Below are 138428 nucleotides of genomic sequence, written 5' to 3'. Positions count from 1 at the left end.
TCCCTGAGACAAAACCTCTTTGTCCCTGAGCATGAAACATATTACGGTTCAAATTCCTACAGAGCCATTAGAAAAAGAAAAGTGCATGAGTCTGACAGCGTGGGCCTGCCTGCAACTCTGAATATGGTTATTAATCATGCTAGATATTAATAAAAGTATCGCTTCTTGGTTGGAACATTTGATTTTTTTTTTTATAAATAAACATTGTGAGTGGTTATAAATATTGATTGCTGCCAGTAATAGTAGGACCTTTTACGTATAGTCTTGCAAGAAGACGATCAATCTGGCTGAGGACCAGATTGGAAATAATAAATGGCATTTTGGGTCCTAAACTGTCTGGGAAATATGGCTTTTATTCTGATGTCGGAGAGAGGGGTGAAACTTTAGGGAAGAGGGCTGCAAAATCTGTCCTTGGGGATCTGCATTTCTAGGGATGTTGACTAGGGCTCAGTTTGTTGACTAGGGTTCAGTTTCTCTCTCCAAGTCACAGAAACACAGAATTATTAGGTATTTCCTCTTTCAGACAACTTATGAGTGGTTGTCAAAACATGAGACTGGCGGTGACTGGCTTTTAATTTTCCCCCCACTAATTAGGTATTACTGTGCAGCGTCTGCCTTTTGCCTCAGCTTCCATATCTGGAAAATGAAAAAAATCCGACTTCCCTCTGCATCAAGTCTTGTGAGAGATGATGTGTAAATGCTCAGAAACCTCCAGTGCTGAGGAGTGCTAAAAATTAGGTGGATTTCTCTGTTCCTTCAAGTGTGGAATACAAGAATTACGCTAAAATGAATTTTAAAGAAGAGGGAGTTTTAGTTTCAGCTGGGAAGCTTGGGAAATGCCACTTGTGAGGTCAGCATGCCTGGGTTGGTCTGCATGTGTCAGAGAGCTCTGTAAGGGGATGAGCGTGGGTTTCCTTTTGTCCTAGTGCTGGCAATTCTGCGTCATTGTGGACAGGCTGTAGCCAAAGGGACGCTCCCAGCACGCCTGACCAGTACCAGCCCATTTGAACGGCCCCTTGGAAAGGGGAAGCAGAAGACACACCCCAGCTCTGTGGTGCTGTTCCTCCTTACTGATAAGCTCTTCCCTGAACATGTCTTAATCTACTGGAGAAAAGGGCACAGGGTGACAAGTGGGACATATATTTTGAAGTTTGGAGAGGAATGTTCCCTGTGGGGTTGGGATGTAGGCTACCCATAAGCAAAAGATGTTGTGTGTAACTGGAAGCCAGGGCCTGTCCATCCCCACTGGTTTTGCAGGAAGATGGAGACTGCTGGAAATTGTTTGCATTATTTTCCTAATGCTGCATCCCTCTTACAGATGGCAAAACTCCTTCTAGGCGTCCTCCTTGAAAAAACCCAGCAGGCTGCAAAAAGCCTGCAAGGCTGGTTTTTTTTTTTTAAGAGTCCTGGCTGCTTTTAACCACTCCTTGACATTATTTACAAAGGCAAGGAACAACTGTCTGGCACGTCTTGTCCTCTGGTACAACTGCATGGAAAGCAGTTCACCAAATAACTTTTGAAGCACGTCAGAGCCTGCATCACATCTCCTGCAGACCGAGGAGATGGGCAGCTCACCTGTGCACACACAGGGCTCATCCCGTGCAGGGCAGAGTGTGCCCCCGCAGCCAAATGCCCAAATGGGAGCAGCTGGATTTGCAAGCCACGGGAGGATGGTCAGACTGTGCCAGGATCACACCCAGGGTGCTCTGTGGGTGCTCTGTGGGTCCTGTGCCCAGCTCGGAGCGAGCAGTGAGCGCTCAGAAGGAGGTGGGTGAGACGAGCAGTGCCTGCGTGCAGCCCGCTGCCCTCTGCCCGCGCTGCCGGGGCTCGGATCCCGCGGGCAGCGTTGGTGCCTGCAGTGCAAATGAGGCCTCCAAATGATGGCTGCATTAAAGTGTTCCCAGCCCCCACCGATTACAAAGAGTGCCTGGCAGAACAGGAGTCTGTTTGTCTGCTGCGCTCTGCACAAACAGTCGCTGCTGTAAATACATCTCACATGAGCAATTAGCCCCGACAATAAAGAGGTCCCATCTCTGCTGAGCTGTTCGGGGAAGCTGCTCCTCACCGGGCACCGAAGAAGGCTCAAACAGCAATCCCCCACCTGCTGCCTTCCCTGGGAGACCACGGCTCTGGGTCTGCGGAGCATCCCCACCGTTCTGCTCCAGCCCTCCTGGCCGGGTCTCGGTGCCTTGGCACGGCACCGGTGATGGGACTGCTCTCAAAACAGCCCCTGGGTGGTAACTGAGCACCCAGCGACCTGGGGCTGCACAGGGAGGCAGCACACATTGCTCTCCAGCTCCTCTGACACCCTGGGGGCACGGAGAAGTTATTTTAAGGGTGCAGGAAATATTATGCTGTGAAATTGAAGCTGGCTCCCACTGTGCTTGGAAACCACCCAGCCCAGCTCAGCAGCCATTCTTATCACTGACTAAATGCACTTGTAATGATTTCTCCTTTCCCTCCTTCCTCACGTTACTAGCATTTTTCTCCTCTTTCACCTTGCACAATTAAATAGGAAAACCAACCCAGGAAAAGCACTAATCAGTTGTTATTCATGCATATTTGCAATGCCAGGTAGAGGCCTCAGCTGGACAGCAGGGCTCTCCGTGCCAGGCTCTGGTCATTGCAAAATCCACAGGGAATTATAAGTACCAAAGCCCTGGAAGTCCTGGCCCCACATGAGGAGGGGAGATGTCAGATGTGATGAGCATATTGTAGGCAGTGTGCCTTGATGCCTCTTCTTTTTACAGCACACTCTGTGCTAAAAAAAAAAAAAAAAAAAAAAAGGTAGAGGGAAGAGGCAGGGAGAGGTAGAAATGAGACAGTCACCCCCAGGCATCGGGCAGCCTCCTGCCTGCTGTCTAACTTTCCAAGGAGGGCAAGTCCTGTGTTCCATATATTGCTGTCGTGGAGGGGAAAGGGGAAAGGAGCTTTTGCTAATGCTGCTTCCTCTTTAATTTCTAGCCTTGCTGCCTGAAAGCAGTTCATCCTCTCTAAATCTTTCCAGAAGTGAACACATCTTTTTCTTGGAGCAGAAATGGAAGTGCTCCTATACTGCTCTGCTTGTTCCTACACTAGCATCACTAGAGTCCAGCTCCATGAAGATAGCCAGTCTTGCAAAACTTGTGCAAAACAAATAAACGAACAAACAACCAGACAAAAATAAACAGAAAAAACAGTGACACATATCCTTGTTAATTTATTTGAGAACACCAGAATATTTCTGTGTCAGTACCAGTAACTGAGGAATAAAGCGCTATTTCCTGCCCTTGAGGTGGAGCAAGAAGCCAGCGTGATCCCGGGTGGCAGCCTGCTGTCCTCGGGGCTCCACATCCTAAGGAGACTCAATGGCACCATCTGATGGTTGAGAGGAAATACTCATATTCCTGAATACTCCTCCGTTCAAAGTTATTCCCAGTCAATAACAAGGTTTCTAGCTAGGTGCAGGTGGGTTAGTGGTCTTTCAAGGAAGCTTTGGGAGCGATCCAGGAGTGTTGAGAGGTGGGAGAGTTTGGCCTGCGTGGGAGGAATGCTACCCTCTTCCTCACTTGGCTCCTTCAGGGCTGACACAGGGGAAGCAGCAGCACCTCTGGAGTAGGTTTGTGAAAAAGGAGTGACAGTGAGCTTGTAGGGCACAATCACAAAAATGTAGGATGCTGCTGAGGCTCCCCAGAATCAGCACAGAGCAGAGTGCACTGTGCCAGAATGGTGTGCTAGTAGAAACAAAGGAAAAACCCTGCCACAGCAGCCTGGACAAGGGAAAGCTGAGCTGGAGCTGCTGGAGAGGGTGTGGTGTGCATAGATGGTCATGTAAGGCTCTGTTGATGCAAGTGGTTCAGACCGATGGGGATTTGTTTGGTAAGTGCCCTCCATTGATTTTTCTATGTATAGGAAGTGTTGATTTCTCCAGCAAAGGCTGTAAAGGAAGGTCAGGTTTATTCCATGTCTGCTTTGCAGCGTTAGCAGTGGAAGGTGACCTGTCCTCTTTGACTCTGATGACTGCAAGGGCAGTAAGTGCAAGGAGTCAGCTAAATTTTGCCCCCTGCTCACAGTAATCTGCTACTACATGAAATCCAGGAGGATAGAGTGACAGGTAAGGAAACTTTGCCCAGGGCAAATTCCTCAGATTTGTTGGGGTACAATGCTGCCATGAATGAGTCATCACTTAAAACAGATTTGCTTCCTCAGCATGATTTGTGTATGTGGAACAAGCTGAAACAACTCCCCGGAGTTTATCTTTGTGGGAATATGGAAGTACTTCCATTGGTCTTCTCATGGGATCAGGCCTGTGTGTCTCATGTGCAAACTGGGGCCACACGAGCAGTTTTGAAGGAAGACATGAAAACTCCTGTGCTGGGCACGCTGGGGATCTGGCTGAATGTGGAGGTTTCCTCACGGCATCCACAGGCTCCATTGTCCACAAACTTACCCAAAAATTAATGACTTCTCTCTGCTAGTCCTAATCCATCTGCAGGGAAAAACATGGCCACTACCAAATCCCTGCCAGCTCTGCAGTGGGGGCTGTAGCAAGATGTGAGTTTTCCTCCATCTGCAGAGGGTCACTCCTTCCCACACACTGCCTGCCTGGGCCTGCCTGGTCCAGCACGGGGCAGTTGTTGTCTGCCTGTTGCCTAATCTGGCTGTTGTCAAAGGGAGGTCTGCTTCCTGGGTGGAGCTGATGGATGCAAGGGAAGGCTTGATCTCAATCTGCTTCTGGCAGCCAGCACCAGTGCTAATGCTTTAGATGGCTCATTAGTCATTTCTAGAGTGCACCAAGGCACCTGAAAGTCTTCCTGGGGATGTGGGGAGAGTGAGGCAACACATTTTGTAAGGGTCTGGGCAGCAAGTTGTTTGCATCATACCTAGGAAATCAGCCCAGAGCAGATCTGTGGTTTCTGGCTGTAGCTCCACCAGTTTTTTTTTTTTTATGCCCTAGCTGCCCAGCCTGGTTCCTCACCCTACCACCTGATTGCTTGGGCAAGGTGAGCCTGAAGGGATGGGAGAGGCAGCCCAAGGGGTGTAGGATTGTCCTTCAGGAGTAGCAGGATGCCACTGAGCTGATCACTGCCATAAGTAATTTCCTCAGCCGACTCACAGACCTATCTGCTTGTGCCATCAGTGTGAGCCTGCACAGAGATGCAGTCACCTGTTAACCAGCTGGTGCAAGTCATGCCGGCAGCCCTGAAATATGGAGAGGGTGGAGGGGGCACTTCCATGGACACAGCCCCTTCAGGAGGTCCATGCCATGGATGAGCAGGGACAACGTAGGTTGCATTCTCATGAAAGGCACCAAGATTTCCCTCCCCTGATGTGCAACCCTAACCTAGGGGGAAATGTCCTGCCCTTCCTCCACTGAGGAAGACGGAGATGATTAATAAAGCCACACACAGCCAGCCAAAGCAAACAGGCAGTTCTGGCCAGGCTAAATCCCTGGCCCTCTCACTGCAGTTCCTGTTCCTTTTCCCTTCACTCTCAGCTTCAAGGTCCCTCAGAAAAGCGTTCCTGGAGGTTGCAGAGAAGAAACAAGGAGAGGACATGCAAAGAGGTTTCCTGAAACCAAAGGCCTGAGGGGGACATGTAAGAGGCATGGATCAATAGCTGCACTTCTGAGAGCCTCCAGGCTCCCTGGATCAGCGATAATAGCGGGCTGAGCTCATTGCTAATGGCTTCGGTGGCTGAGAGAGCCAAGGGCAGCCTGTCTGCTCTGGAGAAAGCCTTGATGCTGTCTCTGTGCCTGTCAGCAGCGCTGCCTGGTGCAGGAGAAAGCAGGAGGATCCTTTTTCATTACTTCTCTGTACATGGATCCTGGTTTTTGGTGAGGAGGGGGTATCAAGACTTGGTCTTTGACTGGGTGCTATCAAAACAAAAGCGGAACTGGCAAAACCACAGAGGTTATCTGAACTAGATTACTCCCTGCTGTGATCTGAGTTATCTTGCTGCTTGTATTCCCTTTAATCCACCCTGATATAAAAATACCCCAAGGAAGGATGATTGCCCTGCATAGGGAAGTTATTCCCCTTCCTAGGAGATCTCCATACTCCTAGTGCTGCTCTGCCAGTCACCAGATTGCCTGGCTTTGAAGGAGTTCAAGGTGCACAGTTGTGGAACTGGGGTGAAACCAATTACCATCAGGAGTCCAGGGCCTGGTGCAGAAGGCACCTAAGCTTCATCATTCCTGTTTACTGCCTGCTCCTGCTTTGCCTGGCAGGGTTTACCTCCCCTGTGCCAGCCTTGCACCCAGTGCTGCAGCATGGAGAACCGGGGTAATGTGGGTGATAGGATTTTCAGAGGAGAGGGTGAAATTTTCCTTTTTTTTCTTTCCTTAGGTTTCCACAGCTAAACAAACTTCTCAGGGATGAAAGCACTTCGGGAGCCCTGAGTGACCCAGAGGACTAATTATGGGGCCAAGAGGGAAGAGGAGAGGGCAGAAAGTTCAGCCATCAGAATGCCATCCTGCTGTGCTGTCTCCGTGACATTACAGCCTCAGCTACAGCCCTCACAGGCATCACTTAGCCAGCCAGTGCCTTCACCCTGATGAAAATTGCACTTCTTCCAGCTCCAGCTTCTCCATACCCTCTGTGCCCTGCCCTCAGCATGGTGCCCAGGGCTGAACCCACAGCTGTCTGCAGCAGGGGGAAGCACCACAAAGCCCTGAGTGCCTGGGTGTTTCCTCAGGGGCTGCACAACCAAAATATCCTGGTCATCTGTGCCAGTCTGCCCCAGAGGTTTGTAGCAAGTGAGAGGCAAGCATGCCAGGTGCCTGTGGGGAGCATCTTCTGCACATCCTGGCAGTTGCTCCCTAATGGATGCTCTGGTCAGCAATTAACAGGGGAAGCAGAGCAGGGAGAGGCAGCCCTGGCAGCGCTCTGACTTTGTGATGTACCTCTGCAAGTACAAGCAAGGTCTGAGGAATGTCTCTGCTGGGGGAAGGTTAATGCTGCCAGGCTGGAGACAAGGCAGTTTGGCCCTTGCTCGGGCACCACCAAGTCTGCTGGACAGGGGCTGGGTGGGGGTTCCCAAATGCAGACGTTTCGTCACAGCTCTGTGCTCAGGGGATGCCAGGCCAAAGCCAAAGCCAAGCCCTGAGACAGGCTGAAGGCAGCAGCGTTCCTGCCCATCCCAGAACGATGTGCTGAGCCAGAGAGGATTGCTGCTGGGCATTTCTCACTCCTGAGGTTGGAGGGGACTGCACACGTGTGTCACAGCTGGCACGTGGAATCTGTAAGGCAGTGGTCACTTGTCACTGACCTGTCTGATGAAGGAGACAGGCTGGGATGTCAACAAAGAGATTTTGGGATGCAGAGGAGGGTCTCCTAGAAGTGGACTGCAACACCTTTTACAGTCCACAGCCCAGCAGTTGGTGTCTTGAGTTTCTCAGTGCTGCAACCCAAATCTGGTCCTCAGTGGGTTCAGAGATGTAAAAGACTTGAACCACATGGTTCAATGAATGGAGCAGGACACATGTGGCTCTTAGGAGAACATGGAGCCCTTCCCTTCTCCAGTACCTGATGTAGCCTGGAGATGAGAGGGGATCTGGATACTGCAAACATTAGGGTTGTCACCTTCTTCCCAGCCATGCTGATGAGGGACAGGTTACCTGCAGGGGCACTGAACCTCCCCAGCCTTGCCCTTAATGCTCTCAGTTTGCACCTGTAGAGTGCAAGAGATTTCAGAGCTGAAGTGCACAGTGGCACCTGCCCTTCCTCAAGTCACAGCCAGGCTGGGGACTCCTGGCCCATCGTGGGCTGTGGCCTTGCAGACATCTTCACTCTCCAGATTTCTGTCCTGCATCAGTCCAGCAGGATGTGTGAGCAGCTGTTTGCCTTCGTCCCTCTTTCCTCTCCTCCTCCTCCTCTTTGTACCAACACCTGCAGCAGTGCTTCAGCAGCCTTGCACAAAGGGGTTTGTCCGGCACCCAGTGTCACCCCGGGCTCTCCTGAAGGACATGAAACGAGGGCAAATTTCTTTCGCTGGTGTTGCACAGACAGAGCTGCGGTGGTGTGAAGGCTCCCAGTAGAGGCCAGCAGAGGCTGCTCGCTCGCCTCGCTGCAGGGCCGGTGCCTGCGATGGCACAGCTCAGGGACTGCCCTCCCCTCCTGAGCACGGCTCAGGTGCCAGGGAAAGGTGTCCCACAAAGCTTGCTTTGAGCTTGCCCCCGTTGCATCCTCTGACATGGCCTGGCTTTGCTGTGGCCTCAGCTCCCGGGGTTGGAAGCAGCCCGCTGCAGTGATGGATGCTGTGGGGTGCCATGGGGTCTGCAAGAAAGGACCAAACTGGGCAGGTCGGTCCTGCTGTCCTACAACACCGCGCCCCCAGATGGCCCCAGGGGTTGTTATCGAGGGGAGGACACTGGGATGGAGGGAGCACCCAAATATGTGTTTGCCAAGACACGCAGGACCCCATTTCCAGCCCATGGGGGATGTTCAGGCTCCTGCTTCCTTCTGTCTTGCATCCCTTGCTGCTGCCAGGCTTGACTGAGATGGAGACACCATGTCCTCCGAGGAGCAAGCCCCCAGCTCTCCTGTGCTGGGCTTTGGGGAGAGACACTGGGAGCCCACTCATCCTGGATGGATGGAAAGGCTCCCTTGGGGTTAGCAGTGTGGGATCAGAACCTCAGCATGTGTTATGTGGAGATCCAGGGCACGGTGGTGACAAGTGCCACAGCCACAGCCCAAATCCAGACCAGCTGCCCACTTCCATGCAAGGTGGATCCATTTACACCCAACATGCATCTCTCCAAGACACAAAGCACGCCTGGCTTGGGATACTCAGGTGTGCCTCTCATGGAGGTTGTGCCTGCTCTCAGGAAGCCCTCTGGTGCTGTTGAGGCTTCATGAAGCATCTTGGAGCAGAGTGCTGGGGTTCCTGATGACAGCAGGGTTGAAGAGTGATGCCATGAAAGAGCAGGATTGGAAAAACTGGAAAAAAAACCTGAAGAATGGCAAAAAAGGGAAACTATGGGGCTGAAGCAGCAGAAGGAGAACAAAATGCCATTCCTACAGACCTCCAATTCCTCTGCCAATGCCACGCCTTCCTGATCCCAAGCAACTATGCCTGTGTCCTCCCCTGGCAGTGCTGGTGAGGCAGTGCCTTGCAGACACAGATGTGCACTGGTCAGGATGCAGCTCTGCTCCCAGCACGACTGGCTGTGACTCACAGGATGCCTCAGGGGAGCAAACCAGATGAGGAAGATGCTGCCTTTTTGTTGTTTGGAAATGAAGCCACTTTTTTTTAAATTGAGGCCTTTTTTAATTTGCCGAGCTGCTTTGCCCACTGGGCAGTGACACACTCTGTGGAGAGGAAGGAGGATTGAAATTAGTGTGGGCTGTGGGCAAGATGAGAGCAGCTGGGTCATGCCGTGGGCATCTGAGAGGCCAGCTGGATTTGGGCACAGTCACATCCACACTGGTATGCAACACAGATGGCTCCTGCAGGAGAGAATTTTTGTTTCCATTGTTACCCTGGTGCCACGAAATGCAATTATGGGAGGTGTTATCATTTGCCCCGTTCCTGCCGGCACAGTTCCTTCCTGGCAAGGCAGTGAGAAGGAGTAATGCTGGGCTGCCAGTGTGATCTATAGGGGTTGCAGCATTTTGGGTCAGGGCACACGTATTTAGAGGTAAATCTACAGCAGGAAAACTACCTCTCCTTGTGCATGGTGGCTTTATTAAATAGAAATAAATAAAGTATCTTTAAAGGAGAGCGAACGAGAGACACAAACCCCATCCTTGGGGCAATGCAGACAGATGAGTAATGGGGGCCTTTGAGTAAGTGCCTGCCTGGCCAGCTCTGAGTCACTGAGCAAACAGCACCAGCCTGGAGCCAGAGGCAGGGCTATTCTTAGCACTCGCTTGTCAGGAGATGCTGCTGAGGGAGAGCAGGCAGGTTAAGGGGTGTCAGAGGGGGAAAATACTTGATTTCCAACTAGAAAGCCCTCAAAACCCAGCCTGAGGCTCAGTTGCAGACTGGAGATGAGAAGTGTGAGGATGAGGAGGGTGACCACTGCCGTGCTGGGGAGCGCAGGACAAATTTGTCAGGGAGTTGAAGGGAGGTAAAAGGACACCTGGAGGGACAAGTGCATTGCCCAGAGGGAGCTGGAGATTCCTCTGCCTGGGAACATCTGGTAGCACACACTAAGCATCACCCTCACCTGCCCCAACAGCATCTCCCTTTCCCACCTGCCTGGCAAGGTCCCATTTTGAACCACCTCTTCTCAGGCATCCTGATGTCCCTGCTGCCGATGGGATTGCATCAGCAGGGAAGGGAGGTGGCAGAGGGGTGCTGCAAAGGCCTGGACTCAGTTGCACTTGGGCTCCTTCTAAATAAAGAATCTCCAGTCATACTGGCTCAAGCTGCTGGCTCAGCCCAGAAGCCTGGAAAACTAAATGACATCATCTGGGTACTGCCGACAGACAATATTTCCACTCAGACACCCAGTGCCTGGGTTTCAGCTGAGGAGTGTGGCCAGGGAGCACTGGTGGCTGTATGGAACCCCCTAAAACTGCCCTTCCTCTCTGCAAAAGACCTAGGGAAGCAGCTGACCCTCATTTTGGTCTCCACTTTAACCTGGGGCATCCTGGTGCAGATCCTCTGTGCCCCTGGAGGGACCCCAGCAGCATCTCAGCCCTCTAAGCCAGCCTTGTTCCAATGCCACATGGCTGGGACAAGCCCAACAACCATCCCATCAGCTCCTTTCCCACCCTGGGGTGCTCTGGCCACAGCTGTGGAGGCCACTCACGCAGTGGCTGAGGGCTGGTGGGATCTACCACACATGGCAGCAGGTCTGGGGCTGTTATTCCAGAAGGAGAGGTCACATGTGGGAATTTTGTGACTCGCTGCAGTCGTGCTCCAAATCAATCTGCTCATCAGCCTTGTCAGCACCTTCTGCCGTGGAGGGCAGGGTATCACTCTAACCACCCTGAGAAGGGACATTGTGGACAGGAAGGTAAGCAGCAATACAGAGCATCTGCATCCCATGGGTATCCTGCAGGTGAGGACCTGAAGGGACCAGAATTACCCTGTCAGTTGTGGAATTATAGTCTGGTGTGTAGGAGAAAGACTGGGAGCAAGGATTCCCCCCACCCCCCTGCCTTTCACTCCACAGAGGCTCCAACTCTGCCTTCCTGGGTGGCCTTTGGCAAATAACCTGCTCCATCCTGGCTCCAGGTTTCCTATTTGTACAAGCTGAGATGAGTGGGATTCTTCTCTCATTTCCAGAGCTCTCTGGACCCCCATCTGCAGGGGTACATGGAAAAGGAAAAATGAAGTCCAATAACAATAATTACTTTTCTCCTTCCCATGGGTGTTGTAAGGATTAGCTCATGTTTAGCAAAAGCCTCTGTAAGTGCTAAACATTATTAATGTTCTTGGATTGCTCCAGGAGCAAATGTGGCTTTCCAGGGAGTGACGGGGTTTTTCCCTTGGCTGGCACGCAGCTGCAGTGAATTCCTCACAGCCCAAGGAAAGCAGCATCCCATTCCTGTTAGGCTCAGGGTGTAGAAGAGTGTCTACAGCACAGAGCAGTACTCAGCTTGTTTTCCATCAGCCTTTGAGAGGTGAAGCCCGTCCCTTCTTGCATCAATGCACAACCAGCAGTACCCTGGAGGAACATGCATCCCACGGAGCCTCTCCGAGTGTAGGGCCCTAATAAGGGCTCATCTCACCAGTGTGGCAAAGGGCATCTCCCAGGCTGCTCCCAGACACACCACGAGGTGGGATAGCCCCAGGAGGAGACATGGGTGCAGCACTGCTTGAAGACCCCCCCAGCAGCTGGGGCCAGACACCAGGTCAGAGCCACAGCACAGCTTACGAGTTTGAGTGTCCTGGCTCAAGTAAGGGTGCAAGGGTGGGGGTCAAATCATGCCCCTGGCTGTCCTAAGTGTCCTAACACACAGCAGCTCTGTGCACCAGGAGCATTTATGTTCCTGCTAAGTGTGGAAAAGCAATGCACACCACCTAATGCTGGAAAGCCTGGGGGATATGACAGATAGATTCTCTTTTCCAGGCTCTGGTGCTGGAAAAAGACACCAAGTCCTCACAGGAGAGGAAACTGGCTTGTGACTGGTTCAGCCCTGCCTGACTGCTCCAGCAAATGTCCCTCCTGGGGACCCCCAGCTCTCTGGGCAGGGATACAGGGTGCTGAAGCTCCTCCAGCTGCCAGACCCTGTCACCCTGGCTCTCCAGCCCTGCAGAGCTGGGGCTGACTTTTTGTGACCCCTTCTCCCCGTGCTGACTCAGCCATGCCCCCGTGGTGGGTGGCCACAGCCCCGGGTGGGACGGCATGAAGGTAAAGGCAGTATGGTCTGGCAAGCTTTCAAAGAGGCCACAAGCTAAATAAATAGCCAGCAGCCTATTTCAGTGGCTGCTATATTTAGCTCAAGGAACATTTATTTATAGGCTTGGCAGCCTTTCTGAGTCAATAAAAGCCAGAGAGCTGGAAAAAGGACGTTCCTGGGTTTCTCGTTGCAATAATGGTTTCTGCCATGCAAACCATAAAGAAGAAGAGGAGAGGGGAGAAAGCTGTGCTGGCTGCACACCCATGGGTGCCTCTGCCAGGGGACAGAGCCTCCACACACTTGTAGCCCCAGCTCCAGCTAAGAGCAGTTTCACCTGGGCTTCCTCCCACCTGGGTGCTGCTGCCAGTCCCCTGGCACAGAAGGAGTGTCTCTGTGAAACATGAGAGGATTTAATTGTGCCTGTGGAGAGACTGACACAAGATGTCAACTCTGGGGACTCTACTGCAGCATTACTCTTCCCCTGGGTAGTGAGTTTGGAAAAACTAAGCCAGGGGCAGGTAAATTGGGAGGGAACTGGGAGCAGTGTTCATGTTTCTCTATTAAATAATTGTCCCTTCCCACGTCACACATGGCAGCAAGTGGTTGAAAGAGGAGGACAAACAGCCTCCCTGGAGCTGCTGGTGGCGTCAGATGCACAGAAGGCCAAAGCTGCACACTGAGCTTCTACCCCAACAGCAGGTGATGGCAGTAGTTTTGTGAAGCTTACAAAACACCCAGAAATTGCAGCTGGATAAGGGGAATGCATTTATAAAAGACATGGGGGTTTAGCCCAGCCTGTGGAAAGCAGCTGTGAGGATGATGTCCCTTCTGCATCCACGTCAATAAGTGCTGAGGCTTTCTGGAGCCAGAGCTGCAGGGAGCCTGCTCACGCCTTCTCCTCCTTCCAAAGAAAACCTGCTGCAGGGGGGAGCAGGGAAATGCCTCCACCAGCTTCCACTTGAGCACAGTCCAGTCAAAATGGGGCTGCTGCTTGGCTCCTGCCAGGTGCCCCCTGAGCACAGCATGGCTCAGTTGGCCATGGGTGAGCAGGGAATGTTTATAGGGTTTTGCTGTAGTGCACAGCAAGCATGTGGCTACATGTTGCTATTATGTCAGGAGCAAGGTGGGAGCAGAGCACAACTGGGAAACAAATAATAATAATTATTATTATAGTAGTAAGAATAAAACCGACAATAGTATATTTCAATGCAAACAGTGCATATCTCTGTGCTCTTTAGCCTGGCAATCTGTACCATTACTTCCACATGTGTCCCCATCTGGAGCAGGACTGGGACAGTCCTTTCCATTAGAAAGGGGATGCTTAGGCACCTGATTACAGCTTCAGAGCCCCTAGAGTGGCAGTTTGCAGTCTGAGTGCCCATGAATGTCCCCATTAATTTTTATGCCACTATTCTCTCAGCCATGAGCCTTACTTCTGCTTTGAATTAGTCCAGCTGCAGCTTTCAGCTGCTGGGCCCTATACATAGACACGAGTCTGGCTGCACATCCAGGTCTGTCTGTGTCCAGCTCTCCACCAGCTCTAGGCCCCATCACTGCAATCAAAGCTCCACTGCCCTCCCCAAACTCCCAAAGAGCCCCATCCTGAGAAGGTCTGACCCTCAAAAACCAAGGCTGACACCAGCTGTTAAAACACCTATTCGGGTATTTATTACAACACGTTGTTCCAAAATACAAAAGAAAGGAAAAGAAAGTAGAGGGTAGAAAAGCACTGTTGTTTACAGCCTCTGGTAATAAATAAATAAAGACGAGGCAAGGGCAGGGTGTCTCCCCGGGTCCGACGCTGGCGCTGGCCAAATGGACAGCGAGGAAGGGAGCGTGGTGGGGCTGGAGGCCAGACCCTCTCTTCCATGCTTGGGAGTCCCCAGGTACACCAGGGTGGGTACAGACCCCCCTCTCTGTGTTGTGCTTGCTGAGGAAGGGTCTGATCCTACAGGGATGAGGAAGGGAGAAGAGGGCCAGTCCCGGCATGGTCAGAACCTGCCTGCTCCCTCCCTGTCCACGGCTGCTCCAAAGGCAGGTGAGGTAGGAAGGGTGATGCTGGACCGGGACCCAAGAGACATCTACCAGGGTCCCCAAAGAGAGGGGCGAGACCTGAGCTCTCTCCTCTCCAGTGTGGTCTCAGAGCAACCTTGGAAATGTGTTCAGCACAGCATGATGAGAAGGACCCCGATCCATGACAAAGCGAAGTCATGACAGAGACAAGAAACTGTGCCTGGGCCACTTGGAGAAGGGCAGTGTTAAACCCCGCAAATTAAAATGACTCTTCATGGGGCTGGCGCAGTACAGGGAGTGTTTTGTACCACAGTGCAGACGGGGGTCCTCTTCCCTTCCCCTAGTGTCTCCTCCTACACTTTACAGTCATCTGGAAAACTCCAGGTTGTACAAGGAGCACAGGCAATGGGTTCAAAAAACCAGCACCAGCCTCTGTCTGCTCATGACATCATGATTTATCAGTGTTTGATAAAGACCACATTAAGGCCCATGCTGGGAGCTATTCCCAGCCTTTCTAAATCCCTCCAGGTACCAGAGGCCTCTCACATGTCTCCCTGTGGCTCTGCCACTGGGCTTGCTCTAGCACCGTCCATGTGTCTTCCCTAGGCTGCGCTGCTCCTGGGCAGGGGAACCACCAGCATGAGGAGGACACTCAAGCCCAGGAAGCCCAGGGCATGAGGCTAAAGCAGCAGCCAATGTTCCCGGCTCAGCTGAGCAGGGCAGCTTTGCAAAGCAGCTGCCATGCCAGAGCAAGAAGCCCCTGTGGGTGAAGATGCAGCCTGCAGCTGCAGCCAGCTGGAGAAGGTGAGAGGACCATGACCTGGAGGGAGCTGATTCCATGAACTAGGTGCCTGGCCAATGCGCCTTAAAGCTTTAAGCTTTTGCCATTTAATCCTCTATTGTTGGTGCCAGTGGGTTCCTGCTTCTTGCAAAGATGAGCAGGAATGTGTATGGGGGAGAGGAGCTGCAGGAAGGGAAGGGAAGAGTTAAGAGAATGGATCTGCCCTGGGTTTGGGTGCCTTTATATCCTTAGGAAGCACCTCCCTCCAGCTCCTCTGAGGAGGGTTTGCCTCCTGAGGCTTGGGGCAGCCAGGAGCTGTGCCAAGTCAGCCACAGCCGGGCTGCGGGGAGCAGAGAGAAGGTGAGATGGGGCCTTGCTTTTATTCACAACAGAGAAACAAAGAGCAACATACAAAGAGTAAGAAGCAAAAAAGTACAGAATCATAACCATAATAATCATAATAATAATAATAATCATAAATACTCAAATCTATCATTCATAGATTGCAATGACAACACTGATAGCTTATTATCATTAGTATTAAGAATGGGAGGGGAAAGGGGACAGCAGGAGGGGTTTCTGAGGGGCATTGTCTCCTAAGGGGCAGATGTAACGGGGATGGACATCCAAAGAAACAAGCAGACAAAGAGAAGGGCTGGGAAAGCAGCAGGGGCTGGGGGTGCTGTTTCTGAGGCTAGGGACGAGCCTGCTCTGACCCAAGCCTCTGGCTCAGTGTTGCCAACCTGATCACTGCCCTCCTGCCAGCTTTGCTCAGATGGGACAGAGGTGGCCGGGAGGCTCAGCCCTGAGGACAGGCAGAGGCTGGAGGGAAAGGAGCAAAATGTCCTTCCTAGTCTGAAGGAGAGCTGTGATTTGCTCAGTCCTTCATGTGGTGGTAAGTGCAGGCATTACCACTGCCATCGGACACTCGGCAGCTTTGTTGGATCCTCCCTTGAAAGAAGCGACCTTTCCTCTCCTCTGCTCACACTTCCACCTCTGTAGGTCCCTACAAATTAATGCATCCTCATCTGATCAGCATGGAAAGGTGATTTTTGGTTCCAGTGAGGCTTTGGGATGGGTCAGCTGGCTGTGAGAACCCACAAAAAAAGCTTGGCTGACAGATGATGTGGAGGATTACCACCCAGCACATCCATCCTCATGACAATTCACAGCTCTCTGACTCATGGACAAAGTGGTTCATCAGACAGAGTTTGATTAAGAAAAAAAATTAAGTTAATTGCAAGCCACTTGGTGACCCTGATGGCTTTGGGTCAGGATGGGCAGGAGACACTTGGGCAGGGCTTCTCCATCAAGGCTTATTTTCCGGATATAGACTTAAAATATTGTATATATGAAGGTTTCTGATGCACATGCCCAAAGTAAAGGAGAGGGATGAATGCAAAGGCTGCAGAGGTGGATCATGAATATCTATGATCTACAAATCTTAAAATATACTTATCTTTGTTCTGGTTTCAGAGAAGAGAGGAGTCCACAGTGTGTAAAACCTCAAACAAGTCTCAGAAGCATCCAGGTGATGGCAGAGTGTAGATGATAAAAATCAAACCACTGCCTCTTTGCAGACATTCAGGATCTCATTTGCAAAATGCGCCTTCTCCTTCCTGACTTCAGGTCAGCAGCTCCATTTGCTTTTTTGTGCTTGCAACACACTGTGTCACTTAACAGGAGGAATTAGATGGGAACTTGCTAGTGCTTTGTCTCATCTCTCCACCTGGTTTTGGCCACCTGTTGTTCTTTCTATTACATCCCTTGGGAAGCCATTTAAGCCTCTCTCCATTGCTCAAAGCTACACCAGCTCCTGCCAGCAACTTGCCTGACCTGAGCTCAGTAAATCCATGCTGGCACCAACCCTGGAGGACCATGGCATGGGCAGGGACTGAGTGCTACGGGGCAGAGATCAGCAGACAATCACCACTGGCATGCTTGGGAAGAGATGCCACCACTGAGGCCAGCAGAAGGGGAAGGAGGACCAGACTCCTTGGACAGGAGGCAGGTGACACTAACACTACGCCCAGTGAGGAAGCACCAGAGGAAGGATGAAGCCTTTTTCTTCTCCCTCCTTGGACTTGACATTGATGCCTATTTAGAACAGCCTGCTACAACAGGAGCTCCTGAAATAGGTGCCTGGCTCATGGGGTAGACCTAAATGCCTTCTGGGGTCTACAAAGGGAGCTTAGAAAATAGTGTCATCACTGCTTCACGATGAGAAGAGAGCAATGTTCAGGTTGGCAACACTGAGCAGGTTTGAGGTGGTTGCTGGAGGCAATGATGGGTGGTGCTAGGCTTTTCAGGACTGACTCTGAGATCTCTCACTCTCATCCAGAGTGATGTGGGGAGAGGAGCAGGTGGTCCCTGGCCTTCCATCCACCCCCATCCCTCCCTGCCACACCATGGGGAACCACCCAGGAGCATGTGGGGGTGCCCAGCATCCCGCCAAATTAGCTCCATGGAAAACCAGAAAAACTAAAGCCGGAAGAGAGCAAGGAGTCTCCAGGGAGACTTGCCTCAACTGCAAACACAGAGATGGCTGAGGAAGCAACGAGCTGAAGAGAGCAGCCCCTCCTCGTGTGATTACAGCTCCTCACGCCTCTGCTTTATGTTCAGTTTTAAACCTGAGATCATTTGGTTTTGTCACGGGTAGTTTGATTTAAAGATAGAAACGAATGACAAGAGGAAGAACAAGGGAAAGGGAGAGAAACCATGTGGACCCAGAAAAGAAAAAAAACAACACTCCAAGGATGACACAAGACAGAGACATGCACGAACACAGACCCCTGAGGTATCAGCTTTGCAAACTAGTGCGAGACAAAGGAGAAAGCGAAGAGAGCTGCAGGGAGAGATGTGCTTTGCAGTGGAGGCAGCTCTGTGCCTCCAGCTTCAGAAAGCAGCTTCTCAGCAATCCTGACATTGGGGTTTGGGGGCAAGAGCTTGGCCTCCCACCAGATGGGAGGAAGCAGCCAACCATCTCCAAAAATAAGTCACTTGTGCCCCTCCATGTGCTTGCAGAGCTTCATGTCTGGACAGCTTATCATCCGCTGGATAGAGGGGAGCTGGCCTGGAGGGCAACAGGAGCGGGAGAGTCCCGGCACCGGCAAACGCGCTGCCCCTGCGTTTCTCAGGTGTGAAACAAAGGACGTGGGAAGCCAGAAGAACTGCCACCCCCAAAGGGAGAGTGGTGCCCATACTTCCCAAGCAAGGTAGCTGAGGTGAGGGGGAGCTGAAGGGCTGGGGCAGGCAGGCAAGACACCTCCCAACAAGAAATCCCAACTACCACCAGCCTCCCATCCCTCCCTCTGCTGTGGCAGCTTCCGACGCCTTCCCCACGCAGCTGGAGGTGACATCCTGCAGCCTTCCATCCACTTCAGGTGACTGCCACCTTTCCCCCTCCAACAAGGATGGGCAGCCAAAAGGAGGGGAGGGGAGGAGAGGGGGTATGACTGGGATTGGGTGATGGCCAGGATGGAAACAATGCCTAGGATGGGATGATGGCTGGGATGGTGGTAATGGCTGGGATGGAGATGAGGAGAAACAAACAGAGACCAAGGTGGGAAGAAGAGGCAGCAGCTTCCAGAAGAGTTTTCTGGCTCAGTTTGTGTCATAAGAAGGTTTTATGGTTTGCTCATTTACTTGTTCATTTCTAGAAAAAGTGCCCAGAAGAGTCTCCTGTCCCCTTGTTGGTATGCCCAGAGAGAAGGGGGGAAATCTATGTTGTGGACATTAACTATAGAAGGAGCCACAGGCCTCAGATATTGCTTAGAAACTCGTATTTCAGATTTAAATACCATACACAGTAAAAATAGAGCTGAAAGTACCGCCCCACATTGTCTGCAAATCATTGCCAGAATGAACAGCTTCAATAAATTAAAAACAAAACAAAAAAATTGAAATATTATTTACGTCTCAATAAAAATTGCAGTAAAACCATTTACCTTTTCTTTTGTGTGTGTGTTTTCGGGTTTTTTTCTTTATATTATATATAATATATATTTATATATGTATAGGGCTGCTCCAGTGCAGCATTTTTAGGATACTTAGCCAGAGAAACACAGCGGAGCATGCTTAGTGCACCAGGGTGCAGGGAAGGGGCAGCTGTGGTCCCCCCTCCAGGTGCTGTGCCCCATCACCACAGCCAAAATTGCAATCCCTGCCACTTCCCCAACTCTTCCCACTTGAGTTTTAGGCCCAAATTTTGAGTAGGGGTCTCTGAGGGCTGGGGCGCCCTGGGGATGGGCGGGGAAGGACCAGGATGAGTGCAGGAGGGACACTAAGCATCCGCCACTATGTTTCCCGACTCTGGAAAGACTCATCCACCTTCGCTTCGGTTTCAGCGCTTGCGCTCCCGAAAATGCACGCGCAAGTATAAATACACCCCCCGACCCCACCGCCCCCCTTCCCACTCCCCCCGGCTTAAATATCCCCCCTCCCCAGCCCCGTCCCAGGTCTCCAGGCACCCCGGATGAGTGTCAGGACACCTCGATGATCTCCATGCTGCCCGAAAAGCTGGACTGTTTGCTGATTTTGCCCAGCTCTTCCCGAGCCCTGCCCTCAGACATGGTCTCCTCGAATTCCATCTGGCAGCTCCTTCGCTTGAATTGCTTCTCGGCGCCGGCCTCCTCATGCCAGCTGTGCCGCCCGTCCCGTGGCTCGGCCCGCGCCTTGTCCCTCAGTCTGATCTCGCACCCGGCCGCCACTGCGCCGCAGCCGAATGGCGGCGGGTACGGGCCGGCGCTGGGAAACAGGCCCCCGCCTGTGCTGCCGCCAGCGCTGCCGGAGTCCTTGCCAAAGTACCAGCCAGCCTCGCCCGAGGCAGCGCTGGGGGACTCCAGGTGCACCCCGTTCCAGGCATTGGTGGCGGCGCTGGGTGCGGAGGGCGGCTGGCTGAGCCGTGGGGGCAGCCCGTCCTCGGCACCAGGGCTCTTGCGTGTGGCGCAGGTCCCGCCAACGTTGAGGCTGAGCCCGTGGGCGGGCGAGCCCGCCGCGTGCCGGTGCTTCCGCCGCTGCCTCACCTTGGCCTCCAGCAGCAGCTCGGGCCCCGTGGGCCGGTCAGGGCTGTCCGCCCCTGGGGAGAAGGGGCTGAGGCTGCCCGAGCCCGAGGGGCTGTCCAGCTTGCAGAGTTTGGGGGCTTCCCCAGGTCCAGGGGGCCCAGGGGGGTCCTGCCGCACGCCGGGGGAGTAGGCAGACTTGATGTCCAGGGAGAAGGAGCGCTTCAGGCGGTTGGTGTCTTGGATGCGCTCGGAGGAGAGGTGCAGGCCATTGAGCCCCTGCTGCAGGGTGGTGGGTGACAGGACCTTTGGGGTCCCGCCCTGCCGCTCGGGGTCACTGGTGGGGGACACTGAGCCGGTGCTCCTCGGCACATCCTCGGCCTTCTCTGAGGTAGGTGTTGGGGGATGCCGGCTGCTCTCAGCCACCTCTGCCGGGTCCTGCTGCACGTCCCCCTCGCCCCAGTCGCCCTTGGACTTCAGGGCCTTGAGGAGCTTCAGGCTCCTCTCATACTCCAGGAGCTGGCCCAGGAAGTTGAAGTTGGGCGAGATGGATGGGCGACGGTCCTTAACAAACCTGCCAAGAGGCACAGACAGCCCCATTGGAGCTTGGTCCTTCAGCCGGCCACCCCTACTCTCTCAGCCTCTTTAGGGAGAAGAGGCATCATCAAGAACCTTCTGACCAGACCCTCCAAAGAAAAGGATCTTGGGGAACCATGGGGCTTTGAGATGCCTGAGGACTAGAGCTGGGACTGCCTCCCCACTCCCTTTTACCACTCCCAACCATTCCTTGTTGCATGCATTTTATGACAGGAAGTTTGGTTTGTTTTTACTGGAACCCAACCAAGGCAAGACAGAGCTTCAAGGAGCCCTGACCCTCTCCCTCTGCGCTTAGCCCGCTTTCCTTCCCTGGAGTGAAGCATACTGGCATAACCCCCCCCAGTACCCTCAAGGAAAAACTCACCTGTAAGCATCATCTGATGACATACCCATGGTCTTCATGATGTAGGCGATGGCAATGGTGGCTGACCTGGAGATCCCAGCCAAGCAGTGCACAATCACCTGGCAGCTGGACACCTTAGCTTTGTCTGGAGCATGGCAGAGGAAACAGAGAGAAAATGATGGTGAGCAAAATGGTTCTAGCCTTCCTCTCCAACCCTAAGCCCCTTTGTGTGAGAGGACAACAGCTGCTGCTAGCAAGACCAGGGAGGACAGAAGAGTTCAGGTTGTGAAGGCTGAGAATTGGAGGGTCTGCAACCATAGGAAAAGCTCACCAATGAATTCAATGGACTTGTCCAGCCAGGGAAGCAGCTTCTCACAGTAGTTGTCATTGACAGGAATGCGCATGAAGTGACTATCACAGATGAAGTCTGGCTTGGGACAGGAGTTGCTGGCATTTAGGACATAGCTTATCCCGTTCTGTGTCATCAGGTCCTGGTGGGAAAGAAGCCATCAAATGATCAGCTGAGTTCAGCCCTCACCATGTACTGAAGTCTGTCTTGCCATGCATGCTCCCTGCCTTTTCCCATCCCAGCATTTTCTCCTGTGGGTCTCCTAGCGCTGCCTTGGCCTAGTTGATGATAATACAGCAGAGACCAGCTAAAAAGGTTGCATCAATTTAGATGACACAGGTTTCAACCTCAGCAGATCTTTATTTTGGTCTAAGTAAAGTGATCAAGGCCAAAGACACCTGAAAAGGGTTTCCAGAGGGAAAAACCAAACAACCCCAGTACGAGAGGAATAGGCAATAGAAGAAAAAAAATTAGCAAAAACTCTGTCTGAACGCTATGAAGGTATCAGCTGAGGGAGAAAGGAGATATCTCACCAAAAGGGTGGAGTGAGTCACTGGTAGCACCGTACATTAACCAATGTGGCCAGAAGAAGCTCTGTCCATAGGCAACTGTGAGGCCTTGCATGGGCAATGCTTCTCTTCTCCAGCACATGGCCACATTGTGGGGATGGCAGAAAACACAGTTCCAAAACACAAACAAAACCCTCCAAGGAGGTGGGGAGGGAAGGAAACCATTGATTTTCCTGCTTGGCATTGGCTCCTCAAGATTTTGGCCCCAGGATTTCAGCCCTGGGTCTCCAGTGGCCCGTTCCTGCCCTTCCAGCAGGCTTGATGGAGCCAGTCCAGCTCCCAGGCTTACATTTTTGTCATTTTTTTCTTTAATTTCCTTCTATTCCCCGTACATAATTTCTCTCTCCCTCCTTTCTGTCTCCAACTCCAGTCTGGTGTGATGGTCCCTCTCCCTCCTTGCCTGCAATGGATGAGGATGCCTGGCTGGCTCCCTCATGGCTGCAGTAGGTGGATGCTTGGCGGCACTTTAACTACAATTCCTCTTTCTTTCTTCTCATCATTACTTTTCCTTTAAACAAAATTCCTTCCCTAGTGTGACATCACAGCACAGCCTTTCTGGCACCTTTTAAAGGGCACTGTGTGATCTTCCCACTGGGAAGGAGAGGAGTCCTTAATACCTTCACCCCTGTGCATGACAGGAGTCCCCAGTGGGACAGGGCAGAGTGTCCCCTCAACAGGGCTGTACCTTGTTCAGGACATCCTTCTGGGAGCCCAGGTAGAGATGTGGCAGGATGCGTGTGGGGCCAACGTTGGCCACAGGCAAGCACGGCTGGGAGATGCTCATCGGCAGGATGGCAGCTGGCTTCCCCTCACAGAGCCCTGGGAAGCAGGATGAGAAGGTGGCAAAGCCTCCTGTGGAGAAAATGGGGACATTGAGCTTGGAGCAGCATGGCTGAGGTCATCAGTAGCTGGCACCCCAAGGTCCAGGCTGGGGATAAAGTGGTGATAACCCTGCAGCCCTAAAAACAGAGTCTCCAGGGGCAACAAGCCAGCAGCCACCACCAACCAGTGCACATACATTGTGATGACCATGACACACACAGAAAGGAATGGATAACCAGCTCTGACTTTTCCCTGTCACAGCTGGATATTAATGCACATGTGAGGCATCCCACACCCTCGCCAATGAAGCTGGCTCTTCTCAACTTCACTCAGACAAGTAACAGGAAGAGACAGTCCTTTTCTTGGCTCCCTACTATTCTGAGGACAGGGTCACCTTTTGATACCAAAATCCATCAGGGCAGGATGATGACAAGCCAACCCACTGAGACACAAAGCTCCTGGGGTCTGGGAGGTCAGCCCAAACCTTTCTGCACCGGCTACACTTACACATCGTGATTTCGAGAGACGCCCCCTCTGCCCAGCCCTGCCAAGCCCATGATTTCTGACACACCATGGTGCCCAAATGGTACTTGCAGGCCACTGCTGTTTTTTGTGCTCTGACCTTGATGAATGTGACAGCAAGCAGTGTCCAGTTTACTGCACCAAGCTGCTGGGCAGTCACACTCAGCTTGAGCATCTTGAAGCCCAGTGTTGAAAGAACACCCTCAGCTGAGGTTGCAGTAGCTGGCATGTGATAGCCAGAGGTATTGTCACAGTGTCTGGCATGGTCAAAAGCCTGAGAGCCAGCCCTGAAAGCTTGAGCAGGGCTGCAAGCCTTGCCCTGCTTGCACAGCAGGCAGCAAGGAGAGCTGGAAAACGCCTGGTGCTGTTGCATGTCCTGCACAGTTGCATAAGAACACTGATCCTGATTTGCTCTCAGTTGCTGATCCTGTACTCCAGGATAGAGCCAGGTCTGGCTGGCAATGGCCTAATTCCACTCCCCTCCAGCTGAGGACATCTGGGTGGCAGCTTCATGCAATGGAGAGGAGCTTGAGTCATATCTGCCTCAAGTCTCCCTTGAGGTTTTCCCAGTTATGCGAATGAGCAGATGCAGATTGACATCACCAAAAGGGCAGAGAGGACTTGGGGGCTTGAGTGCCTTTGACTGTCAAAGGCACCAGTATGCTCCCATGAGATCCTTTTGAAAGCCCAAGTCTCTGGACCAAGCATCCTGAGAATCCCTGGCCCATCTCCACAGCTTAACAAGACCTTTTAACGAGACAGTCCCTCTCCCCTTTGCAAGCAGTGCAGCCTTGGCATATTCTCAATTTACCTTCTCCAGCACTTTGGCAACATTTCTGCTGATCCTCCTGGAGCACCCTTCTGGCTGCTGGTGTGGCACCCACACTCTAGAGAGGCATGACTGGTGCTGCACACAACCCATCTGACACGTTTGTGAGATGGTGATGGAGAAGCCAAAGCAGTGCACAAAATCATGCTCACACCACTTGGGAACATCCAAGGTCCTCCACCACACTCCATCTCAGCACCTCCTGGTGTCAGGTCCCACTGGCCTAAGGAAGAGGTGTCCTTCAACAAACCTCTTTCCTCCCCTCTGTTTTCTTGTCTGGCAGTTAACACACCTCCCAGCTTTAAAACCCAGTCAAGACAGGAGGGGTAGAGTTAAAGCACCTTATCTTTTCCAGCACTTCCTTTTCTCTTGCTCCCTCTGAAATGACATCACCCCTCAACTGGGACATTAAATCAGAGCAAAAGCAGGAGGCCCAGCACAGGTGCAGCATAGCTCTGGTTACTGCTCATCCCTGCACTGTGTCCCCATTGCCAAGGGCTGTCCATCACTAGCCAGGACTTTGCATGGACACATGTGACCTCCCTGCTTTGCCCTGTGCTGATGCCTGGGGGATGCTGGGGCAGAAACCTTTGGGAAGTGTTTCCTTCAGCTGCCCCTAGAGAAGCCTGCAGTACTTGAGTTTGAGTGGGGCAAGATCTGACCCCGGGCTTGTGTGAAACATGGGAATTTTTCTGAAGGAACACGGCACATTTTTGGGGAGCAGGACACACACAAACGCAGCCCCAGGGATCGGTGTCTGTTCTGGTCCATAGGTGCCCAACCTCTTGCACTCACTTACATCCATCAGGAGCTGCCCAGGCCAGTGGATGAGTTTGTATGGCTCTTTAAGGTGATCTCATAGTTCAAGCAGGTCAGGGCATGCTGCTCTCTGCCCATTGCCTGCGCCCACCACACTCAGCTGGCAGCAGATCCTCTGCCTGGGGAAATCCAGGCAGGAGCTAAGGGGGCTGTGAAGCAGACAGGGATGTCTGGAGGGTGGCAGCAGCACCCTCAGCTGCAGTGCCTACCTGGGCAGGCTGCCACAACTGGAGGATGCTGGCACCTGAAATGATGCCCATAGCTCAGCTCACTTGTCCTAAGCAAAGCCTCAGCCCTGTGTCCAGGAGTCGAGGCATGCTCCCAGTCCCCCTGTCCTCATCTCCCCCATACTTGCAGCTGCTGAGGGCAGTATGGGCTTGGGGGAAACCCTAGAGGTGGGGCCAGGTACTTGACAACATCCCAACATGGAAGCGACGCTCACCCCACCCTGCAGCGGCTGCTCCCGCGTGCCTTTCATTTTTAGAAAGTGAAGCAGCTCTTCAAACAATCCCAAAGGCAGTGAATGTCCCTGGCTGGGCTCCAACTGATACTTGGGCTTTCCTCCCCTCTATGCCCCAGGCCATGGATCCCAGGTTTTGCTGGGAGAGAGCAGCAGAGCACAGTGAGGTGAGGAGCCAGGGTACCACCAGTTATAGCCTTTCCTCTTTTATTCACAATGCTCATGCCAAGAGCACCATTCCTCTTGGCTCATATGGAATCAAGCCTAGGAAGGATTTGTATCTGTCATGGAGCGGGTCTTTGGGGATCTCTGGTTTCTTTTGGATGCTCCCCTACCCTCGTGAGGGGTTGCTGGGGAGAAGCTGGTCCTCCTGTGGCATGACCCAGTGAGCTGCTCATGGTTCCAGCATGGAGGGCTCTCAAAACCATTCTCTGGATAAAACACTGCCTGCCTGCCTACTGCAATTACCTGAGGCAGAGACAGTGCCCAGGAAGAAAAGTGGGAACTGGAAGGGAAGGGAATCAGAACAAAAGTGGAGATGCTTTCACTGCTGCTGCTGAAAATAGAGGAAAGAGGAGCCAAGAACCAGCATCAGGCAGGTTCTAGGAGGCCTAAGAAGGAAAAATCACCCTCCTGGAGATGAAAATCACTCTGAAGCACAGGGTGTTGCAGCAACTTAGTGCCAGAAGAGTGCAACAATGGGGACCTTGTATCTCTCTCACCCAAGGTTTCACTCACAGGGTACTGACCACCCTTCCACCTCCTGCTGTGTCCTGCAGAGACCCTTCTGGGCCAGCCCCCAGCCCTGCTCTGCATGGCCCTTCTGTCAAACAGAGGAGAGGGGAAAACACCACAACTTCTCCCCTATCCCCATCTCTTCCAGGCCCTTCCCTCTGCGCATTTTCCAGCTGAACATCTATGGTAGCCACCAGTGAAACTGGATTTATTGTAAGAACAGATGCTGCAGTGGAAGGCAAACAGCCTGGGAATCTCCCTGAGCCTGTCCATCAGGCTGGGGGAAGATGCCAGCAGCATCTCTGAGCAGGCTCCTGTGGTACCTGCACTGCTGCAATTGTTGGGAGCTGTGTGACTCCTCTCCTCCAGCAGCAAAGTGCACAGGGAGGAGGCTCTGCCCTCTGCCAGGCCCTGCACCAGTGCCTGCCTACGGCTGCAACCAAAGAGAACAAAAACAGACAGGGAAGGAGATTACAAGATGTAAGGACAGAGATGTTGCACTCCTGAGCTGGGACCCTGACACAGCTGGGGAACCCTCCACTGCCCTGGCTGTCACCTTCAGGTGGTTTTTGGGGACATCCTAATCATAGCTGGGTCATTGACAACATCGCAGGCAAAATCTGTCACCTGTGAGTTGCATTGTGCCCTTCTCTGCCAAGGCTGGGCAGCAGTGGTGGTGCAGAGAAGGTGACAGAGAGGGTGACAAAGTCCTGGCTAGGGACAGGGATGTGGTGTGGCATTATTTTCTTCTGGTGGTAAGCCTTAGCTTTAGGGATTTATAATCCATTAAGCTGCATGAGATGCTAACAGAGACAATGCTGAGGATAAAAAGAAAGGTGTGGGACACATGAAGCATGGATATCCCAGCTCCCTATTGTTCCCTGTGTCCCTCCCTGCACTGAGGCCATCTTTTGAGGCTGGAGGTGTAAAGTGGAGCTGGGGCTTGAGCAAGCTCTCACACCTTGCTCTGATGGCTGCAGTCTGAGCATTTATCTCCAGCCCCATGGACTCACCACCTCCTTCAGTGGCCTCTGAAAAAACCCAACAGCTCTGGCATTAGTGCTGTGCCCCACTGACAGTAAAAAGCTGCAAAAGGGCTGCCCAGGGCACCTTCCTCACACCAAAACTGCTCTTTAAGAGAGCCACATGCCTCTTGAACACCCCCAGCCCCATGAGTCTCATGGAAGTTCCCCTAGAGACACACCGAGCAGCATGTACTATTCAGCAGCCTCTCCTGTGCACTGCAGGCTCAAAGGTCCCCACCAAGAAACAGGGAAGAGGTGACATGTCACAACTGCTGTGCCATCAGTTTGCAGCAGCATGGAGGAGGGGATCCAGAGCTGGAAATCCTCCTTGGGGCAGCAGCTGCCACACCCCACTCCTCACCTTCAGCTGTCACACCGGAACCTAGAAGGAGACCTGCAGGGGTATTAAAGATGTGTTTTACAGCCCACCCTCATGGCTGCAATAACAAGAGGTAGAGAGCAGCAGCCGGAGCTGTTCAGAGAGCAGCTCCCCAAGCAGCTGCCAGAGGTTTTGCGGCAGCCCGCAGCCTCACCAAGGAGTTTCGCGCCTGTGCCTGTGCTGGAGACCCTCTGCCCCGCTAAAGCTCCTGGCAGCTGAGGGGGCTGAGAGAGGCCAGGCTCTGCCCAGCTCTCATTAAAATGTCTGCGGTGGCTGGGAGCTGCTGCCAGGGCGGCACGTGGCAAGGAGCAGCGGGGCATGCAAGCGAGCACGCGCCTCGGCTTGCTGCTGGAGCAGCCGCCACGCCGGCATGGCTCCCTCACTGCTGCGTTGTCTTGGTGGCCAGGGTGGTGCCTGGATACCCCCTCTCCATCAGCCCAGCCCCTTGGGGGACATGCTGCTCCCAGCACTCTGACCCATCCATCCCCAAGTGTTAAAGCACCTTGCTGAGCTGAGGTACAGCAGGAGATGACAAGAACTGGGGGGACCTGCAAAACCCCAGCCCTCACCTACATTATGCTTAGCCCGCTTATGACAATGAGCCTTAGTGCTCGGCCGAGCATCTCTGCCGCAGGTTGAATTGAAGGACAGAAAATGGAGGAGTCTGGCAGGCTGCACATCAACCCCCAGAGCCGCTGGGAAAATCCCTCTTTGCAGAACGCCATCTCCCTGGCTCTCGTGCTGGGTGGGAGCCTGTTGGAGCCGGCGGCTAAGCCGAGCGGGATGATGAAACACTGCTTACTGCCACCCTTACTCACTGTGCTCCAGGGAGCTCCGGGGCTTTGTCAGCATTTCCTGCTGCCTGGGACGTGTCTGAATTTTCCCTCTGCCTCCATCCTCACAGCTTCCCCGGGTACTGTAGTCACCTTTGATTCAGCCCATCCCTCCCAGCGATGCCTGATGCGGACACAGCCCATTTGCTTGCGCATCCTTCCCACAAGCCTGGTGAAATCCTGGTGCTCCTCAGCCTGCCCAGCTTCCCCTCTCCTGGCTGATGCTCTTTCGTGTCCCCCCATCTCAGTGCACTGGAGAGAGATGTCCAGTTTTCAATCAGTCTCTTTTTCCACTCCCCCAGTCTCCTGCCCAGGTTTTACCATCCCCTCATTTGGCACAAAATTTCATCACCCCACTGTTGGCTCGTTTTTGGTTTTTTTCTTTTTTTCCCCCAGGCAGTGGGGATGAGAAAGCCGATGAATCAGCCCTATTATGGATTCATGTGCATTCCCTGTTTCCCCAACGGTCACCCCGAACAGCCTCTGTCCATCTGCTGCTACAGTGCCCTGCTGCCTCCCAACCTGTGCCAGGCCCCCATGCCTTGCAGGCTGGTCCCAGAGCCTGCTCCCATTCTCCCAAAGAAACAGAAAACATCTTTAAAAAAGGAAAAGCAGCAGAAAGGAAGCCCTCCGCCTACACAACCACGGATGTACTCCTCGAGCTGTTGAGCTTGATTTTCCTCTGGTGACTGTGCCTGCTTTGGACCAGCCTTACTCGTTCTAAGTAAAGAAAAATGTGTCATTTCCAGGAGTGACTTATTACTAATGACACCATCACTGGGTTATGTGCTTCATGCCACAAAAACCTGTCAGGCACTTTTAGCAGCCTCCCATTTTAAGTGGTGATGGAGGGGAAGTTGCTTGATTCAACCCTTCGGTAATCTAGGTCATCCCAGGCTCGGCATATTTTTAAGCTGCTCCAGTTAATATCCCCTTCCTCCGCGTGCCCTTCGCCCTGTCACTGGGGGGTGTAAACACTGTAAAACCCCTTTCTGAAAGAAACCACCAAGACGGGCAGGCAGGGCAGTGCTGGTGAAGCGAAATGGCTCCGGCGGGCAGTGCCTGTGCGCGGGCAGCAGCGCAGCGCTCTGAGCCGATGGCCCCTTGTTCTCCGCGCCGTCCTCGCCCGTCCTTGCCCCGCGCACTCTCCTCTGCCCGGTGCCCCCCCGCCCCGCAACCCGGCGCCCGAGGGCGCAGAGATGCTGGCGGCAGATCCTCCTGGCTCCCACAGCTTTCCTCCTTCCCTTCTCCGCTCCGTCCGCGCCCTCGCCAAGCTCGTCTGGACGGCGAAGGGTTCCGGAGAGCCCGGAGCGGTCCCCGCGGCCAGGCAGTCTCACCGGCCCCCGCTCGGGTGGGAAGGCTGCCTAGCGCCGGGGCCGCTGCAGATGTTTCTGCCCGCTGCAGGCAGCCGCTCACCTGCCTGAAGGGGCTGCCCTCTCCGCGCAGCTCCCGAGCCAGCCCGGCCGCCTCCACCGGCGCTGCGCACATCGCCCCTAGCTGGGGACCGGCCATCGCTCCGCTCCGCTCCCCTCCGCACGCTCCCCGCTCGCTTCCATCTCCCCGCTCGCCAGCTGCCTGCGCTCTTTGTATAGCCAGCACCGCGCTCCGCTCCCCGCCGGCCGCTCGGCAAAGGCGATCTCCGGCCCCCGGGCAAAGCAGGGCTCCGGCGGCGCAGCCCCCTCTTCCCGCTCCGTCCCCATCGGAAGGAAAGCCGCCGGGCCGGCTGACAAACCTCTCTTGTCCCTGCTCTCCTTCATCCTCCGCACCCTTATTTTCAGCTTCATCTGCCCCTCGCGCATGTCTGTCCAGAACTGGTCCTCGGAGGGAGCAATCATTACATCCACGGGCATCCAGGCAGCTGGGCTGCGGCTCGCGGGGGCACCTCTCACCGTCGCCAAACAACAGCTGGCGGGCAAACAAAATACTAAAAAAACCAAAAAAGCGCCCCTGCAGCAGAGCAATGCCAGCCTCCCCCCGGCTCCAGCCTTCAGGCTGAAAAAATAAAAACCATCAAGAAAAAGCCGAGCGGGGTAGGGGGGCTCGGCGCAGCCCCCTCTCCCCCCCGGCCGCCCCCCTCTTCGCCACCCGCTGCAGCCCGAGTGAGCTCAGCCCGGGAGCAGCCGCCCCATCCGCCGCCGCGCTCGCTGCGCGCCCGTACCGCGCTCATAGCTAACGGGTCAGGCATGCGGCCGCATTCCTTACTCAGCACACAGACACGCAGCACAACGCCGGGCTGACATATGCTTCGCTCCCCGCTTAAAGGCGCAACCGCGATTTTCTCGCCTGCCCAAAGCCCCCACGCAGCGAGCGGCCGCGGCGGGAGATGGATCGCTGCACCGCGCCGGCTCTGGCCCCGCGCAGCTAGTATGGCACGGGAACGTGGTGGGAGGAAGCTCATGCCCACACCTCATTTTAGCACCTGCCGGGGCGGTGTGCGATCAAACCCCCACAACGAAAGGGGGATGCAGCACTGCACTCCATCCCGGCTCCCTGCTGCTCCTCGTACCGGGAAGGCACCCCACGGCTGCACACCCCTCCCCACAGCGGCTCCTGGCAGGACCAACATGCATCCCCTGGGCGAGGTTTAACTTTGAACCCCAGCACCAGGAAGGGCAACGCCATGATCTCAGTTTCCCAAGAGGGAAACTGAGTCACAAAAGATTAAATGACTTCTCCGGGGCTCTTTGGTGCAGGGCAGAGCTGGGGACGAGACAGCAGGTCCCTAATGAAGAGCTCATCTTGTCCCTTAATGTCTCCACTGAAAGCATCACCCAGGAGGATGCTCATCCTGGAGTGGTCCAAAACAGCTGACAGTGAATGGGTCCCAACAGCTGGCAGGAAAAGGGGCTGCTGGCACTGGGCTGCTCACACCTGTGCATGGCCATGTCAGATGGAGATATCTGCCCGGTCCCAGCAAAGCAGGACCATGCTCTGGAGGAGATGGCCCCTCTGCCAAAGCCTCCTCACGAGCAAAACTCCAGCAAGAGGGGACATGTAGGAATAGCCTTTCCTGGTCTCACTGGGGGGTCTATCCATCTCTAGGGGCTTCTGAAGCAGGTGGGGAGTGATGTATTTTCTTCTTTGCATTTGTTCTGCAGGAGAAAATTACTTGTCCCCCGCTTCCCACCCGCAGAACTCCTTAATACATCTCCACACAGCTCCTTACGAGTTTATTGCTCTGAGCCCAGGCCTCCAGAAAATCATTCAGGATTATAGTAAGCGGGGGAGAGAAGGGGGGGGCATGTATTGTGCCTTTGAAAATCTGAAGCTTTATGGGCTGAAAAACCCCAGGCTGAGCCATATGTGAGTGACTTCAGTGTTTTTCCTTTGAATGACATCACATGAGATGAGGTCATTGGCATTAACTAAGTGCTGTCTCCTCCCCCCCACCCCGAGCGGAGCCAGCCTCCTAACGAGCCTTGTTGTTGTAACAAATATGGTTTGATTATTATCAGATGTGGGTCAGAGGTTGGATAAAATTCAAAGCGTGCTCCAACTAGGCTGGAAGAGAGAAGCAGCCTTCCCCCACAAGCCGTGCTCGGGAAGTGATGACCACAGCACGTCCCCAGGGGGATCTGTGGTCCCCCACATTTGCCACCACTGTCACTACAAGGGAGGGAGCATGATGCTGGTAGCCAGTGCCAACGCCTGCCAGGGATGGAGATCCCTCTGTGTCCCACTGCCACTGCCCCAGCAGAAGTTTACCCGGGCTGGTGGGTGATCCAGCTGTGACATGCTCCGGTGGCCATGGCTGGGGGTCTACTGGGGGGCACCTAGTCACTCTGCTGGGGTCACTGGGTCATGCAGGGGCAGTGGGCAAGGGGGATGCTGCAGGATGCATGTAGTGAATTAGGCGGTGCAATACTGCCCCTGACCCAGAGATACACAAACAAAATTTGCCTTTTCTCGCTGCCCTTCTGGTTGTCCATCCCTCTCAGGTTTCCAAGAGCCCTGGGCACAAGTTATTTTGGTAATGTCAGTGTCCTTCATGATGTGTTTGGACTGAGATTTCAGTTCAGAGCTCCTGGGAGCACCAGGTGGGAAGCTGGGCATGACACCACCAAGTAGACCTCAATGCAGGAGGCTTACCAGCGTCCCACAGCCCTCTCATCCTCAGCAAAAGACAAACAGATAGCCAGCAGCCCCCTTCCTCCTCCAGTGTGAAGCCCAGCCACATGGAGATGCCACCTGCAGCCACCATTCCCCAGGCAGCATCCTACTCTCTGCTCTCTCCCCATTTTCTGCACCCTTTTGCCAAAACCAGTATAGGGGCTGGCACCTGGGGCAGGGGGCAGCTGGCAAGCAGAGGGATAAAAGGCAACATTCATAGCGCAGAAATACATTCCATCTATCAGCTGCTGCTCCTTGTCCCTTTTTCCCAGGTGCTCCTCCTGGCCAGGATGTCACCCATCCTGCCTCCAGCCCCCATTTATCAGACAAGAGGTGCATCACCCAGGGAGAGATGCCTAGCCTAGTCAGCCTCACTTCACTCCCATTGCCACAGCACTCACTGGAAAAACATCTGCTGCAATGGCTTGGAGAGACTCATGTAATCCTCCTGCAAGAGCAGGGAGCAGGATGAGTTCCTGTCCAGCACCTACATACCCTGTCAGGACAGTGCCTATAGCCTGGCACAAGGCCAGCTGGGCAGGGCCAGCGGTTCCTCTCTCCACCCAGCACTGGGACCTGGTAATAATTGCCAGTGACGACCTTTTGCAAGCACGCAGCACAGGCCCAGGGAGAAGGGGGAGGCAGATGAGGGGAGGCAGATTTCTCAGAAGGAAGGAAACTGTAACTGGGCAGTGGCCCCTGCCCATCAGGATCTCTTACTGGGAAAGTTGCCTTCCTCCCCTTGACCTTCCAGAAATGAGAAATGAAATTACACAGCAGTTTTCTAAGGCACAGCAACCAGAGGGCTGCTCTTCCCTACGCCCCTTCTCCTCTGTCCCACTCTGCCTTTGACCCTTTTGCTTGCCTTTTCTGGGTCCAATGGTTAAAAAACACGGCCAGAGGGGGAGGGGAAGCTCCTCAGGGTAATTATAGAATCGGGAAAACAAGTTGTCTGACGACAGCGTTGCTAAACAGGGAGGTTTAGAGCATAGGTCTGGAATACAATCAGCCCTGCACATACGTGACCTGGCTTAACCCCTCCCAGGGATGCAGTCACTGCTCCAGCCGGGCCCAAAGCCTCCCAGGCATCTCCTGCTTGTGGCTCAGGGTGAGAAGGGGGCACCTTACTCTGCCTCTGTGCCTTGGACTGAGGAGACTGGGAGCACTCCCTAGGGCACCCACCAGGCTGGGTGTCTGAAGCTGGATGCCAGCACCCACTGAAGAGGGGCTAGAGGGCAAGAACACACAGTCCTGCCCTGGCTAAAGTGGTCCCAGATGGCTTTGCTGTAGGAAAGGAAGCAACTCCTCCAGGGATGTTTTGCATGAGAGGAAGGGAGGTTCAGAGAGTTACCTAAACCTCCAGGATTGTAAAAATCACAAACCCTGGTATTCCCATTTGATTTTTTAAAACATGCATTTCCCTCTAGGCTGGTATCAGCGTACTACCTCCAATCCTCAGGACACTCATAAGAAAAACATCACCACAGGCAATCCCCATGCACCTCACCACCTACAGCCTGAAGAAAAGATGGATGTAAGCCCCTGCACAGCCCTTCTTATCCTTCTTCCATTCCTGACTATCATGTGGGCAATTTTACATGAAGAACAACCAGAATCCCCCTTCACATTATTTACAAAGCTGGTTCTTCAAAACTCCCAAGTCTGGGAAAAGCAAGAAATTGAGAGTCCTATGGGAGCTCTTTTTCCTGTCTCATCCCACTCCCATATCCTCCTTATTCATACCCACGCTCCTGCCAGCTGAGCATCTGCTTCTCTGGGTTCATCACAGTATGCTGTGGGATGGAGATGGCCACAGGTGGACAGAGGTGCTTGCAGGAGGTTCAGAGACAGTAACCAGACTTAAAGGAAAATCTTGTAGGTACATCTGATGGATTCATGCCAGTAAGTCCACAAGTGCTCTTAGACATTACAGCCTGAGGGTACCTGAAATAGCCCTAATGCTTGACCTCCAAGGGCACCTTCAGGCCCATGTACTGAGCAGAGGCTCTGCTGGAGTCAGGGGACAAAACCCACCAGCTAGTGCATTCTGCACATGCTGTGTCTCCAGCAGACACACTGACAGCCCAAACTCAACAGGTGAAATCGTGATGCTGTGCAGAGTGGGTGATGAGGAACGTGACCATCAAATCACCAGCTGCACTCAGGTCCTGCCTCCCCATTCCCATCAGACAGCTTGTGACTGACAAACCCTGAGATTTGCTAACCTGGTTAGAGCATTGTGCTAGTGACACCCATGGGTTTGAGAGCTTGATTCCTGTATGGGTCATTCACTTAGAGTTGGACTTGATACTTGTGGGTCCCTTCCAACTCAGAATATTCTGTGATTCTGTGACCAATGTGTGGGTATTTGGGGTATTTTCTTCCTTAGGTTTTAGTTGTTTTTTTCCTTACATCGAGTTTATAAAGCTACCTCAATCCTGGTTCTGGATCTTGCTAAGCTTTTATCTTCAGGATATGCCATGACAACCTTTGGACGCACATGCTGCCACTCCAGCTTCTGAGACCAGACTGAAGAAAAGTCCCCTCTGCTCTGCCCTGCCTCTGCCCTGCTTTCACACCTGCCTAGCTTGGCTTTTTTCATTCATCTCTTCATTCTCCAGCCCAATATGTTTCAAGAGGAGCAGGCAGCAAGGGCATGTGTAGCTGGCATGTGGCTTCTCACCAACATGACATGAGAAAGCATCATGGAATTTTCAGCCAAGGATGAGCAAAGCCATGTTCAGTCACCCTGATGTTTAACCTCTTTTTAGTGCTGTCCCTATACAGAAAAAAAAGGAAAAAATAAAAAAAAAAAGAAAAAAGAGAAGTGTTTTTTCTTTCCTTCTTTCATTTTTTTTCTTTTTTTTTTTAATTAAAATAATCTATCTTTGAGTCCTTGTGTCTAAAATAATTCCAGCCAGTGCTTCAGTGCTAAACCCACTCATGCCTGGGCAGCCCAAGTCAGCTCCTGCAATGGAAATCCCCTTTCCTCTCTCACTACTTCTTTTTGCCTGCGGCAAAGTCACCTGTCTTTGGTAGATTCCCCAAAATCCCCAAATCTCAGCCCCCACCCAGATGACTGCAGCCATGCAATTACAGCTCTGTGCAGCCGTGCTGGAGGGCCATGGCACCGCTGGGCTGGAGAGCCCTGGGTCACGGCCAGCCGGCTCACTGAGGAGGATGGCTAGTGAAGGGCTGGGAGGGATTTGTCGCTGATGATATTGTTACATTCTTTCCGAATCCTGGGAGTAAACAGACGCTCCAAATTTAGAAAGAACAGGACTGGAAAATTTAAACATTCCTTGAAGAATTGGTACAAAAGCGGGGGAAGGGGGGGCGCTGAAGATGATCTCACAGGCGCTCCCGAGCCAGATGAAAAGCTCATGACTGGAGCTCAGAACGCAGTTGAGGGGCCTGTTTCAGGTCGGAGGCGATATCGCAACAGAGAAGCTCCCCCAGCACATGGAACTGAGCAAAAAGAGCCTCTGTTGGGCAAGGCGGGTCCCAAGCCCTGCAGCCCAGGCTGTGGGGCCGCCACTGCTGGCCACTCTGCCGTCCTGGTTTTATCTCCAGCTGGCACACGGCTTCCAGCTGAGCCTGGTGCTCAGCTAAGGACCAGGAGTAGGGACAGGATGGGTGACTGAGCATCATCTGGACCAGCATCCCAAGCCCTCAGCTGTCACTTTTAGCCACTGAATAGGAGTAGAAGAAAATCTCCACACTGCCCGCTGCAGCTGGACAAATGGAGAGGAGCTGGTGAAGCTCAGCACCCACACCACAGCACCACACACAGCTCTGGACAGGCTCCCATACCAGAGCTGGCACATGGGAGCTGTCAGGGAGCAATGGAGCCAGACTGCTGCTGCTGCTGCTTCATAAGCAGATAATGCCTCTTAATAAAAACCAAGCGGGTGATTACAAAGGGGAAGAATAAGGGAGGAAAAAAATAGGAAAAAAAAAAGACAAAAAAGGAAAAAAAAAACAGAAAAAAGCAAAAAAGCAAGGGTTTGTGCTGAAGTAAACAAAGGTTAAAGAACAGTCAGGCTCCTGCAGGAATAGCAGAGCTGGGCTGGGAGGGAGGGGGCATTACGTAATGCAGGAAAAATGTTGGCTCCATTCAGTTTTCCACCACTTCATGTGATGTCAGGAAAACCATATAAATCAACAGTCTTTCTGCTCCCACGGATGGAGGGCAGCAAGCAGCACTATTTATACTTACACAATTAAAAAAAAAAAGAAAAGAAAAAAGAAGAGAAGCTGATGATTTCCAAGACTGGGAATAATTGACTCAGATTCTTCCCTGCCAGCCACTGGAATTGCTGCTTCTGGGCTGTTAACCCTTGAGGAGTCCCTGGCACCAGTCCTGCCACCCCCAGCTCCCCTGTCCTCACCCATCAGTCTCCATCAGCTGCTTCAAGGGTCAGAAGGTTGCTGGCCTGAGGTGAGCAGGAACAGCCAAGCCTGGTGTTTGCATGAGATGGGGACACGGAGGCACAGACCCCAGCATCTGCTGGGGCTGAGAGAGCTGGGCAGCACAGAGGGGCTGTGCAGGGCTGCCACACCGAACTGGGGACCCCCAGGACAGCTTCCCTGAGGTAATGGCACCCACTGAGGACAGGCTGAAATATTCCCAATTTTGGGATTGCCAACCCACTGGGGTCACAAGGCACCTCCAAGGAGAATGCAGACACTTCTGAGACACCAAATGAGTTGGGGCAGGACTAGGTGCTTGAGGCCAGAGTGGACAGACCGAGGGGTTAAACCCCACAAGGGTTCAGAATCAGGCCCACTCACACATCCTGCCCCAGACCCCCCAAGCACTCCAGAGCTGTCTCTACACCAGCCCACTGCTGCCCACAGCGCAGGCAGGAGGAAGCTGTGCCTGTCAGCAAGCGTGCCCAGCCTCCCCTGGATGCTCTGCACAGCCATTCCCGTCATGATTTCCATGTGAAACACCGCCGCCATGACCCAGTGTTCCACATTTCAGCTCCAGCTTTTCCCCCTGCTGGTGGCCCGCGTTCCACATGAGGCTGAGGCCCTGCTGCGCTTTTAATTTGGGAGGCTTGAGCTCTGCTTGGTGCCTAGCACACCCAACTCCTGCTTGGGGCTCCCAGAAGGATGGAGATGGCTGTCCTGATGATGGAGGAGGCGTGTGCCCAAGTGGGGGACAGCAGGTTTGCTGGCAGGGGTTTGCTGGTGGCGTGCTGATGGCTGAGGGGGTGGCAGTCTGCTGGAGCATGCTGTGCATGCAGCTGGGGGGCACTGGCACTACGAGGCTCCCCCAGGCCTCCGCTGGCCTTAAGGCAGGAAAAGGCTCCGGGGTTTTCAGGGACACCTCACGCAGCCCTGTCCAGCTCCAGGAGGACTCGGTGGGGCGGGGCAGGGGTTTGCAGCCAGCACCCAGCTCCGCTCCTCACCCAGCCCTGGGAAAGTGGCAGCAGGTTAGGGGGTGCTGGGTGACACCACCAAGGCTATTTCCTGACCCATCCCCATGACTAAGCAGGTTCCTTCCCAGATGCAGCTGCATCTACCACTTCCTTCTCCTGCCAAGCTGTGCCCTAGTTTATGCCACAGCGACCTTGGAACCGCAGGCACAGCTACTGAGGCAGGCCAGGGACTGCCACAGCCAGCTCAGGGAGGCATCCTCACGCACTGGCCTCAGCAGAGCTCCTGCAACCCAGGCCACAAATAATTAGTTTGACCATGATTTTGTGTAGTCCCTGCTTGGTTTTGTTGGTAGAACCTGAGGCCAGGGGGTTTAATCCTGCTGTTTCTCTACTCTGTTCTCTCTATCACAATGCAGCTGCTGTAATTCAACAGCACTTACCCCTGCCTTGCATGGGCAGGACTCCCTGAATGCCACTTGCCTGTGCTACCTTCCCCCCCACAATTACCCTTCCCAGTGTCTGTCAGTCTGCAGGTGTGGCAGTTCCCTGCATCCCTGTGGTGTCCCAAGGCACAGAGGTTGGGGCCCTCTGCCTCAGCCCCAAAACAGTACCCAATTGCCACAGGATGAGGACAGGATTGAGGGACAGAGGTGATTCCCATCTCTGTGCTTTTGGCACAGCTCAGTGGGACTGAGGGTCTGCAAGGGCAGTGCCTGCCCACCCATCTGTGGGCGGAAAGCTCAAAGGCAGGCAGCCATCAGGGCAGATGCCTGGCTGTCCCAGCCAAGGGGAATCAAAGGCATCTTCAGCTCTCCCTCAGAGAGTTCCCTGCCTCTCTTCTCCTCTCTGTTGGGCTGGAGCTTTTCATTCATCAGTCACCTGCCCCACTGCAGAAGGGCTGTAATTAGGGCAGCACGTGCCTCCTCCTGCCTGCACATTTGTGCCCGGAGAGCATCATCTCCAGCAGACCCTGACTCACTCAGGGATGACCCTCTGCCCCTGCCATCCTTCTCCTTTCCAGTACATCCATGGATTTCTTCTCCTGCCCTCCCTTTAACAGCAGCAAGAGGGAGCAGAGTGCCTGAACTGGGTTTGTTCCTTGGCACACTGACCAGGGATGAAGCAACGCAGGGATGGGAGAACAAAGGGCAGCTTTTGGATGGCTGGATACATGCCACCACAGCTCCTCTGTACCCTCCTCTTTCATTCACCCTGGCTGCTGGTGAGATGGACAGTGCAAGGAAAGAGGGCATGGGGAAGACCCAGTGATGCCAGCGTGGGCTGAGCCTCCTCAGCCTGCATGCAGGGCTGCCTTCCTCCGCCACAGCCACTGGTGGCCAGGGAAGTGGGTGCACATGGACACAGCTCCATCACTCCAGGCTAAGGGCATGAGTGCCCCTAGAGATGCAGCGGTAACCCAGGGCTCCTACCTGTGAGGATGGAGACGCTGTGGAAACAGCTGTCCAACTTGCCCAGGAGGATGGAGAGGAAGCTGTCAGCAGCCAAGCCAGTGACGTCCCGTGTGCTCTGGTCATAGACCACCACGTCCTGGTGGTCCTCCGCCTCCACCTGCAGGGTAGCAGCAAAAAAAGGGGCATCAGGGAAATGGACTGAGCACTGAGGATTCCACAGCACCGTGGGAAGCAAAGCTGAATTTAGTGGTCACACAAGCAGGAAATTCCAGCTCCACACCGTTTCCACAAGCTGGTTTTGACCACCAAACGGAGTGTCCAGCCAGGCTGGGACTCTGCTCCATGGCTGCAGGCGAACGTGTCAGTAGAGGAGCCCACTGGTGCACTCTCCTCAACTACAAGAGCTTTTGAGCATCCTACCCAGAAGAGGGTCACTCCTCCCCATTGCCCACCCTCAGCTTGCTGTTACTTAACTGCGTCCCAGAAATCACCACAACTCCTTCCACCACTTCCTCCCCAGCCAACTTTTGCCCTCAGACACTCCTCCTCAGCCTGGTGTCACAGGGACAGGAACACAGGGATTTGGGAATGGTTCTGCAGATAGGGGTGCTGCCAGCACAGCCCTTGGGCTGTGGCTGGAGTCAGTGGGGGCTGGATCAACAGCTCTTCAGGGCTCAGCCTGGGGATACCTTGCTACTGCATGTCACCCCAAACCTGCAGATCACCCCTAAGGGCTGAAGAAAAGGGAAAATCTCTTATTTTGCTTAGTGGATGTCCCAGGTGATGCTCTTTCTTCCTTTTGTAATGTGTGCTGGGGCCTGCACACTGCAGGGATAAACTGGGAAGAGCAGAAGGAGCTCCTGGGCTGCTCCCACGTGATTTTACATACCACAAACTGCACCTAGCTGCCCACCACTGCAGGGATAAACTGGGGCAGGTGAGATGATGGGATAACCTGCAGGTACACCTGGTGATGACTGGATTGCAATGAGAGCACTCAAGGCACAGCCAGACACTCCCATACCTACCTGAAGGTCCATGCACCAAAAGGAGATAAAAATCCTCACAGAGGCATAGCTCAGCTCATCTGCTGAAGAGCTGGGTGTAGGGCACACACCTGCGCTGAGAGCACCTGCCCTTCCAGCCGGCAGGGTAAGGCACATCCATCATATCATGGGAGAAGGGGGAGGCAGCAGAAAGCAGGGAAGGAGGGAAAGTATGCAAGCTGCTCTCTTCTCAGCAGCTAGTGCTGGAGCTGCCCATTGGCCACCCTGTGCCAAACCCTCTCCAAAATGTCTTTGGGAGACCACTTGAAGGTACCACTCATGGACACCTGCCTCATTTTGCTGTCTCACTGCCAAGCCCTATCTCACCACCAGAGCAGATTCTGTTGCTGTTATTATTAATGCTGCTTTCACACCCTGCTGCAGGTGCTTCCCTGCTCAGCAACGTGAGCACCATCCAAATAAAGCTGCAGGGAGCACTGATTTAGCTGAGCTCATCAGATCTCTGCGCCACAGCGGAAGGACAGCCCCGCACCGACAGGAATCCCCGTCGGGGCACCACGCACAGCTGTGCTCCAGGAGGGGCTCACAGGACACACCTGTCCCCAGCCTGGCACCAGGGACTGCAAGGCAAACTGGCCCCATGGCTCAGCAGCATGACAGGAGGCATGAAAGGGCAGCATAAGAGGGAAGAGAAAAGGACATGGGAATTCTAAAATAAGACACTGAAAAATGACTGGAGCCACCTGAGATAAGCCAGATGAGGATCTACTCCAGCATCTTTTCCTCAGCCAATCCTGACACAGGACTTTTGTGGGAGGTCATGCAAGCACAGCTGGAGGGAAACATGCTGGCTGTCAAGCTGGTTCAGAACTGGGAACCTACCAGTCTTCAGCAGCTGCCTAGCCCTTCAAGGCTCCCCAGCACATTCCAAAGACCCAGGTCTCACCCTGAAGCCCCATGCCAGCAAAAGCATCTTTCCCCAAAAGAACAGTGAGGCGGGAACCACTCTGCAGTGGGGCAGGGGCTCATCCCAGCTGCACAGTCCAGGCTGAGGAGGCTGCAGGAGAGATACCAGCTCTGGCTGAGCAGCATTATCCCACAATAGGATTTAGTGTTTCCTCCACACGGGAAGGCTTTGTTTGGGCCATTACTGCAGGGTTGCTGTGCGACGGCAGAGATGTGCAACACGGTTTACATCTTATTAAAGTTATAAGGTTTCACTCAATGTAAATGCCAAACAAGTGCTGGCCTCACATGGCCTGGCTGCAGAAAATAAATACCTGGCTTGCTGAGGTGAGGATACCTTCAGGAAGGTCCTGAGGAGCCCTCATGGAGCATACAAGGATGCACTGGCATCCCAGCTCCTCACCACAAAGAGAAATAAGATACAGACGTTTAATCAAGCACATGGGTCTCCCATTAATCTCATGCCCTTCTGAAACACCCCATCTCTGGCTTTAAATATAGGGAGGCTAAAAGCTAACTGGGCAGAGGAGGGTAAAGCTGAAGAGATGCTCCATACTAGATTCCTGTTTCTGCCAGGTCCTGGCATAGGACAGGGACATAGCTGAAAACAGAGGTATTCTTCTGAGAAGCAACACTTTCATGGGGGTTGCTGTCACCCCAAAACTGCTGAAGTAACCCCAGGCATCACCCTCCAAACAGGGTCCCCACATCCATCTAGCACGGGACAGGAGGGCCAGGATGAAGCAAGTCTTTTGGCTCTAGATAGATGTTGAGTGGGGCTTGCAAACCCATGCACGCCTTTGAAAAGCTGCTGGCCCACTCCAGTGCTGGAGGTGCCCCAGAGCAGCTCCCCAAGAACAAACCTCCTCCCTGCTAAAATCCTGGCTGGAGGGATATGACCAGCCAGCAGCCAGGACCACCTGGCCAACAGCTCCAACCAAACCCCAGCTGAGAGCATCGATTCATTGCCTTTGTGCCAAGCCCTGTGCCTCTCATCACTGTCCCCACTCTGGCTGGAGGTAACTCCCACATGGACACCACTCCCCAGCACTGCGTGGTTAACACAGCTTGGGTCCCAGCTCTGTCTCTCTCCAGCTGCCAAGCAGGGATAATGATGCTCTACAGGTGATCCAGGCTAAGATAAGAGTGAGCTATTATTATTATCCCAATTACTACTGACATCTCAGTCACATATTGTTTCAAAACACAGTGAATCACCTCACTGAAACAACAGGGCTTCCATCAACATAAAGAGCAGCCAGGCACAAGGCTCAAAAATAAGCCCCAGCTTTCCCTCAAGCAAAACAGCTGCTTGCAGAGCCAAGCTCCTAATGCCAATAAATAAATATTCCCATCACTTGAAGAGACCCTTGCCTTGCCTCAAAGCATGGCTCTAGTTGCTCTGGAGATTGCTCCATTTCAAAAGTGAGAAGTGGTTGAGAGGTGGACTTTCCAGGGGCATCTTGAAGAAGTAAAATTTTCAACATTTCCCTAAAGAAATGCTAGTGAAAAACCCAAGCAGGAATTTCCCATATCCTCTGCTCTCCAAACTGCACAGAGGAGCTGAATTATTCCAGTTGTTATCGAAATTTATTATTGTGAGAGTTTATTATTGTCAGCACTGGGAGAAGGGTTCAAAACCAACCAGAAGTAGTTATGGTACCATTTCTGTGTGGAGGGAAATGACTGCAAGAGGAATTGCTGCTGCAGCTTTTCCCAGATTAGGCACCATGGGAAGATGGTCCACACCAGGGCTTGGGGAGCAGTGGCTTCAGAAGCTGACACAATCATAGGATCATAGGCATAATTCATTGAAAAAAAGGAAAGGGATTTTAAATGTCTCCGCTTCTTCTTTCCTCCCAAATGGTCCTTTCCTCTCCTAGCTCCAAAAAAAGCCGGGAGCTGCTGTTATCCCACAGCATCACTCCAAACTGCAGCCCACAGAAGCATTGCTAATGGTACCCTTCCTGAACAGCAACATGGAAAAGGAGAGAGTAAGCACTGGGAAAAGCAAATTAGACAAATTCTCCCATCCCCCGCTGCCAGCACGCAGGCAGGAGGAGCAGCGTTGGCGGCCAGGTGGGGTTTGCCCAAATGCTTTGCCCTGTATCAGCCCGTGTCCTTCCCCAGGAGGCGAACGCCTCGCTTAGAATCGCTGGGATGGGATGAGCCAGGTTCGGCTCTCTTTGCTGGAGGAGTGGGACGAGGCGAGGGCTCGGAGCTGCCCTGTGGCTGCCCGGGCAGCCCCGCGTCGCTGCCATCCGCCTTTGTCTCGGCAGCCCCGGCCGGCCGGGAGCAGGAAACAGGAGGAGGGCGGGAGGCCCGTCAGGAGGAATAATGGGGCCGGACAATCGCGCTACTGATGTCACCCTTCCTGCCATCTGCTCCCCAGGCCAGCCGTGCCCCCCGCCCCCAGCACCGCGGAGCCAGGGGCAGAGCAGGGCTGGGGGATGTTGACCAGCGCAGGCAGAGGAGGCAGGGAAATGACATCGGATGTCAGAGGTGTAAATCAGCTTTCGGCATCCCCTTCTGAGGATCTGTGCACCTCGAGGTAGCAGCTCACATTGATTTCTCGGGGTCCCAAAATACAGTCTGACTGAAATGGGAGGTGGGGAGAAGGAAAGAGGGCGAGAAGAGAGTTCATCACCCCAAAATGCAAACACACAAGTGCATGCACAGAAAGGCCTGGACACCCCAAGCCACAGCCGCCCCCCCTGCTTTATGCCAGATGAGAATAGGGCAATGATCCCCTCCCAGTATCCCACCCCAGCTTCCCAGGACAAGTGGCTTAACCTCTCAAGGGTGTCCTGAAGCTTAATTAATTCCTGAGCTGCATGTGTTGGGAGAGCCAGCAAGCCGTGGGCACGGCAGGGGCTGCGCAGAGCAGCAGCAGCAGTGGGGAAATGCAGCCTCCTGCCCATGGATGTGCCAGGAGGGATTTCAGCCGCATCCAAAAGAAAACCAAAAAGGAATTAGAGGTGATGGCAACGCCTCTCTCCTCTTCTCCTAGCATCCCCGGTTGCAATCACATCCCCAGCCAGTGCGTGGACCATTATGCAATGATCCAGGAGCCGGGAGAAAACGATCCTTCTACGCTCCTTCTACGGGGGACAGAGCAGGGAACGCCAGGAAGGACCAGCCGGCCCCTTTGGGAGCCCACTGCTCCACTGCAGCTGGCGAGCTGCAGGTTTGCAGGCGGATGGCATCAGCTGATGTTAATTCTTCCACGCTTCCCCCTTCCCTATCATCCTCCTCTTCTTCCTCCCCCTTGCGCATCGCTTGTTCTGCCGCTGCTGCCGCTCCACGTGACAGCGGCCACTGCAGAGGTGACCCTCGCCGGGAGGAGGGCGGCCGCTCCGCTCTCCTCGGAGCTTGCGAAAAACTGATTATTCTGCTTTATTCTCCAGGGGATTTAAGAGCAGCTAAAGCCGTTCAGGAATCAGTCTCCGCAATCCCCTCCGAATCGCCCAGCCCAGAGCATCCCCGAAGCAGATTGGCGCGAGGCCGGCCCCCCCGCACCGCCGGTCCCCTTGATCCCGCGGGCTGATGTCACCGCCAGCCAATGCGGACAGCGGTGGCTTCTCGGGGTGGCGGAGCGGGGGGGGACACACGACGCAGATGGCTCCAGCTGGGCCCAGCATTTGATTAATCGCCTGAATTACCCTCGCTTTGCCATAAAATTACAAGGCGGGAGTGGGGGAACGGTGGGAGCGAACTGGCAGGGCTGTGATGGCAAGCCACCCTTCGGATGGTGAGCCATCCTCGGGCTCGTCCCGTGGCCTCTGCGGGATCCACCGGTGCAGCCCTCCGGCACCACCTCGGCACCCACGGGCACAGCCCTCCGGCACCATCTCGGTACCCACCGGTGCAGCCCCCGGGCAGCAGCTCAGGAGGACACGACCCAGCCCGCGGCCCTGCAGGGACACCCGGCACTGCTCCGGCCGGCGCTCCAGCCCAGCTCCGTGGCTCAGAGCCACCTCTATTATTTAACCAGGAGCGATAGAGAGAAGCCTGGGAGAGATAATATGCCATGACACCGGATAAGAGCTTCTGGCGTCACAGGGGAGGAGGATTACATGTCCCTGAATGGAGTTAGAGATGACAGAGGGGAGGGGAAGAGTTTTTAGCAGGGGATTAAGTTTACAGCTCCAGGAAGGCTTTGGGGGGTTGTTTGCTGTCATAAGACAAGTCCTAAAGCTGATATACCTGTTAGACTCGCTTGGGGAGGGCTCCTGAAGCAGGGAGCCACGTCAGTGGGGTGGGGGCAATGAACAGGTCCCCAAGGACAGCCCTGAGGTCAAATGAGCTCACACTTTAGCTCTCCAAAGGGTGTCAAAGAGATGCTGGCAGATACCGGGTAAAGGGATGGAGGGGAAGGATCCCTTAGGCCAGTGTGCATCCCACAAGAGAAGAGGGTGTGAGCACCCACCAGGAAAGGTGAGGGTCAGATCCCTTACCTTCATCTTGGAGGCAGGCTGGATGAGCTCCGTGATGGAGACCTTGTCCTGCTGCAGCCTTCTCTTGACAAGCTTGGAGCAGCAGATGTTGACGGAGCTGAGGACGTGCCAGGAGTTGTACTCCACGAAGGAGCGGCTGTCGATGACCAGGGTGCCCTCGGCTCCGTTCCTCAGGAGGCTGGCCAGCTTCTTGGGGTCCATCACCTTGCGTGGGAGCCTGTCCCCAGCCATAACGGGCCAGTCCCCTCTATGGCAAGTGGGGAGCAAGGAGTGGAAGGGCAGGGCACCCGTGTCCCCAAGGGGAATGAGCGAGGGGTGAGCAGGGCAGCACCCGTCCTATTCTCCTCACGCTGCTAATGCCCAGAGTGCCAACTCATTGTGCTGAACCTGGAAAGAGAAGAAAGGAGACAACAACCCATCAGCTAGGCAGGATGATATCAGGGTGTCTTCAGAAGAACCTAAGGGTGCAACAAGCCACACTTTTGAGGTGTGTTCTCCCAGCCTGCTGGCATGTGCGGCTCCAGAGCTGCCCAAGTCAGAGGTTTTCTCTTTGTATTTAATAGCCCTCAGCAGAACTTTCTTCCATAAATTCGTCTAATTGCTTTTTGAAGTCATGTCAGCTTTTAATTTAACAGGCACAGTGGCCAGTGGCAGGGAGTAGAATGGCTTGCCAGTTACACTGAAGAAGTCTTTCCCCTGGCTTGCTCCAAATCTGCTGATGGCTCCTCCGGGTGAGCCTTACTGCTTCACCAGAAAACACCACATGTGCCTGTTCCCTAATCTTCTCCACAGTTCTTACCACATTTAGACCTAATTTAAGGAGCTTTTCAGGTCAAAGCATCTCCAGAGCCACCAGTTACACATACAGACACCTTTTGCCATGCTGGCCAGCCCCGATGTGCCATGTTTGACAGCCAGGCACATCAGGGACCTGCACAGGGCAAGATGTCGCCTCCTTTCCCTGTTTCCAGTCCAACAGCTCCTCACACTCAATTTGCTTTTTCCGACCTCTGCCAAGCCCAGAGCTAATGGTTTCACAGAAGCAGCTTAGGTCATCTCTAAGGTTCTGCTGCGGCATGGTAAAAGCTAGTTTGGGGCCCATCACACATACCACCAAATCAGGTTTGCTCACTCATGTTCATCACTTCACACTGGATTTCACCTGCCTGTTTATCAGAGCCTGCTCACGGGTATTTTTGCCAGCTTGCCTCCTGGCAAGTCAAAAGAAGACAAGAAATCAAGTTGGCCTTTACTCCTGTCTTCAAGAAACAGCCCAGGCATCAAGACAGAGGTGCTGGGAAGCTGTACTTGGACTGATGGCCCCAGAGAGCTTTCTGCTTTTCAGCACCTAACTTGCACAGAATTAGAAAGGGGCTTCACATACAGGAGTGCCTGGCATACAAATACCCTGTGTTTCCATCTTAGGAGCTGAGGGCAGTCAGCCTGGTGCTCTCTGAGGTGAAGAACAAGATTCCTCCATGTCCAGCCCACGACATCTGTAAGAACAGCAGGCAGGCTAGGGAGCATTCAGCTCAGGGTGTCCTCTTAAGTTTTAATGGAACACGTCACTGCAAGGATGTTTTAATGGCATTAGGTTTTAAAGCCACTGCAGTCATTCAGAAAATAAGCCTGGCCTACTACCCAGCTCCTCCTGTTCTTGCCAGACGGTGTTTTAGAGAGAACCCACAAGCTGCTTCATGGAAGCTTTAATGCATCTGAATTAGGAGCCTATGAATAACGTGCCTGGAAAGGCCAGCGTAAAGATTTCCATTGACCTCTGCAGGATCAGGATTTGGTCCAGGGGCCAGAGGAGGCTTACGAGTCACTCTGATCCGAGCAAGCCAGCAGGTCCCATGAGCTCTTACACCTGCAGGCACCTACTGCAATGGCAGCTCAGGATACAAAAAAGATGCTTGACTCAGACACGCTACTGGAGGACATGACAGGGACCTCAGTTACCGGCCACCAAACCCGGAGGACACTGCCAGCTTGTAGGAAAAGAATGGAAGGCCACAGAATGTGAGGATGGGGGCTCCAGCATTTGCTCTGGCTTGTGACTCCAGCACTAACAGCCCAAACTTCCCTGGGCTACCAGACCTGCCTCCCAAAGCAGGAGTAGATGTCCCAGGCTTCAGCCCCAGGATCCAAGCTCCCAATAGGAGGCCACATTAGGATGTGCAGTACTTTTCTGCCCTTGTATCACACCCCTGCTGCCTCTGCCAACGTGTTAATACAAATTACGAGAGGGGAAAAAATCCCCTAGAAGCTGAGATGGTGACAGCCCCTCCTGGCACAAAGCACTTTGGCAGCCCCGTGGCACTCTGGCACACTGTGCCTGGCCCCACGGAGCGCCCCGCAGCTCCTGGCCGCAATTCCAATTAGAGCAGCCCCCTCGGCGGGCACCGGGCGGTCCCCCCGCTGCAGGAACCCCGCTCCCCCCAGCTCTCCTCAGGGGGGCTTAAAAATTGAAACAGTTCTAATTAGGGGGTCTGAGGGGGAGCGAGGCTGGCTCCTGCTGGGATATGACACACCTCATTACGTTGCTACCGCCTTGCCAGAAGCCCCCCTGCTGTCCCTTGGCTATAGAGCCAGGGCACTCAGAAAGGATGCAAATTAGCCAGCTTTTCCCCATAGTCTTCCTTTCACACCCCACTCCCCAAATCACTTTCTGCCTCCCTTACCCATCAGGACACCAGGCTGTGAATGTTTTCTGGCTCTTCCAATTACATCGAAGAAAGAAAAAGGGAGTAGAAAGAGCTGACAGACAAAAAAACCCTGGAATAATACAGTGGCAGAGGGATGAGTGAAGCGGGAAGAAGGAGTGATCCAACATTGCAGAGTTCCTCCAGATATAACATGGTATCCCATCTCCAGATAGTGAGCAAGGGGTAAACTGTGGGGGTGTCAAACACTGAGGGGTCTAGGAAAGATAGCAGATTCTGATGAACATAAAACTCTTAAGAGAAACCAAGGCACAAGAGGCCTTCACAAAGTTTGGCAGATGACCGGAAGCTTGGGTGGAAGAGATTGGAGAAGACAAAGGAGGTTTCCCAAGGCAAATAACCCCCCTCCTGCAGAACAACCAGATAAACCTCTGCAGGCACATGTGACACATCAAACAGGTCCCACTCCCAGCCCCACCCAAAAGATGTGCGGGAAGGCAGGGCAAGGTTGGTCCACTCTGCCCCTCTTCCCTTTACAGGGGATGGAGCTGGCCAGCTCAGTGTGGTCACAGGGAGCTGTAACCTTGGCATCAGAACCAAGACACGAGGACTTCTCTGTGTAGGTTCAGCCAGGTCAAAGGCAGACAAGCAACGTCTCTGACAGCACCTTCACAGCACCTTGCAGGCTGTCTATGAGATGGTCCCTCAGAAGAACCAGCTGCAGTGTCCTCATACCTGGGAAGACCAGAGAAGGAGGGAGGATGTCTTTCTGCTTCTGCTCAGATGGGTCAGAAGGAAAACTGAGGGAAGAGGCTTAGCCATGGAGCACTGCTAAAGTAAGAGATCTTCTCACCCCGGTGAGAGGAGACCAGGGGAAAAGGTTAACCTGGAACCTAAATTAGGGTTTCAGAAACATAGCTGTGTTCCTCTCTTATCAGTTTATTAAAGCCATCTTAATCTTCTTGAGTGTTCCTGAAGAACATTATCATAATCCTTTAATCCCACCTCTCCCTGGAGTGCCTGTAATGAGGAGATGGGCACATGGCTTAGCTGAATGGGGACAGCCAGCAGGAGAGGCCACACTTCAACCAAGGGACAGAAAGATGGGCAGAGATTAGCACAGGGCTTGGCCAACTCAATGGGACTCTGTCCCTGGTGTCACCTCCACAAATGCGTGTGTAGGTGAGGGGAGCTGGCCACACGAGTCACAAGCATGGCAGAGGTGGTCACAGCATGCAAGTGTTCAGCCTGGCTGTGACCTTCTGGGCAGGCCAGGCAAGAGAGCAAGAAAACCCAGGATACACCTCAGCCTGAGTCTGTCCATGTGGCATGACAGACCACAGGAACTCATCCCTGTGCTGGCCCAACACAGATCACCCAGATGGAGGCTACCTCCCTCAACTGCTCTCTTGCACAAGGCCCAAGCTGAGAGATGTGGTATGGGAAGGGCGCAGATCTGGTTCTCTTTTACTGGAGACATCAGCTGGAAGGGCAGGCAGCAGGTCTCTGCAGCAACCCCAAACCTCGCCAACCAGCATGTCCACTCCTTGCACCAAGCTAGTGCTGTGTCCTGGCGCACTCTACCCTCCACAGGCAGCCCCACCAAGGAGATGCTCCCCCCACCACCACAGGAAGCCAGCCTTGCTGCAGGAACACATTTCCATCATGCCTGTGAGACTGGAGCTACAGCTAGCTCCATGTGATGCTCATCCCAGGAGCACACTCTTCTGGTGGTGTCTCCACCTTGAGTTTACCAAAGGATAAGAGCACCACAGGAAAACATTTGTTTATTTGTCCCCAGGAATCTGAAAGCAGCCACTTCAGAAGAACTGCCACCTCCACCAGGGACTCAGTGGCACTGACCCAAGTGATTTGGCTTTTCCCCTTGCAGCCCTGGGGATTGGGGGAAATATCTGTGCCTTGTGAGCCTGGCCAGGGCTCCTCCATCCATCCAGGTCAGCCCTGCAACCAGCCTCAGGCTCACTCCTGGGATGCTGGCAGGACCCCACCAGATCCCAGCTCTCCAGACACTTCCTAAGATGCAAACCACAGCAGTTTTTCCAAGCCCCACACCCTTTTTCCATCCTCATCCCTTCATTTCTTTCAAGTGCTTCAGCATTTAGCAAACTCCCCTCGGCTGGCTCATGCTGTTTGAGGGATTCCTAAATCACAGGACCATTACTAATTATTATTATTATTTTGCAGCAGCAATCAGGGACGCGGGGCTCATTAACAAGTTAGCACCTCTGGTTTCCCTGGAAACCCGCAGCTGCCAGGCAACGGCAGCTCTCCGGCCCGAGGCGATGCCACTGCAGCGCCCTCAGCTCATTCCCAGGAAGATGCTCGGGTCCTGCAAGGGTTGATGAACCCAGCCTCGCCAATGGGACGAGGTTAGGAAACTCCAGGATGTGTCCCCTGCTCCACCCCACCTGCTGGGATCCTCAGCCCTTCTTCCCGATCCCGTTCTGCCACTCACAGCATCACAAACTGCGCAGTGGCTCCTCCCTCCCGGCGAGCCATGCAGGCTTTCTCCAAGGGCGAGGAATTTGGAGCATAATGATTCCCCAGAGTAACAGTGGGACAAAGCTGTCAGGTGCCTGCAGCAGCCGTTTTAGAGGTGATGTAACTGATGACGATTTCTCAGCAGTTACTCGAGGTCCCTTTAAGAGGCAGCACAAAAGATTTCTCTGCTTGACGATGGAAAAATGGAGTGGTGGTTTTTTTTTTCCTTTGCTCTTTAAAAGGAGGCTGGGAAACACCACTAACCACAGCTACTAATTCAGACACAAAATCTGCTTGTCCACCTTTCCCTAGTGAATCTCAAGGATGGGGAGGAACGACATCTCCCAAGCCCCAGCAGTATGAGGATGCAGGGGAGATGGCAATGACTTTCCTGGTGCCAGTTAAGCCAGGCTGAGATCCACTGCTCTTTTCTAACCCCTGCCACCCACATGGCAGACAGAGGACTCCTCCACAGCCTCATCCACACTGATCTTACAACCGCATCTTGGATCCCTGCTCACCCCAGGCACATTCCTCCTGGGACAAGAGCTCCTGTGCATGCCTCTCCATGCAGGGAGCACTCCAGGAAGGAGGGAAAGGGCAGCATTCTTTTTCCCACAGCATATCACCCGGAGGCAGCCACTGCACTTTTGCCAGCGTTTCAAGCTTGCTGATCTCATGATTTCTTTAATTTTTTCTCCTCCTTTCTACATCGCAGTCTCCTTTCAATTCCTGTAGGCTGGAAGCAGCATGCCAGGGAGCCCTGCAAGGAGCTGCATGCAGCCAAACAGCACCCACTCGCCTCTCTGCATCTCCCACTGCCCTCCCCACCTGCACCCTGCGGCCCAGAAGGTGTTTTCCACCAGAGGACGTGGCTAAAGGGCTAGGATGTCCTTCAGCAAAGTGCCAGATGGTGCAGTCACACTGGACGAGGGACGTGGCGTGGAGCCACGTGGCAGTGCTGGCGTGGGGGTGCTCGGCCTTGGGTACGTGGCTGGTGGCATGGGACAACTCAGGGACAAAAGGGGACAGGCTGTTCCCAGCTGCCAGGGAGTCGTTCCCATGCACCCTCAGCCCACAAGGCAGATCAGCTCTCCTGGCTGCAGTTAAGACAAGCAAAGGGGTCCTTCATCCTCTCTCACCACCTGATGTTGTGCCAGCAGGCACAACATCAAATTTGGATGGGTTATGACTGAAAATCCAATTGTCTCCCAGCCTGTTTCCACCAAAAAATTGAAGTTAAGGATTTATAGACAGGCCACTCCCAGAAAAATTTCTGACTGCAGTCATGATAGTCAATCTGGAGATCCAGTCAGGAAAAGCCAATGGAGACAGCAGGGAAAGGAATTTGGCTGGAGTCTAGATGACAAGGGCAGTATCTCCTCCTCTTAGACTTGTGCTTTTAACATGATTTATATGGTTTTCCCCTTTAGTATAAACACAAGCTTTCATTTGAAAGCCTACAAAAGCCAAGACCAAAGGTCATCCATGACCAGCCAGCCATTTCATCACCGCCTTTGCCCATGCTGAGGATATTGCTCCCAAGCACGCTGCTTTCTAATACCAAAGTTATCCCATTTCCATTCTCACCCTGCCAAGCTGAGAGCCGGCCACATTCTCATCCCAGACCTAAAAGCACCTTCTGCTTTGAGCAGCTTGGCACACATCACAGAGGACATGTCATGATGGAGAAGAGAAACCTAGTCCTGCTGATCATCAAGGGCCCTTGCCACCCACCGCCTGGTATCCCACCGTGTGCTGCATGACCCCTGAGCCCAGCAGGCTTATCCTGGGGATAAGGTGCTTCTTTGCCTTTTTACAACAAGAGCAGACAGAAGCAGCCCAGAAAGGTATGCAGTCAGATGGTTCTGCAGGGCTGGTTGGCCTCTCTCATCCCAAGTCAATAAACACCATAAATACCTGTTGGGTGCATTTGCAGTCCCCTGGAGAAAGGGCCTCCAGCACCTGGGTCCTATTTTCCCACAACACCTACACACCAAGTGAAAGAAAGCACAGGATTAAGCTATGGCTCTCCAAAGCTGCAGATAAATATAGCATTTCACTTCTTAAGCACAATCCCCAGTGACAGGGACTTGTCCATCTCAGCAGAGTGCTGGGGACAGTCACAGGTGAGGCCAAAGCGAGCACCCAGCACACACAGGGGCAGTCACTGCCCTGTGCAGTGACTAATGACAGTGGCTAATGCCAGTGCAGTGTCATTAGAGCCCCCTATTCAAATGACAAATAGGAGCCCTGCCTCCCTGAAGAATAATGATGTTCCTTTCTGTCAGGCTGTCTGCAGTTTCTGGCGAGTACCAGTCCAAACTGAGGTGCAGATCCCAGCACAGGTGTGCAGCCAGAAAAGGCCACTGGCCACAGTTATGCCTCCCTATTCCCACAAAACTATGAATCCCCCTAGAAGATCCAGAATTCAATGCAAATGCAAGGGGCTATGTTGGTTGTCCATGGGATGAGACATTCCCCAGGCCAACAAACACATTTCACACGTTTTCTGACCTGGTTCATGGCTTGCTGAATTTTCTATATGCACACAATAGCCAAATTGCTCACGGCTTTGGGATGAATTAGCACGTGCCAGCTCAGGTTCTACTTTCTACCACAGCCCTAACAAGGAGGCACCAGCTCTTGAGTTTTGGAGGATTACCTTTCTCTAATAAAAAACACACAAGACAGGCAAAGCCCAAGATAATGCTCCTGCCCTGCTCTTCTCCTTTTCCCTTGGGGGCCATGATTCATTACCAGCTGGTTTTGTTCTTAATCTGAGGTGACACAGGGGTGAAACAAAGTGATTTGCAGGTCTTCCTCCATCCTCACCACTGTGTTGAGCCATGGTTTGTTGGTCAGATGCCACAGCTCTTCATGTATGAAATCCTGCAGCCTGGCCTCCTGACTGAGAGCTGGGTATTGCAGCACTTTGTAACATGGGTCTTCTCTCTGCATCCATATTATCACTGCTGCTGTGGGGGGCAAACTACATGGACCCATTTGCTGGAGGAAACAGGCAGCAATATTCCCCTCACCAACTCCAGGCAGGTGTTAAGCATGACATATACGTGCACTTTAACCCCAGTTTCAAAAAAAACCCAGAGATGTATCATGGCATCCACCCAGAGATTAAACATCCTTCAACTCATCTCCACGCCAGCAGGTCTCACTCAGCCCTGCTTCTGATCTTGCAAGTGACAGCTGGGGTGATCACACCAAGCCCTGCTCCTTTTGGGCTGGCTGACCCCAGCTAAGACCAGTTCAGTCACCCTCACCTTCCCACCTGTCCTGCTGGACTCCAACAGAGCTCACTCTTGTCTTTGCATCAGGTACTGCTGAATGAACCTTGCTCAGGTGCCAGACAAAGAGGCAGCCAAGCTCAAAGCAGAAGGGATTGTGAGGGTGACACAGAATTAACAGGCATCAGCATTCAGAAAGCAAGCGGAGAATGCGTCGATCTATTTTTAATGGTACAATGAGAGTGCTTTACAAAAGGATGTGTCTGGGGAGATTCTGCCCAGTCAGAGATTTGCATTCGGGTTTTTTTGCAGCAGTCAACTTCCCTCGATGTGTGGGAGGCATTTTGTCTCTTCACCACCCCAGAGAGCAATTCAGAGGGCCCTGTCTCAGTTTTGGCTGGAGGCTCATCCCTCTGGGTCACCTTCCTGCCCTGCTGCATCCTTCTGACTTTCCACCAGAAGACCTGAATCTGATGTGAGCAGCAGGTAAGGTGTACAGAACAGGTCCAGGCTTCCTTGGCTTCTGAGTGTCAGCCCTGCTGAGCCAGTGGGGACATCTCCGCGAGGTGCCCGACAGCAGCAAAGCAGGTAACGTGGTTTCTCATGGGCAGGCTCCAGGCAGCAGTGCTGGCACCCTCTCTGCACCAGCCCTCCACTCAGCAGCCTCAAGTGCCAAGCGAGGCTCCGGCTGCGCCCGTCCGCTCCCCACGCAGGGCTGCCAGCCAAGGCAGTGAAGATGGCATGAATAACTCCACTCAAGCCACGGCTCGAGGAGGACCAGGCTGCCATTGCAAGCTTGGAAATGAGGGTTGTTAGAGGCAACGCAAAAACAATCAGATGTTGTAGACACTTCTTGGTTGCCTCTTTTCAGCAGAGATGGAGGGTCCCTCTTTGTCTGGAGGGTCTGGATTTCAATGGGAGATGCGTGATTCACACAGGCACAGGTTTAACGTGTGGAAAGGGCTTGACTTACTCAATGCAAAAAAACCTGCAATGCCCTAATAGACTGAAATTTCTCCCTGAGCTTCTGCTGCATCAGCTGAATTACCATGTGTTAGCTGTAGACAGCAGAGCTCCTCAGAGAACTAAATCCCCTATTAAAAAGCTGAAAAGAGGCGAGCTGAAAAGCGGGGATGCAGGCACACTGCGCACCTCCGTGCCGGATGAGTAATGTGGGTTGACAGAGACGGACCGGAAAGACGCACTGCATCGTTAGCAGGGCTGGAGGACGTGGTGGGGGACAGCATGCCAGGGTCATGCTGTCACTGGAACCTCCATGCAGGATCAAAGCAGTGGTCCACCTCATTCATGTCCCCTCACCAGCACTGCCTAATAACAGGTATCCTACAAAAGCCTGGGAGAAGCAGGGCGGTGGGTATTTATGGACTAGTCATGCAATAATTTAGGCTTAAAGGGACCTCAGTGGTTCAGCTGGTCCAACCCCTCTCTCCCTTAAAGGAGAACGAGCATCAACACCAGAACGGGCTGTCTTGCCCTTCTGGTTGCCAAATGACTTGTTCCCAGTCATCAGTGGACTCAGAAATAATGCCCCCCATAACTCAGCATGCAGAAACCCTACACAGAGAGCCTCTTTTGCAAACTGCCAGAGGATCTTGAAGGACTCTGGAGAAATTCCTGAAGAATACAAGGTCTCTGATCCAAGAAAAGGCTTTATTTAAAGGAAATACAGTAAAGGCAGACAAGACATATATGCACACATTAGGGAACCACAAGTGCTTTCCACACACAAAAAACAACATGGAAAAAGGCATAAGAGGAGTGCAAAGAAAAGAGGAAATCAAAGAAGGATTTCCGGCCCCAGATAGGTTCCTGGGAGTCTCTTAAGTTTAGGCTTAATGCACACAGCCCCTGCATTTTTGTCCTGTTATTGCTCCCTGTTTACAACAGGAGACTCTATGTACTGGATCAGCTTCCAGCGAGCACCTCCAGGTTCTCCTCTGAACCCAGCCTTGGCTGGCACTTCACCTGTCTTCTGAAATGCTGATCCTTCCATGACACCATGCAAACAATACCCATTGCTTTGGGAATCTGAAGATCCAAAGCAACAAAACCAACCCCACAGAAGCCCTGGGCAAAGCAAGGAAAGAAGCCTCCTGCACACCAGCCTAGATTAACTTGTCCAACTGGGACTAGAAAGCCTCAGAGGAAGAGTCAAATAGCAGAGAAGTGGAGCCAGCCATCCTACAGGAGACATGGCAGTCTGCAGCATAGGCTGAGCAGGGCTCTGTGCTGTGCACAGGACCCCAGGGTAGCCCACCTTTACTCTTAATCTCCTTTCTTGAAGGGAGATGGTTGAGAACCAAAGGAGTGTCATGGACCCAAAGGTTTGGGGCAAAAAGTCTAGAAACATCTCTTGGAAGAGAAAGAGATGTTTTCCTCTCTATGAACTCATGCTAAAGAGGAGACAGGGTGACCAAGGCATCGACCATGACCAGAGCTTGGTATGTTCCACCACAGTCTCAGCTGCTGGCCCACTTCTGGCAAAGCAACTGTGCCATGGGGATGGGACACATGTCATGGTCTCCCCCTCCATCAGATGAGCAGGCAAAGCCATCACTGGGGTGCACTACATCACTCACTGTCCCTGCAGGAACCTGTACTACCACTGATCACACCACAAGCTCTGCCTGGCTTTGACAGCAGCCCTGACACCGCAGTGCATGGCATCTTGGCACAGTCAGTTTTTACCCTCCCTCACACTCCCCTGGCTGCCTTATAATCCTGAAGTACACCCAGGTCTCCTGAGGAAGCTTGAGAAAATCTTGAGCACAGAGCTTGTTTAGCTTCTTATCTGATGAATGCTCCCAGGCCACTCATCTCCCTTCCAATTACGTCAGGTGCTCCTTCCCACTGGCATCAGGCGGGACAGGTGTATCTTCAGAGAAGAAATGTAAAGCTTGAAAAACAGGTTTTAAAACCCAGAGGGCATGGGGATGCAGAGGAGTGTCAAAGCTTTCCCCACAGCATGACTGCATTGCCGCTCTGGCTGCAGGAGCTTCTCTGCATAGCAGCAAGGAAAAGAGCGCAGGGAGACCCAGAGACCATGAGCACCTGGGAATTTCTGCAACCACCTCCCCCTTAACACTGCCATTAAACACATGGCAGAGGGTAAAACAGGCTACAGACTCTCCCTGGCTGTCCTGCTGGGACAGAGGGGTCAGCATCCACAAGCTCCTTCTCTTCATCACCTCCTTCTTTACCAGATTCAGTTTGCTGGCACAGTTTCAGTATGATGGCAGTGTCCTATGAGCCTGCACCATAAATCAGGGCTGCCAAATGCTGGAGCACCTCCTTTTCCTCCTCCCATTCCTGATAGTGTGAACATGCTCTGCACCTGCCTGTGCCCAGGGCTTTGGGAGCTGAGCTGGGCACCACAGAAATTAACCTCTGATCCCCAAGAAAAGCCTTGTTTAAAGGCAAGGAAGCAAATCCAAAGAAGAAAAACCCTCATCCCCCATGCAGATTACAGCAGCTGGTACAGAGCTAAGGGGTAGGGATGGAATGGGGACTCACTCATACTCATGCCAAGAGAAGTCACTTCAAAAATCCAGAGGCACAATGGATTCCCAGCCTTTTGGGGGGTTTCCAGCCTGTGGAGATTTCCTAGGGGAGGACAGGGGCGCACAGGAGAGAAGAGAGTTTTTTCCCACCTCTTAGGATCCAATTTGGCAGCATGGGACAGACACTACTGCTTAGTCCTACCCAGCCCTCAGGGGTGTTTTTATAGTAAAAGTGACGTTGCATTTAATATTAGGTGAATATAAGCTCTCCAAAGGCTCAGTGGCTTTCTCAGTGAGGTACCTGGCACCCAGCAAAAACACACTGCAGACAAACATGGTGCAGTATTTGCAAGAATAATCTCCATGCAGAGTCCCCAGTGAATGCTCCTAAGGATTCTGGCCACTTTGCTCAGCTCTCCCAAGCTTAGCTGAGGATAGACTTTAAAGAATAGCGCTAGATGCAGGTTCTCCTTACCTTATGTCTAAGCAAGGACAACTGAAAGCCACGGGAGGACAGTCTGTTGGGTTAGAAGACTTTTGGTGCGAGCTGCTGACATCTCTGCTTGGAAACCTTCCAGCCTCAGGTTTGAGCCTCTCAATTGTGTTGTCAATAGACCAAGGGCAGGAATTTCTGCGTGCTGCCATTGCAAAGAGGCATGTGGGCATCCCTGCGCTGCTCACACTCTCGCCTGTCTGCTCTTGTCCCAGCCATTTAGACAGTCCTGCACATCCAGGATCTGCTACTGTGGCTGTGCCATGCAAAATTTGGGATGAGACACCTGCAAAGTCCTTGAGGGTGTTTTAAAATCCCAAATACGCTATGGCCAGGAGGATTTTCTTGGTGTCACAGCTTATTTCGTTTTGGGAGCTGTTACAAGCAAAATCAAAGCGAGTGCAGGAACCGCCATGCAGACCCAAACCCCAACAAACCTCTTCTGCAGAGAGAGTCCTCCCGGCACAGCTGCCCTCCAACAGCGCAAGCAGAGGCACACAGAGGCAAGGCCAGACCCAAAAGCACCAATTCCTCCCGAAAACAAAGCTCTCCACAGCTGCCTTTGGGCGCAGGCAGCCGTGCCCCCAGCCTTTGCCTCAGCGCAGGAGATGAGACAATGCAAGCCAATGTCAAACACCGCTCCACGGGCAAGCTGCTCTCAAGGTTATCATGGCCCCTGCGCTGCCAGGTGCAATCCTCAGTGCTACCTGCTCGGATATCCTCGCCCTTTCCTGCGGGAGAGGGGTCTGCCTTACTCCCCCAAATCACAGGGAGATGGAACCTCTGGCAACCATTCCCAATGCATTCGTCATCGCCAGCTGCTTGGGACAGGGATGGTCTCTCCTACATATGCTTATGCAGCACCCAGCTCCCAGCAGGGAGCTGTGGATAACTACCGCAATACGAGGGATAAACGCATCCATGCCTAGAAAAATCCAAATATCCCTATCAGAACAGCACTGCACCGCGTTCTTCCTTCCAACGAAACCGCAAATTACTGACCTGTGCACAGAGCTCCCCCAATGCAAGCTGAAGCACTGACATCAGCTTTTGCTGTTGCTCAGGAATTTAATTCTGGGGGAGGAGAAAAGGGAGGGGGGAGCAGGAAGGAGAAGGAACTTATTTATCAATAAGGGAAATAAACAGGAATCTTTAAAAACAAACAACGCTCAGCACAGAAAGCAACATTTACCACTATATAATGATTGAGGGTGTGTGGGGGGTGATCAATCGGTCCAGGCACATTAGAGGAGGTAGAGAGGATTTTTTTTAACGAGCAGCTTAACTCATTAATCGCGAACAGCGCCTTCGGAGCCGCAGCAACGAAGTCTTGCATGAAAACCCCCGCTGCTGAACACATGCCGGCTTCGTTTAAACGCCAAGGACACAGGGCGACACTCCAACCTCTTTCATCATCAGAAAAACCACAGCGCTGTTAACACCGCTTCCTCAAACACCAGCCCTCAGCCCCGCCAGAAAACCCCTCCACCCGCGACCCCCGGCCCGGCAGGACAGCGGCGATTCCCCGGAGCTTCCCAAGCCCCCTCCTCACCTGCACCACGGCCGCCCGGCAAGCGCACACCGCCGAGGCAGGGTGGGATTTCCACCGCCCCCCCGCCCGAAAACAAGCGCAGCATCCCCGACATGCGCGGCCGCGGAGCGCCAGCCCACCCCCCCCCTCCCAGCCCCCGCTTCTTTCCCCAATCCCCGCCGTGGGGCTGCTCCCTTCCCAGCCCCGGCACTTCACACGCATCATTCTCGCTCGCACCGGAGCCGTTCCATCGCTCACGGCCGCGAAGCGCTGTTCCTGGTGCACACACACGCACACGCACATATACCGGCACATGCTGCCGCGCTGTCCGCCGCCTCAGGGCGCGATGCCGGCTCCGCTCCCCACACTGCGCGGACGCCCCGCACCGCCCCCCGCGCCCCCTCCCCGCCTCCCCCGGGGCGCACGGCCCCGTCCCGCCTGGACACGGCGCGGACGCGGCGGGACGCGCACTGACCCGGCGCGGCGGGCTCGGCGGCCGCCCCGCTCCGCTCCGCGGGCTGTCCGCTGGCGCGGCCGCTGCCGGCGCCGCAGGGCCCGCATGCCCTGAGGGGCGGGCGGGGGGGCCCGCTCCGCGCTGCTCCGCGCTGCTCCGCGCCGCTCCGCGCGCCGCCGGGAATGCGCCGGCGATGAGGTCATGCCTCGGGAGCGAGCGGGGGGACACGGGGAAAGGGAAAAAAAAAAAAAAAAAAGAAGAAGGGGAAAAAAAGAACAGCGTTGACGTCACCCGCAGCCAATCAGCGCGGGCGGCGCAGGGCAGGGTGACGTCAGCCCCGCGGGTGCGGAGCGGCGCGCAGGGAGCGGGCGCTGCGCCCCGGGGCCGGCGCCGCTGCGGGCTCGGGGGGCGCGGGCTGAGCGGCCCGTGCGGCGGCCGGGCTCTAACCGGGGTGACCCTCCAGCCTGGGGCACCCCCGAGCCGCGCCGCTCCTGGCAGAGAACGCGCTGCCCTGTGGTTTTGGGTCAGGGATGGTTCCCGGGCTGCCTGGCGCTGCGAGGCTGAGCCGAGAGGTGTCCCGCAGCTGGGGTCACCCCTGCCGCCTGTCACCCCTGCCCACTGAGCTGGAGCAGCAGGGACCTGCGGGGCGCCCCACGGGACTCATTCTCCCAGGGGTGCCCAAGCTGCAGAAGGACAGGCGTAGGGACAGCGCGGTCTTGGAGGATGGCATGGTGAAGTTTGACCAAAAAGCTGGCTCAAAAAGCAGGAGGAGCCTGACCCACGAGTCAGCTTCTGGATGGATGGAGTGGGCTTCATCCCCATCCCGGAGCTTAGAGCTCCCCGTCCTGCTGCGGGTTCTCCAAAGAACTGGCCTGGTTACACAGCAGAGGCTCTTCTCTGCCCTTGGCCCTGGCCTGGCAGCTCCAGCTTAGAGAGGGATTAGGGTTTAGAAGCTTAGGTTTTGCTGGTGCTTAGGAAATGAAGGGAACCTTCCTCCCTGCCGATACGGATGCCGGATGTTTTAAAATTAACTCTCATGTCTCCAGACACGCGGCCGGCAGCTTGCTCAGGAACGTCGAGCTCCCACAGTAACTGGCGGCGAAATCTTTCCCAGAAATGTCATTTCTCATAAAGCACCAGAGGTATAAAACCCAGGGATGCTAAAAAGTCTAACTCTCCCCATTGCATAAGCAACGCTGAGTTCATGCCCTTCTCCTAAGCGCAGAAAATCAGCTCACCCAAAGCTGTTGGCAGGGAAACTTTTACAAAATGAGGAAATAGTCTGCCTAAACTCATGGGTTTTGGCCCAGTTATCCTAATCAGTGGCAAGATGCTGGGGTAGCACAGGCACTCGCTTCTTTAGTGGCATGGGAACACTTGGTCCTGGTGGGAGCTGGAGCAGCAGCATGACTGGCATGGCTGGAACGAAGCCTTTCCTGCTGGTTTTCCTGCCCAGATCCCTCCTTGTGGCCATGCAAAGCACCCAGATGGGGAAAACCAGAGAAAACCTGGGGAAAACCTTCTCTTGCCTCAGCTTCGGACTGTTTCCTCCCCTACCCAACATCCCTTCTCTGGAGCAAAATAGGAAAAAAGAGGGGGAAAGGAATGAACCTGAAAATCCCAAAGCTTCCTCATAAAAGCTGTTATCTAGGCAGAAAGCCATGAGCTCACAAAGCCTGCTGAAGGAAGAGGATTCAAACAGTTTTTTTCCAAACTCCAGTTAAAATCAATGTTTCCAATACTGGACCTGGCACATCAGAGATGAACATCCCAGATGAGCTGTCAGGAAGATTGTTCCCTATCTGTCCAGTGGCATGGCGCAGGGGAGGAGAGCGGGAAGCAGATGCTAGAAGTATGTCGAGTTTGCAGCAGGCAGGGGATGGGGAGGTGATGAGGATGAGGCAGAGGATGGAGTGTCCTGAGGGACACCCTTGAACTGTACATTCCAGCAAGGGACCAAGCTGAGCTCCCTCTTGAGCCTTCATCCCTGGCAACCTCTCCTCAGCTAATCCATGGATGCCCCTGCTGCATCCCTGGCTGATGAGGACACAGGAGATTTGACCCACACAAAATCCCCACTGGCAGCAAACAGGAGGAGCAGCTCCAGCGGGGCCGGGGACCAGCGGCACACGGGTTCTCACGGCCACGGGAGTGGCTCCAGCCCACGAGCCCTGCATCTCTCCCACGCCCACTGCTGCTGCGAGAGGCGCTGCCGCCAAGCGCCTGGTGGGGAGAAACCAAAACAAATGATTCACTGCTGCTAAACTGCTCCCGGGATCACAGGGGCCAGGAGCAGGCGTTAACTGAGGCTTGCAAAACCTCACCTGCCTCCCAAAGCTGGGAGCTAACCCTATTTAGATCCCAATCCTGCTCAACCTGATATTCTGGCGTTTGGGTGCGGACCCACGGCTGCATGGAAGTGGGCAGCCAACCCGAGCGAGGGCAGCGCTGCGAGCACACCTGGTCAGCTCTGGATGGCTCGGGTCATCCCTATTACCCCTATTTTCCCCAGGGGAAATTAGGCTGGGAGAGCCAGGGCAATGCTGTAATGGTCAGGCAGGCAGAACAAAGCAGGCTCGTCTCTAAGCTCCATCTACCAGATGTGAATCTATTGTCTCAGCCCCAGGGCCATCACACCCCCCTCTCGTCACAGCCAACACGAGCTGAGCAAAAATTACACAGCAAGGTGCTTATGGATAAACGAGAGCACTCTGTTTCAGGTAAAGCACTTAGAAAATAATTCACCCCACTCGTGTTTTTCCTCTCTCCCACATTTCAGGCACATCCAAAGATGGACTGCATCCCAGCTACGTGTTTCAAATGCAAGTTATGCTTGTACACGTAATAGTTCTTGCTAAAACGTTTTCCAGGGCCCCCTAATTGCCATGGCAGGCCAAGTGCAGAAGAGTGCAGCAGAGCCTTCTGCATGCATCCTGCAGGGATTAAAATTGGAACCTGATCATGAAGGAAACCAAAACTAGGAAAAAGGAATTGCTGCCAAACCAACTTTCTTATCCATCAAAAAAAGAGAGACTTTTGTCAACTTGCAATTTCTTTAAATGGCCAAATAATATTTTTTTTTAACCTATCCTAGTTATTTAGATGCAGTTGCTTGCACCACTGGCTGAGCTAGCATCCCATCACCCTCGCTCAGCAGGACTGGCTGTGGCACAAGACACAGTGTTCCCATTTCAGGGGGTATTGGCACCTCAAAACTGCGCTGATAGCTGAGTCCAGAGTCAGCCCTGGGGCTGGCACAGCTCTGCTTCTTCCAGCCTTGGAGGGTTCCACCACGTGCTTGCCTGTCACCCTTGCTGTGACATCCTGGAGTGGGGCACAGTGTGGTGCTGGAGGAAGGGGCTTGTCAGGCTTTGTATTGCCTTGTTCTGTTCTGTAAAGAAATGTGTTGACTGTGGTGAACTCCACATCGACTTTGAGAAGGGCGTCACTCCCTTCTCTGGTGCCTGCCCATGCTGTCCCCAGCTTTCCCACCTCATGGCTGGGATGGACACACAGATCCCTGTGCACGCCACCTTCTTCCTGCAAAGTCCAAAATGGTGTCACTCAGTTAAGAGAGCTGACATGCTTGAGCAGCAAAAAACACTTACAGCATCACTAGGCAGGTGTGTTTCTCACACAGGGGCTGCCCTGGATCTGTCTCCATTTTCCCAATAGGAGTGTCTGCCTGTGTGCAGTGTGGCTCAGCCCTCGCAGCGTGCAGGGCTGTGCATGCACGGCGCAGCAGCAGCTCCTGTGCAATTAATCGCAGAAGGAGCAGGCTGGAGGGCTGCGTGCTGTGCCATTCAGCTCAGCACATGCTGCAGAAGCATTCATTCTGTAGCTCTGACTGTGCCACAAGGCGCTCCTGCCAAAGGGGAAAAGGAAATCATCATACATTGAATAAAGTCCCTCTGATTCCCTCTGGCCCGGACACACTGGAGGAAAAGCTGGGCAGGAGCATGGAGATGTGCCAAACACGGGGCATGGCTGCTGCGTGCTGGCACGATGGGTCAAAGTCAGGGGATGGGAGGGGTGGAGGAGCAGGACCTTTGCACTGGCATGAGGCTATCACAACAGAGGAGCTGCTTTACAGTAACACTCTCAGGTGCAGGAAGCGTTCCTGCTCCTTTGCCCCCAGTGCTGAAATGGAGTGCCATGTTGGCCCACATTAAGACTTGCCATGGGTTGTGATGGTGGGCGAGGGGCTTAGATATGCTTAGAAGCTGTCTGGAGTCATATTCACTTATTTGAAGGCAGAGGGGAAAGGACAAGAGAGAGGATAGGGACAGGGGAGAGAAACCAAATGGTTTCATTTTAATATATCCAAATCTTAAAAAATAATTGCTGCCCAGTGCTCTGGGACAAGGCATAGTCTTTTTTTCTTTGTGAGCTGGAGACAGGAAAAACATTACCCTGGGCCAGAAGGCAGCATGGACCTAGGCTCCATGCAAGGGTCTGTCAGGTCCAGACCCTTTCTCTGTACCCCTGTGCTAGTTTTTGTTAGGCTGCTCACCAGTTGCTAGGTTTTTTTTTTTTTTTGTTTTGCTTCAATCATTTTCACTGATGAGAGCATCTGCTGCCATCTGTGCCTCCCCCTCCTCCCCCCGGCAGGGCTGCGCACCGCCGTGGTTTGCCTGCAGAGCCGGGCGCTCTTCAGTGTCCAACCTGCACACGGATGAGGGCATGGAGAGGAGGGAAGAGGCAGCTCCATCAGTGTCCAGCTCTCCCCCAGTGTTTGCCAACCGTAGCTGGGCACTCCTGCAGTTGTACCCATCACAGGACACCCATAGTGCCAAGGTCCCAGAACTTGGTGGCTCTGAGCAAGGCTGTAGTTCTGCCTTTGAGAAGCCATCAACCTATGAGACAGTGCTGGAGGGGAAAACAGGGATGAAAGGGCTTTGGTAAGGTCACCCAGGACATCAGCACATGGCTGGGGTGGGAGGTGAGAGTTGCTACTTGCTGGTAGCGTAGCTTTGCCTCCTGGCCTATGGAGTGCCTGGGAAGCAGGGCTGTGATGCTACAGCATAGTCGGCTTTGCTGGAGGATTACACACCCCAGAGCAGAATAGAGGTTGCCATTTGCATCTCTCTCTGACAGTTAATTTGGGTATCCAGGCCGATGGCTGCTCCAGGCCTGACTCACTGTGCTCTGCCTGGCAGCTCATCCCAGGCAGGGGAACCGGTGGGTGTCGACACTGGGCGGGAGGTCCTTACCTGAATGAGCTCCATCTCGTGTTTATTACTGCCAGCCCATAGAGAAAGGAGAAGTGTGGAGTCGTGTTTACCAGCCAAACCCAAACCAGTTCACCCCAGCTAGGACTCGATGGGCTACTGTCTGCACACTGGCTTGGTGGCACTTGTGCAAGGGAGGGATCCCCGAGCCCGGCGTGGCAGCGGGGACAGAGGCTCGGCCAGGCACTGAGACTTGCGTAAGCACGGCAGGGTTTGCTCACGCACTGCCTGGCTCCCAGCCACCTTTCCGAGCCAGCGTGGAGGGCAAATGTGCACCGGTGCCCGTGCCTGACGCACACCTCCCGGCTGGCACGGAGGGGCACATCCCTGCGGAGGGATGGCGACCCGCTCTGGCTGCTTTTAGGAGCCACCCTGAGTTCACAGCTGCTTCCTGCACAGCCAGCGCTAGCCCGGTGCTGGGGCTGTTGGCTCGGGGTCCCGGAGAAGCGTGGATGGACCTGTGCTCCTTGCGAGGGCACAGCTCCCGGCTCCCGGCGATGGGCGGCGCGCTGCCGGCGGCGTGCAGCCGCGGTGAGAGAGAGCCCTCTGCCTGCCTGCCGCAGCCCGGCAGCTCCAGCCCGGCCCGGACACCCCGCTCCCTGCCGCCGGGACCTCCTCCTGGCTGCTGACACTGCCCTCAGGGTCCTCCCGCAGCCATTCATCGAGGGGCTGAACGAGCCCCGGCCCCGAGCATCTCCTCTCCGGACGAGGGTGATCCTCTCCAGCCTCGGCGGCCTTTCCCCAGGCTCACCGCTTTGAACGCCTTTCAGCTACCAGGGACAAAATCAGCGCAGGTGTTTAGGCACAATTGCACGATGTCCCCTAACAGGGAACAATCGCTCCCCCCGAGCTAAACAAAATCCAAAAAGCAATCCTCATCAAGCTGTCAGGCTCCCGAAGGAATACAATTAAATCTTTAAATGGCAACGTGGCCGTCAGTTCTTCCCCATCTCAAAAGATGCTTCTCAAGCTGCGTTCGGCTGTTCCTCTCTTCCACCCCCTCCTCACAGTTTTCCTTCCCGCCGCGGAGTGCAACAGAGGCTGCGGCTTCGCAGCCAAAAAAAAGTGCGATTTGGAGAGCGCGGCGCGACGTTGTGAGTGGCAGAAGTGAAAAGGCAGAGAAGCAACTCCTGAAAGCCTGCCTTCTGCCGCGGCGGGTGTCAGCCTTGGCAAAACCCGAACTTCCAGAATTTTCTTGCAAAATTAAAAAAAAAAAAAAAAGGCAATTAGAGGACCTGTCGGATTTGGCTGCTGCTTTTCCTTCCCTTGTTCCCTCAAAATCAAAAAAGTTCTTTCTTTTGCTTAACAGCACAGTTGGTGCAATCTGGGATGTACTTGCCTGACAGTATATGGGGATGTAGTTTTGCTGCCTCAATTTGGGGTTCCCTGACACTGACAAGATGAGAAATGAACGCTGAATACCTTGATGTTGCTTCATTTGGAAGATCCATGCATGAATATTTTTTTTCCCCAAAAAAAGATTGGAAATCTACAGGTCCCCCTTATTTCCCCTATTTTGCAGGTGGTTTCCTTCTGCCGTGGGTTTGGAGGGACTCCATTAAAGGGGAGACACTGAGAGAGAGGAAGGGAGAGCACAGGAGTTTTGCTGCCCCACAGCCCAGAGCTGCAGGTGGAGCTGAGACAAGGGCTGTGATGGAGCTGAGCATGATGCTGAGCATCCTTCTTGCTGCGCTGTTCTTGTCCATGCTGGGTCTGGGTGCACCTCCAACCTGCTGCAGCAATTTCACCTCCTACAAAAAGGGTAACAAACAATAAATATGATGGCTACTAATAGTAACCCTCTCTCTCCATCCCCGATGGGTTATAGATGCAAAAAGTGCTGCTGAGTCAGTTCAATATTCCCCCTGGTTCATTAAACCAGCATCCATTTTCCTGCAGATAAGACAGTCTGTCAGGGGAAGGGATGATGATAACTCATTTGTCACACTTGTTAAATGTAGAAAAGGCTGGCTTTGGGTCACTTCCAGTTTTGTGTCAGCTCTGCCTTTATCTGAACAGCCCCATGCCTGCACGCCAAGCAGGGCGGCTCTCTCCTGTGTGGCACAGGAGATGGGGACAGTGGCACTGTCCCTGCAAGATTTCCTGCAGCTGGGGGTGGCCTCTGAGTGCAAAAGCATTGCAATGTGGCTGACATGAGTCCCAGCTCGTGGAAAGGAATGCACTCATTATTTCAAGAGATGCCACTGGTCCCACAGGATCTAAACCTGCAGCTGGAACCCCTGGCACTACACACAGGGTGACCCTGTCTGAGTTATCCCCCGAGCCCACCCAGCTGCACTTGTGTTTGGGCTGTAAAGCTTGAGGTGTGATGGGGAAGGATACCAAGCCAAGGCCTCAGACAGCCAATGTGAGCTTGGTGCAGGTACAGGCGGAGGGAAAAGGGGATACAACTTCATCTCTGTGCCTCTCCTCACCTCGGAGGATCCTGGGATGCCTGGTCTGGGTCTTGCCTGAGGTAGCACTGTCCCAGTGGATAAAATTTGCCAGTTCAGGGTGGCTGCAATGTGAGTCACTTTGGCTGTATACCCTCTTTGGGGGCATTGCCATTGTGATGGGCCACCTCCTTCCTAAGCCTGGGACGAGGACTGGCTACAGCCCCTACATATGTTAGGAGGGAAACTCCGACAGCCACGACCCCTCAGGTCTTGCTACAGGGAAGAGAGCAAGAAGTAACCAAGGGAGGCTGGGAAGAGTATTGACGTCTGAATGAGCGACCACAGAGCTGTTCATGGCTGAGATACTTTCAGGGCATCATACACTGCACTGCCAACTGAAACTTTGCTGCAAAACAGACCCCTGATCTGATCTGGTCTGGTGTGGAAATGCTTTCCAGTGAGTGGGAGGCAGGGAGGACTGCAGGTCTTTCTGCCTACAGCTCCCCCGATAAATGAAGCCTGGGACAGGATGAAGGTGTAGAGACCTGGGCAGGAAGGAGGTGACATCTCATGATGCTTTCATGACCAGGGAAGCATCTTCATGATCTGTCCCCACATCTCAATATGGCACAGCCCAGAGACAGCCCAGCCTGCTGATTAAACCATGCACTCAGCAGATGATGAAGTGTCCCATGACAGCCTGTCTGCATTCCCCATCTCTTGCTTCACCTCTGCTTTCAGGGTGGGTGCAAAGGTGGATCCTGATGCCTTTTCCCAGCTCCACAGCTAATCTGCACTGATTGCTGCCCCTTGGCATGAGGTCATCTTACAGCTGGAAAAAGATGAGGCAGCTGTGGCATATGAGATGAGATGAAGGGTCGGAGGGGCTGATAGGCTGTATTTTAGTCTTGATCTTGTCATTCATTTATGGGTGTTTTCAAGTCAGGGTGTGCTGCTTTGCAGCATGACAGGCAGCTGCAGGCAGCTATTGGGCAGGGCTCTGAGCTCCTGCCTGTTTCAGTGGCAAACACACATCCTCTCCGAAATCTGCCTCTTCATAATGACCCTGGGAAGTGCTGCAGTAGCAGCAGGGTCAGACTGCAGTGATTTATTTCCCTCTTCAGCGTTGGTCCTAGCAGGGGAGGGGGCCCTGCCCGCTTGGCTGCCTTTGCCTGCTTGCCATAGATCTTCCAGCAAGGAGTCACCGAGGTCTCTGCTCTTCAGTCTGGGTCTGCGCTCTCCTTCACGGCTGCGTGCGGCCCCGACCTGCAGCAGCATCCCTCACTCCTGCTTTAAATCTCTCCAGCAGCTGCTGGGGACATTAGCATTTTCTCTTGCCAGCTCATAGAGACCAGGAGACCAGCCCTGCTAAGGAAGGAATTGACCCAGCAGCACCACATATCAGAGGTATCTTTTTATTGACTGTTTACAGAAATACAGTAGCACTCCAATTAGGTGGCTTAGGCGAGTTCTCCAGAAGGTGCCTTCCTTCTCAGCACTGCTGGGAGATCCCAAGGAGAAACGTGCCCTTTAACACTTTGGGGTTTCTCTGGAGGCTTTGGGGCTCCCCACCATAAACTTCCTAACAGCTTCAGCTCTCCAGGGGTTGGGAGTTGTTTGAACCAGTGGATGGAATTCAAGAGAAAAAAAAAGGAAAAGAAACCCCCACAAGCTGGGGGTGGTGGGGCGGTCTGAACACACCTGATATGTTGTAAGCCAGCCCTGCCATGATCCCCATCCATCACTGCATGTGTCTCCAGCTCCACAGGACCACACTGCTTCCCAGAGCGCAGCTGTCTGCCACTAAGTGTGCGTAGCTCTGGGCTTTGCACGCTCTTTTCACACAGCTTGTTGGCCATAAAACAAATATTTCTTGGTCTATTTTTCTTCCTGTACATGTGTAAGAGTGAGACCCTTTCCTTCAGCTGTTCACATACCATTTCAGGGCAAGAAAGGTATGCTCAGCTGGGCTGATAAACTAATTTAACATTTATTTATGTATTTAATTGACTTTTTTTTTTTGGCAATCAAGGTGTAGTGGTTGGCTTGTTTTGTGTGTCCTTGCTACAAGAAACTGCAGACACTTCTGGCATAGAGGCATTTTGGCGGCAGCAGCTGCTGTTGGCCTCACTCAGTAGTCAGTGAGAGGGTATCGCAGGAAGATGAAGATAAGGATGATACAGAAGGTGGCAAGGGCTGAGCTGGTGATGTTAAAAAGCCGGGCTGTCTTGGCATCTTCAACTGCTCCATTTAAGTCATTGAGGAGTTTCTTATCCCGGACCTGAGACAAAAAGATAATTAAACAAAGTAATTGCAACATGTATGAAAGGCACGACTTGTTTCAAGCAACAGCCACAAAACCCAGTGCACCTGTACATGGTTACCTGTACAGGTGCACTGTGAGGGCTGGGCTGGGCCTCTGTGTTTGAGCACTTGGGGTGCCATAAAACACCCTGAGGTGAGGTTTGCAGCCCGTCTCTGCTGTGGGTTGAGCTTGTGAAGCCAAGCACTGTAATACTTGTGGGCTGGAAATTCTTGGAAGCAGAGAAGACCTGAAAGAGTGACCCGTTGCTGTTACCAACCGGGCAAACCTGGGCCCCATGATCCCCAGAGTGGGGCAGTGTCATTTGGAGCCTGAAGGTGCACAAAGGAACTGAGATGCCATTGTACACCCAGGCACACAGGCACTAAAGCACAATTCCCACCGTGTCACAGCTCCCTGGCCCTGCAGTGCCAGGCTGGGCCCACCCAGCCCACAAGGGAGGAGGCTGCAGGTCTGCTGTGCATCCCTGTGCCTCCATCTGCACTGGGGGCCGAGCGGGTAAAAGCTGGCACGGCATCCTACTGCAGCTCCAGGGCTGTGCACGAGCCTCCAGCATATTAAGTAGTCCTGGGTTAATGAGTTCCCTTCCTTTTGCAGGTCTTATGCGGATTGTGTAGCATCTCTGCCACAGGCAGCTTTCCATTCTGACAGCACAGTCTGCTCCCTTCATTATCCCGCAGCTTTTATGGGATTTTATGGGCTTTCCTTGGGACAGCTCTGCAGTGGGCGATGATTGTGCATGTCCATGTCACTGGCCTGTCCCCACCTCTCCCAGGCTGCCAGGCAGTGCATGGCACTGCCAGCAGCAATGCCACTAGCGGGCATTGCTGATGCACTAGCAACAGCATTAGCAGGCAGCAGATGGCACTGCAAGGCAGCAGATGACACTGCCAGGCAGCAATGGCATTGCCAGGCAGCATGTGGCACTGCCAGGCAGTGGATGGCACTGCCAGGCGGCAGAAGGCATAGCCAGGCAGCAATGGCATTGCCAGGCAGCATGTGGCACTGCCAGGCAGTGGATGGCACTGCCAGGCAGCAGAAGGCATAGCCAGGCAGCACATGGCACTGTAAGGAAACTATGGCATTGCACAGCAGCAGATGGCACAGCCAGGCAATGATGCTACGAGCAGGCAGAGATGGCACTATGAGGCAGTGGATGGCACAGCCAGGCAGTGACAGCACAGCCAGGCAGGCAGCGATGGCACAGCCAGGCAGCTGATGGCACTGTCCACCAGCTGCAGCTCTGCAGCTGGATCCCAGCAGAGGAGGGGTCAGACTCCACTGCTTCCTAGCTGGGATATGTCCCTGTCCCCAGGCTGCCCCTTCAGCCAGCACTCAGCGACTCAGGCAGCTGGAGCCACAAGGATGAACAAAAGGACCTGGACAAAAGGACCAGGACACTTGACCCCCCATCCATCTCCCGTATCCAAGCAGGGTGCCCAGGGTGTGGCAGGGCCTGCCCCACTGCCCTCTCTTGGGAGGGGGTTGTGGTGAGTGGGGCTGTGAGCCCTTGGCCTGCCCTGCTGCCAGCAGTGAGAGCCCTGCCAGGCACTGCTGGCTGGACACCAGATGTGGATGGCAAGCTGCAAAAACCAGCACCAGAGTCAGACTGAGGAATATTAAAAGGCTTTTATCGATTAGGAGCTTTCCAAAAAGACACTGCAACAGATTCAGACCACATCTTACAGACTTTTTTCTCTTCCTCCTGCAGGGCTTACCTGCAGGGCTGTCCTGAAAGCCTTCTGCTGGACATGGGGAAGGGCTGCTGCACCCCTTGTTCTCACTGACCTGTGCTGATTCACAGGTCCTCTAAAACTGCATTTCAGACCCTCAAGCAACATTCCTCCTCTCCATCACACCACTGAGGACCTCTCTGCACAAGCAACCCCTGATCTTCTGAACTGTGGGTGGGGAAGCTGCTGTTGGCATGAGACCCACAGGATCTGGTGCTGGCAGGCACACAGGCAAGAATGAGCCTATTTTTCATACTTGTATTAAATCAAACTGTGCCATGTCCTCAGCCTCTGATGTCCCCTGCTCGTTGGAGCCCGGAGCTGGAGCTGGGGCCATTGCCCTGCTGTGGAGTGCTCAGCTCAGCACCCTTCTGGGATTGGGAAGAGGGACAGTCACAAACTGCATGTGTCTTTGGGGCACACTTGGCTGGAGCTCTCAGCAGAGGAGATGATCTCTGGGAAAGCATCAAGCCAGCAGCCTGGGAGCCCACATGCCTTTCTGTGTCAGCTGAATGTCCGGGATGACTCACATTTGAAATTATTCAGTAAGTTTAACATCCTCCCAAAAACCCCTGGGCTCAGCAGCACCAGCCATTTGGCACCTCCTCACGCACTGGTGAGAAGCCCCAGAGGTGCTGGATTCTGGCCAGAAATCCCGCTCGCCGCTCCCAGCAGACTCTTTGAAGCTCTCGCACACTTTCCTCTTCCCAGCGGTGGGGCTGCCTCAGGCAAAACCGACAAGGAGCAAATGCCTTTTGCCCCTTCCTGCACTGTATCCCGGTGCTCTGTGCAGCAGGCACGCTGGCCTTTGCTGTCAGACAGAGCTTTCTCCAGCAGACCGGCACGGCCGGCACACCGAGCTCTGCAACCCTCTCGCAGCCAAGCTGCTTCACCTTTGTGAGGCCAGTTCCTCTTGGCCCCAGGAGCTGTCTCCTACTCCTTACCTCCTGTTCCTCCTCTCCCTGGGGCGCCCTACAACCCTAATTTCCAGGCTCAGCCTTCTCCAGTGCTCCCAGCAGCCTCTCCCAGCAGCATCTCCCACCTGGCACCAGCTCACACTCCTGACTGGTGCTTTAGCCCTTTCCCACAACACACTTCAGCAGCACCTCTCCTTGACTTTCCCATGGCTCTCCCTTTGGCCCTGCTCCTGTCATGCTGCTGCTGCTGTGGCGAGGGGTGCCTGGGGCTGCCCTCTCCCCAGTGACACCATTTCCCCACAGTTCCTTTTTTTATCCCTTCTATCTCTTCCCTTTCCTCTTGTCTGAGTCCAAATGATGGCTGCCTTTGACTCCTACTAAAGGGCACCCAGCTGCCTCCTCTCCCTGCACCTCCAGCTGGTTCCACCCACACACTCCTGCTAACCCCTGTGGCTTCAGTGGTCACCCTCATGAAAATCATCCCTGATTGCCCGTAATCATTTACACTGAAATGAAGCCTCAAAGCACCAGAGAAGTGCAAGGGCCCCCATGGCATAAAAGTGCAATTAAAAGGAATTTCTCCTTACACACCACTCACAGCTCCAGCCTCCCACATCTCTGCAGGGCAGCATTGCCTCCCCCTGCATGGCTTTGTACCCCAAGATGCTTCCAGATGTCCCTCTTTAATGTCCTGCTGTGGCAACTGAGCCAGGCTCTGGACGAGCTCTCCTGGAGAACAGATAAATGTTTCAGCTCCTTCCCTGCTTTGTCCTTAAGGAGATGCTGGTGTCTTTCTTATAGCCCAGCTACAGCTTTTCCTATTTTCATGCTCCTGTGGCCACCATCATCATAATGTGCTGGCAGCTGGTGCACGAGCTTCTGGGAGCCCTGGAAGCTGATTCTTTCCATAGCCAGAGAGATGAAGCATAGTGAGGGACAGGTCCTCAAGGTCACAAGGCTGAACCCCCACCCCAGACCATGGTATGCTGTTTTCCTAGACACAGGCTCTTCTCTTCATCATCCCTTTGACCCTTCTCTCTTGCCTAAAACTAGATGGGGATTTTTGGCCCTGCTTTGCACTGAGATGACTGGAGTGTGAGGATAATTACATCTGCTGACTGGGGCTTCCCTGGGCACCTCCAAGCACTATGTGGTGGCATCCTTGGAAATCCCCCCTTGGACAAGGCAGAGCTCCTCTCTGATCCAGGCTGGCAACTTACACAATTTCTTTCTTCTTCCATGCCTATCCTTACATGAAACACAGCTTTTGTGCTCTAACATGCAAACCTTTCTCCTCTCCTTTCCCACCAACAAAAGGTGGTGTGGCCTTTCCATCCATCCATCCATCCATCCATCCATCCATCCATCCATCCATCCATCCATCCATCCATCCATCCATCCATCCATCCATCCATCCATCCATCCATCCATCCCTATTTGCGTGTCAGCTCCCTGCTGCTCACCTTTTCTTCCAATATCTCCATCTCACTGTGTCCTCCCACACCTCCAGCATGTCAGTGCCCAAGGGTTCTTTCTCTCCTCCCTCTCCTCACTGTTCTCTGCCCTTTGTTTCCTCGGGGTTTTACATTCTGCTTCCTCTCCAAGCGCTCCCCTTGGCTCCTAGCACCCCAGTCCCTCTCCCAGCAGTCACTTCCCCTCTCTCAGCCCCTCTCGTTTTTGGGAGCAGCAAACTTGCTGCTCTAGTGAAAAGTGCTGCCTCAGCTTGCAGAAGGAGACAAATGGTTTGTTGATAACAAATCTAATGAGGCTGTTTTTAAGGCAGCCTGGAAGTTCCACAGCTGGCTGTCAGTAAACCCATTTCTATGCAGAGCTCCATGTCCCTGCACAGAAGGAGCTCTGGAGGCGATCCTTGGATTTATTTGCTCTGTGAATTGCTCAAGAGCTCTCCAGCCCACGTGCCTCCACCACACCGGCGCTGGCATCACGGGACTGTCACCCCTGCATTTCACCCACGTCCATAAACCAGTGCTCCTTCCCCAAAGCAGCATGAGAGCCTGCCTGAGAGGCTGGGTGAGGCAGCCTCTCAGGGTTAATAAATAGCTGTGGATTTGTGCTGGTCTGCTTCCACTCGAAACAAGGAAGATCAACAAATGGCAAGAGAGGAGGGCAAACAGTCCTGCCCACAGCTGTGTGCTAAGGGCTGGGCAGAGAGTGGGCAAGAGAGCTTGGCATATTTCCATGACCTCAAGGGGCAAGAAAACTCTGCAAGCAATGCTGTGGGCTGCTGGTGAGGCTTAAAAAGCCAGCAAGGCTCCTTGGCATCTTCATCTCTCTAGAGCCACAGCGAGGCATCCATACTGCAGCTCATCTCGGATCCCAGCTCCTCTGATCTACTGCCTCATGGCACAATGGGTACAGAGGACTTGGCTCACCCCAGCAGTCTCCAGAGACGAAGCTCTGAACAACTGAAGTGAGATCTCCTGCCACCAGGCACTGATGCATCATTCATTACCACTTGGAGCTGGGAAAGGGGAAGGGAGGGAGCTGCTGAATATCAGACCACAACATTTGCTTCTGATCAAAACCAACTGAATCCAGAGCGTTGCTGTTGGACTGATACTTTTATCTGTGCTGGGATGGAGTTAGGGTTACTTTAGGGCTTTTCTAACTTCCCTGGTCCTGCTGTTGATCTCTCCTCCCCCAGCATCCAGCACACATATTAGATGCAAGTGCCTTGCTTGCACTCTGGGAGGCTGACCTTGAGAAGCCTGGCATGCTAGAAATGACTCCTGGAGGGATCCATGAGTTGTGTGACCCCGCTGTAGCCCAGCAAGCTGTGTTTGTTGAGGATCTGGCCTGCTATGGGGGTAAATAAAGATGAGGCATGCTGCCACACTCCCGTTCAGAGAGCTTGGCTGTGACGCCTGTCACACACAGAACCTGCCTTGTATGTCACAGTTTCTGCCCTCACCTGACTTCATGTGTTTCTTTCTTCACAAATTCTTTGGTGCTGGGGTGGGGGTTTTGGACATTTTTTAGCAAATGGTTATCACCACGAAATAGCATTTCCCTGCAGAAAGAAATCAAGAAGGCTGTAGCTAGCATGCAAAAGGCCAGGGAGACATTCCCGTTTTCCCAGATGTGGCTGAAACCAATAAAATAGGGCATGAGGAAGGACATAGCTTCACAGCAATATTGAAGTGTACCAAGGATATATCTGTCTTCCAGTGTAGGCATTATGCTGCTGAAACCAGAGGAAATGCTAGGGAGTGCTAAGATATATACTGAAACGTCTCATGGACTTGGGTCACAAAGGAGATGCTGCTTTATTAACAGCATGAATCTGCCAGAAGCAAGTGACCTTTATGACAGGGAATTGAAAATACTATTTGTGATAATGAAAACGATAATTCCTGAAGTTGCTAGATGTTTCAGTTATTTAAAGGAAGTGTAAAAGCCAGGTGCAACCCCAAAATGTAACCCCAGGAACCACTTAATGCTATCAGTGCACTGATGGCTCTTGAGGAAACCTGTGTTCCACTGTCAAGGGTCCCAGAAGAGGCTCAGGGAGAGGAAGGTTCAGCTTCATTCTTCTTCTTACTACCCCTTAGTCAGTCCCTAGAAAGGCCAGACTTAAGTGCCTACTGCTCGAATGTCCTTACATTTAATTGCAGAGGAACAAGATAGTTCCCTGTTTAAAGGGATATCTGTTCTCAGGGCATTTCTTGCTCCTGTTTTCTCTGAACTTCTGGGAAAAACATTACTGACAGTAAAAGAGAAGAAAACATGTTTCTGGAGAAATAACCATAACACCCAGCCTGGCTAGGGTGTTGTGAAGATCCCTGTAGTAGCTGTGGGTAAGGAACAGAGCTGCCTTTCTGAACATCCCAGTCTCCCCCAGGACAGACCTGCTACTGCCCCAGCATCTGCATTGCCTCTCACCACCCGCCCCAACAGCAGCTCATGGGAGCACTCGGCATCCCTTCAGCCACTTGCTAGCTCTGTCCTCTGCCTCTGAGGGACATTTTGTTTCTATTTTCCCCCTGCCACAGAGTCACAGCCACTGGGGAGCTCCAAAACCAGAGCAGAGTTATTTCTACCCGCTCAGCATTGCCTCTGTTTGGGTACCGCGGTTACATCCCATCAGCTACCGCCTTCTCAGCCCGAAAGCCAAGGCTGGTTTTTGACAGCCATCTTCTATTCTCCTTTCTCTGATTCAGAGTAAATGTGCCCATTTGCCTTCCCTCACCACTGCCTCTTTTTTTCATGCTTTGTGTCCTCTAGGTCTTTGCAGACAGATGCCGAGCCCACACCTCTGTCCCGGTGCAAGGCCCCGGGTTACTTCTGGGCTTTGCACTTCCTTCCATCCCATGTCAAGGATAGTGAAGGGTCCAGCCTCTAAAACCTCTGTGGGTGGCAGACACCACTCTACCTTGTCACCAGGGGATGGGTCTGCCCTGTTCTCAGGCTGTCCTGCCCTCACTGCTGCAGCAGCAAAGAACCACATGTACCCAGACACCCATGGTAGCCTCTTCCACGGGAAAGATGTCAATTGTTAAAGGCAAATACGGACAAGGAAAGGCTTAAAAAAACAAGGAGGAAGCCAGTGTTTTCTTCCCTTGCTGGATCAAGGTGTGGGGGGTGTTAAGGGACTTGCTTCCCCCACTCATACTAGCCTGCTGCTGGCTGGATTTGCCCTTTCCTTGTGGTGATGCTTTGCCCCATGATGATTTAAGTTATTAAGTGCCTCACCCAGGCAGCAGCAGAGCCTCCTGCACAGGCAATGGATGAGAGCTCACCTCCCATCTTGGGAATGAGAAACTGAGGCAGGCACCACCAGGCCAGTGCTCGGTGAGCCCAAGACAGGGGGCTGCAGACTTGTCCCTGAGCCTTTCTGATGGAGACCCTGAAGAGCTGGGAGCAGCCTCCTTGCAGTGCTGGGTGCTCACAGTCCAGCTCACAGGAGCTGTATGGGGTTAATTGATCTGCTTCTGTGACGAAGCCTGTCTGCACCCTGGCCTTCCTCTAAATGCTGCCTGCCAAAACAAATCAGCCAGCTCCTCTCCGGGCCACCCAGCCGCCCCGGGCTCTCTGCACATCCATTCAGTTAGTTTTGCATCTGGCAGGCAGGGAAGGGGAGGGCAGCCCAGGCCCCTCTCTCCTGGCAGCTGCCAAGGTGCTGCCTGTTTGCCAGGCACCATTCCTGCCGGGCTGCTCTCCCCTGCAGCTATCAGGAATAATAACCTGGTCCCATTTCCATCATGGGCTGTGCTCCACGTCATCACCCTCTCCAACAACACAGCTCTCAATCCCCCCAGCCTGACACTGTGGGAAGCCCCCTGCACTCTCTTCCACCTTCTCACTGTTCCCATGATGCTGGCAGGTCTCCAGGCCTTGTTTTGGGATTTACAGGGCTTGGGCAGGGGGAAGCTGGCCACGAGCTCTGGTGTTTTAATTACGGAGAGGGCAAGAAAGAAACAGGCAGGATTGCCCTGCACTTTGTAAGCTTCTTACCCCCTGCAACTTGCCAGCTGACGGCTGAATCTGGCTGGCTGCTTCTTACTGCTCCTGCCTGACCATCCAATGCTGCTGGGTCCTCTCCTGATGATCTCTAACAGGCAGGATCCCAAATAAAGGACCTAGTGCCGGCATGCCTGCAGGTGCAGCATGAGCCAAAGCAGCCCTGTGTTGCCTGCCTGTCACCCTGCACCGCGGTACAGAGGAGCCTCTGAGCGTACTTGGAGCAAGTGAAAGCACCTCTTCCCCATCTGAAGTAACATCCCAGGCTCCTCAGCTCTTCCCATCCCCATCCCCATTGCCTGCAGCCTCTCATTTGGGTAGCAAAGTGGGGTTTCACATCAGAACAACCCTGGAATGCTTCCCCCCTGCCCGGTCACCCCGCACCCCGAGCCCCGTGCTCAGTACTCACTTTCAATGAATAGGCCAAGGCGATGAAGCCGAGGCAGCAGAAGTTGAGGTATACAAAGTTGAAGATGGACCAGAGATAGTAGTCATTCACCTCGGTGGTGTCGGGGTAGATTTCGATGACAGTGGTGGGGTTGGTCATCGTCTTCTTCTCCACCGAGTGCTTGCATGGGACCGCTGGCCGCAGGCTGTCCCCTTTGCAGCTCTTGCTCTCCATGAGATAAACGGCAGAAGAAGGAGACAGGACGGGCGAAGCTTGCCGGAGAGCTGGGGGCTTGGCGATGCAGGCGAAGCAGCCCTGCGGGGGGCCCTGCGGGGGTCTCGGGGTCCAGGCCACCCCCTCAAAGGGGCATGGCGGGCCCAGGGGGGGGTCCTGTGTCCTCTCCGTGGTGGCTGCCGCGGTGTCACCGCGCTCTGCCCTGGCAAAGCCAAAAGCCCCCCCGTCAAAAATGGGGGTGAGGGGATGGAAAGGCTGGGGGCAGGGGGAAAAGAGAAAGGGGAGAAGGAGCAGAGAAGGGGAGACGTGGGGGGAAGGCAAGAGAGACAGAGAGGGACCGGGAGACCGAGGAGAGAGCAGGGAGAGGAGTGAGGGAGTGGGCAGAGGAGAGAGGGAGGAGAGTAGGGCAGGCAGGAGAGGGAGGAGGGAGCACCGCTACACCCGGGGACCACGACGCCGCCGCCTCGGCGCGGAGCTGCCGCCGGCCGCGGCCCCGGGCGGGGGCAGAGGCGCGGGCAGGGCGGGCAGCATCCCTCCCTCCCTCTCTCCCTCCCCCCGTGCCACGGCCTCCCCCCGCCGCTGCCCGCTGGCCTGCGTGACCCGCCTTCCAGCCACCACCGGGGACATCATCCTTTTTAAAAAAAGGAGACAAATAAAAGCAGAAAGAAACACTTGGGAGGCGCCGGGGGGCTGCGAGGCAGTTGCCAGGCGGCCGCGCTGCAGCCCCCCGCAGCCCTCCCCGCCCGCCTGTCCGTCGGTCTGTCGGGGCCTTCTCCTTTCTGTCCCATGCCGGGATGGGAGCCGGCGGCTCGGCTGCGGGCGGAGCGGGTCTCCCGGTGCGGCAGAGCAGCCCGCCCCTCCGCCCTGCCTCCCTCCTTCCTTAGGGGGGTGGGCATTCTGGGGGGATTTTTTTTCCCTGAGTCCTAGTCTTTACGGTGATTCCATTTCCCGGTTCCTTCCACCTGCCAGCAGGTTTCCCATATCCCCCTTCCTCCACCTTTTTTTTTTTTTAAGGGTATCGTGGCTGAGGAGGTGGAGGAAGAGGAGGAGGGGAAGAGGGGATGAAGACAGAGGATGGGGAAGGGGATATTAGAAGAAGTTCCCCTCCACCCTAGCTTTGCAAATAGGAGAGACTAGTCCACCTCTGGCTGCCCGTCCGTCCGTCCATCGGTCTCCTCCGAAGGCATCAGGAGGAGCGAGGGATACTCACAAGGAGGGATGCGGGGAGTCGCTGCATATCCGGCTCAGCACTGCCTCCGGCTCGGCTTCCTCGGCGCTGGAGTTGAGGGAGGAGGGGAGGGCGGGGAGGGGGGCACCCATGGACCAGGGATAGGCAGGGAGGGAGTTAGGGGATGGGAAGGTCAACCTGCAGCCCCCTGTCTCCCCCCGAACATGCTTCACGCAGGAGAGCACCTCTGTGTCTCAGCCCTTCTCCTCGTGTCCCCCCCACTGGGACGTCACCTCCTGCTTGGAGCATCCTGGTAGCGCCCCGCTGGAGAAGGGCACCTCCTGGGCCCCGGCCGAGCGGCTTCCCCGAGCAGCAGAGGGGGATGCTCGGCCCTGCTCTCCCCAGTGTCACCCACAGAGACATTTGCAGCGGGGACTCGCTGCAGCCTTGTTTGCGGGTTCACCGCTATGGACCTGGGTGAAAAACTAAAATAAGTGTGGCAGGAGTGCGTGGGGACGAGCGGAATTAACAAGGGGAGGTGGTGGTGATGCAATGCTGTGGGGAAGAACGGGCTCTGGTGGTGAGGGGATGAATGGAAAGGGGATAAATCCCGTGTGTGCGGTAATAGATCCTGCTGGCATGGAGCAAATCCCAGAGCAGGCGGGGTGGGAGCACTCCGGCGGTGGGATGCACGGCACGGGGCTGCTTTAGGGGAGGGGGTGGGGGTGTCAGCAAGGCTGGTCAAGCCCGGGAGGATTTGGCCGTGCTCAGGAGCAGGGATGTGCTTGCTACCTCCCATTGCTAACACTCTGGAAACTGCACGGAATCCCAGCTCTACGGTGCGGCGGTAGAGTCCCCCCAGGGACGTGGTGATGGAGAGCAGCTGGTGGCGTGCAGGGACAGCTTGCAGGTCATTCAGGAGGATGCACAGGGAGGGTGAGGACACAAGGACACGCTGTGTCACCCCGCAGTGACATAGCCTGGCGCAGGTGGCCTTGTTGCAGCAGGCAGTTCAGCTGTGGCACTGGGGAAGGGGACCAGAGAAATCCCCAGAATACTGGAAACGGGGTGGGCAGAACAAAAGTTCATGTGAGCAGAAACTGCAAGGGAAGGGAAATCCTCTGGAAAAGCCTTAAGCCTACCCACAAAGTGCTGAGCTAAGAAATAAGGATGGTAATTCACTCAGCTCTTCACAGGCAGGTTTGGCTCCAGTGTAGGGGCACCCACCCTGTGTTCATCCCTGTGGGTTGGTCTGATGTGGGGCAACATCTTGCACATCCAAAGGTCTCTGAGACTGGAGAAGGTCCACTTTCCATGAGACCAACTTAATCCTTCTGAAGCCTGCATTGGTTAAAAAAGGACAAATTGCCCTCTGGTTCAGGATTTATTGCTGCTGGAGTGGTGTTGGGTCCTGCCAAAGTAAAGAAGGTTTTATTACTGCTATGGCTGCCTGTGATGAGATCCAGATCTCTCTCCAAGAAGCTGCAAAGAAACAGAGGCAGTGCTAGGGTGAGAGTGATGCTCCTGTGGGATTAAGAGGTTTGCAGGAGAGGCAGAGCCATGGCCAGCTGTCGTCAGCTTTTCTAGAGGGCTTGGACGAACTCAGCTGCGCAGAGCATCCTCCCTGCAGGCTCAGGAGGAACGATGAAATCCCATGGATGCAGACTGGAGCTACGGATGAGCCTGCTGTTCATTTGTCTGGGGCAAGTTCTGTGGGTAAGGCTGCTCCTCTTCTTAATGTCAGGCAGGGATGGAGGGTGAGCAGAGAAAAAGGTCAGAGAAGGTTTGGAGCAGGCAAGAAGAGGCAGCAGAGTGGTGTAGGGGAATGTGAGATCAACAGAGACAGTCACTTTCCCTGGTATGAATAGGACTGAAAGGTCAGGGAGGTTGAATGGCTGCTTTTCCTCTTCTCCAGGTACCAGGTCATCCCTACAGTTTGCAGAGCACTTTTTGGTCTTTGGGTGACTGATGCATCTTCTTCCTCAATATTAAGTGTGAGTGGTGAGAGGTTTATTACGTGGACCACAGTGGCATATATGCAGCATCACTGGTTCAACAACCATTCATGTGACCTCAAGGAATTGACATAAAAAATGGAAGGAATAAAACCCCTCAATATTCTACATTATTTTAACCGTCCTCCAATTTTCTGGGCATCTTCAAAGGTCATGCATGCATGCCCTCAACCATATAGTCTAGGACTACTTTCCTTTCAAATAAAAGGTGGGGTGAGTATGAATAATTGCCTGCATTACTGTGGCATCAAGGCTGGCTTCCCCTTGTGCTAAGCACGGGACAAGCAGAACAGAAGGATGCTTGCTGCCCCAAAGCAATTCTCACATAATCACATTAGAGACATGTGGGCTGTAGCATCATCAAACACTGTAAGACCTGTGAGAAAATCTTCTGTCTCAAATCCTACTCAAGCTCTTCAGAAGCCATTAGCAGAACCTAACCTTGCCTTTTTTTATTATTTCTGAAGGCAAAAGTCCACAGCCTCCTGAATGCTCCTTTCCTATTACCCCTATAAAATTGCTCAGTGGTTGCTAAGTTCCATAAACAGGCAGCCTGAGACTCTGAGGGGTAAATCCAATCTTCCCACTCTTCCTTGATCTCTGTCTCCTGTTCTCTGAGCTTTCATTCTGCACTCCGCTTCTCTTCCCTCCCAAAGAAACCTAAAAATAAATAAATCCAAGAAAGAGCGGAAAAAGGAAAAGCCATCAGCCCCCAAAACGATGTGCTTAGTCATTCATGGTGAGTAAAAATAGTTTCCCAAATGAACAAATTGCTGAGCCAACCAGATGAGCAAGTCATCTCCATAAATGAGGGGTCTCATCTTCCCTCTCCTTGAGCAGGAAGAAGACATTGTGTTAATGGGCTTTTGGTAAAGCCCTAATCAGAATTGGAGAAGGATCTGGTCCATGAAGACAGCCCTGGGGGTCAGTGCCAAGCCCCTTACTACTTAAGGGGACATGTAATGAAAAAATTGATGGGTTTTTTTCACCAATGGAGACATTTAATGAAGAGTGAAATACCAAATTGTCATGTGCATGGAGTTCTGCAGAGATGGTGCAATAAACAGGGCGCCTGAACTAAACCTGAGGACTTTCTGGGCAAGATAGTGTGGGGCTGCATTCAGGCTGCTCCTGGGGCAGGGTGTGTGCTTTGCTCCCTGCTGGAAAAGCATGGGTGGGCAATTCCAGCTCTTGGCTTCTCTTGCTCTTGGCCAAGATCAAGGCTGTGATTGCTCCCACTGGGATGTAATGTTCTGTACACAAAGCATGATTGAAGACTTAGGCAGAATCCCCCCAGCAGAAAATAGGGCCCTCATATTCCTGTCAATAAATATTTGGCAGCAGATGACTTGTTCTCCCCTTGGGCTATTGAGGAACAGTGGGCTGCATGATTTGTTTTCAGGATCCAGCCAGCCCTTTTGGGTTAAATCCATCTCTTTAACATAGGGGAACAGCTGATTGGGGAGTTTAGGCATCCTGGGGGAACAGAGGCTCAGGACATGCCAGTAGGGAAATCAGCTAAGCTGTGTGCTTAGATCTGTGCTCAGAAGATGGGATGGGACTTGGCTGCATCCATCTTGCTTATGTAGATGATGCTTTTTTCAAAGTAGGGATTAGCTCTTATCTTCCACCTGGCACATGGGGCCTTCATTCCGCTTCAGTCTCCAGCTCCCATACAGCAGAACTAGGACAAAAAATTACACAGCTAGGCAAGAGGGATGGATTTTTCCTACATTGTTGAAAAGACCCTACACCATGTTCATCACTGGGCTACAGGACTTCTCCAGACTTCACACCTTAGCTGATTTTAGGCCAAACTTAGAAACTGAAGTTCTGCTTTGGCTGCTACAGGACCACTCCAAATCCTAAGCAGGAACTTGTTCTAATCCTAAGTAGGAGCTTGTTCTAATGGGTCCAGATGATCAGGGGACAGCTTGATTCCCTGTAAATGGACTACCCTTGGCAATACTCAGCTGGGGAGGTGTGGCCCCAGGAGAAGCCTGTAGGCTAGCAGGGACACTGGGACTGCCTGCTGCCCCAGTGGGGCTGGGTCAGGTAGGTGGCATTGTCATGTCACCTTGCAGAGGCTGAGTTATGTTTTAATCCATTGAAAAAGACAAATCCAACAGGGTCCTAGCATGTTTCCTTATCAGAGAGAAGGGGAGAAGCTCTTCTGAAACACAGAGGAGTCCACACAAGAGGGCGACCAGATGTCCAGGGACAATAGGTCAGGGAGACACACCCACAAAATTTGTCATCTCAAACCGCAAAAGAATGACCACTCTCAGAGTTAATGGGGAAAATACTGTATTTTCTGTTCAATTTTCTGTGAAGAGACAATTAATTCTGACAGCAAAATAATTTTAAAAAACCAGTCACACGATTAGAGATGGGTTTAAAAATGCAAATAACAGAACAGGGGGAGGAGACCTATTCAGGGAAGACTGCAGTGAACTGGTCCTCCAGCCTATCCTACAGTGTGTCACTCAGAGCATCACTCTGGGCCATGCTTTCCCAGGCAGCTGCCTCCCGCCTGCTGACACACCCCGGCCCCCTGGAGTCACTGTGCTGGGACCACGCCCAGCACAGCCACGGCCAAAGGGCTCCGGCTGGGGCTGCGCTGCACATCCCACTTCAATCTGAGGCTGAAGATGTTCAAAAGCCACTGCCAGGTCCATGTCAAGCTTCCACCTCACATCAGGTCTGTTCAGCAGGTACCCGAGAGGCCAACTCTGTCTTCCCATGCTGAAGAAATCCTGGGGCTGGGAAAGGATGTAGCAGAACTTGGAGGAACTCGGAGCACTTAACGGAGAGGTGCTGAATATTTGCTAATTTTGGAGCAGCTACTTAAGATTTTTTTTTGGTAACATGCTACTGTTCTCTGACCAGTCTAAAACAGATGTCCTTTGGTGTCCAGATGCAGAGCTCCAGCTGAAGATTCTGAGGAGGCAGAAGCAAGCTTTGGGGAGCAGCATTTGTCACATCTGGGGTTGTAGGGGACAAAGCATGTGTCCCATGTGTGCCTATGCCTGTCCCCACTGTCTATGCCAGACTCCCCCAAGGTGAAGCATGGTTATAATGCCAAACTTATTCCACTAGGCAAAACTGTCTATTAACTCGCTGCCCAAAGACCTTTCTCAAAAAATTTCTTAGCCCCACTGCTACTGCTGGCAGGATTATCAGTGAATTTTGCATAGCCAGGATTTTGCCATCTGTTTAGCCTGATTTGAGGTCATGGCCGCCACGGATCTTATCTTTCTGCCACTCCAAGCTTTGTTCCTTATCTGCTGCCACTCCCTTAACTTCAGGACCTGACCCAGCACACTGGGAAAATGAAGAGAGTCTTTTACTCCCAGCACAGGGGCCGGGATTCTTGGCAGGCTCTCTTCTGCTTTCCAGTACTGCTTAAAACTAATTTTATCATGCTCCCAGCTCCACCAGTGTTTGCCTACCAGTGCCAGCCCAGCAAGTGGCTCCACATACGCAGATCCCGGCTCTCTGGGAGGATCTGTGTGCACAGCTAAATCAGCTAAATCCGAAGCAGGATTGTGCCTCACTCTCTCTGCAACACAGCTGGACATGAACGCACCTCACCAGCATTAGTGAAGTGGAAAGCAGGTACAGAGGGTGTTAAAGGCAGTTGGATTTTGGGACAGGGCAGCAGGGAAAGTGAATGTAAGTCCAGCAGCTACCATGGCATCCTCCTGCCCAGGAGGTTTGCTGGTTCTGCCAACTGTCTCTTGAGTTTTGGGCAGTTCCAAATGCTTTGAATCATGTTTCCAAAAGCTCTTATGTGTCTGACAAACACATATTTTACCAGAATGATTTCAGCTCACAGATCACTTAGTTGCTTCAGGAAACATTATTCTCAACTCGCTGGCTGTGGTTGAAGCTGGGCAGATCTGCTGTTTGGGGAACCTGGGAGAAGGTCACTAAACTCAAGAGAACTTGTGCCACATGACTTTGCTCAGCAGAAGGCTGGACCTTCATGGCCCTGAATTCAAGTAACCTCTATTATAACCTATCTTGACCCTCTTAATAATCATACTGACTGAAAAGTCCCACTGCCTAGAGCCCCCCTACAAACCCATGTCCCATTATGTCAGGGATGTGGACACCATGCCTCCCAGCTCTCTCACTAATGCCATCACTAAACAAAGCACACCACCACAGCCCTTAGGCTCTGAAACTCATCCTCTGGGCACATTTCCATGCTTCCCCATCGCTGCAGCACAGGACATGCTCTCCTAGGACCAAACCAGCACAAACTCCTCGAGAAATGACCTACTGGTTACTGCCTCAACCTGTCAAGGAGGGTTCATAAACACAGATTCTCCCAGGCCATCCACTCCCCCACTTCATGAGTGAAAAAGCAGTAAGAACTGATGTGCACGACAGCCTTCCCTCGTCCCTCTCCCCCAGCACAGAAGACCAAATCCAAGAGCTGTAGCACAGCCTCTCTGCACGAATAGACGTCCCAGGGGCTGGCTACAGCCAGCTGCCCCCCCTCCCCCCAGGAAGCACACCAGTGCTGGGAGATGTGAGAGGGCCTTGTTCAGCTCTGAGAATCATTCTCAAAAAGAACTACTGGAAGACCTAGCAGTAAAGCAAGGGACTACTCCAGCTGGAGTTGTCAGCTAGAGACCTCCCAGAACCACTTACTCAGAGTGGAAAAAGTAGCTAGCAGGGCACTAATGACTATTTTCCATGTAATTTTAAATCTAGTTCAATTTCTTTTTCCTTTTTTTTTTCTTTCTCCTTTCCACTCACTGGATTTCTAATACTGGTAACCTTTCTCTACAGCTCCCATGTGTGTGTGTTTAAGTGTGTGTGTGGCAGAGGCAGTGGGGGGCAGCTGTTTAGGCACTTGTGGCAAAGCCAACACGGTTGTTATCACGGTCAAAGGCGGAGTAGTAAGGTCCAATAAAGACATCTCCCAGGATCCAGAGTGGGCCCCCGGGGGGTGGGATGTCCAGGCCTGAAAAGCCACTCATGCAGATAGTCTCTCCTTGTGCACCCATCTAGAAAGAAGAGTGAGAGCTTCAATTTAAGCAGGCCATTCCCTTTCCTCAACCTTGCAGGCTTGGCAAGAACACCTGCAAGGCTGCCTTTGTTTCAGCCTCTCCCAGACAGATCCACAGATTGCCAAAGTGACCCCCAACCCACCACTTCTATGACTGCAAACCCAGCTCCCCCTCCTTTAAGCACTAAAGCATCAAGCAAAGCTGCACATGGCCATAAACCTCCCAGCCCACACAGCTCTGAATTAGAGCCACTGGTGAAGATCTGCACAAGATGGTCCTTGCGAGTTCATTCAGATGGCTTAAATGACAGGCTGGTGGCCTCTGCTATAATAAGGCTGGCCTCATGGCACCAGAATGCAGGAGAAAAGAGCTAAATGTTTGTTGAAAGTGATGCAACAGCTTGCCTCCCCTTCCTTAACCATCCTGCTATCCCTCATGAGCACTATGCAGGGGGTCTTATTCCTGTGAGACTTTGATGAAGTTACGTGGATCCATCTGCAGTGCCACCACCCTGACACCCCACCCTTTCAGATTTCTTCCTGAGCACCAGCTCTAGCACTGCTTTGGCTCCTCTCGTGTTTTGTTTCAGTGGAAGCAAAAGCCGGGCCTTGGGGAAGAAGTGTAAGGCTGGAAAAATCTGCCTGGACGTACCTTGAGGACATACTGGTCTCCTGTGAGGTTGAAGGACTCCCCTCCTATTTTCATTGTGATGACAGGCAGAGTTGGCACTTTTTCACAGGGAACTATGTACTGAAATTGCAACAGTAAAGGCTTTAGATTGGACCTCCCACACTCTCCCACAGTCTTCCTTGAGCACGGTCACATCTTTGCTGTGGCTTTCCCTAAAACCAGCTCAGCTTAAGAGTGCAGAAGCTCGAGCTGGGATAAATAGTCTGCAGCCTGCCTAGGGCTCCAAGTTGAGGGGCAAGAGGGCTTTATGGATAGGCATGGAGCCAAAGGATGTTGGATTCAGCTTTTGGCTCTGCTGAGTCCTAGGATGCCACAGCTGATGTGGCATGGCTGGGGGTTTTTACCAGAGGAGAGGCAGTTGTGGCTCAGTACACAGACAAAACCAGTTTCACTAACAATGGCAAGCCTTGGGGATGATGGCAGGTCTAAGCCAACTGTTGCTGCAGCTTCGGGTCTCTAACACTGCAGAAAAGCCCAGCAAATGCTCATGGCTCTGATTTGGGAGAGCTTTCAGAACAGGCAATTTTTTTCTACAGGGCCTTTATAATCCATATTCTTCCACAATTTTAGGGAGGGAAAAGAGTCTTGTGAGATTAGCTTTGATGGTTGAAAACTTTCATACAAAGGGTTGCCATTTGCATGAAATATACTTTAATTAAAGTGTCTCTGGACTCATATTAATGTGAATGCTTCGTCTCAGCTGCAACTCAGATCCCTTCTCTTCCACCTTCCAGAGATGGGTGGCAGAGGTCACTCAAAGCTTCCCAAAGTTCATGGGACCTGGGCTTTCTACCACGAGCATGAATAGGGCAGTGCATGCTGCCCAGGGTGAAGAGATGAAAGGGTCCCTGCTGTGCCAGTGGCTTTTCCAGGAGCACAGCCTGGGAACAAAGATGAGAGGGAGCAGAAGACTAGGGTCTCAACAAGCATTTGGGTACAAAGTAGGGTGCAAGCATAGGTGCTGTTATGGCCAGAGACCCTCACATTTTCAGACTGGCCTCACCTCGCCTTTTATGAGTGGTTTTGCACCAATGGCCTCCTGTATCTTCTTCACTTCTTTGGAGGGGCCAGTGATGAGTGAAGTTCCTGTGTCCACGATGGCCTCACAGCCCCCCTGACACACGCTTGGCCCGTTGGCAACATCCACCCTGGGGAGAAATGCCCAGACATCAGACAACCCTTAAAGGCCTTCCAGAGTAGGCTGCAGGAAGCAGTATGGAGGCAGGCAAGGGAGGGCTGTAACAGACACCCATCCAGGAAGGACAGATGTTCAGAAACACTGATGCAGCACCAACTCAATGCACAGACCCCCTGGCTCCCTGTTGTCTGCTCGTGACTGAGCAGGTGCCTTGAAGTGTAACTGCATTTCTGCAGAGAGCCTGGATGCTGCCTCGTACCCTGCCTGCTACCTGCACTCCAGAGCCAGTGCCACAGCTAATGGACATGGGAGAGAGCTAAGGACAATGGATTATGGACTTTTACAGTACTGTGCTACTGCAGGAAAAAAAGGGTTAAAGGGGTGGTGTGACAGCCATGGGCAAGGGAAGGGTTCCTGTGCAGCGAAAATGCATGCCAGGAGCTGCTTGGCCTCCTCGCCCGCATTGCATTTCACAGCAGTGCAGAAAGACAAAGCCTTCTAGCCGAGGGTCTGCCATACTCTGCCAACGCTGCAGCTCTGGGGGAAAATGAGAACTGAAACACTGCGCTGGGGAGGGATGCAATTCCCAGGAAAAGGACACACTCTGATCACAGGGCACTTTTAAGTTCCCATCACGTGGGAGAGCTCAGAATAGACCGTGGGGCTGGCGGCCGTCAGCTCAGCCTGCTCTCCTCCCCTGTGCCTCCAACAATGCGCGCTGATTGCTGCACCGTGCCCTTCAGTCAAGGGCTGGCTTCCTGAGGCCACATCCTGCTCCTCCGGAGCTGGGTGCAGGACAGCAGGCAGCTGACATGCAGCTCAGGCCTTGCTGAGAGCCGAGCACAACTGGGGCTTAATCTATGGGGCTCGCCCTGCCCGCAAGGAGGACACACTGGCATTCTTCTCTGCTTTGCAGGGATGCAGCAGGCATCCTTTCAAAGGTCAAGGGTCAAGGCACAAACAAGAGGAAAGGATTTTGTGGAACATCTCCTTATGGCTTCTGCCTTTTGTCTCCTTCCAGCGACAAACAATCCAATCCTAGGGTGGGATTCAGGGATGATGCCTTTTTGAGGAGGGTCTCACTGAAGCCTCAGGCATGTGCTGTCAGCATATGTGACCCCCTGCATGTAGTCAGGTGGATGGGGAACTTACGAGTCCATGTGGATCTGCCAGTAGGCCTTGCGTGTCACATTAAACCAGCTGAACTCGCCCTTGTAATACTTGGGGTCGGTCCCTCCCAGGACCATCTCACCGCCAGGGACACCAGAGGGATCTCTGAAAAACAACAACCAAACCTGTGAACATCAAGGGCAGGGTGAGAAAAACTTGCTTCAATGGCTCCCAAAACACCTGCTGGGGTGCTTGGAGGTGAAGCACAGCATTAACAGTACTGGAGACAGACAAATTATGTCATGCTATATTCTATCAATATAAGGACAGGTACTGTGAAATAGGCTGGGATGGGGAAATGGGAATATTTTGTCCCAGCCAAACCATCCTGCAGCTTTTCACCTGGTACTTTCTCAGAGAAACCTGAAGAAACTCATGGCAGGGAAGGGGGGTGGCAAAGGGGAACTAAGCACTGACAGAGGGACTTCCTGAATCAGCTTGTAAAAAGTGCCTGTGCAGGGCTGGACACAGCTGATGCAGGGTTAGGTTATCTGCACTCAACTCTGCCAACCAGCAGCCTTGAAGTGAATCCTCAAGGTTACCATCAGATAAGAGCTCACTGCTGAGCAGATGGGAAGAAATATGGTGATGGGGGAGGGCTGGTGCTTGAATGGCCAGCAGCAGCCCTCTCTGCCCTACCTGCTCTTGGCGTGCTACTTTTCAGGCTGAAGTAGTTCAGAGTTGCTGCTGTGGTGCCAGAAAAGTGATGGGGTCTCTTGTGGGGAGCAGCAGTGTGTGGGAAGGTGTTGGCAGCTGCAGAGGATCTCCCAGCGTGGTGAGAGAGCACTGGCCCCCTCATTAGTGATGACTGATGGGGGGCACCTTTGCTGGGGAGGTGACATGGTGGTGACCACATGGCTTATGGCTTTTGGCAGCAGACTAGGGCTGTTTACCTTCTGAAGGGGACTGCACTAATATCAATCTCACGAACACAGCCCTGCTTATTTTTATTTCTCTTTCCTCTGGAAACATCCTCTGTCTATTCATCAGTTAAGAAATCTGGTCACAGATCCACACAGCTTTTTATCAGTAAAAGAACTGCATTTCTACTTCCCTTCTTCTTACTTCAGAGCAGCAAACATAAGAGATTTTGGCCTGACTGCCCCTGCAAGCAGAACTTGCTGTGACTTCCCCAACTGGGAAGTGCTGTCCAGAGTGTAAAACAGCAGATGACAAGAGGTGCTACTGGAAAACAGAGAAAAGCCCACTGGGCTTGCCCTTGCAACCAGGGGTGTGCCACCAAATCCAACACTACCTGTTCAAGTAGAAAGAGAACATATTTTTCTCGACCAGCTTCTGTTTCATGACGTTATCGAAGAAAGGCTCGGCACCCTCCACAGAGATCTTTGGGAATGCCAGGCCCAGGATACCATCAAACTTGGCAGCGACGAATGTCACGCCTGGCTGCTTCGTGGCCTCCCCAAACGTCTGACCCAGGATTTTCAAGTCACCAAACTGTGGGGAGATGGAGAGGGAAGGGAAAAGCAGATGGTAAAGAAAACTGACTCAGGGGACCTGGGTGGTAACAGACCCTCACTGAACAGAGGCTGTAGCACATCCCTCAATGTGCTGCCACACTCCTGCCCACTTCCACCACTGCATTTGTAGGCAGCTGCAGAAACCAGATACCCTGGTGCCACTCTTGTCAGGGGAAGAGACTGGCAACTCTGGATCAGTGGAACCTCCCAAATCCCTGCAAAGCCCAGCATACTTTTAAGAAGAATCCCTTTAGCCTTTTGCAGTGTCCCAGCACTGGCCTTGCTGTTCTGCAGCCCCTCCTCTTAGTACAGAGGACCCATATCCATTTGTCCCTCCTCCATTTCCTCCTCTATCACTTACTTCATCATTTCCTCCCAGTCTGAAAAGCTCTTGTGCTGTTCCTTTTATCTTCTTCCCCACTCTGCACATCTTCTAAGTCATCTGTGTATCCTACCTCCTTGGGTGCTGCACCCATCCTTGGTTGGGAGCACAAATCCCTCCCACCTCTGCCCACTATCCCTGTGATCTCCCCTGCATAAGAAACATCCCCAGGATATTGCTGAATCTCTTGGAAGAGCCACCAGCCTGCAGAGACCTCCTGTGAAAGCGGAGAAGACCCAGACAAGAAAGTGAGGTTGAGCATGAAGCACGAAAATAGCAAGCAGAGTACTGAGAATTCAAAGGTCATCTCCCTTGCCAGCCTTGAGAAGGACTGGCATTCCCCACTGGAAAGCTGAAACGCCTTCCAAGGGCAGATCCCCAGAAAGATGACCAGAGAAAGGAGGACAGTTCTGATGATGGGGAGCAGGATGCATCTGCTGGCTTCTGGCTCTAGCAGTTCAGGAGGCTTGTGAGCTTCTGGCTGACCAGAGGCAATTTTAGCATCCACACTAGGACGATTTCAGCCTCTCAGCCTGCAGCTAGCAGCCCTGTAGCGAGCCAGGCTGGACTGACAAGCTGGCCTCTCCTACCTGATGGCAGATAACGATCCCTGTAAATTACTAATATCCCCCCAGGCTAGACAGCACAAGGCTGGGACAGCAGTGCTGCCTTTAATGGTATTGGAGGACTGCACTAGGAAAGGGCGATCGAGCCTTGCGAAAGCTGAAAGCCACAGGGCAGGATGTGGGGGGAAAGCGCGCACAGCAACGCATCCGCTTGCCAGCGCCTGCCCCACTTGTAAACCCCGGGTTTACAAAAGCCACCCCTTGGCACCACTGATCCTCAGCGGCTTGGAGAGTTCAGTGAAGCTTCTACTTAAACTAAAATGCAATGGACTGATAACACTGAGTGTCAGGTTTGTTTGAATATTGCTCTGCTTGCACATCCCAAGGGGGAGGCAGATTTCTGCCCAGTCATGGATTCTCAACAGACCCTGCCTGCACTTGGTCCACAGCAGGGCTGAAACCCAAGACCATCTTTAGCAGAGTGCTCCTGCCAGGTCACAGATCCTTTGTCTCTGTCTCTTGGCTGGCTCTTGCCCCGAAACTGAGCGACCAAAAATCATGACCAATGGATGGCCGTGTGGTGGCCACCCTCCAGCTCTTTGCAGACGGGTGTCAGCACTCCAGCTCACCTGGCCTCTATGTTGGTGGCCTCAGCCAGCACTTAAGCACTGGATGGCAAAGGCAGACCAAGAGGTGAGGGCCTCTAAGGCACAGCTTGGCACCAGGGCTTGGGATGTAGAGGCACAAGGGAGAGGCAAGGAAAGTAATCTGTGCAGTCTATCTGCACTGCAGTCATGGGAGAGACACTGTGCCCCACGGCCAGCTCAGTTTCCTCTGCTGTCCTTGAAGGACATCCCAAGGTTGGGCTGTGATAAAGAGATGAGATGTCTGAGCAGCAGAGGGCTGGCTGAACTTGCTGCTCTTTGGAGAGCAAGCAGCCCTGTGGAGTGCGGAGCTACAGGGCATTGCTGCTCCACAGAATGAGAGAGGATGTTTGACATGAGCTCATCACCCTCTCAAAAAACCATTAGGGCTGAGGGACTCTGGACTACCTGCCAACAAGCATCTTTTGGTCAGATGTCAGGGCTACCAGAGGTTGCGGTGGCTGCTTCCACCCACCAGAGTGGCTGGAGCCAAGACGGTCACCCTGAAGGTTATTTCAATGTCTTTCTTTCAAGACTATACCTTAATTGGGGCTTGCCTACAGCATGTTGTGCATCAGAGGATGCCTCCATGTGTCCAAGCTGAAGGTCCCTGACCCTCAGTCACCCCTGCTCATGCCTACTACAACTGGGACATTGCTTAGCTCCATGCAAGAGGTTTCGCTTCTTGCAGACAGAAAACAAATGGTACAAGCTGTGCTGTCTGACAAGAGCCATCCCCACTTCCCAAACAAACTGAGGCACAGAATCTTTCCTCTGGGAAATGGAGAACTAATCAGCAAACAGGGACTAGGGTGACAACTGCAAAGCAAAAAAAGAGAAAAAACAGCAATCTTCTTTCTGACTCATTTCAGCCCTTGCATTAATCCCACACTTCCTAAGGACAATAATAGTTTGCTGTTTGCCTTACTGCATGTCTGGATGCAGCACAGAGGCAACAGCTGATGCTTCCAGGCTAGCCTGAAATCTTCATGCTGTAAGGATGGGCTAAAGAGTGCATCCTGCAAGTCACACACTTTAAGCTTCTCCTGAATACTTTTTGATTCTGATGAAATTGGTAAGCCAATACTTTTCAGCTGAACCGGAACAGAAACCTCCAAATCCCCAGATTTATGTGCTTATTCAAAACTTTTGCTTTGTTTCTCCCCCCCTGCAAAGCAAACATATGCTCTTATCCCTGCCAGGAGAACAAGTAATCTGAGAGCACATGCACCCCTGACGTTTGGCAGCTGGCAAACTCTCCTGAGCATCTGTACCTGGAAGGAAGTCATGAAAGGCACTTGTCCTTCACAGGACAGAAAGCTCAGGCTTTGTTTGCTGAAAAACAAACTGTGAAGCAACCACCACACAACTAACTCAAGCTGCACACTGAATACCCCCAGGGTGTCCCCCAGTCTTTATAAGCATAAACACCAGTTTGTGACGTGAGACCAAGATGGGGCAGTAAAGAGACCTTTTCTGCTCTGTACATGGGCAGCTGCCCATGTGGGCATCCACTAATGTGTGGATATTGGCCAAGAACAGGCTGGGCACCACCAGCAGTCTGTGCAGGGGCGTTGGCATATCTTGGACTGGTAAGTTTTTGGGGTCACCAGGAAAAGGGTTGGAGGGATGGCCAGAGACCATGTTTGGAGGGGCACCATGTGAGCAGTCCCCACTCCAAGCCTGCTGACCTGCAGATTAATATCTTCACCATTCTCAGCCTGCCATGGTTATTGCAACCTTAACAGACATCATTACCATGTCATTTCAAAGCACTTGGAAACACAGCACTGAAGGATGTTCTATAAGAGTAGGACACTCAAGAAGGAGATCCACTGAAATCTAATAGCTCCAAGCTCTCTACTGAAAGCACTCTGGGGCAGTCGTGACTCACCGTGACCACGTCTTCGCTGAGGAACCCGGAAAGGCTCCCTGTCCCATAGCGGATGGCAAACTTGGTGCCGTTTTTCACATAGGTGCTGGATTTAGAAGAGTCATACTTGTGGTGCACCACTGCAGTTGGGAAAGGGGACATATAGCATTAGTGCTCCTTTATACCTACAGTTCCCCAAAACCTAACCCCACACCATCCAGTTTATCCAGACAAATGGACACTCAATGATGAGAAGATGGGCCTGAACCCAGGGTTTGCCAAGCCCAGACTGCTTAACAAAGCATTTCCAGTGTCTAGGGAATTAGGTGGGCAGATCCAATTCAGGCTATTAAATCCGATTTGGCCACTGGGTATTAAAAGCCTAGAGGTTATGTGGTTGGTGTGGTGCGTTAGTCAGCAGAGCAAAATGTATCCATCCACATGCCATGGAGAACCAGGGTGGCTTTAAATATAGTCTGCTCGGGGCAGGAACATTTTCACCTCACGGACTTATCTGTTTCTTTTACTAGGAGTAGCTGGAAATTTTTCAAAAACTGTTTTTAGTACAGAAAGAACCCAAAATATCCCTTTATTTGCAGAGGAGAAGGGCTTTCCCCTAACCTAAGCTGCTTTTCCCCTTGGCTGGGTTGGGAGCTGTAGGATATCCCTGGTTTTATGGGCAGGCAGATTCCTCCTCCCCAGACTCCTCCCGAGTCACGAGCTGGCCAGCACAGTCCCATGGCTGGCTGCTGAGTGGTGCAGAGAGCAGCTGAGGATGAACCAGTCGAGCCCTGCACAAAGTGACAGAGCTACGCAAGGAGTTTCCCAGCTAGGCTGTCTGGGTCCCAGTTTGGATTCCAGTCTGGCAGGAGGTTTTAAGCTCCTTGTATATTCATAAAATGAGCCCTTTGGTCCCAGCACGTCCCGAGGCACTGCCTTGAGAAACCATCTCCCTGCTACAAATCAGGAACCCCCTAGGCATACCAGGTCTGAACCTCACCACCCTGTCAGTGTCCTAAATCTTGTTTCACATATGCAAAGAGAAGGTGTCTGTACAAGAAGTCCAAATTTCCACTCTACTCCCAATGAGCACTGTGGAATGCCTTTCATGGTTACAGTTGTTGACTGCACAGGTTTCTCCACTTTGCTAAAGCAGCACAACCAGCGGCTTTTGAATGTCATTTTGCCATAGCCGGGTTTGACATCTTCAGCTGTGGAAGTTTATTGCATAGGAATGCCACAGAATAAAAAAAAAAACTTGCAGTCCCTAAGACATTCTCATTTCATTGTGCCTACCTGGCTCTCGTTAATTATAACTCCATAAACATGCACACACATGCTCTGTGCAGCAATAAACCAGAAACTAGGACAGTTTGTATCAGATCTGGCAAGAGGCTGACTTTAAAAAGTCAGCCTTGTGCAATGGGATAACAGCAGCATTGGTCTATAATTTGGGGAGAAACATCACAGCCGATGATGCTGCTCCCCCGCTGTAGGGCTGAAGCTGTTGGAGAAGATTTGGCCCTGTATAGGGATTACATGGAAAAGAAAAAACCCAGGAAAGGACTAAGGAAGGATGGATGCAGGAAGCTGGGATTGTATTTCTAGCTCTCACCCTAAAAAGCCCATCAGCCTCTGGCAAGTCCTTTCACGCTGCTGCCTCAGTTTCTCCTCTTGCAATGCAAGGCTCTGCATTTTGCAGGGAAGGAGAAGCTGATTAGCAGCTTCTGACACCCGTGACACTTACTGCAGGCGATGTCCAGTATGGAACAGTGCACAGATGGCACCCAGAGGTTGGAGGAGCCAGTGTCAAAGATCACGGTGAAATTCTGGGGGGGTGTTCCGATACCGATCACACCGAAATACTGGGCCTGCAAAGCAGAAGAAGGGAGCCATGAGCAGAGGCAGCTGGCTAAAAGCAGGGATTAGAGACCAAAAAACCTCTTAGGGTTGAATAGAGGATCAGCTTATCTAGACATTGCCCTCCTCTTGGTTTTGGCACTGATAGGTTCCCAGCCTTTTTCCTCTGGAAGGGAGGTTCCCCTTCAGCGTTCATTACAGCGGGTGTGAAAAGGATACACTGAGGACAAGTGGGATGGGTGTGTGCAGGGGAGGACATTTGGGGCACAGAGACAGAGAAGAAGAGAAGGGGGAAGGTCTGCAGGCTAGCATGCAGTTCACTACAAGGATGAGAAAAAATGATGGAAGGAAGCCAAGCAAAACACCTGCGTTATTGAAAAGCTGAAACTGGCTGGGAAGCTGCTTTGCTCATGGGTTTGCAGAGAAACTGTGGGCTGCAGCAAGCAGCAGCACTGCCCACTGCAGGTGGAGGTACAGCTGCTGGGAGTTTTGGTGCTTGCTGGTGAGCTCCGGGAATGGGGGGAAAATGCTCAGTCTCGAGAAGTGGAAGACTGGAGGAGTGGTGGGAGCAGAGCATGAGCAGCACCATCAGAGATGGATTTAGGCCTCCAGGGTGAAAGACTGGGAGAAGTCCCTGTAGCAAAGGTATCTGATGGATATACCTTTGCTCTAAGACTACATTCCTGCTGGGACTGGAAGAAACCTGAATGGCTGAGTTGTTGGAAAAGTATCCTACTCTCCACAGAGGAGAGAGAATGATAGGCAGGTGCTACATGGACTCATTTTTCCCCAGTCCTCCCAAACAGGCAGGGAGCTGTGTCCTGCCTGGGGAGCAGCTGGTTCAGGGTTCTGGAGAGAAGGCTGGAGAAGCAAGAGAAGTCAGCCAGTAGCCTTTCCAAACCTCACGTGTACTTAATTAAGAGGGGGGAAAGGGGGGAAGGGAAGAAAACAGGATTATCAAAGCTGTTCACCTCCTGTGCGCTCAGTTTGCAAGGCTTCGCTCACTAAGTAATTAACAATCCATTGCAACATTGCAATTAGCCATAATGGGGAGGCAGCACTTGCTTCCAGTGGTTCTGTAATTATTGCTGGGGCTTGAAAATTAACCCTCGGTACAGGGGTTCCATTTGTCACATACATAAACCCATGAAGGGTCCCAGGGCAGGAAGCACACGAGGCACGCTAGTGGGGTTTGTCCCAAGAATTCATTTCGCAGCAAAAGTATTCTGAGCCAGGCTGGGAGGGATGCAGCAGTCCTTTATCTGCCACCACAGGTTGGATTGGTGCCTCTGTGACAGGGAAAACAGTGCTGCCCTGAGTGGCGGTCTGAGCAGTGGCTGCAAGAGACAGCATCGTGACACAACCGCTCGCCCTGGCTTTCAACACTGCCAACTGAAACACCGGTGGCCCTTCCCAGGACAGGACGGCACTGGCTGGGTGACAAGAGCCGCTGGGGAAGGGCAGCAGGGGAACATACGCTGAATTAATGCCTAAATACCTGGGCCCAGGTTTATTCTGCCAGCCAATGCTCATATCCTACACTGCCCGGTAAGGAACCCTGAAATCGTAAACCCCACACGTGTCTGGCAGCAGGGCAAGGGCAAACTTCATGCCCTTTATCTGGCTTCTCTTTCTGCCACCACCCAGCTGGCTTTGCTCCCTAAGCTGCTGACAAGAAAGTAGAGATAAAGGGTAGTTTTTCCCAGGGCAGTGCGAAAGATGAAGCATAGTGAGAGGAAGGGTCCTGCATCCCCAGGACTATAGTAAGCTAGCATTCTCAAGGAGTGGAGCATGATTTTTATGCCCCTGTCTTGCCAAAAGTAGAGTCCAAATGGCCAGAAGATGCTAGGAAGGATTGTAAGCGAGCAGGCCCCTATTTATGATTGTTAATTAGTGACAAAGGGGAAAGGAAATAGGTCACAAACTGAAAAGCTCCTGCTTGGGTGGCAGTGGGTTGTTTGTTGTTATAATTACTAGTATTAGTATTTTTAGTTTAGTAATAATGGGAAGACACCTTTTGGTACCCACTCACTAAGCCACGGGGGTGCATTAATCTGCCCTACAGGATCAACATCTCTCCCAGCTTTGCCTTCCTGGCTGGTGGGAGGCTGGCATGTCTCACCCTCCCTGGGACGGGTACCCCTACAAGTGACATTGTGCTGGGGTCCGCTGCAGTGCAGGGGATGGTCTGCAGGGGGATTGTTACTCACATCCATGTAGTTCTTCAAAATCTCCGGAGTGGGTTTACCCTCCTCGGCAAAGCCCAGCTTGTACTTGATGGACTCGGTGATGGCATTCATATCTGGGATCTCACTGCCCGACTCTCTCAGGATCCGCCGCATGGAAGGGAACTTGGTCAGGGGGATCCTGTGTGGGGACGGCAAACACACACCTGTTAAAGGGGGTGTGTAGGGCAGGGATACCCAGGGAAGGGGGGCAGCAGGGCTCCACTCAAAACAGGGGACACACCAGTACGAGGTGGGCGAGGTTTGGGCTCCTGCCAGCACCCTATGCCATATCCCCCTCGCCGCGCTGCGTTCGGTGTTTTTCCCAAAGCCAGGGGATAGGGGGAAAGGCCGGCGGGCTGCCAGAGGGTCACCAGGTGCAGGTGAAGCTGGGGCGAGGCCCCTCCATGCTCAGGATGGGGGGGGATGTTCCGAACCTTCCCCTCCTCGCTTTGATGGAGGGGGACCCACCCGCTATGGAGGGCTATGAGAGGAGCTCGGAGGGCACCGCTGCAGCAGCACCGGCGGGGCTTCTCCCCTGTCCCCTCACAACCCGGGGGGCTCAGCAGCCCCTGAGGAACCCCCTCCTCTCACCTGATGAGGGCGGCGCAGGACCCGGCCAGGGCGAGCAGGAGGAGGAGGCCGCGGGGGCCCATGGCGGCGATGGCGCTGCTGGCGGCGGTGGCGAGGGGTCAGAGGCTGGAGGTCCCGACGCTGAGAGGCCGCGACGCCGCTCCCGCTGTCCGTCCCTGTTTTTGTAGGCAGAGCGGCCCCTCTCCACGGATTTCTGGAGTCAGCTGACGGTCTAAAATTGCAACCAGCGGCGTCACGTGAGGGCGGGCCGGGGCGGGGAGCGGGGATCGGGCGCGGGGCCGGGGGCGCCGCCTCACGGCTCCCCCCGGGCTGACCCCCGGCGCCTCGGGCCGTGACTCAGCCCCCGGGAAAGGGGAATAAACACCATGAAATCAGTCACGAGATGCCTGCCCGGCCGCGCGTGCCCCGTTCTGGACTGCCTTTAGCTTCCTTCTGCTGGGCTGGTTTTCATTTTTTTTTTGTTCTTTCCAGGTTATCTGGCGTTTTTTCTCCCAGGGGAGTGGAGAGGGGGGACGCAGGGCACACGCACAGCCCCAGGCAGCAGACCCCCAGTTCCTCGCGGGGCTCGGCTGCTCACGGACCTCGGCCACCCTGCCACCCGCTGTCACCGCTGTGCAGGGTTCAGGGTTTCACCGTGCACCCCTGCCCAGGGGGCCGTGGCAGCTCCCCAGCCTCGTGTTTCTCCCGGGACACCTCCAGTTTGGGGCACTCATCACTCCAATCCCTGCCAGCTGGGTGTTTCTGGAGCAGATGGGCATATCCTAGGCCACAGCTTTTTTGGGAAGCACAGTGGGGGGCCGGGAGGGGATGTCAAGCCATATCTGCCACTCCTCAAAATGCGCTGTGGTGGTACTGTGCCACCTGCAGCCGCCGAGAACGATGCTGGTGCAGGGCAGAGCCCGGGGGGACACAGGCCACCAGCAGTCCCTGAGGTCTGCCCTTTCCTCAAAACGCAGACTGAGTACTGGGATGGGCTCTTCACCACCACCGGAGTGTTGTAACGGGGTTCAGAGGTGCCATGCCACCAACTCAGGAGGCCACAGTTAATCTCTGCCCAGTTTGCCCTGACAGAGCTCCTACAGAGCCACGAGACCTGCTAGAAAGACAATAAAAATTAAATCGGATTTACAGACATTTTCCCTTCCAAGTCCTGAGGACTGGAGTGGCTTGTTTTCTGCTCCTGCTTGTGCCTAGTCATGGGATGGGAGAGTAGCAGCCTGTGGGACGAGCTGGGCACTGCTGGAGTGGGGGACTCCTAGCTTTGTGATGAGGTTCCTGTTTCTCTCCCATCACATTCGTGTTCATGAAACTTCTGTAAAACTGCTGGGTCATGTCACTGGCACCTCATTAGCACCAACTCCTTCCCACACTCTGTTCCTAAGCCTCCTCCATTCTCCCATGGCCTCACACAGGACCCTGCTGCCCTGGTTCTGTGCATGCTACCCCTCCCAGCTGTGATGCATCCCAAATATTTTAGAGGGCATTTCTGCCCTGGGCTGTATCTTGTCCCATGAGCTCTCCAAATTGGCCCATATTGGTCAAACTGATGGGGCTTCAGGAAACCTGCCACTTGCCTGTGGGGCACGGCTGCCATTGGGATGAGGATTTCTGGAGTGATCACTGGAGGCATTGGTTGAACCTGGTGGGTCCCGTTATTTTGGCCAGCACCTGCTTCCCTCCTGGCCCTGAGGGTGTGTGGTCAAGCTGAGTGCCACTGACCATGAGTCAGCAAAACCCGTTGCCCTCCCGGCCCCGAGGCACTGCATGACTCAGCAAAATCCCGTGTGGCTCATTCGGGCAAGGGGCCAAGGCATAGCGGGTCTGCAGCACCGGCAGCCTGACCCCAGAGGCATCGCTGCTGCTGCTGCTGCTGCTGCTGCTGCTGCTGAGGGCTCCAGCTCACGGGTCTCCTCCTCTCATCCCCCTGGATGCTCGTGGGCAGGAGTGGGTCAGACATAAACCAGCCCCACCGTGGCCCCATCCAAGCAAACCCACCCTCACAAAGGGCTATAAACCCCTTTACAAATGTGCTTTGCAGACAAAAAGGACAACCCTGACACCAGGCCCAGGCCTCCCCTACGTCCCTTATAGGCTTTCCTGGAGCCTGTGGCAGAGCAAGTGAAGTACCAGTCCTCCTCCCTTCTCTTTGAAGTGGCTGGGAAACTGTAGCTGGCCAGAAAACCTGCACCTTGGCCTCCAGGCTGGGGCACCTATGGTAGCTCCTCCTTGAGCATTTCCAGTCTGGCCAGTCTCTGCTAGAATCCCATGGCTGTGGAGTGGGCTCCAGAGTGCAGGGATGGGCCGGTGAGTACAGCATACTAGTCACGTACCATCACACAGCAAAGTGCTTCAGCAAAGAACTCTAGACCCAGGCTGTGTCTGTTTCTTTGATTCTGAGAGATTAGAGGCAAGCTTTGCTGTTATGAATGAGCCTTAGCTTGAACTTCCTGGTAGCAAGGCTTGTGTCCTCATCTGGGACTGCTCTCATACCAGTGCGAGAGGATCGCTGCTTTTTGAACTGTTCTAAGTGACTTACATGTCCCACGTTTCCAATGGTTTATTGGGAAAAAAGGAGAATGGGACTGTGTCAGGGAATATTACAGTAGTGATCCTCTCCTGGGTGCTTGCAGGATAGGAAGGGACTGGGGGTCTTATCCCCCCACTTTTTAATCTTTGTCCCTTGGCCCCAGTAGTTTTGGAGCTGACGCTGCAGTGCCTGCATGCTGGGAGGCCAGTGGCTCCAGCAAGGAGACAGGACTTCAGCATTCAGGCTCCCTCAGCACCTCTGTGGAATGTTTGTCCTGATGTTAAAGCCTTGAGAAGTACAGTGGGTATGTTTAACCAGGAGCTGGGAGCACGTCTGGGTATTTATAAGCTGGAACCGTGAAAGTTGCACCATATTATCTTAAAAAGATAGAGTAGCACGAGCCTGGGCTCAAGGTTTTTTACACACTTTTCCTTGTTTGTGGAGCAAACAGGGAGTGCCGTGGCCGAGGTATCTAGAGAACGTGTGAGACACAATGGAGGGGTCTATCCCTCCTCACTCCTATTTTTGTCACAGTGGATGAAGCCCTTTCCTTGCTGCTCTGTCTCCCTAGCCCCCTGCATCCCCTGTGGCTCCAGGGGTGAACCAGCGTATCTTCCCCTGCAGCCCCAGCTGTGGGTGTGGGGTGGCACGCCCCTGGGGCCCAGCCATGCTTTCGCAACCTCCCTGCCTGCTTGAGAGGATTCCCAAGGTGGGGTCAAATGACTCAGCTCCAATAGCTCCAGTTGGGAAGAGCACCCCGCCTCTGGGAGATTGGGGTCTCCTCTGCAAGTGACACCTGGCTGTCCCATCTGCCCTTTGCCCCACAGGCAGGGACCTGATGCAGCTTAGTTTATAAACATAGAATCCTTTAGGTTGGAAAAGACCCTTAAGATCCTCAAGTCCAACCAGTAACCCAGCACTGCCAAGTCCCCCACTAAACCATGTCCCTAAGTGCCACATTTGCATGGCTTTTAAATGCCTTCCACCATTTCCCTGACCAGTCTGTTCCAATGCCTGATCACCATTTCAGGGAATAAATTTTTCCAATATCCAGTCTAAAGCTCCTCTGGCACAACTTGAGGCCATTTTCTCTCATTCTGTCATCTGTTACCTAGGAAAACAAGCTCCCACCTCACTGCAATCCCCTTTTCAAGCAGTTGTAGAGAGTGATGAGGTCTCTCCTGAGCCTCCTTTTCTCCACACTAAACACCCCCAGCTCCCTCAGCCTCTCCTCATAGGACTTCTGTTCCAGACACTTCACCAGCTCCTTCACCAGACCCTTCACTGCCCTTCTCTGGACATGCTTCAGCACCTCAATGACTTGCCTGTAGTGAGGGGGCACAGAACTGGGCACAGGACTTGAGGTGCAGCCTCACTGGCACCAGTAGAGAGGGACACTCACTGCCCTAACCCTGCTGGCCACACTATTTTTGATACAGGCCAGGATGCCACTGGTTTCCTTGTCCACCGGAGCACACTGGCTCATGTTCAGTTTCAAATGCCTTATTTTTGAGGGGCTCTAGCAGATCTCCCCTTTGCAGTTTGGCAGACCTCTGCCAGGGTTGCTGCAGTGGTCTCTTTGTCCTTACATGTGGCTGTGTGTTTGCCTTCACCCTTTCCTCAGTGTTTTTTTCCTAAATTTGTTTATCATAGCAGCACCAATGTTGTGAACTTCAATGACCTACAGGACAAGGAAAGCTTCAGTTTAGAGATGAAGATTATTTTTTTTGCTCAGCTGTGGGTGGGATTTTTAGAGGGCATTTTTAAATCCAAGAAAATGCATTTCTGATTTTGAAGCTGGTTGCTGAAAGGAAAGAAAACCATTCTCCTCTGAGCTGAGCAGAGCCTACGGGTGCACAAGCCTGGGCAAGTCTGGTTTCAAGCAGCCTGCCTCTGCTGGTGCTGGTGTGAAGGTGCTGGATGCAGCTCATTAGTGGAGCCTGATTCACCATCCCTGAGATCCCAAGGGAAGCAGTAGTAACTTTTTCCCGGCACGGTGCCAGGACTTCACCCACTCCCTACACCGTTTCCTAAACTGATGTACAATTCACAAGGTGAGGGTGCGTTTTGCAGTGGCGCTGGCACATCTCAAACTACACCCTTTTTCAGGGTAACACCCACAAAAGCAAGACTAAATGGTGGTTTAGTAGCAGCTCTGGGTGGTGGGAAACCTGGGAGCAGAGGAGGGGTTGCACTGAGCACAACAAGGTGACTCACACAGCCCTGGCCGTTGTGTCCCAGTGCTGTGGGCACTGGGGAAGATATTCTTGGCATCATGGGTGGTGGCAATCCCCAGTCCATTCATGCTGGCTGGCTGGGGCTGGCTTGGAGGCACAGCTGGCCAGCAGCCTGCTGAAACATGTTCTGGCTGCCATCATGGGCTGCAGTGACCTAGGGGAAATGCTAAGTGCAGTTGCAAAAGGCCAAGGCTGGTATTTTTTTCCTTTGGTGTCCCTCACGCTGCAAACCGTGATCCTGCTGGCAGGTGAGGGAGGCTCACTGGTGGCCGTGTGACACAACTGGACATCGTAACAGGCAGGAGCCCTGAGCATGGCTCCATCCTCATCAGGGCCATTTGCAGCAGCCTTCAAACATGGAGTGTTTTCATCACATCTTGCTCTTCCATATTTTTCCTAGCTATTTAAAAACAAAATCCAGAAAGGATTTCATAAGTGAAGTATATTTACTGTCTTTAAGATTCTGAGCTGCTCTGGTGTCTTCACTAGAGTTTACTTACACATTACCTTGTCTCAGTGGGCTGCTGCCAAGCTTGACATCGCCTGTCCCTGTGTCCCACGCATTTCATGGCCCTGCCCAAATCCTTGCCACCCCCACACCACCTGCCCGCTCCTGACCCTGCTCGGCATTGGATGTTCTTCATCATCTCCTGGCCCATCCTCCCCCACGGCTAGTGACACACCTGGCACCCATCTTGGGGAGGAGGAGACCTGCCTCTCCCTGACTGCAGGCCCTGTCTGCTCCTCAGGACAGGGATCTCATGTTGTTTGCCTCACCCGAGTTATTTTGCAGCAGACTGAAATTGCGAGGGATGGGCAACAACAATCCTGGCAGACCCTGGCAGCGAGGCAGCGTGACCCGTGGCTGACAGGATGGGGTGATAAGTGACAATGACGGTATTGATTCATCCCCACCCACGCCAGGATGTGATGGTGAACACAGGGACCCAACTCACCTTGTCACCACCTTGGGCAATTCCTGCTTCTGTCCCCCATGTAAGCTTACTTGGGACAGGGGGTATTGGCATGCTGGTGGGGCTTCTATCATGATGCAGAGAAGTGCCTCCAGCCACCTTCAAGCACACATTTCATTTCATTTGCCAGCACTAGATGTCATTTAATTATTTCCTTTAGTTTCCAGCAGAAGCTGCCCTAAGATGACCATCATTTATACAATCATGTCTCTTCCACATAACAAAACACTGAAGCAATTGACACTTCTGTTCCTGAGAGGAGTGTGGGCTCAGAAAGATGAGGGTCAATACCCCATTGCATCCCAAGAATCAGCTTAAAAGTTGCAATGTGTTTTCTTGGAATGGGAGCAACCAGCTCTCACTGGTGATTTGGTAAGTCAGTCTGGACCTCCTGGGGCAGTTTCTGCTGTGTCAATATTTCCACAAAGGCTCTGAATTCCAATTTATTGTCACCTTTCTGCTAAGCTCCATCTTTACTTGCCACCACAGCCACTATTTTAAGTGTGACTGCCTGGGGTTAAGATCTTGAAACCAGTTTTAAGCACGTTGGCAAACACAGTCTGTGGCTTTGCACACCCTCTCTCTGACCTTCTACATGCACAACAGCCTGTTAATAATTTTTTGCAGCGTGGGACGTGGCATCTCGGCCTCTCTGGCTGAGAACTCCTGAGTGTTTCTCAAGGTACACTGCCACCAGGGTGACTTAGGGTTAAGGTTATGGTCAAAAATCTAAAGATGTCTTGCTCAGTGCTCATGATCAAAGGTGCTTGTAGGTTACGGAGGTGTGGGAACATCCTTGGCAGACACTGCAGCTGCGCCCAGGTTCTGCAGCCTCCAGCATCCTCTCCCTCTGCAGCCAGGAGTCAATGAAGCTGAACAGCTCGGACACTGCCACTGCAGATGTCTATTAGCAGATAAATACCCGCCAATCTTCCCTCCCTGCAGTACCACCATTTCATAAAACCCTTTCTCTTGCTTAGCACTGAGTTGTTTTGTTTTTAGCATTGCAACCCTAAATTGACTGGTGCAGCGAGGGAGGGATTAAGGGCACGGTCCTGGGCAAAGGTCTCCCATAACTCCTCAGGGCCAACGAGCCGCAGCCTCTGATCCCTGGGGTCACGCGCCCCACCCTGAAACAAGGGCCACTTGTTTGGCATTGCTGGCAGAACTGGGCCCTGCAGAGGAGGCAGCTGCCCTGCCTGTGGCTGAGAAAAGTAGGGGCCCACTTCCTTTTCTGGACACGAGGTTGTCTCAGAGGGGAACCCAGACACCAGGCAGCTTTGGCTGGGGTTGTGGGGGGTTTTTGGAAAGCAGTGGTCAGAATCAAGTGCAGGTCCTCAGAGCCCCCTGTGCGCTTCTCTTCCTGGAGTGGAAAGGTGTGAAACCCAGCAGGGTTCAAAGGGAGCCTGTCTGTGGTGGTGACATGGCAGTGTGGTGTGTTCCTGCCTTGCCCTGGCCAGCAAAACCTGAGATGGGTATCAGAGAAGCATGCCATGACCAGCCCCAGCAGCTAAACCCTCTTCAGGTTGCAGCAGCGGCACAAGACCTTGGAGCATCAGCAATCCCTTGAAGGAGGGAGCTTAAGATGCCTCAGAAAGCCAAAACCTGAGGAGCATCCTAAGCATAAATGAACTTATTACAGCAGCCTCTAAGACAGAAACAGCAAGTTTGTCATTGCAGCAGGGCATGAAGCTGCAGCAGTCCTTGACAGAGGGTGTTTTTGATGGCACATCATTGGAGCTGGGCAATAAGGGCAGTTTTGATGCTACAAGGTTGAACTATGGCCTGAAGCAGCTGGACTTGGCCCTATATGATGCAACCCCACAAGTCCCGAGTTTCCTTCCTTTTTTCCTATTTTGGGCACGTTTTGCCCTGTCATCCCCCACTGTGCTGACAGTGCTGGAGGAAGGCATGTGGCGCTTTCCCGCTGCCCTAGCATCCCACACACAGAGCGGCTCACGTGGGCCTGTCCCCACCACCCTTGACTCAGCTAATTTCCTCTCGCCCAAGGCAGTGACCAAGCTCCTGCTGGCTCCGTCCAGGCATCAGCAAATGTGACGGGTCAGGGTGGTGGAAGATGCCCAGGACCACGGTCACCTCCAGCACTGGGTCCGTGTCCCCAGCAGCAGTTGCCATGGAAGTGCCTGGATGTGTGTGGCAGGCAGGGCTGGAGGTGGGGGCTTGGATCCCGGCACTGAGCCCGGTGGTATCTGACCTGCACAGAAGTGGGACAAATATCTGCACCTGCTTACTGAGCATGTTTGGAGCATCCTGTAATTAATGTTTGTTCAGCTGACGGCTGCTTAGCATTATTAGCAAATGATGAGTGGCTGATGTTGTTGATGTTGCTACCTCGAAACATCTAATTTCAGCATCTGCAGTGAGGAAGAGGGCCATGGGCCAGACGGCTGGTGCCAAGACCCTGCCAGGCTTTGCTTCTTTGGAGGTGGCTTCCTATCAAATCTGTGCACATGGGCATCCCTGCCCTGCCTTAGCAATCCTGAGTTTGGACCCAAATAGTGGCCATGAAGGCAGGGACAGGACCTCTGCCAGTGACATGTCAGGGCCAGCAGCTGCCCTTGCTAAGGCAAGAAGTGCAGAGTCCTATGCTCAAGGCAGCAGGACTGAGCTTGGAGACAGGTACAAGATGACATTCAGAGGCCTAATCCAAAGCCCACTGAAGGTTTCTTGTGTGTTTAAGCCATTTTGATGAACATGCCAAACACCTGATAAGTAAATGAATGTATGTAAAGGAGAACTGAGTTATCCCACCCTTCCTCCCACATTGCTAGACACAGGCATGAGGAACAAGCACTAACACTGGGATGCTTGTTTATTTATTTATTTGGGGGGGGGGGGGAATAAGCTTTGGTGAGAGCAACACTTGTGAAGCCTTTAAAATAATTATTTTCTGATTACACTGAGGTTAAAAAAACTAAGCCAGCATCTTAATCTACTCGTCTATAATCCCGCTGCTGCCTGAGCAGCCAGTTTGTGTTTTTGAAAAAGGCGTTTCTGGACAGCTGGCAGGGATTTGAGGTGTCATGTCCCCAGGCAGCACAGTGGCCTCTAGTGGCAACTCACATCCAGCCCTAGGGAAAGAAACCTGCAGGTGAACCGCACAGGTTCCTTGTTCCCCAGGAAAATTAAGAATTGAGTCCAAACTGCCAGAGGAGAGGCACCCCTGTTTGGGGTGTGGTGTCATGCCAGGCAGGCAACCGAGCACACCAGGTACCCCATGTGCAAGGAGCAGTTGCTCCTGAGACGCCCACCATGGCTCTGGAGATCCATTTAAGGATGGCCACAGTTCCCAGTCCTGCCCCAGCCCTCGTAGTGCCGGTCTGCAGCCCCTCCATGGCTTGCGCTGCAGGCAGCCTATCTCCAGTGCCCTCTCCTGGTGGGACCTCAGTGCTGGGCTGTAGCCTTGTCCCTATCTTGCAGCTCCAGGAGCTGTGTGTCCCACGTGTCTGTTTCCTAAAAGCACTCTGGGCAGTATGCATGTCTAAGGAAAGCTGTCTTGTGCTATCATCTCTTTTATGAGGAGGAATAGCTTGGGCTTTCTTTCTTCAACCCATTCACCCATTTCTAAAAGGTTTGTAGGCACTTTACAGTTTTGAAGTCTTTCTCCTCTTCTGAATTTGGCTGGAACTGCCTGAAGCACTCACTAGCACATCAGTCTCCTCAGGAAACCAACATGAGTGCGTCCAGTGAGGCACATTCTTGAGAGCTCTCTTTAGGCAGATGGGAATAAATAATAGAATAATAGAATGGTTTGGGTTGGAAGAGACCTTAAAGATCAGCCAGTTTCAGCCACCCTGGTGAGAGCAGGGATACCTTTCACTAGACCAGGTTACTCAGAGCTCCATCCAACCTGACCTTTGACATTCCCAGAGATGGGGCATCCACAACTTCCCTGGGCAACCTATTTCAGTGCCTCATCACCCTCACAGAAAAGAATTTGTGCCTAATATCTGATCTAAACCTGCCTTTGTTCAGTTTGAAGCCATTCCCCCTTGTCTTGTCACTACATGCTTTTGTAAATAATCCCTCCCCATCTTTCCTGTATGTTCATTTCAGGTCCTGGAAGGCTGCAGTTAGGTTACCCTGAAGCCTTCTCTTTTCCAGGCTGAACAATCCCAATTCTCTCAGCCTTTCCTCACAGGAGAGGTGCTCAATCCCTTTAATCGTCTTACTCTGCCTCCTCTGGACTTGGCTCAACAGGCTGATGTCTTTCCTGTGTTGCTCAATCTTGGGGACAGTCTGAGCATAGCCAAAACTAGCATTTTTTTTCTTGCTCCTTTCATCTTGTGTGTATGGCATTAGCTTCACTAATTTCTTTGAGAAAAGTCCCCACGTCCTACATGGCAGGTAGGTGTAGTCCTCAGTGTCAGAGCGAAGGTGTCCTCCCATCCTGGAGCAGTTGTGTCTTTTGGCTTTATCCTAAGACGTAAAAAACCTCTTATGAGGAGCAGAAATATGCATCAAGCTTTGCATGGGAGTCCATGCTCTCGTTCCCTTTCCCTGAGATTTGCCTGCTGCACATTAGGAGATCTTTCCTTCTCCACCAGAAGTTTTGCCTCCAACTGACCCAGTCCCCTGTGTTGCTGGGAGGGAGGACTGCTGGCCTGCAGCCCATCAGCAGGAAGGGACCCAGGCAGAGGGTACCCCCACATTTTGGGCCCCTTGGATGTTATGAAGCCCATCATCAAAGAAAATGTGAGGCTGGATCTGGGCGAGGATGGGGCCTTTGGGAGCCCCATCCATGAAGAAAGCCTCGTCGATGGGCAGTCCCCATTCCCGGAGCGTTTTGATGGCTCGGACGCCCATGTCCCGGCCGCTGCGCGCCGTCACCAGGTACGTGCGGATGGGGCACTCTCCCTGGCCAAACTTCTTACGCATCTTCCCGAGGTGCATGGCAAAAGCCTTCAGGGGACCCTGGAAGGACAGCAAGACAGTTGGGAGTGTGTGGGAAATAAGGAAACACCTACTCTGCCTGTACAAGGCACTTGTTCCTCCCCCAGGCTGTCTCAGGGCTCTGCAGGGCACACAATGGCTATGGGCCCCAGGACTGGGCAATGCTGGGTCTGGGGCTGTGCACTGTGGTCCCTGGGAGGAAGGTGAGCCTTGTGGTGCTCATCCTAATCCCAAAGTGACCAGCAAGGTACATCCCAGCCAGCAGTACCTCTGGATCTGAGTCCTGCAGGGACTTAGACACCAAAAGGTCACAGCCTACAAAAGGTGGTGTTGGGATTAGCCACAATCCTAGATATTTAGGGCTTATTTACAGGAGATAACAGATAAATTTCCAGTGAGACTCCAGATCAGGCCCATACCAGGGACTGAGTAGTGGATGCATAGGGACCCTGTAAGGATTTCTGCTTTTGTGACTGTTCATGCCAAAGCCCTAGCAGGAGAGACGCCAGAGCCTGTGGGTGCCCATGGAAGCGAGGTGGCACTCTCACCTCTCCTATGGGGATGGCCTCCATGGCCCGCTCGTACTGCACTGCCCCCTCCAGGCCCTGCTCCTGGAAGATCTGGTCTGTCTCGTCCGAGAAGAGCACAGCATCCCCGTCAAACGCCACACGGAGTGGAGTGCTGGGGGCCTGCACCTCTTGCTGGAAGACGAGCGCTGCTGAGACCCCTGTGAGGCAGAGCAGGCTGGGGTCAGGAGGGACACCCCTCCCTGGGGCACCCCATGCATGGCCAGCTGCTCCCCACATATCTGCTGCAGCCCTGACCCACATCACCATGCCAGGGCCTCCAAGTCAGGGAGCTTTCTGGGGGAGTCAGCCCAGCCTTTCCATGGCTGTGTTATCCCCTGAGAAAGTGCTGCTGATCAGAAACCAAGGTCTGGGCAGATACTGAAGTGTGGTAAGAGATAGTGGGTGGTTGTCAAGGCATGAGCAGCCCTCCTCCTGGTGCTTGCTCACCCTGCCAAGCCTCAATCTTTAATGCCCAGATTTAGCACACTGTGGTGTGAATAATACGGGCTGGCATCTCCATTGATTGTGGTAATTGGCTTAATTACAGTCTCTTCCTACAAGCTGCTCCCTGCCCACCCTCATATGTGGACCCAGGCTCCCAGATGGGAGACACTTGTCAGGGCAATGATTCTCTCAAGGAGGTTCCAGGAATGTGCTGTGTAGTGAAGGAAAGTCCAGGCTGCAGATGGCTTGCTCCTGACCTTGACGGACGGTGGCCAGCTGCTGTGTTCATATCCAAGTGAATTAATAAGAAGGTGATTAACCCCATTAGAGAAGTTGGGGAGACTGCGCTTCCTCTGACTGAGGGCAGACACGTGCTTACTGAGCACACAGAAACTCTGCATGTACCATGACAGCAAATTTCTGTGGCATCCTCACAAAGTCCTGGGAATCACTGATAAACCCTCACTGATGAATGGAATTGCATTTTTGGTTAGAAAGGCTTAAATGTCTGGCAGGGAATGACCAGCCCATGGCAGAGCTGTGCTCAAAATGATGCATAATGCACTCAGTGACTTGTGAGGGCATCTGAGCAAGCCTGGTGTGTTTGCAGGCTACTGGTAAGGACAGAAACGGAGACTGAACTGTTCAGGACTGTACTGGTAATCAATGTGCCATTCACCCCTTGTCCCTGTGAAATCACAGGCTCTGGTGTTGTCTCTTGGTACTGAGTTGCTGGGAAAAAGCGCAGTGGGTTTGGGGTCGTGGGACGGAGCGGAGAACGTACCTCTCTGGAGGGCGTTGCAGACATCTGTCCTGTCAGCTGAGAGGAACAGCTTGACACCGTGGGACTTCAGGTACTGTGTGGAGTCCTCGTCACTGACGAAGCAGAACTTGGAGATCTCCAGGCCTTCAGGACAAGGGATGTGAGAGAAGACTTACAGATCAACATCCTCCTCACAGCCCCTCCCTGGTCACTCCCTCCCTGGGTCTTGGTGTGCTTTTCTGCAAGAGCTCAGGGCAATGAATTTCCCAGTGATGTATGGGGAACCTGCCTGTGTTCTTGCTGCATCTTCTTGACCTGTTGTTGCTCCTATAAAACTGCAGAGTGCAGGCAAATATTCCCTCCATTCCTCCCTTAAATTAGCATTCCTCCTGACAGCACTCTGGGATTTAGGGTGGTTTTTTAAAACAACTTTTTTTGATTTTCAGTACCTGCCTGAACATGCCCGGGCTGTTCAAAATGTTGTGACTTCCTGGTGTGAAAGATATGGCTGAGGGGAGCTGGGCTCCAAGAGAACCCCTTCCCCTTGTATCCCCTGGCTCTCTGTTTGCCACTGATGATCCACTGCGGTGCCTGATCTGCCCTGCAGCCTCCCAGGGGCATCAGGCCCCGCCAGGGATGGGTCCCCCTTACCGTAGTGCTTGGCGCTGTTGATGATGCGCACGCCGCTCTCTGGGCTGTTGTTGGAAAGCACCAGGATGTCAAAGAGGTCCCTCTCTGCTGGGTTGCTCTCCAGGATCTTCTTGTTAACATACTGCACTGCCTGGGAGGAGATGGGACTCTTTAATAAAAAGAGGCATGGCTGCAGTACCTTTGCAGGGGTTCTTTTGCAGTTACGGTTAGTGGTTTGTGCTGCATCTGTCAGCTACGGCAAGGCTGGTGTATTATGGAGAACCAGACAGAGCAACCATCCTGGAAAAGCCAGGGGGAGATGGACTGGTCAGAAGAACATGTCTCAGTGCCCTGCAATGAGGCCAAGAGATCAGCACAGGCATAACTACACCCTGTGATGGGAGTTGAGACTTAAAGTTGGGAAAGCTGAGCTTTCACCCCATCCTGTGAATGTCTGCATGTGCCCCATGCCAGGTGTGGGGCTCACCTGGATGAAGGCAAAGGCTGTGCCTGGTGGCAAGGGCTTGTCCTGGTTGGCCTGCTGGTGCCTTGTGTACTCCTCCTTGCCCTTCTCCAGGTACAGCTTGTGCTCCTCCTCCAGGCTGAAGATGGCTCTGGTGGTCACAGCAATGACCAGTGCCGTGCTGGGGTCTTTCTGCAAGACAGGGAGGAAAGAGGAGTCAGGGGACAGCAGAGAAGGAGCTCAGGGAGGTGGGGTGAGCAGGGGGCACCATCCAGAGTGGTGGGGTTGGGTGCTGGAGGTATCACCCCTGTGTCACGGTTCCTGATGCCAGAGGTACCATACCCAGTCTTCATCTTCAGGCCACCAAGGATGGGGCTGGCAGTTGTGAAACCCTAACCTGTCTGATAAGTGCCACATGCTCCAAGGACAGCTCACGCAGAGGGGATTGCTCCATAATTTTGTTCTTTGTGGGGCGAGCACAGCCACAGTCATCTGTTTGTGCTGGGTTTCTCTGCACATACTGGTGGTACTACCCTTTGTTTGTGTCTGTTCTGGACAGCTGAATAAATTCTCTGTGTATGTAGAGAAGCTGCTGCTTTCTCCCTGGCTGCTCCAAAATTTAAGTGTGAGCAAATGTACCTGCCCAGTCCAAGCAACTGGAAATCACACGGACTTCACCGGGACCAAGAGCCCAGCAGCTCTGGGACAGGCACTTCTGCTGAAACCCAGGCACGAGCAATTCAGGCCACCACACTTCTGGGTTGTGGTGTGTTCCCTTCTGTGGCAGCATTTCAAGACTTGGTTTGGAAATACCGGATGTGGGTTTTGTAATGGACAGCCTTTTACCTGTTTTACATTGGTGTTTATGACTGTGCTGTCCAGCTCTGCCATCTTCAACTCTCAGCCTTTAAGAGAAAATACAAAATTAAAATGGAAGATTATAATGTAGCCAATCTATAGTCATTCTTGAGAGGGACAAGAGTGGAAAGGAGACAGGAAACATCCTACACACCAAGTACAGCAGCTCAAATGAACCTATTTCTGCTGACAGCAGCTTTGCTCTGAGAAAAACTGTTCTAATAGCTTCAATTAAATGTGATGGAAAAGTGGCTTTTCAAACACAGATCACTATTTTATTTTTACTTCTGTTTTTCTCAAAGAGTATTTTTCTCTGTGTGGAACTGCTGAAAGCTGTTGTGGAGCTCTTTTCCAAGCAAAATAAGGCTGTCTTTAAAAGCCCAAGTAGGTTACATCTTATAGGTAGGTTTCTAGTTCACATCCTTGTTGCCTTTTTTGCCACTTTTGCTTGAATGGTGAATTTGTATCTACAAATGAAGGAGTTCACTGCATCAGCAACTCATTCGCAGCTGTAAAAGGCCAGAGTAAGTAGAAGAGTGTGGTAAGGGCTTGGATAAAGGCTGAGACCCCTGCGATGGGGTTGGTCTGCCCCTCCACGGCCCTGTGCCAGTCAGGCCCCACCTGATTACTGTACTGGGGGGCTGGGCAGGCAAAGAGCAAAGCCAACATGCAGTGTAAAGGACAAGTCAGGGTATCCACAGAGACCTGTCTTGTGCCCCAGTTTTATTTAATTAATGTTTATTGTTCAGGGACTGCAAAATGTTGCCTGGGCCAGTAGGCACCACTGGCTGATGCCAGCCGTGAGAGCCACAGCCTTGCCATGGGGGGCTCAGAGCTTGCGTGTGCACTCCCCGACTGCCCGAGGAGTAGAAAGCCCTGCAGCAGGGCTACTGCCCCAGCCAGGGCTGCCTGGAACGCCAGGAGATGCTGAGCATCCCTCTGCTTCCTCCACCCCCTGCCCCATGCTGGGAAGGGGTCTCCTCCCAGAGAGGGCGGCAAACACCAGCCCAGCGCAGGCAGGAGCTTTCCTCTGACATAATCTCAGCCAAGTGTTCTCTGAAAGTCAAAACTAAATGCAAGGAGGCAACGGAGCTGAGCAGCCCTTTCTGGTGGGAGAATCCACCTCCAATTTCTGCTTCGCTCTTCCAAGCACTGCAAACCAAGCCCGACTTCTCTTTTCCATCTCCCTGCCCTGACAGCCCGCAGCGCAGTTCGCACCCAGACACCCGGATCCGCACAGGCACATGTCTGGCTGCCAGAGCCCAGGAAAGCATTCCAGGCGGGTGCTGCTGGTCCTCTCCCACGGCTGCCTAGCAGGGAGCAGGTGTTACCCCCTGCACACAGACAGGGTTCTGCCAGAGAGAAAAGCGCACACTCACTCACCCCGAGCGCTGCCTCTGCTCCCGGCCCGGCCCGTCCCGCGGCAGCATCCCGACCGTGCCCCGCTGTTTATATTTCCCCCGGCCGCGCTGCAGGAAGCGGGCAGGAGCCGGGAGGGGCGCAGCTCCGCTCCCCGGCGCGCTGGGATTTGTAGGCAGCCAGCGGGTTGGCGTCCTGCCCGGGCCGGACTGCATTTCCCGGCTGGCATTGCACAGGATCTCGGTCACCTGGGCCTGGCTTCGGCCGCGGCCGCGATCGCTCTGGGGAGGGCGCTCGGCTCTGTTCCTGCTTCCGCAGCCCTCTCGGCGCTTGTGCTCAGTGGCTGATCGCTTCCCGCAAGCCGTGATGTCTTATTTCTGCAGCTGGAGTATTTATAGCGTGCCTCCAGTCCTCTCATTTTCCAGCCCCTGAATGGTTGTAGTTTTAACTGAAAAAAGTTGGGGTACCTGGTCCAGAGTGACTCGAGATGGATGCAGGGATGCGGGGAGCAAAGGCAGGTGCAGAACGTGGCTGGATGCAGCACGTTTGCCATTTTACTATAATGGTTTTGGGTCTCTTCTCTCTAATTTTCTGAAAGCCATGTCTCACATGCTGTCCTGAGCAGGGTTGATTTTGGGGCTAGGACTTTACTTTTCTGGGTAGGCTGTGTGGCACCCAACCCTGTGGGGCTGATGGTGCCAGGATAGTTCAACACCCCTTTTCTGTCAAAGACTATGGCTGTCAGGGATGTGGGGGGAGAGAGTGAGGGCAGAGGGGCTCAGGGACCCAGGAGCATCCTGCAGCTTTTCCCTTGCCCCACTGCTGGAACAAGGTCCACTGCTGCAGCCTGCCCAGCCTTGGAGACCAAATGGAGACCAAACTCACCTGCAGTAAGGCTGAACAGTTGTCCACCTGCATGACATCAGGCTATCACCAGGATCACCAAATATCCTCCCAAAATGTGGGAAGGCACCAGGGTCATCTGTGGTGCAGCTTGGTCTCACTGAGGTCATAGAATGATAGAATGATTTTGGTTGGAAGAGTCCTAAAGATCATCTAGTTTCAAGCTCTTCCACCAGGGCAGTGATGCCGTGCACCAGATCAGCTTGCTCAGAGTCCCATCCAACCTGGCCTTCAACTCTTCCAGGGATGAGGCCACAACTTCTTTGGGCAACGTGTTCCAGTGCCTCATTACCCTCTGAGTAAAGAATTTCTTCCCGAGATCTGAATCTCTTCTCTTTTAGCTGTCTCTAGCAAACCACCTGTTGAAAAAGCTACTTACCTGCTCAGCTTTTAGTGTGCATATGCAGACGCCCCCCCCAATCCCTGGAGGATTTAAATACTCCCCCCATTCCCATATTGCATTTCTCTTGTGCATCCCTTGGGACTTCCAGTTTAGAGCAAAAAGCTCCCCCAGAAGTTTGCTGCAGCATCATTCCTGCATCTCCTGCTCCTGGAGACGGTGCTTTCCTGAGCAGCAGGAGTGCAAGGCCATTGTGAGTGTGGCTATTTTTTGGATGGCTGAAGGGCAGCCCTAGCCCCTCTCCTGTGGCTAGGCACCTGCTGTGGCAATGCATTGGTGACCATGTGAAAATCTGGAAGGACTGGTGAGTCAGGGTGGTGGGGCAGAGCTGGGACAGGTCTGCTTTCTGTGACATCTCCTCCCATCACTACCTCAGCCACTAGATGCTGGCAGTTTTGCAGTATGGCTCCCTGCTTCTGACACCACCCCAAATTTATGTGGCGATAAGGCAGGTTTTGGGCAGATTTTGCTGAACTGGCAGCAAGGGAAGAAGTTTACAAGCATAAATTTAATACAATGGAAGCCTGTGAAATTGCTCCTGGCTGTGTGCCTGGTGCTTCTGTTGGCACTGGAGGATGAAACCACCCAAGCAGTATGCCCTTGTCCTGTCTGTCCTCCATGCCATGTTGCAGTAGAGCATTCCTGTTCATCCACACACATGTTTTGCAGGCCCTCACATAGTGCATGCCCTGTGAGCCAAGGAGCTGGGCTTCCCAAGGGCAGAGCTCACCAGGGATGGATGCAGTCATGCACCCATCCCCTTGAAAGTGTCCATTCCCTTGTGCTAAGTGCCTGCAGCCACACAGTCCAGCCCAGCATCGCTGCAGGGATAACTTGGAGAAGCATTGTCCCAGTGCTTGGAGTGGGACAGCAATGCCCTCCAGCTTCTTGCAGGCAGGAGGGCAGGTTTTGCTTCCTGGTCCCGCAGGGAGTTCCCCGCTGGCTTTTCGCCTGCTTGAACACTGCTTGGGTCAGCGGCGAGGTGGGGCCGGTGGAGCTGCTGGGGCCACCTGGCTCCTGAGCTGGCAAAGCAGACTTTCCTGTTTGGGCTGTGCAGTGCAGCCACCATCCCTTCTGCACCCGCAGCTGTGTGCCCGCTGGGCTCCCATCTCAGCCCACAGCATGCCCCTGCCACACGTGCTGGCTTGACTGGAGCCTGGGCAGCAGGGAGGGCAGGCTGACGCTGGGAAGGACACCTGTCGGTAAGTCTGGATTTGGGAACCCAGTCAGCACAGAGTGGGAGTGAGAGTCAGGATTCCTCCAGCCCCTTGTCCGGGAACATGGATGCTTGATGCTCCCAGCAGACTGCCCACTGAGACTATGCCTCCTGTGCCAGACTGCAGCAGGGCTGTCCCCATTGTTCCCAAAGTGGTGGCTCAGTTCATTCTTCGGGGTTGGGATAAAGGTTTTTTTAAACCAGGGGCAATGTTAGATTCATGTGACACAGCCTGTGGCAGGCAGAACGTACTGGCCCTTCTAATTGTGTGCTGGGTGGATGCCTGCTCACCTGGGCTGTCCTGTCCACCCTTCACTCCAAAGCTGCAGCCTGGCACCTCTAAAATACCTGAGCGATGCTGCGGGTGTCCAATGACACAGAAGTCCCAGGTGGCCTTGGACAAGTCATTTAACCTGCACCTCATTGTCCCAGCAATGACAGCACAAGGGTGACAGCAATTCCCACGTCTGTCCAGCCCCCTGCCCACAGGCAGAAAAGCACACTGCTGGAAAAAGAAGGGGCACTTGCTGGTTTGGCAGGCTCAGCGAAGGAAGTGCAGACGTGGTTTCCCACTCCCAAGGAAGATCCCCATGCAAGGACTACCTTGGGATGGGCAGAGTGAGGTGGAGTTGGCTGCTTGAGCAGGGACCCAGGCCGGGCAGGAGGCTGGGCAGCCAGAGGCACAGCGCTGCCAGCCTGGGCACCGGGGCTGGGTGCCGTGGTGGCTGCAGACCCGCTCACCGCACAGCACCGCTCCGGGAACACCTGTCCCGCTGATGCGAAAGGAATTTGATTATGAGGAAGTGTTCATGCTAGAGTAAGAGCTTTGCCATGGGGAAAGCAATGCTGTAAAACCATCCTGCTTTAAATCTGAAGCCTTCCCTCAGGCTGTGTCAGCATTGCCATGTGCACAGGCTGAGCTCACGGAAAGTTTCTGAGCCGGAGTGGCCCCAGCCTGGTGGCAGCACTGCCACTGGCAACGAGGGCATCAGCCCTGTTGCAAGCCCAGGAGCCAAGCTTACCGCTCCTCAGCCCTGTGACAGGAGGGAAAATAGCAAAAAAGGGGTGTTAGCTGATGATGGGGTTCTCCTGTAGCTGAGCAAACCCTTCATCTCACTCTGCCTGGCCGAGGAGGAGCTAGCACAAAACAGCTCTTGGCTTTTGTCCCCTGCAGCCAAGTGATTCCTCTTCTTGAAACACCCTAGAGCCCCAGTCTCTCTGCTTTCAGCAGGCAGACTTGCAAGGATATGAAGGAGAAGGCTGCATGGGAGGGGCTGGCTGGCACAGAGCCCTCCCTGCCAGCAGCTCCCTCCCGCTCCATTTCACATCTCATTGTCAATGTGGCCAAGCTCTAATCGCTTACCCTGAGCTCTATATTTTAATTGTGTTTGTTCTCATTAGAGCCCTGGGCTACGGGCAGCACACGTGCTACCGGAGAGGAAATCCCCACCCTGTTAATTTTGCCTGTGTTCCCAGGTCACCCCAGATTAGCCATGGCAGTGGCAGCCAGGAAGGGCAGGACTACAGCCTCCCCACATACCAGCATCACCACCACGGCTTGGCCAGGCTCCCTGGACAGCTGGCTTAGCTGGATTCCATGTGAGTACAGCGTCTCTTGCCCCCCTCTCCCAGACAGCATTGCCTGGTGGGGCTGCTGGACTCTGAGTCTGTGTATTCACTTCACCCTCCCTTTAAATTCCATTTTCTAGTGGGCTCCATCAGGGAGGTATTACTGCAGAGTAGTACCACACTGCCTCAGGAGCAGAGGGTATCTTTGCTACCCATTTGGAGAATGGTTTTCAGCCTCAGTCTCCCTGCATACGGCCTGTCCAGGATTCTAGGGGCAATTTTGAAAGTACAACTCCTTAATGCTGAAGGACCAGGAAGAGGTTTAAATGTACTCTGTATGTTTTGCTTGATGTTAACTCTTCTATCCAACTCCACTCCCTGAACATCTCACCAGTACCCAAATGGGCTCTCATCACCGTGGCTCTGGCAGGGGCCATTCTCCTCCTTCTCTTCCTCATCTGCATCATCAAGTGCTGCTGTACCAAGAAGAAGCCCAAGAAGAAGGAGAGAATCAGCTTGTGCACCGTCAGCAACCCCACCACGATCAACCTTGTACGTGCTGCCTTCCCCTTAATCCCCCCTCCCTCCCCCCTGAGGGGTTTGCTCCACTGCCCAGCCCCAGGCACGGTGGGAGCACAGCATGGCAGGGACATGGCTGAGTGTTGCTCTCTGCCACAGGTCCAGCCCGAGATGGAGGACCTGGAGTGGGCAGTAGAGCAGAAGCGGCGAGGAAAGCTGCAGTACTCCCTGGAGTACAACTTCCGCATGCAGGAGGTGGGGATGCTCATGGCCATGGCACAGCAGGGAAGAAGCCATGCTCCTGCATGGTCACTCTTTGCTGCCCACTGAGGTGGACGTGCCCTGTCCCACCTGCCTGCAGCCCACTAGCTCTCCTGCCTGCATGCTGTCAAGGCATTCCTCACTGTTGCACTCACTTCCCACTGAGCCCCCACTGAGCTGCCTGACTCCATCCTTCTCCACTCGGTGACCTTGCCCTCAGTCCTCTCCAGCTGAAGGTTGGTGTGAAGCAGGCAGTTGAGCTGAAGGCCATGGACAGTGGAGGCACATCTGACCTGTATGTGATTGTCTACCTAACGTCTGACAGGAAGAAGAGATATGAGACCAAGGTTTACCGCAAAACCCTGAACCCCATCTTCAACGAGAGCTTCACTTTCCAGGTATAAACCAAAGCCAGTGATGTTTTTCTGGTCCCATCAAGAGTGTTGCATAGACACTGCTCCCTGGGCAAAAACCTCTCAATTCTAGGAGATGCTTGCGCAGTCAGGACAGGGAAATGTGAGAGAGGAATACCCTCATGGGACAGGGCTGCCACTGAGGAGTGAGTCCAGGCTTTTGGGTCCTCCCCTGCAGGTACCCCAGGCTGAGGTGTCTGAATCCACACTGGTGATGCAAATCTATGACTTCAAATGCTTTTCCAAGCATGACATCATTGGTGAGGTCCAGCTGCCCCTGGCCAGTGTTGATCTGCAGCATGTCATCGAGCAGTGGAGTGACCTGGCGGTGGCCAGTAAAGTGGAGGTTGGTCCTGGTGGGTGGGAAACTGCTGGGAGGGATGTGCTGTTGCTTGGCTTGTCACCACCCCAAGAAGCAAGCCCTTAGGGGCAATCATGAGAGTGGGGGAGACTCAGGAAACCTGGGGCCAGCCCGGTGCTCCAGCCTCAGGTGAGCTGGCTCCTCTGTCTGGCACTAATTACTGGCATCTCCCCATCAGGAAGAGCATCTGGGTGAGATCTGCTTCTCGCTGCACTACGTCTCCAGCACTGGCAAGCTGACGGTGCTCATCCTGGAAGCCAGGCAGCTGAAGCGGATGAACTCCGATGGACTCTCAGGTCAGTGGGGGCTGCTTGTGCTCAGACCTTCCTACTCCTGCCCAGGCCTCAGTGGTGGCACCTAGAGCTGCAAAGCCTTGAAAACTCTTGGTGTTAAGACCTGCTTCCTGCTGCGACCACCATATTCCGCCCTTGGCTGACTCCCAGCACAGATACTCCAGCTTGGGGCAGTACTGGAGGTGTCTCCCAGGAGGAGATGTTATGGCTGAATTGTACAGGGAGCTTGGCAGGAGGAAGTGAGCTCTGAGGTGGCTGTCTCACCATGAGGAGTGACAAGTGGGATGCCATGGTCTCCTTGGGAATGTCTGAGGAAAGCTGTTTTGTGGCTGCGTTCTTCAGTCAAAAACTGCCACTTGTGCCAGGTGTGCCCTCTCTCTCTTCAGATCCTTTTGTCAAGGTGCATCTCATACTGAACAGGAAGAAATGGAAGAATAAAAGGACACGTGTGAAGAAAAACACTTTAAGTCCTTACTTCAATGAGGTGTTTGTTTTTGAGGTGCCTTTCAGTCAGATCCAGGTGGGTTTCCCTGAAGTGCCCAGGGCTGAGCAGGTCCCCACTGCAGCAAACCTCTTCCCACTGACCCTCTTTCTTGTGTCCCCCCCAGAATGTGGACGTGGTCATCTCCGTCTGGGATCATGACAAAGTGACCAAGAATGAGCCAATTGGCAAACTCTTCCTGGGCTGCCGAGCCACGGGCAACCAGCTGCGGCACTGGTCCGACATGCTGTCCAACCCACGGCGGCCCCTCGCCCAGTGGCACATCCTGCAGCCCCCAGAGGTGGTGGACAAAGCCCTGGGGCTGAAGTCCCATCTCAAGCTGCCCCTGCACTCCAGATAGTGGGAGTCGCCTCCTCCACCCCGGGAGCAGGATGGTGGGCTTGTGGAGGAGTGAGGGCATTCTGCTCAGCAAGCCCTGGACATGCTGGTCCCAGCTCATTGTCAGCAAAGAGGGGACTGGGACTCCTTCTGGCCAGGAGATGGTCAGGCTGCTGGTGCAGCTTGTAGTCTGTGTTACACCTGGGACAGGGCAGCTCGGCACCCCAGGGCAAGGCTGGATGTGGAGCAGAGGGTGCTGGAGGGGATGTCATGGGCACAGGAGCCAGCTCATCCCAACTGCTCATGGGCTGGGGGGGGAAATACACAGAGCTTCAGGCTCATGCAAAACAGTGTCCATTGATATTTATAAAGCAGATGGTTAACGTGCTGGTGGCATGGGTGGGAAGTTTCTTTAGTGGTTAATAACTTGGCGAGAAGTGTGTTCATGTTTCCTGTGACGGCTTTTAAACAAGACCAACATATTGAAGGATGTAAGAGGCTTGAGAGAAGGAATACAGGTGGATGAGGAAGGTGTTGGAGATGTTGGACTAGCTCTTTAGTGCCTCTGCAATGTGTGCTCTGTGTCCTGCCTAGAGGCTGAATGAGAAGCAATGTGGCTCCACACTTAGCCCGTTCTCAGCCCATGATGACCTGTGCACACTAAGATGTGTCTTGGGCTCTGGCACTCATCAGTGGCCAACCCCATGCACCACATGGATGAAGGTGCACAGTGTCAGCTCCTTTCACCTCACATGGTCCTACAGGAGTGGCACAGCAGGGTTTGCACCTCTGGCACCTGGAGGTCCTGCCAGGGTGGAGGGGCTGAGGCTCTTGCTTTCACACTGTGATCACACCACCCTGGGAAAGGCTGGCTTGCAGCCCTCACGTCACTTCTGGGTAGGTTTCATGTTTAATCTGGGAGTTTTTTGTGGCCACATGTCCTGCCCCACCCTGCTTTGTGGGGCCTTGGTGTTGGGGCAACGTAAGCGAAGATCTCTCCTAGAAGGATGAGGGCATTGGGGTGGTGCTGCTACATGCCCTTGAGCATGCTGCAGTTTGGGGTGACTCCAGAGCAGGTTCTCTGGGCCATCTGCAGGAGGAAGCTCCCTGCACTGGGAATTGCTCCTGTTCTAAAATCCTTCTGCTACAAAGCAGCTGCAGAACACAAGATCTGGGCTCATGCTGTGGAATTTTGGCCCCAAAGGAAAAAGTCCTTTTCACCACAGGGAGCTGCAGGCTCAGTGCTAATAGCTATTGCCTGGACTCTGGAGGGGAGAGAGCCTGGCACATTAATGAAAAGCTATTAATATTAAAAAGCACTTAATCTGTGATTACCCAGAGCTCCACAGAGCAACTATCCAAGAGTTAAACAAACATGAAGCCGAGGAAGATTATGAAAAGTCTTGATAGAGATTAATGACCTGAGCTTAACCATAAAAAGCTGCTGCTGTGTCTGCCTCTTGATGAATATTCTCCAGGCTTCGCTGTGGCCATGAGGAGGGGAGAAATGACAGGGTGGTTTTGAGATGACTGTAACAAGTGAAGTGTGGATTCTGCTGGGGAAACAGCATCTGCTGGCAGCCACTAATGAGATGGAGGAGGAAATCAGTCACCTGAGAAAGACTTGTAAAGGGATGTTTTAAAGCCTCAGCCTTCAGTCTCAGCATTAGAATCAGCCTAGAACAGGCTGTGCAGAAGGCAACATCTCTGCATTGGGTTTGAGGTTCCAAATCTATTGCCAAGTTGGTTTTTGGTGATGCCATTTTGGTGATTTAGGGCCATGCAGCATCTAGAAATGGCTTTTGGAACAGGCAGTTCTTATTTTTTTGTGTGTGTATGTGTGCTTTTTCCAGTCCCCCTATTTTGTAGTCATAGCCTTGAGGTTCACTGCATAATTTATGGAGCTGGGCATAAAAGTGCATATTAGTCCCAAAACAGATGCAGTTGAAGGAGGTGCAGAGACAGCCCCTCCTTGAGAACCATTACTTACTCCCCATACCAGTGCCTGCCCCTTCTCTCCTCAGCTCTGGCCTTGCTCAGTGCCTGGATCGGCAGCACAATGCTTGGTGAGCGGAGCAGGAGAGGGGAGCCCATGGTGCTTTTAGGGGAAAGGCCAGGGAATGTGGGAGTGAGCACCCAGCTGGGCTGGCTCTGGGCAACCTGGAGTGAGCCTTTGTGCAGTAAATCTCAGCAAACTGAGTTGTTTGTTCAGGAGGGAGAGGCGAGCAGGTGGGGATGTTCTCCACCCAGCTCCAGTTTTTAATGCTTTTAATGCCAAGGCTGCTTTTTGCCTCTGTCATCATTTCTCCTTCTCAGTAAGCCTTGAGTGCTTACAGCACGGCTTTGAGCACTCTCCTCCTCTGGCAGGATCCTCTTAGTATCTGCTGGCAGCTGTTTGAAGCAGGGCTGGTGGATCTGGGCTTCATTTCATGCCTTATTTCACCCCAAATGAACACAGCCTGCTCGGGAGCCTGTTTGCAGGAAGGCAGACAGCCCTGTCTCGTGTGCAAGCCATCTCCTTTCCACCTCCCTGTGGCCTTGGCAGGGGTGGTTGTCCCTCACAGATCAAAGCCAGATGTCTAAGCATCTTCTGCCTCACCAATGCTCCTCCTGCACTTGCAGGGTGGAAGGTGCGACAAGAAGAGAAGTAAAGGAGGGGGAAAACCAACCCCTCCTCAGCTTTTGTCTGTGCTGCATTCCCGTGTCTGCATCTAGAGGGCAGGGCAGTACGTGCTCTGAGCTGGGTCTCTGTGTCATCTGGTCTGTGGCCCCATTAGAGCCTCACCTGCCAAGATTTCTTCTTCTGGAGATGGAGCCCGTGTACAAGAGGGAGAGAAAGCAGCGATGCTGTGCAAGCCCCTTCCCATGGCTGCACAGCCCCTTGGTAGCCATGTGGCAATGCTGGAGGTGTCTGAGTGGCTTTTTCCAGGAGGCAGGAACCAGCCCTTGTCTGATCCTGCACCACAGGGGCAAAGAGGGTTTTGCTGGTGGTTAAGGGGTGCAAAAGCAAGTATCCAGTCCATCCAAGGTGCCCAGGTAGTGGCTGGGGAGTTTGTCTCTCTGCATTTAATTAGCAGCTTTGCAGGTCAGTGGCAGGGCAAAAAGCAGGGCTTGGGCCAAGCAGAGGTCTGTTAAAAGAGACAAGAAGCCCTGAAAATTGAGGTGTTTGTTATTAAGATTTATAATCTCGATTATTTACATCCAGATCCAAGACTTCTGACCTCCAGGAGCCCCTCCCAAAGTTAATTATTCCCTCATTCAGTGATTTTTTTTTTATTTGTCCCTGCGCTCGAGGAAATCAAATGGGAGGGCTGCACAAGGAGAAGGCTGAGCCTCGTATGTGCTTGTCACCAGTCGTCTGCAGTGAGACAAAAATGATTATGGGCTGTCATCGTTTGGCCTGGGTATGGGCTGGCTGTCCTCCAGCCACAGATTTTTTGGCTAGTCTTAGAGTTTTTGAGAGCTGGAGAGCATCTAAGCTCTTCTCACTAGGAGCAAGCATGCCTGCTTTATAAATATTCCTTAGCTAGCATCTTTATGCCTTGCAATTTCATGGGCAAAATGTGTACTTCTGTCATGCATGGGCTTGTTTTTTAAAAGCCCCAGCTCCTGGATCCTTATCCTTAGTTTTCTTTCTCTATCCTCATTCTCCTACGTTTTTCTCCCCCTTTTTCCACTTCCCTTTTCCCAGCCCCTTTCCCCTGCTCTGACTGCTGCTGGGGCTCTTGTATCTGGGAGTGTTCCTGCCCCAGGTTGGGCTTGTTTTGCTTCTGGATACAGAAATATTGTTTGGACCACTTAACATCTCAATGCACCTTTCTCTCCCATGGGCAGGAAGGGAGGGGTAGAAGCCCCAGACAGTCCAGTCTGAGAAACAGGAACAATAATGGGTGCACAGAGGTGCTTCCCAAAGTTCCAATTTGAACTTTGTGGGCAGACCTGGAAAAAACAGACTTCTCATTTCTCCATATTTCAGGTCTAGGTAGGATGGAACCAAAGGAGAAGCAGCATGAGGATTTCATAGCTTTTATGCTGCTGGGCAAAAAGTGCTCCCTGAAGAAGTTCGGTGTTCCAAACGGGTGAATGGGTACCCATCAGTGATAGCTTGTTGCATGTCAACAAGATGGGAATTTCTCAACCAGCTTTGCTGACTTCACAGAGGGGTGATGAAACCCCTGCAGGCACTTATTGCCACTCAATTGCAGAAACAAGCACAGAGTCAGTGAGGAAGAGGAATTTAACTGAGCTGAAAAGAGTCCTTGACCTGCAAACAACCCAAGCCATATAATACTTTACGTTCTGTGAGCAGCATCTGGGAAGATGGTGGGTTTAAAAACGAGTGTTTCATCACCCTGCTTGTGAACATGGACATTGCAGATGTCCTTGTCTAAGCCTGAAAAGCTCTCTGTGGGACACAGGCACTTTGAGTTGTGAATCAGTCATTGCTGACTTAGTAAAAGAAACATTCCCCCCTTGGAAGAGCCAGTGAAGAGCCCAGTGCCCATGAAAGAGATGCCTGTCTCATGTGGAAACCAGCCCAGTTGGCATCTGGTTTTGCCCTGGATTGAGAGCATTTTCCTCTTAAATTTTACATACAAGTCAGAGCAGTTTAAACATAGAAGCCTGAATCATGAAGGTTTTCACTGAAGACAGTCCAGTTAAAACACTTGGCTTTGGTGTTCCCTCTGGATGTGACAAAGGATGTGTTCATACCTGCAAAAGCCTCTGCTGAGGGTTTCTCTGCTTTGGATGCACTCATCCCACACCACCCCCCACTTTTGCACATGTGCTAAACTCAGGTCTGCCTTCGTAAAAGAACATTCATGTCCCAGATACTCTGTGAATTAATTGGCTTTGGGGATGTTCTTGAGAGATGCTCAGTGGGGTTGGGTGTTGACTTTTCCTGGTGCAGCCCTCTCCTACTCTGAGCTCATCCCCTCCATTGCCAAACCTGAATGAGAAGCACCTCCAGAAGAGCTTCCAGAGTCCCATCTCCTTACAGCTGTGTTCCCCAAGGCTTTCTCAATGTGTGCAGGTAGGTGAGGCTGCCAAGGGTCTTTGCAGCTGACAGCTGTTATTTTTGTAAAATGAGGTGTCTGGGGTCACACAGCATTTACAAAAAGCCAGTGTGCTTGGAATGGATAAATTCTGGAGAATCATTCCTTGCATGGCTACTGGTTTGTAGAGCAATTGCTGACCTTGGGGAGAGAAGAGCTTTGTGATTTATCAGTTTTTCTTGAGCTCTGTGGCCTTTTTTTTTTAAACTAACACCATGTTCTTGCTGCTGCTTTGTCTTGGCACAGAGAGCCTGGAAGACCTTTTTGAGAGCAAAGACATGTTTCATACTCCTTTGAGCACACAGAGGTCTCAGCTTGTCCTCCAGACACGTTCTGAGTCATACCCTGGTCTTAGCCAGGCTTTGAGGATGTGCATACACATGAAGGATTGTGATCAGGTGTTGGGTCACTTGGGTAACACTATCCAGGGACAAGCTGGGTGGAAATTCCAGCAGGATCACCTCCTGTACACATTAAATGCTGAAGGCCTGGGCACGGACCAGTGCCTGTCAGAGGTGTTCACTTTCCAGGGGACTGCCAGCTCAGCCTGGGGTCATGGAGAAAGGGCCGCACTGTGGGAGAGTCCAAGGCTTCTGGTCCTGGGCAGAAGTGAGAAAAGCTCCTCAGAGGAGTGAGTGAGGTTTGTGCCCAGGGCTATGCTGGGAACTAAGTGATCCTAACCCTGGCTATAAACACAGACTCTCCATCACTGGAGACTGAAGCCCCTGTGTGCTACCATGGTCAGAAGGGACTTCATCCAGAGGAGTTTTCTGGTTTTTGCCCTCTCCCTCAAGCCTCTCCTCACCCTTTTGTGTTTTCATTTTGAAATGCTGCCCCTTTCCTCCAGGCTCCAGCCTGCAGTGAGCTGCAAACTCTTCTGTGAGCCCATACCAAAGAGTGTCCCTTTGGAGTGGAAGGGATCATTAAAATGCCTTGTTTCTCTTCAAGGCCAGTGTTTATTTTGAAAGCAGCCATGTGTGAGTACTTACGTGTGTCCATAGGGAGTTGTTCTGTTCCTACAGGCACTTGTCCAAAGTTAGTGAGTATAAAAGTGAAGTGAATGAAGAGAAGGGTGGGGATGTGGTGTTCATAGTCCTGCAACGTGGCAAGATACCCTGGTCACTCTTCTTAGCACCCTCAGCAGGAGGCAATGGCTGCTTCAGCAAGATTTGTCTGCATGTCTCCTCACTTGTGCAGCTGCAGAGATGAGTTTTTGTGGTCTCGCTAGTCCTTTTTTTAATACTGTTTGGCAGATGAAAGAGGCTGAGAGCAGAGGGGCAGTCCACAGCATGGGGTCCCCAATGCAGGCCCACAGATCCAGTCCCACCCCTGCTCCTCCCCTACCTTCTCCAGCAGACTTCCCTTCAAGGCCAAGCTCTCCTTTCACTTGTCCCTCTTTTTGTTGCTGTTGTGAGCCCAATTTCAGCCCCCTGCACCACATGCCAGCTTCAAGAAATCCCTCAGGAGGAACAAGAAAAAGCCGCATCCCAAGGAACCCACTTTTCAGAAACCTGTGTGTTGCCCCTTCACAGGACCCATCATCACTCAGGTAACTGACTGCATCCGCCTGGGGAACATCAACAGTGGCCAGGGCTGTGCCTGAACAGCACTGACAGCTTCAGCAGTGGCAGTTTCAGCAGTGGCAGCTTCCCTGACATGAGCTGCCTGCTCAGTGATGGCAGCCTGAGTGTCATCCCCTACCTCTGCCACAGAGAGGGTTCTGCTCACACCTCAAGGCTGACATCTGGGCTCTGCTCCATGGGCACTGTCATGGAATAGGGCAGCCCTGGTTGTGGGACATCAAAGTCTCACTGGAAAAAGGGAATTGTGTTTTCATCCGCTGCTGGGATGGCTTCTCCCAGGGTCCTGTGTGCATCGTTTTGTAGCTGATGGTCAAACACAGCATGAAGCCGCTGTCAGCTTATGCGTTTGTGACATACCTGCTGAACATGAGGAGTGTCATCAGGACCTGCTGGTGGGTTTGGAGCCTAAGGGCATCAACATCATGTGCCTAAAGCACTCCCTATCAAGGAAGATAGCATGGACAGGGTGGCTGTGTTGGTTGGCAGCTGCCCTGTACAGGAACAGCCAAAAACCTTAATCCCATTGCATGGGCAAGTGAGGCAACCGTAGCTGTGGGATGTAGGACAGCACTGGCACAAAGATGTGAAAGTGATGGTAGAGTTCCTGGGGGTTGGTGTCAGCAGAAGCAGAGAAATGGGGAGCTCTTTTAGGGACACACTGCAAGGGAGTGGGTATGTCCTGGGCAGGATGGGAGCCATGTGCTTTGCTTGGTGCAATGGGATTTTGGGAAAGCAAAGGGCAGTCAAATATAGGTTTCCCCAGTGATCTTGCCTGAACTTTTACTGTGATCACCACTGGTACTGAGTAGCATGCTTGTGTTTTGCTAACAGTGTCATCCTTGGAAATAAGGCATAGCATCATCTGGTGTCATAGTGCCTTTCCACTTGATCCTTGTGGGATGCTGAAGGAGAGGCAAGGTGTAAAGTGTAGGAGAATGTCATGAGGAGCAGCTTGCATGGATTCATCAGCCTCATCCTTCCAACACATGGTGATTCTGTGGAGGAGCCTGGCCCAAAAAAGCTGCACCTGAGTCTCTAAAACATCGTGCAGAAGCTCTTGTTTGTGACAGGTCTTCTCTCTGTCTGACCTCACAGGATGGTGGAGGTGCTCTGGGAATGGTGGCCCACACTCATGGTGCATTCCTCTAGCTCAGGTGGGGGGAAATGAGGGAAAGGAACAAGGTCAGATGCTCCACAGGAAAGTACCCAAGTATGAACAGTGCATCCATTCCTGGCCCCTGGCTAATTACCTCACTAATACCTAATATTCAGAGCCAAACACCTCTTTGAAGGATGTGCCTGGAGCTTCCTTATGCCTTCATTGAGCTTTTCTGCAAGAAACTTGTTCTTTCATCACTCAAACACTTAAATAATTCCTTTCGAAACGTCTGTCTTTCCTAATGTTAACTATGGCTTCAAACTTGGTTTTTCTGTTCTTCCTTCTCCTCACTGGGTTTCTTCCTCATGCCATTTAAGTCTGCTGCTTCTTTCTTTTTCTGGGAGAGCTGCCTTACAGCTTAACCCCTGTGCAAGGCAGCTCCATGGAAAGCCTTCTGCAGACTTGGAGATTCGACCTTCTGCTCGTGCTACTACCACACCTCACCATCCACTCCTCCTGTATCCTACAAACACTCCTGTTGGCCAATATTTTGGTCATGAGACTTCTTTCTTTGAACTTCATTCTTCCACTATATCAGGCCAACACTTTCCTGTCAGAAGGTGATAACCACACCCTTGAAATTCTGAGCAGATCTCTTTTGCTGTGCTGCACGCCTGGACTCCAGGAGGTCCAGGATGCCATCCTCTCACAGAGCTGAAGAAACTCCCTGCCTGTGGGGAATTTTGAATGGAGAACCCCCCCAGTTTTGCTTCCTTCACCAAGAGCTGAGTGGCTCTCTGGAGGACTGATGGGCCAGCAGAGGCCAGAAGGTGTAGCTGCAGCATTTCAAAGGGACATTTCCCAAGTGGGATATGTGGGTCACAGCAGACCCAGCCTTCCTCATGCTAGGGGATTTTCCAGGCAAACCCCTGAGAGACACCAGCCTCATATCAAGGACTTGCTTGTCCTTCAGCAGCACCTGCAGCACCACTTGTGTGGTGCTGAGCATGGTGAAACAGGAAGCCTGCAGCAAGGGATTTGCCACTATCTCTATAATGTCTGGGAGATGCCTGCAAAATATTGTCAGGGCCATGTCTGAATCAGCCTAAAAAGCCCCATCTGGAAGAGGAGGGAGCGCCTGGCCTGGGGGAGGAGAGCAGGAGCTGTTTGGGTCCCTGTCTCCATGGGATCCCCTACACACACACTCTACATGTGGTGTGACAAGGGCTGGGGAATATTTCCAGCCACGTTTCCACCTGCTTCTCCTTCAGATCCATGGAGATATGGGTCTGGGTCATCCCACAGGGGGGATTACCCTTATTGCTGTCAGCATGGAGCTGCTCTTCCATGCATTTGCTGCCTCTGCCCAGCCCCTGGCTGGATTTGAGGCTTGAGGCTGCCTGCAGCAGATCCACAGCTTGTTTTTTTTTAAAAAAAACCTGAATTGTGTTGAAATATTTTACACAGGGGGAGCTACAGGTATTTACTGTGTGAGGGAAGTAATTGAGGTTTAAAAAGCATGCTAGTGCTGGATGGCTTATTAAGGGATTGCTCTTGCCTATGCTGTCGGCAGTGGATATTTGGGGTGCAAACTCTTTCCTCTCTTCCTTCCTGAAGGGCAGAGTTGCTCCCAAGCCCTTGAAGGCAAATTGAGTCATGCCCTTGTCCATGGATAAGCCACTCTGCGTATCCAAGGGGAAATTTCAATTAGAGGCCTTGCAGATGGATGGCTGTGTGCAGGGAGCCTGGGCACCCCACAGATTTGGAACCATATCTATTTTGACTGGTTGGTGGCAGGAGAAGGGAGAGGAAGGCTCCCTACTTGGCACTTCTGAGGAAAAACACCTCCCCAGCTCCTCCAGATCCCACCGGTAGAAGTTGTTCTCCTCCTCCTCCTCCCCACCCCTCCTTCCCTGGGGGCTGCCCTCTCCTGTTCTCCTGCTGGCCTGGCCTGCCCCAGCCAAGGGAGGTGCACAGCGGACTCTTGCACTTCATTGGTCTGAGAAGGTCTCCATGCCCTTAAAGAGAAGGTGGATTTTCTGCTGAGCCACCCGAGAAGCCCTTTTATACCTCCTTACTCAGGCAGCTGCCTGCGGCTCGTCTGTCCATCCCGTCCAGCCAGCACGACTCTGATTTCCTCTAGACTTGGGTGAGCCTTTTGCGTATCTCCTAACGACCCAGCTTGCTCTTAGGGAGTGATGGGGGAGCAGATTTACTTACCTGAGTATTAAGGAGATAAATACCAGGTGGGGGTGGCCTGCTGGGAGAAACAGGGGTGTGAATAACACTTTCTCCATCCTTTGCTTATTGGAGAGGGTCTGTGCATTGGAAAGGTTTGCTCTGTCTCTTCCAGTGAGCTTTTCTCTTTCCGATTTCATGCTTTCTCCTGCCTTGGCTGGCTCTGCTCTCAGCTTGATTGGCGAGGCCAAGTGGTGCCTAACGCTGACCTCCGCAGGGCCATAGGATTCAGGATCCTTGCCTGCGGTGACTCGGCTATGCTCGCTACTCACCCCCCTTCCTCCAGCTCCCTACCCGGCCCTTGCAGTGCCTTCCTGCCCAAAAACACCCTCGGACAGGCACCCACATCCAAATTTATGGCGTCCTCCCCGCAGAGCAGGTGATTCGAAGCCCACATCGCGGGCAGCGAGCTGCAGCCTGGCGCTGTCCCCTGGGCTCCCTGGTGTCGCTGCGGCCGGAGCGGGAGCGTGTGCGGGGCAGGCAGGGATGGGTGTCAGCGAGCACAGCCCGCGTTCCTGTGTGTGCGGGGCAGGCAGGGATGGGTGTCAGCGAGCACAGCCCGCGTTCCTGTGTGTGCGGGGCAGGCAGGGATGGGTGTCAGCGAGCACAGCCCGCGTTCCTGTGTGTGCGGGGCAGGCAGGGATGGGTGTCAGCGAGCACAGCCCGCGTTCCTGTGTGTGCGGGGCAGGCAGGGATGGGTGTCAGCAGCACCGCGTTCCCGGGCCGCCCCAGCTGCAGCCCCGCCACCTGCGGCTCACGCTCCGCATCGCCACCGCCTCCCGAGTCACGGGGCTGGCACCGCGGAACGGCGGCCGTCCCAGGAGACAGCTGGAGCTCCTTCTGCAGCTCCCTGGCCATTTTTAGAAGCACTTTCCCCCCGCTCCTCTCTGAAGTAATGTGATGGGCCCGCACATTTTCCAGGATAAAGTTTCCTTGGCCCTGCAAGCTGTGCCTCCTGCCTCGGGCATGAGCCCCCATTAACACTTCCCCTCCTGACTGAGACTCCCAAGCTGAGTTTAGGGGCCTTGTCTGCTCTGCAAAGGACAGGCTTAGGAGATGCAAGTAGATATTGCTCTGATAGAAAAGTAAAATTCTGTGTATGTGGAAGTCATTTACAGCAAAGCAAAGGTGCTCTTCCATCTCTTCCCGAATGCACTGTGTTGTATGTGTAAAATTTCCACTTACAGCAAATGCAAGGGATTGCCTGGGGAAATTTTTGTGCTTGTATCAACTCAGCCTCAACTTCCAACTGTGCTGAGGCTGCTGCAACAGGCTCCCCTGTCCCACAGGATGAGTGCATACATTGGCAGCAGCATCCTCTGAAGTCCTTCCTTGTCACCTGGGGTCATTGCCAACCCTTTGCAGGCTTAGGGATATTTCTTGTTTATGAAGTGAAGTAAGGCTGAATGGCAAAGTAAAGCAGCAAACTGAAAATAGTTTTTGCCTTTTCTTCCCTCATTGAATAAAATGGTTTCGTGGAGGTCAGACAAGAAACATTCCTGCAGGAATCACTGTCACAAATTTCTGTTTTTATGGCTCAACCCCATTTGATCTTTTCCAGAAGTCCCTTGATGCTGTGGTTTGTGTTGTTATGAGGAGATGTTTGCCTCTTGTCTACAAACTGCAGCCTAGTTCCCTATATGATGAAAAATTGGTGAAATTGGGAAATAAGAACAGACCTGTTCCTCTTTTTATTTTCTAGAGGAGTCTTGCTTTGTTTTGAAACCCACAAAAAAAGGGGGGTTTGAAACCCACAAAAAAAGGGACCACAAGCATGAATAGTTGTTAACTTTTTCTCTTGGTTTTCATTTCAGGCTCACAACCATCTAAACCAAGATGTCTGAGTAAGTTCCCATTTTTCTGTCTCTAATACAGTGTTGGCATTTAAAAACTTTTGTTCAACCACCAACTTTTATGCTTGTTAAGATTCTTCTGCTTGTTTCCAGTTAGGATGCTAACTAACTGCCTTTTTTTCCTGTTTCCCCTTTCTCTTCCTTGTCCATCTGCTTTTCCTGAACAGTGAAGAGGTAAGTCTGTTTTGCTGGGGTTTTCCTTTAGCAATGCTTATGGCAGCAGTCCTGGCTTCACCATTCCTCCCTAGGAAGATCAGCTGCTGAGTGCGTGTGTGGGAAGAAAGGCTCGTGGTTATTTTCTTGCTGACTCCTCCTGCTAAACACCTGAAGGAGAAGAAAAATCCCTTTTGAAAGACTTTTTTTGTCCTCTGGCTTGGAGTTAGATGCTTTTTTCCCTCCATTCCTGCTTCCCCAGCCGGCCACGAGATGGTGCTGGGAAGGCAGTGGTCCAGAGCCGCCTCTCCATCATCCATCCACCATCCCGCCCTTGGCCTAGCATCCTCTCCTCCTTCCCCACATCTAGCCCTTCATTTTCTACCCACTGAGCACTGACAAATCCCTTCTCAAAGGCAGTTCAAGGAGACCTAGATCCCGGGGAGTTTGAGCAGGGTGGAAGTTTCATTCTTAGCAAGTTTTCCCTGGCTTCTAGCAAAGCCAGGTGGGGCTGGGGGTGTCTGGAGAAATGCAGGGGAAGGTGTGGGAGGATTGTTTGAGGCTTTGTCACTCCACATTTCCTCTTAGCAAATTGCTCCATCCTTCATTTCTGCTTGGCATCTCCCCATATGTCTGCAACACCACAAGCTTCAGCTTGTTCTCACTGAGAGAAAAGAGGATGTCAGGGACACATAGAAATGCCACAAAATGGTGATGATATCCAACATGTTCTTTTACTCCCCATCAAACCCAGACCTCCCAGAAGAGGCTGGGAGGGCACTCTTTGCTAAGGTACCAGTTTTCAGATGGAGAATAAGCCCTGGACTAACAGTCCCCAAGGGATCTGATTATCTGATGGTTAATAGTCTGCTGCATCTCTGAGCTGGGTGTCTTTTTTTCTGCAGAGCCCTACAGCCCTGTCAGGAGGGCCTTGGCCCCATTTACATATGTGAGACCTGTCAGGTTTTGTTACATTTCACTCTGCACATCCTTATCCACTTCCTCCTCTCTGCAGCACAGACCCACACCCAAGTGCTGCTTTCTACTTCCCGCCCCTCAGCATATCAGATGTGTTTCCCCTGGGCCAGCCCAACTCAGCCGTGCCCTGTCTTCTGGGTGAAATGCTCAGGAAACAGCTGAAATGCAGAAGTTGTGGGTTTTTTTATAAATTGGAGTCCTGTGGCTGCTGGTCCAGCATGGCAAGGACAGAAGGGCAGCCTGTGGTTGGAACTGCCCTCCAGCTGTGATGAACCTCTGCTTCAGCATCTCTTGGTCTTTCCAGCTCCAAGAAATTACACAGCCTTCATGTTTTCACCTGCCTAACTGTCCTTGTCACCAGAGTGCCAGAAGGACACATGCCCTGGACTGCTCAGAAAGACATCCCACAGCTCCTGAGTGCCCAGGGACATGGGGGTCATTAGCTTGAGCACAAAGTAAAACACATCTGAGTGAAGAGGAAATTAGAGAAAAGGCTAAAAGTCCCAAGAAGCCAAATTGGAAGCCATATTTTATACATATATTTCCAAGATCATCACCCTTGTTATCTCTTTCTCTGGGACTTTGTGGGTTTTAGCTACCTGAGGTTGGCAAAGCTGGGTTCAGCAGGGAGCCTCTTCCTTGAGTGCAGCTGGTTTGGGAACAAACTGTGTGTCAAGATGGAGCCATCTCCCTGGCAGGGCTGCAGGTCCTTGGTGAACTGTGGCATTGTATGGGGAAGGGCAATGGAAAGGGGAATGGGCACCTGATAACCTTCTTTTCTCTTGTTTCTTCCACTTTCAGAAAAAGAGGAGGGCAGCCACTGCCCGTCGGCAGCACCTGAAGGTACGTGGGTGGCCCTGCTGTGGCTGTGGGATGTGTGTCCCGACCTTCCCACCTCCCATCCCAAGCCAGCCAGCTCTCAGCACTCTCCCTGCTAGAACAGGCCACGATGCACAGCGTAGGGGCCTCCCACCCCACTCCTTACTGGGTCTCTACCTTATCCCTTGCTTGGAAATGGTGGTATTTAGGGGAACTCCCCTCTCCATCAGGACTCCCACTCCCCTGATGACCCCCCACCCTCCTCACTTGCTTCCACCCTGCCCTGACGCTTCTCCTGCTGCCTTCCAGAGTGCTATGCTGCAGCTTGCTGTCACTGAAATAGAAAAGGAAGCAGCTGCTAAAGAAGTGGAGAAGCAAAACTACCTGGCAGAACATTGCCCTCCTCTGTCACTCCCAGGATCCATGCAGGAACTTCAGGTACAGGTTTCTTTAACCCTTTCAGCGCTGGAGCAAAAAACATTTGACTCCATCAGTCAGCCTGGTGGATCTAGACTGGCTTTCCCATCTTGAACCTCTCCTCACCCTGTGTTACCCTGGAGCCAGATGAACATGCAGCTGGCTTGAGAGGCAGGTGGCATCTCTCTGCAAACAAAAGGGGTCTGGCTGGCAGGAAAGATGTGTTTTAAATGATGTGTTGAGACAGCATTTGTGTGCAGCCAGTAGCATGGAGATTAGGAGCTGGCTGACAAGCCCCTCTTCACCTCAGTCCCATCTAGCCTTCTGGACTGAGGGCTTTCAGAGCCAGAGGGGTCAGGAGAGAGGAATCATATGTGGGTCCTAGAAGTCAACATCCCTCTCTGCTTTCCTCCCAGGAGCTGTGCAAAAAGCTTCATGCCAAGATAGAGTCAGTGGATGAGGAGAGGTATGACACAGAGGTGAAGCTACAGAAGACTACAAAGGAGGTGAGTTTCCTCTGGAGCCATCCTTCAGGGGAGTCTGCCACCCATTCCTCATGCCTCCCTGCACTGCTTGGGTCCATCTCATTAAACCCATGCCCCCTCTCTCTCTACCCCCCCATATATCATCCCCCCCAGCTGGAAGACTTGAGCCAGAAACTCTTTGACCTGCGTGGCAAGTTCAAGCGGCCGCCGCTGCGCAGGGTGCGCATGTCGGCTGATGCCATGCTGCGCGCCCTGCTGGGCTCCAAGCACAAGGTCTGCATGGACCTCCGAGCCAACCTGAAGCAAGTGAAGAAGGAGGACACTGAGAAGGTAGCCCTCCCTCTCCCTTTTTTCCCTAACAGGAGTTGGCCCCACCCTTCAGGGCTCACACCTCCCTGTAAGATAGACAGGGTTGAGAATGACTCTTTCTCCATAATGTTCTTCTTCCTGCTCAGTGTTTCCCTCGCTGGCACCCATGATGTTGAAACAGGAGGGTGCAGTTTAAAAAGATGTGTAGCATGGGTGGAACTGGGCTCCTCTAGCTGACATGGGGGTTTCCGTGGGTGGGCTGGTGTGGGGCTGGGTGGGTTCTTACCATGGCACCATTCACACCTATGCAACCATCCCTCCCCCAGGAGAAGGATCTGCGTGATGTCGGTGACTGGAGGAAGAACATTGAGGAGAAGTCCGGCATGGAGGGCAGAAAGAAGATGTTTGAGGCTGGCGAGTCCTAAGCACCTGTGTCTCCACAGCTGTCCTCCTCTCCCTGCTGTCCCCGCTGCCCTGCTGGGCTCAGGGGCACTGACTGGGTGCCATTTCTCCCTAGTTTTGCGAAGAGCTGCATCATGGCAGCAGTGATGTAAATAAAGCTTTGGTGGGAGAGGTGGGTGTTGCCTGCCTGAGTGGCCAGACCCTGATTCATGCCATGGTGCCAGCAGGGACTGCCTCACTGTGGCAGCCCTGGTGGGGATGGGGAGGCTTTGGCAGGGGCTGTGCTGAGGAGGTGGGGGACCTTTCTGCTGTTGGTCCCTGTCCAAAGCTGCAGATGCTCATGCCCTTCCCCAGTGGTGAAGAGACAAAGAGACACGCCAGGAGGTGTTGCAGAACCTCAGCCCATGATGGCATCAGCAGGAAGCTGTGGGGAAGAACTGAGAAGTGGGGAGAGAGGTGGCATATGCAGGGCAGAAGGAGACCCTTTGTCTCTGGTGGGATTTGAGAGGTGCAAAGTTAGGAGAACCTTGGCAGCACCTGCAGCAGCACCCTGGGACTGGTACAGTGTAGGGTGCTGTGGTTTAGAAATGATGGCTGTCACCAGAGCGGCATGGGAGCTGGGGGGGCAGTGGGTCACTCCTTTCCCTGACATGGTGGGGATGTCCATGCTGCCCACTTTTCTTTGGGGTTAGCCCAGGACTTCCAAATTTTTATCTGCTGACAAGTAAAATCTTAAATCAGTCTCAGTGGTTTTTAAAAGAGAACAAAACAAAGCCGCAAATTCACCTTCCTTCTGCCCTCTCCCATCCCCCCAAACCCTCAGCCCATGAAGTTTCCGGCACAGCTCACTTCTGCTGAGCACAGGAAAAGTGAAACAGTGGCAGCACCCTGGTGCTGGAGCTGTCTGTGGGGC

General features: G+C 53.1%; 6 protein-coding genes across 9 annotated transcripts; 2 read left to right on the top strand and 4 right to left on the bottom strand.

Moving 5' to 3' along the window:
• Positions 1 to 19521: 19521 nt before the first annotated feature.
• On the bottom strand, positions 19522 to 59780 carry DUSP8 (dual specificity phosphatase 8). Of its 3 annotated transcripts, XM_030949898.1 has the most exons (8): positions 59667 to 59708; positions 52776 to 52844; positions 45691 to 46077; positions 39279 to 39417; positions 22613 to 22779; positions 21341 to 21500; positions 21031 to 21154; positions 19522 to 20643 (listed from the first exon to the last, which is right to left on the bottom strand). In XM_030949898.1, the coding sequence occupies exons 3-8, from the start codon at positions 45919 to 45921 to the stop codon at positions 19551 to 19553; spliced, it is 1914 nt and encodes a 637-aa protein (XP_030805758.1). In that variant the 5' UTR covers positions 45922 to 46077; positions 52776 to 52844; positions 59667 to 59708; the 3' UTR covers positions 19522 to 19550. The 3 variants fall into 3 exon arrangements, with proteins under 3 accessions (XP_030805758.1, XP_030805757.1, XP_030805759.1); XM_030949897.1 differs by lacking the exon at positions 52776 to 52844 and having other exon boundaries at positions 59667 to 59780; XM_030949899.1 differs by lacking the exons at positions 39279 to 39417; positions 45691 to 46077; positions 52776 to 52844; positions 59667 to 59708 and adding an exon at positions 30084 to 30883.
• A 9341-nt stretch (positions 59781 to 69121) lies between these two features.
• On the bottom strand, positions 69122 to 80340 carry IFITM10 (interferon induced transmembrane protein 10). Of its 2 annotated transcripts, none has more exons than XM_030949742.1 (3): positions 80013 to 80340; positions 78590 to 79004; positions 69122 to 70007 (listed from the first exon to the last, which is right to left on the bottom strand). In XM_030949742.1, exons 1-3 carry the CDS (start codon positions 80120 to 80122, stop codon positions 69858 to 69860), a joined length of 675 nt encoding a protein of 224 aa, XP_030805602.1. In that variant the 5' UTR covers positions 80123 to 80340; the 3' UTR covers positions 69122 to 69857. The 2 variants fall into 2 exon arrangements, with proteins under 2 accessions (XP_030805602.1, XP_030805603.1); XM_030949743.1 differs by having other exon boundaries at positions 79945 to 80035.
• A 3935-nt stretch (positions 80341 to 84275) lies between these two features.
• Positions 84276 to 99995, bottom strand: CTSD (cathepsin D). The gene is made up of 9 exons (XM_030949703.1): positions 99630 to 99995; positions 99021 to 99177; positions 96698 to 96821; positions 94972 to 95090; positions 91263 to 91462; positions 89990 to 90112; positions 88703 to 88847; positions 87661 to 87759; positions 84276 to 87006 (listed from the first exon to the last, which is right to left on the bottom strand). Exons 1-9 carry the CDS (start codon positions 99689 to 99691, stop codon positions 86845 to 86847), a joined length of 1191 nt encoding a protein of 396 aa, XP_030805563.1. The 5' UTR covers positions 99692 to 99995; the 3' UTR covers positions 84276 to 86844.
• Positions 99996 to 108227: 8232 nt separating this feature from the next.
• On the bottom strand, positions 108228 to 115479 carry LOC115904247 (cytosolic 5'-nucleotidase 1A-like). The gene is made up of 7 exons (XM_030949496.1): positions 115392 to 115479; positions 113997 to 114055; positions 113175 to 113342; positions 112709 to 112838; positions 112079 to 112201; positions 110830 to 111008; positions 108228 to 110302 (listed from the first exon to the last, which is right to left on the bottom strand). The coding sequence occupies exons 2-7, from the start codon at positions 114039 to 114041 to the stop codon at positions 110003 to 110005; spliced, it is 945 nt and encodes a 314-aa protein (XP_030805356.1). The 5' UTR covers positions 114042 to 114055; positions 115392 to 115479; the 3' UTR covers positions 108228 to 110002.
• A 3900-nt stretch (positions 115480 to 119379) lies between these two features.
• On the top strand, positions 119380 to 122144 carry SYT8 (synaptotagmin 8). The gene is made up of 8 exons (XM_030949846.1): positions 119380 to 119485; positions 119850 to 120007; positions 120134 to 120229; positions 120466 to 120633; positions 120827 to 120994; positions 121188 to 121305; positions 121689 to 121822; positions 121911 to 122144. Exons 1-8 carry the CDS (start codon positions 119380 to 119382, stop codon positions 122142 to 122144), a joined length of 1182 nt encoding a protein of 393 aa, XP_030805706.1.
• A 9758-nt stretch (positions 122145 to 131902) lies between these two features.
• Positions 131903 to 137712, top strand: TNNI2 (troponin I2, fast skeletal type). The gene is made up of 8 exons (XM_030949494.1): positions 131903 to 132010; positions 133914 to 133943; positions 134120 to 134126; positions 135885 to 135926; positions 136212 to 136340; positions 136736 to 136825; positions 136958 to 137134; positions 137440 to 137712. The coding sequence occupies exons 2-8, from the start codon at positions 133936 to 133938 to the stop codon at positions 137536 to 137538; spliced, it is 552 nt and encodes a 183-aa protein (XP_030805354.1). The 5' UTR covers positions 131903 to 132010; positions 133914 to 133935; the 3' UTR covers positions 137539 to 137712.
• The last annotated feature ends 716 nt before the right edge of the window (positions 137713 to 138428 follow it).

The sequence above is a fragment of the Camarhynchus parvulus genome, chromosome 5, assembly GCF_901933205.1.
Source record: "Camarhynchus parvulus chromosome 5, STF_HiC, whole genome shotgun sequence".
Taxonomy (NCBI): Eukaryota; Metazoa; Chordata; class Aves; order Passeriformes; family Thraupidae; genus Camarhynchus; species Camarhynchus parvulus.
Note: the sequence above shows the minus strand (reverse complement) of the source record. Positions and strands in the feature narration are given on the sequence as shown.

Coding starts and splice junctions, on each gene's coding strand:
- DUSP8 (XM_030949897.1), bottom strand. CDS start 45,921: ATGGCTGGGGACAGGCTCCCACGCAAGGTGATGGACCCCAAGAAGCTG. Junction 39,418..45,690: donor AGCCTGCCTCCAAGATGAAG/GTAAGGGATCTG, acceptor GCTACCCTGCAG/GTGGAGGCGGAGGACCACCA. Junction 20,644..21,030: donor TCATCAGATGATGCTTACAG/GTGAGTTTTTCC, acceptor GCCTCTTGGCAG/GTTTGTTAAGGACCGTCGCC.
- LOC115904247 (XM_030949496.1), bottom strand. CDS start 114,041: ATGGCAGAGCTGGACAGCACAGTCATAAACACCAATGTAAAACAG. Junction 113,343..113,996: donor TAAACACCAATGTAAAACAG/GTAAAAGGCTGT, acceptor CCTGTCTTGCAG/AAAGACCCCAGCACGGCACT. Junction 110,303..110,829: donor AGGCCATCCCCATAGGAGAG/GTGAGAGTGCCA, acceptor CTGTCCTTCCAG/GGTCCCCTGAAGGCTTTTGC.
- IFITM10 (XM_030949742.1), bottom strand. CDS start 80,122: ATGGGTGCCCCCCTCCCCGCCCTCCCCTCCTCCCTCAACTCCAGCGCC. Junction 79,005..80,012: donor GACTCCCCGCATCCCTCCTT/GTGAGTATCCCT, acceptor TGGCTTTGCCAG/GGCAGAGCGCGGTGACACCG. Junction 70,008..78,589: donor CCTTGGCCTATTCATTGAAA/GTGAGTACTGAG, acceptor TTTTTGTCTCAG/GTCCGGGATAAGAAACTCCT.
- TNNI2 (XM_030949494.1), top strand. Junction 135,927..136,211: donor CCCGTCGGCAGCACCTGAAG/GTACGTGGGTGG, acceptor GCTGCCTTCCAG/AGTGCTATGCTGCAGCTTGC. Junction 136,826..136,957: donor TACAGAAGACTACAAAGGAG/GTGAGTTTCCTC, acceptor CATCCCCCCCAG/CTGGAAGACTTGAGCCAGAA.
- CTSD (XM_030949703.1), bottom strand. CDS start 99,691: ATGGGCCCCCGCGGCCTCCTCCTCCTGCTCGCCCTGGCCGGGTCCTGC. Junction 90,113..91,262: donor TTCTCTTTCTACTTGAACAG/GTAGTGTTGGAT, acceptor GTTGTTTTTCAG/AGATCCCTCTGGTGTCCCTG. Junction 88,848..89,989: donor TGGCAGATCCACATGGACTC/GTAAGTTCCCCA, acceptor ATTTCTCCCCAG/GGTGGATGTTGCCAACGGGC.
- SYT8 (XM_030949846.1), top strand. CDS start 119,380: ATGGCAGTGGCAGCCAGGAAGGGCAGGACTACAGCCTCCCCACATACC. Junction 120,008..120,133: donor ACCCCACCACGATCAACCTT/GTACGTGCTGCC, acceptor TCTCTGCCACAG/GTCCAGCCCGAGATGGAGGA. Junction 121,306..121,688: donor GAACTCCGATGGACTCTCAG/GTCAGTGGGGGC, acceptor CTCTCTCTTCAG/ATCCTTTTGTCAAGGTGCAT.